This window comes from Aplidium turbinatum, chromosome 2 (genome assembly GCF_918807975.1).
Source record: "Aplidium turbinatum chromosome 2, kaAplTurb1.1, whole genome shotgun sequence".
In the NCBI taxonomy this organism is placed as follows: Eukaryota; Metazoa; Chordata; class Ascidiacea; order Aplousobranchia; family Polyclinidae; genus Aplidium; species Aplidium turbinatum.
The window spans coordinates 26391480-26535658 of record NC_137473.1 but is presented as its reverse complement, the minus strand read 5'-3'; the positions used below and the strand labels follow the sequence as shown (position 1 = coordinate 26535658).

General features: G+C 38.9%; 1 protein-coding gene across 1 annotated transcript; it reads right to left on the bottom strand.

The window, feature by feature from the left end:
* Window positions 1-41061: 41061 nt before the first annotated feature.
* On the bottom strand, window positions 41062-139963 carry LOC145788466 (uncharacterized). Its single transcript, XM_082600231.1, has 16 exons — window positions 139689-139963; window positions 134337-134422; window positions 131041-131220; window positions 129834-130013; window positions 128663-128694; window positions 99603-99694; window positions 98956-99070; window positions 98100-98333; window positions 92416-92526; window positions 78245-78385; window positions 77631-77740; window positions 76504-76711; window positions 67839-67968; window positions 58946-59103; window positions 55056-55226; window positions 41062-41421 (listed from the first exon to the last, which is right to left on the bottom strand). The coding sequence occupies exons 1-16, from the start codon at window positions 139961-139963 to the stop codon at window positions 41263-41265; spliced, it is 2382 nt and encodes a 793-aa protein (XP_082456357.1). The 3' UTR covers window positions 41062-41262.
* Window positions 139964-144179: the final 4216 nt, after the last annotated feature.

Here is a 144179-nt window from a genome sequence, read left to right as displayed (position 1 = left end):
TAGACTACTCCCTGGAAGTGAAGTATTCTATTGGTGCGGTAAGTTGTTCATTGTTTCTGTTATTTGATTAATTTGTTTACTATGTCATTAATTGTGTGATGTCTGAGCATGAAAAGATTGCTCAGCAAGATGGTTTACCTCCAAATGTGGAAACCAAGCCAGACGTGTATGCACAACTGAGCGACATGCGTGCAGAGCTGGCAAAGGCTACAGACCGCACAGAGGCGTTGCTGTCTGTAGTGCAGAGTCAACTCAGCAATAAGGCTAATTCTAATGTTGAAGGTAAAACTGAACCGTCATGGTCATTTGGGGCAGCCAACCAGTTCGACCAGGATGGGACTTCTGGCAGTAATGGTACTAGCAGGGAGCAATATCAAGTTATAGCCTACTTGTCGGTTTGTTGTCATCAGTCGAATCCAGGGCTCACCACGTGGAGGTTGACAACTTGAGCCCCCAAGTGGAGGTTGACAACTTGAGCCCCCAGATTGACAACTTGAGCCCCCAACTTGAGTTGACAACTTACCAGCACTCTCTATCCCTCCTGGAGCAGACCTCTCAAGAAAGGCATGGGTCACATTGAATAGGATCAGATGTGACGTTGGCTGCACTGGAGCTAATCTATTTAGGTGGGGGTTGCATAATACGCCGATATGTGTCTGCGGAGCGGTAGAACAAACAATGCAACACATACTCCACGAATGCCCCATCTTACGGCCCCCAAGTGGAATCATTGGTATTCGAAAACTGGACCCAACTACCGTATCATGGCTGCACGATGAGGCATTGCCAATCTAAGCTACTACAAGTCAAACGATAGAGAGAGATCAAGTTATAGATGCGCTCTCGGGTCACGACCTCTCTCCAAGTCTGAAAAGCGAGGTTCAGTTTCATGGCAAAACCACAGTGCCGCCTGACTTTCGCGGTGAACCACAATTGACGCCCGGTTATGCAACTGGTTATGGATTCTCAAGAAGAGCAAGTGCGCCACCTGGCTTCCAGTCCAGGTCTGATTTGCCCAATATTTGGTCTGATAATCAGGGTCACATGCCCAGGGATTGGACTAGACAGACTAGTTATTTAGGCTCCGCACCCCGACCCAGTCGGCCTTATATGGCGCCTACATCACCGGCTGTGCAGCTTCCCCAGCTGCAGCTGAGGAAATTTAGTGGGGACATTGGACAGTATCCAACTATCCATCCTTTGTCCAAGAGTTCAAAGCATTCGTTAAAGGTAGCTGCTATGATAGTGATAGACGGCTATTATACCTGCAGATGTATGTCACCGGAGAGCCAGCCAGGTTGATCCAAAATTGTAATGTCTATCCAGACAAGGGGGAAGGATACTATTGACATGTTATTGCTTTAAGTTGCATTGTAATTTACGTTGTTGCTGATTGCTTTGTTGCTGATTGCTTTGTTACGTTGCCTTAAGTTCCTTTGTCGTTTTTACTGGTGTTTATTTTCAGTCTCATTTCAGTTTGCAGTTTATGTCGTCAGAACAACCTAGCTGCATTTTAGCGTAATAAACTTCTTAATAGAGGATGTGTAGATGGTTTCACTACATTTTATTACGCTAATAGAGTATGGATCTAAAAGACTTGCGCCCTAGACTCTTAGCTGCGGACCCGCAAAGTAAAGACGCTAAACGACAATGGTGCATTGGTACAAGTCTTTTACAATTTATGTACAGTAGAAAAGCTCGGAGAAGTTTCAGCTGAAGACAAGTTGAATTTGCTTATAAATCATATAGACGCTTCAATATATGAACTGGTGTGTGAGACAACAAATTATGATGAAGCTATCGAACAACTGAAGCGCCTTTTTGAAAAGGTTTCTAACCCCATGTTTTCTCGATTTGTTTTTAAAAACTAGGAAGCAGAAGCCAGATGAATCACTAGACGAGTACATGCAGACGTTAAAGCGATTGAGCCTCTCCTGTGACTTTCGGGCCGTATCGGCAGTTGCGCATAAAGAGGAAGCTTTTCGTGACTCGTTTATCGCTGGGATTTCGTCAAATCACATTAAACAACGCTTGCTAGAGGACAAAAATGCTTCGCTACAACAAACTTTTGATAAAGCTCGATCCTTAGATGATGCCCAAACGTTTTGCAATCGTGTCGAAATGACTGCGAGCCAGACTCCGTCTTCACTTGATTGTGGCGCAACAACTTTTGAAACACGTCCTACCTTTAAAATTGAAGATTCTTCAGATAAGGAAGAAAGCTCAGATGTTAGCGCCGCGTTGGTTGAAAAGTGTAACTATTGCGGAAATAGGCGACATAGTAGAAGATATTGCCCTGCTCGTGAAGTTATTTGTTTCAAATGTTCTAAAAAAGGTCATTTTTTAAAAGTTTGTCGTCTTTCCAGGGTAAATCGAAAACCTATTTATTCATCTGCTTCTACTCCACGAGATATCATTATGAATATGACAACCGAATCTTTCGACACCCACGCAAAGGTCAACGTCCCTGTTACAGTTAACGGAGTTCAAGCCAATGCTCTCATCGACACTGGCTCTACCCTTTGTCACATGAGCGACCGTTTAAGAAAGCGTCTAAAACTAAATCTTGAAGAAAGTGAATGCCGCATTGGTTTAGCCGTGAAAGGATGTTCAATTGTTCATCGCAAAGTTTAGGAATCTGTAACGTAAAAGGTGCGCTTTTTGGACAAGAGTATGATAATGTAGGAGTCACTGTTTTGAAAAATTTGCTCACCGACCTAATTATCGGACAAACTTTTATGAAACAGCACAAAAGCGTGAATATTCAATTTGGAGGGCCTATGCCAACGTTACAGATCGGAGCATTAGAAGCTATTAAAACGTCTACTTCAATACAGTTGTTAATTCTATAATCGACTTGAATAACATGTCAAGTAGCAGCCACTCTATGAAGCAGTCTATGTATATCAGCCGAACAAGCCATTCTTTGTTGTTTTAAGATAACCTATGAAACGTCAATCGCGTCTTCGTGCTGATAGAATTATTACGTTACTTTTACAGACATAAAGCTTGTGTTTACTTAAATCCTTATATCTCTTTCCACGGAGTTGGTGATCTATCGAATTGTACAAAAACAATTTACATTTTTAGCAATTCCTTATTCTTCCCGAAACACAAGTTTAAATAATTGCAGTCAGTTTCTAGACAAGAGACTGGTCTTGCAAGACATTGACTCATGAAACGGCACCAGAGTATCTGTAGTGTGTTGTTTTAAAATGCTATTTTTAACTCTACTGCTCTAAAAAACAATTTTATGTCATCTTGTGGGCTGAAAATTAATCTTTGTTTTTCATCATCCATTTAAACGTTGGCATAGCACGGCCAACGGTAATTCAACGTCTAAATGTCGTTTGTCTGTATGTGAATGTAACTACTTGGTGTAGCACAATATTTCTTCGAAGCTTTCGCCGCATCTTGAAAGATGTTGTATGAACGTTAGCGAACGATTGTTATCCGCTTGCTTTCTTCAATCAAGGCATATTACTGAAGCTATTTTTTCTTATCGTTGTCTTTATATAGCGCATCTTCTTTGTGTTTTGCAATATCAGCATAAAAGGCTTAGCAAAGCGAACGTTTGAGAGCATAAACCAGAAATTCCGTTGAGTTTTGTATTAGCTGCATTTGGTAAAACGAGATGTTTAAATCTTAACTCTTAAGCATAAATTGAGAAACTTTATGTTAAATATTTCTTGACCATTTACTAATTGTACATTTGTATTCTATTTGAATAAGATGCACTAGTAGAATCAATTGTTGTATGACTGTTACGACTATTATTATTTGGATTATTGTTTGTACGGATTATCACTTCAAGCCCTGATTGCTGTCTCGGTGAGTCTGAACTATAATCACCAGCTCTATCTAGAATTGAAGTAGCCTATATCTGCCCACTAAGTTTGTTAAACAAACTTGCGACCTGCAAACTTGTGGCTGAACTTGCGACCTGCAACTTGTGATCTTGTGACCTTGTGATCTTGCAACCTTTCTGCCATAATAAAATAACAGAACTCAAGACCGTGTTCAGATTCAATCTACTTGGCTTGTTTCTCTGTCTGTTGTAGGCGCATAACCGTATTAACTAAGCGACGCATATAATAATCCAATCCACTGTTTGGCGCCAGTGAGAAAGATATTCCTTAACGTAGAATTTGCGTCAAAATTCTGCAACAGCTTTTCAAACACTTAAGGAAGGAGTGCCATCCGATTGCTACAAAGCCTAGAAAGTATTCTCAAGCCGATAGAAGTTTTATCTCTTCAGAGGTGCAGCGACTTTATAAGGAAGGTTTAATTGAGCCGAGTCGTTCGCCATGGCGAGCACAACCTCTTGTGGTCACTCAAGAAAATCACAAAAAGCGTATGGTCATCGATTTTAGTCAAACCATAAACAAATTCACTTGCTTGGACGCGTATCCTTTACCTCTTATGTCAGACGTAGTGAACAATGTCGCTAGGAACAGCATCTATACAACGCTAGATTTAAAAAGTGCGTACCACCAGGTAGAAGTTCCTCTGCAAGATCGAAATTACACTGCTTTCGAAGCCGATGGAAGCTTGTGGCAATGGAAGAGAACGCCGTTTGGTCTAACGAATGCAGTACCTGGTTTTCAACGGATAATGGACAACATTATCAAAGACTACGAGTGCAAAGGTACGTACGCTTATCTTGACAATATTACCGTTTGCGGGAAAACCCAAGAAGAGCACGATCAAAATTTATCAAAATTTCTTGCAGTAGCTCGAGAATGCAATCTAACTTTCAATGAAGCAAAAAGTACTTATTCGGCAGATACAATCGACTTGCTTGGATATAGAATCTCTAAAGGTACTTTAAAGTCCTAACCCCGAAAGAGTGGAATCTTTACTGAAAATCCCGCCTCCAGAAAGTAGTAAACAACAGCAGAGGATTGTCGGTTTATTTGCGTATTATGCGCAATGGATTTCGCGTTATTCTGACAAGATTCAGCCTCTAATTCGAAACACTACCTTTCCTCTGAATGATGCAGCCCTAAACTCTTTCGCGACGTTGAAAGCTGAATTGGCTCAAGTTACGCTTGGGGTGATAGATGAAGAAATTTCATTTACAGTAGAAACTGACGCATCTGACATTGCCATTTCAGCCACTTTAAATCAGAACGGGCGACCCGTTGCTTTTTTTTCCAGGACACTCAACAAAAGTGAAAAAGTTCACTCAAGCATAGAGAAAGAAGCGACGGCAATTATCAAAGCCATTCGAAAATGGAGTCATTTTCTAGCGGGACGCCGATTTAAACTTGTCACAGATCAAAAATCGGTGGCATTCATGTACAACAGCAACAACCATGGCAAGGTAAAAAACGCAAAAATTTTGAGATGGCGACTGGAACTATCACAGTACGATTATGAAATCGTTTATCGAGCAGGGAAGTATAATACCGCTCCCGACACTTTATCTAGAGTGTATTGTGCAATGTGCAACTACGATGGACAATTCGTTGTATAAAATTCATGCGGCCTTATGCCACCCTGGAGTAACTCGCATGCATCATTATGTTAAAACAAAGAATTTGCCTTATTCTATTGATGACATCCGTAAAATGACATCCGCTTGTAAAATTTGTGCTGAGTTGAAACCTAAGTTCTACAAGCCAATTGAAATTCCATTGATAAAAGCTACGCAACCTATGGAGCGCTTAAGCATCGATTTCAAAGGACCTTTACCTTCTGCTACTAATAACAAATACATTCTGACTGTAGTAGATGAGTACTCTCGATTTCCTTTCGCCTTTCCTTGTAGTAAAGTAGACACTGAAACTGTAATCTCGCGCATGTCTAGTCTTTTTGGGATGTTTGGTAAATGTGGTTATGTGCATTCGGCTAGAGGTGCATCGTTAATGTTTAAGGATTTTGTGTCTTACTTGTACAGTTTGCGTATTCCTACCAGCAGAACCTCTATATACAATCCACGGGCTAATGGCCAATGCGAAAGATACAACGACGTAATTTGGACTTCTGTAAAACTTGCTTTGAAAACTCGAGATCTTCCTATTTCTAAATGGGAGTGTGTTCTACCTGATGTTTTACATTCTATGCGCTCTTTATTATGTACTGCAACAAACGTGACGCCACACGAGCGATTTTTTAATTTTCAGCGTCGTTCAAGTCTAGGTCTTTCCATACCTACTTGGGTTAAATGTCCTCAAAAGGTTTTATTGAGACGACACGTTCGTGCCAGCAAGTATGAACCGCTTGTCGAAGAAGTGGAAATGACTCATGCAACTCCGAACTACGCGCACGTTCGTTTCGCGAACGGACGCGAAACCACAGTGTCAATTCGTGACATTGCTCCAACTGCTCGTGGTGGCCTTGACGAGTCGACTCTTAGTTTGCCGGATCCCGGGAGCCCAAACGAAGGGATAAACAATCCACCTGTGGAATTTCCCGAACACATAACAACTAATAATGAGTCTGTCAATGAAGATGCACCTGCCCCGTCATCGGAAATTCCTATACCGACTGATTCCAGCGAGCGCCCCATGCCCCGGCGCTCATCACGTTCAAGGCGACCGCCAAACAGATTTGTAAATTAATTAAATGTATTTAATGTATTAGCGCCTTTAATTTTATGTTGATCCCTATTGATAATCTATGGAAGGGGTGAATGACATGTTATTGCTTTAAGTTGCATTGTAATTTACGTTGTTGCTGATTGATTTGTTGCTGATTGCTTTGTTACGTTGCCTTAAGTTCCTTTGTCGTTTTTACTGGTGTTTATTTTCAGTCTCATTTCAGTTTGCAGTTTATGTCGCCAGAACAACCTAGCTGCATTTTAGCGTAATAAACTTCTTAATAGAGGATGTGTAGATGGTTTCACTACAACTATAAAGCATGGGAGCTTTTAAATAATCGTTATGGTAACAACCTCAGGATGCGGGTGAAAGTTAAGGAAGAACTGGTAAAGGGTCCCAAAGTCCATTCATCAGACTCAGAGCGACTTAATGACATGGCTCTCTGGATGAACAATTGCAAATGCCTTTTTGAAGCAGGTGGCAATATTAAGCCTCCTGTTAGCTCGCTTACCCCTAAAGCTTCAAGAAAGATTTGCTGAGTTGGCATTTCACAAACAGCGTGTAGGGGAGCAGGCCACTTTTGTAGATCTTTAGGAGTTAGTTAACGATGCAGCTCGCTATGCTGAAATGGAGTGAGCTCAACAAGTATTTAAGGCAGAGGCAAATAATGACTTCCATTTGAAAACACACCATAAAGAATACAATCGGAAGGACAGGATATTGGCAGTCTCCAACAACATGACAGGAAATGTTAAAACTTCTGTAAAAAAGGAATGTCCTGTTTGCAGTGAGGACCACCCCATCTGGCGTTGTAATACTTTCCTAGAGACATCCATATCCGACAGCCGCAATTTGGTGCGTGAGTGGGGACTTTGTTTCACTGCTTAAAAGGGGGTCATCTTGCATCTAAATGCAACTTTAGGAAGCATTGCTAGAACTGCCATCAAAGGCACAACATTCTACTTCATTACGACGGCGAGCAAACAACTGCACCTAAGAAGTCCCTCTTTGCATCAACGCCGATAGAAGTACCTACCAACCCCATCTTAAGCATTGTACCGGTGAAGGTTTGGGGGGGTGACCAGGAACAAGCTATCTGTACCTATGCTCTTATGGATACCGGCTCCACCACAACTATTAGCACTCAACGCTGGTGAAAAGATTGAGGTTAAAAGAATCCATTGGAGGTGCATCTCTCCAAGGCATTGGTAACTCGGCCATTTGCCATTCTAAAGTCAAAGCGCTGCATATCCAGGGAATGGCAGAAGACGAAGTCTTTGCAATTCTTTCGGTGATGGTACTACAAAAGCAACCTAATCTGTCAGAAAATATCCCCTCTAGTAAGATTGCAGGAGAGTACAATCACTTAAGGGACATTCAATTTCCTAAACTGACTTCACAACAAGTGGATTTACTGATAGGCATGGATGCCCATGAGATCTTCCACATTAAAGAGCAGCGCTGTGGTAAGGCTGGTGAACCATTTGGGTGGCATACAGCAATTGGATGGACATTGTTTGGAGCAGAATTTGAAGAAAATGTCAACTCGGATAGTGGTGGCACTAGCATCAGCCTTACGGCAGTGAAAACCTCGGAAGGGCTCCATGAACAAGTGCTACAGTTCTTGGAACAAGATTTTAAGGATGCTGAAGAGGCCCAACAGGTGTCCATGTCCAGGGAGGATCAAAAGGTTTTATCAGTTATGGAAGACTCGGTTAAAAAGGTTGGTGGCCATTATCAAATGAGACTCCCCTGGAAAGATGAAAAGGTACCCATCCCAAATAGGTACCCAACCGGATTGTGGCAGAGCGGCGCCTTCAGTCTCTTAAAAACAAACTCAATTGTAACGAGGAGGTGAAGGGCTTATATGCTCAAAAAATAAATGAGTATATTGTGAACGAATATGCCAGTCAGGTGACTAATCCCACTTCTTCAGATCGTACATGGTACCTCCCTCACCACGCTACAGGGCCAAAGTTTCGAGTTGTTTTTGATTGTGCTGCTAAATACAAGGGAGTTTCCCTTAACGGCACACTGCTGCAGGGTCCAGACCGCTGCAACAATTTAACCGGTGTACTTTTTAGATTTCGTCAGGATCCAATCGCATTCATTGCAGACATCCGCAGTATGTTCCACCAGGTGCGAGTGGACCCTGCAGACAGAGATGCTCTCCGCTTTCTTTGGTGGCCTGATGGTGACCTAGGTAAGACGCCGGCGGAATATCGAATGAATGCATTTCCCTTTGGTGTAACATGTTCGCCAAGTTGCACATCTTACGCACTCCTGCAAACAGCAAAGGATAATGCTACCGGTGCATGCAAAGAGGTAAGAGACACAGTAGGTAACAGCTTTTATGTTGATGACCTCCAGGGGCGGCGCCAGCCAAAAATGAGTGGGGTGGACAAACATATTTCGAGGTAATATACTACCGTAAAGTATGGTCACTAAGATTACCGATTGCGATGTGAATCACTGCAGCTCGGTTGCGAAATTTATTGAAAAATAAGCAAAGGAAATTTAAAGAGGGCAAAAACTGGTTTTCTATTGAGCGCACTCTAAATTATGAACAAAATAATACAATGGAGCCAAACGCTCCCAAACATTTCCTCTGCGGTCCATCTAGGATTGCCGACTACGATCTTGATGTTAGCAAGCTTGTCGTTATTTTATGTCATGGAGCTGCTGCTGCAATGATTGGCGGCCTCATAAAAATTTATTGGGTGGCCCCTTAAACAGAATTTTTAAAAACCTGGCTGTTACCCAATATTACCCATAGTCACCCATAGGTTAAGAATCCCTGCACTAAAGTTTTATTTTGCGCTCGCAGGTCAGTTTAAAAGCTTTCACCAATTTTTGAGGACCAGTGTTATCGGCAATGTCTCGCTCACTGCTGATCTGCAGCAGATGCTCAAGTCTTTGTGATGACATGGCAGGTCGCAGATAATAGTTTATTGTCTTAACTTTGCTGTGGATACGTTCACAAGATGCCACAGTCATGGGCAAAGTAGCAACAAGAGCAATAATTTGAAACAAATCGCTGTAGCCTACAAATGATTTAAGATCGTTTTGTCCACACAAATTCAAAAGTGAAGGCGAACACAACCACGCGGTCTTGGTCAATCCACTTTGGTGCTTTTCAAATTCTAGTTTCCACTTGTGACAATTAGCTGACCTCAAAAAAAGAAGATATTGCTGCCCAACCGATTTTCATCGAAATTATAGAATTTGACTAAATATTCAACTTTAGGCAAATTTGATGGAGACATGTGCATGAAATAAAATGTAGCTGCATTTGACATTAATTCATAGGCTTGATCCGAGTAACGCTTTTTAAGTTCATTTAGCATTCTGTCAAAGGATGGAGAAAAATCTCTTCTTAACTTTTCTGTAATGGATTCAGATTCACTCCAAAAAAGACTGTCGCAACCTATCAATATAATATCTTACCATCTCGGAAATGGCTTGGTGGGTAGCGGCATCGCTTAGCCGGCGTGGTGGTTTCACTGGTAATTTGATTTCTATCCGCAAACAGCGATGAGTTGAAAACCAATTTGTTAATATCTTCCTCTGAACACAGTGAGTCAAATGCTTTTGTCAAGTCGTTGATAGCAACAACCCCAGTGGTGAGATCCATTTCTTCACTGTTTAAATAATCTGAAGCCTGTTTACTTAACGAAAAGCATTTATGAGGAATAAGACTAGCAGTAACAAATTCAGTTTGCTTGATGCGGAACAACAAACAAGTAGCTACATCATTACCTTCGTTTGACATCTGTTGGAACATTGACAGCAGTGCTGGATAGAGGCTACATTAATAACCCCATCCAGATCATCTAAACGTGCAGACCATCTAGTAGCCTATCAGATAACGAGTGCAATGCAATTTTTCCAGACGTGATTCCCTCCTTTTTCAAATGCTCTTCATACAAAAAAATGTCTCTTGGGAGAACAGTCCATAAAGTGGTAGATGTTACCAATTGTTTCAAAAATTGTTTTAACTGTCGCTACGTTTTCAACACTGCGCCCAAGCACAAGATTTAATCGGTGTGCAAAACAATGAAAATATACCGACAGTTTTTGGCACTCGCTGCAACTAGGTGTTGCTGTACACCTTCATCCTTGCCTGACATGTTGGTGGCCCCATCAAAACCTTTGCCTATTAGGTCTTATAAAGCTTGTGTCTCAGCTGTGATAAAAGCCATCACCTCAAAATGGTAAAATTAGACTACAATCAATCAATACAACAGAGCGATAACAATTGAAGATTCTTCATTTCTTCGTATGTCAATGCTGCAAAAGTAATTCATACGTAAGTAGTTGAAATTAACTTATGACGCAGTTACTAGGCCCCCCTAACCCCCTGCATACACCCCCAAGTTTTCTCATCGGATCTCGACGAATTACAAAATTGACCCTAAATAGGAGTGGGGTGGACATGTCCACCCCAGTCCACCCCGTGGCGCCGCTACTGATGACCTCTTAAAATCATGTGGTAGTGCAAATGTGGCGAGCGCGCCAGGACGTACTGGATAATCTTGTCATAGTTTTGTGTTGCATTTATTATCCTTATTGTGTGTTGTGATAGATCAATGTGTTCAACCAATAACTACCTGCATGCTTGTGATTATTCGTTGTTAGTTACTTTCGTACGTTAGGTTAGGAAACTCCCCACGGTGCCTCGCCTCTTGCATGATACCTTTTTCTAATTGTGTCCTTGCCATTTCTAATTTAGGAACCGTGTGCCTTGATTGTACCGAGTAGTTTTGTCCATTTCCTTGTTATAGCCGTAGTGTTACATCTTTACATCTACTAGGTAGCTATCTTGTTACCGCTCTTGACACTCGTGCTTGAATGTGTAGTATCGTCTTGTGCATTTCATGTCGTTTAATGGATCCGTTGTTTTGTAAAAGGTCATGCCCTTTTAGGAGGCGGTATGTTACGGATCCCCTTCAAATTTGAGCGTTCTTTGCAACCGTTAAATTCTTTATCGATTGTCGATCAATTAATCTCGTGACGTCATCTCGCGGTTGCTTTGGAACTGTCTTTTAGCATAGATATCTTACGTATAGATATGCAACTCAGCAATCGTGAAATTATCGTCACGCTCGACTGACTTTATGGACACAATTAACAATCAAGGTTGCCAGCTTGGATAGCGTATCTATGGTAGGCTATTATTGTACGGTTCGCTTGGCGAGGCGCGGCTTTTGAGCTAGTTTGAAATATTTTGTTTGGTGTATATTTCAAGTTTTTACAGATTAGCCTACTATGAAAAATCAAGACAATAATCTTTCTTCACGTAGGCTATGCAACTTCTGTTTCATGATCGTTGGAACTATCATTTAAGCTTATTTCCAGTGTCTCATTAAAGCTTGTTGAGGGCAGTTTACAAACCTGAGATAGAGGGGCGCCGGAAAGATTTTAGGACGAGAGTTTTAGGATGAGATATAGCGATAATGCTGGGCAAGGGCAACTCGTTCGTTTTCCCGCTATTAGCCATGAAAGTCGAAATGTGAGACAGATGAATGATCGAAATAGCTTGAACAAGAAGAAACGAAAGATAAATTTCACATTCATAGCATCACAATCTGCTGCAAAGTATAAAATGTGTTCACGGGATAATTTGTGTGGGCCTACTGTAGGCTATAGGCCCTATAATTAGGCTAAAAGCGAATAGCAGAAGTCGTTGGCCTGTGTTGCAAAATGTGCAGTAGCTTACATGACCTTAAAAGGGCACCATTGCCCCCCATCCAGAGAAAATTTGAGGGCAGTGGGCATCCGCTCCCCTGCTTCCGGCCCCCCTGTTGTGACAGCTTCATTAGAATCACGTATTCAACCGCCAAACCAAGACAATTTTAATGTTTGGTACGCACCGTAACTAGGCTACCAAATGCTATAGCACAGCTTTCGATAGCCTGCAGTAACTTTCATTTTGGTAACACTCAGTAGATTAATTGAATAAAACTTCAGCTTCTCCTGGAACTACAGCTCCAAAAAAGGTCTTTACCAACGTTGACGGAAAGTTCTCGTTCCCTGTTCTGTTTCCAGCAAAAAACACCTCCAACTGGGTAAAGACATTTGCTTGAAACAGCTACTGTGCAGCCAAAACATGTCTTCAACTAAAAATATTTCTGTAGATGAACACTTTTGAAGTTCACAATTTGCTAGCTTTCAATAAATCATTTGCAAGTTTCCTTTTGTTTATTAGAAAGTTGTAAGATTCGATTTGTAAGTTGTACGCTAATAGATTTCGCCAAACAATAGTGGTTAAAATGTGGCAAGAATGGGAAATGCTGTCATTGCAAGAAGTGGAAACCTGTTTCGCTGAAGTTCAGCATCATACCATTTCATGCAAGTCATGTCACGCTACATTTGCTACAGTACAAGAACTGAGGCAACATCAAACTGCTAAGCATAAAGTAAGAAGTATACAAAAGGTGGCTACGGACGAAGACGCTAACAACCTTCTTCACAAAGCAATTGCACTGGCAGAAAACCGCGGAATAAATATCATACTACCGAACCCACCACTGGCATTCATAAAACAATTACTAGACGAATATTGGACAAACCACAACAACATGCTGTACTCAAAATACGCTCACGTAGTAGGTGATGCAGCAAGTATATTTGGACTACAACAAAGCGATGCTGCATTCATTCGGTTAAAAATTGTTGATGCCGTTGTAGATTTCGAAGAGGATTCCAAAGAAACAACTTGCGAGTCAGGAATAGATGTAAGAGAAACAGGTGAGCCGCCAAAATTAAATCTGGAATGGATATTCATATATCAGTTCCCGATATGCCACATTTTTTGTGACACAATGTAATTGTTTCATTTTTGGAGTTCAGTGCTGTTTTGAGTGTTCATCGCTTTTCTTTTTTTTAAAGGTTCATTGCAAACCTCAGCCCATACGTTCTTCTTGCTGAAAGTGGTGTTTCCACCGTGAATTTGCTTTACCGATTTTCGATGAGATAAAGCAGTGATATTACTAGTTACTTGATTGATGTCGGGATTACTGCATCGTTTGAATAAGTTCCTCATCTATTTGAATAAGTTTCAGGGAATGCTGGAGTAGCAGACATTGTATAGGTTCCTGTATTTTTACTGATAATATCATATTAAATAATTCAAAAAAAAAAAATATTGAAATATTTGAACTGCAACATGACTACCGAGGACAAGGCAAAGATGGATGAGATACTGAAAGGAATGGCAGAGATTATGAAAAGCCAAAAAAGGTATGAGCAAAAATATGATAATGTCCAAACCACTGCTGCACCCCCTGCTGTTGCTGTGTCTTCATCTTTTACAGATGGACTTCAGCAGGCCCAACACTCGGAGCTGGCGGAGCTATCTAAACAAGTTTATGCTCTGCAAGAACAAGTTTGGGAACTCCAGCACTCTGTATACAGAACAGAGCGCAAGCTGGATGACTTGGAGCAGTATGGGCGAAGCAATTGCTTCATTCTTCATGGATGTACTGACAGCCTAAACAAGGGAAGTAATGTTGATTACTCGAAATATGTGGTAAAAAAAATTAATGAAATACTTAAACCAACTAACTGCCTTACTATGAGTGACATAGATGCATGCCACCCCTTGCCATCTAAAAAACTAAACAAACCAATAATTATCAAATTCGTTAGAAGGATGACAAGAGATGAAATTTTTTATTCAAAAAGCAAGTTAAAAACTGATGATGGTCCTAAACTATCGATTACAGAGTCCTTGACCAAGCGACGTCTGTCATTGCTTCGTCAAGCGAGAGATGCTTTCGGTTTCAAGGACGTCTGGACATCCAAAGGAATAGTGTGGTGCTTCTGGAATAACAAAAGGCAAGTGATAGATGATTTTTCAGATATTCCAAAAATTTTAAACCATAAGGCATCTTAACTTATTTTGCTAGGCTGTAACATTATGCAGTTTTCATTTATCTTTTTGAAACTAAACAAATCATATCACATGATATATTATTACCAATGACAGTAAAACCAAACTCAGGAACCTTTTTACTTTATCCATTCTCTTAAACCTTAGCTTAGCTTTTAACCAACCCTATTTTATACATACCTTTTTGTTTTTCAATTCTACGTTTATATAATACATGTTATTAAAACCAAAATGTAACTATTGCATGAAAACAATCAGAAAAAATCAAAAATTTATTAAATGTTTAACTTGTCCCATTGAAGTTCATGTTCAATGTTGTAAAAAAAAGTGCAAATTATCATGACACACAAAATTGGACATGTGCCTTGTGCAGTGACTGGATTTCTTCTTTTGTCCATCTATCCAACACCGAATTAGCTACACTGGTTGGAAGCCACAGTGTATCAAATCTTACCTTCAAGCCTGACTATCTGAATGATATGTTTGCTAGCACATCTTACACAAGCAACAATGACATAGATGACCTTTTTATGCCTAATATATCTGAAACATATGTAGACTCAACAACTGTCAATAAACTAAAAATAGACTGCTCACTAGGGCCAGTCTTCACTTCATTATGTATCAATGCTCGGTCTATTGTTAATGTAAAAATTTCACCAAACTTGAGGCCCTGCTGATGTCTATAAATATCAGTCCTGATTTAATTTCTGTAGTCGAAACATGGATTCAGCCTAATTCAAAGGGTCCTTACTTAAACCTACCGGGCTATACATTCATATCAAATGCTCGAATAAACAGTCGCGGTGGAGGAGTAGGAATATACTTAAAAAGTGATATTAAGTATTACCAAGCGTGATGACCTAATCATTATGAAAGAAAAAGTATTTGAGTCTATTTTTATTGATATTTTTGTTGGTGGTAAACAAGTGACCTGTGGTAGCATTTATCGAGCACCTGCGTCCTGCATTGGATGCTAAGTCAAATTTGGAATTTCTTAATTTGCTTAGTGAGTGCATGAATAACATAGGTACATCAAAACAATGCTACATTATAATTTACTGGAGATTTTAATTATAATTTACTGGATTATGAAAACATCAATGTAGGCAATTTTACAGACTTGATGTTCTCAAATTCTTTTTACCCACTAATTAATAAACCTACTGGAATAACTGACACCAGTGCAACAGTCTTAGATCAAATATGGTCCAATGTGCAAACAGGTAATGAAAGTCGGTGTGGAATTCTAATTAATGCAATCTCAGACCATTTCCCAGTTATGCATTGTACAAATATTGGAAAACCCTCAGTTACATGTCATCAATATACCAGATCATTTAATCTCTCAAACATACAAAATTTCTCAAATGCTCTGGAAAATATGGACATCACTTGTTGCTTAAATCAAACTGATGCTGATGAAGCGTATGAGTCATTCATAGAAGAATATACTAGTCAATTTAATAAGCATTTTCCTTTACAAAAAACACCTTTAAAAAAGAATAATTCTTGGTTTGATAGAGAACTACTACATCTATTACGAAGAAAAGAGCGTTTGTTTAAAAAGTACATATCAAATAAAACTATTCACTCCAAAAAGAACTACACCTCTGCAAGAAACTTATACTTCCATACAGTTCAACAAAAAAAGAAGGAATTTTATAAATCTAAATTTGAAAAGCAAAAGTTTAATATGCAAGCTACTTGGCAAACAATCAACAATTTATTAGGTAAATCCCAGTCTAAGACTAACCATGGCATCAAAATAAATGATAGTACAGTCATTGACAGATTAACTATTGCAAATCACTTCAATGATCACTTTTCCTGTGCTGCCCATTCCCTTTCAAAAAAAAATTCCCAAATCGAATACAATATTTTCAACATATCTTGATTCTCCATGCTCTGAGACAATTTATATTTATCAAACTACTTTGAATGAAATTAACAATATTATTCATGCTATGCCAGCAAAAACTAGCAGTGGCATCGATGAAATACCATCCATAGATGTAAAGTCAACCCCAAACAATATACTGCATGCTTTAACTCATATATTTAACTTATCTTTAACAAGTGGAATATTCTTAAATTCATTTAAGTTGGGGAAGGTGATACCTATCTTTAAAAAGGGTAGCTGCAAAGATTCAAACAACTACAGACCAGTCAGCCTACTACCTGTTTTTTCAAAGATATTAGAAAGAATCATGTACAACAGATTATACTCGTTTTTAATTAGACATACATTTTTCTATAACAATCAATTTGGTTTCAGAAAAAACCATTCCACAAGCCATGCTGCTTCAATGCTAATAGAAAGTATCACCAGTATACTCAATGACAACCATCTTGCATTAGGAATCTTTCTTGATTTATCTAAAGCATTTGACACCATCGACCATAAAATATTGCTAGCTAAATTATATCATTTCGGAATAAGAGGGGTGGCCTATGATTGGTTCATGAGTTACCTGAGTAATAGAAAACAAAGAGTTGTTTTCAATGGCACACTATCTTCTAACGTTAACAACATATCTTTGGGTGTCCCACAAGGGTCTATCTTAGGCCCTCTTCTATTCCTGATTTATGTAAATGACTTTCCTAACTGCCTTCAACACGGAACTGCAATTATGTTTGCAGATGACACCACCATTATATATAAAAATAAAACCGTTTCTGCTGTATATGACATGGCAAATCAAAAGCTTGTATGCATAGATCAATGGCTATCAACAAATCGATTGTCTCTAAATACCACCAACACCAAACATTTATTATTTTCAAGTCAAGGAAGCAAGACACTATCATGCAACCCACCCTTAAATATTCGAAAAAACAACATAGAACAAGTTGCCTCAATAAAGTTTCTGGGAATAATTGTAAACGAGCATTTGTCATGGAAATCTCATATGGAAATCTTGCTTCAAAAAATAAGATAAACACTCTGCGCGACAAAAAAAATTAAGCCTTTCCTAAACAAACAAGCACTTCTCTCCATTTACCATTCTCTAGTTGAGAGTCAGATATTATATTGTATCTCAACATGGTGTCATGAAAACAAAACTACACTGCAAAAGCTACAACGTACATGCAATAACTTTCTTCGTACTGTATTTAACATTGACCGCAGAGAAAGCATAAAAGGTGTAATGGAACTCAACAATTTAAAATCAATTAACCACATGAAAACTACAGAGATTGCAACTTTCATGTTTAAATATTCAAAAAAGCTACTTCCCACAACATTCAATGATATAATTATGTGTAAACGAGCAAGTAGCCTAACAACAAGAAGAATTCTCCATATATTCCGATATATTGCAGAATTAATACTTGCAAACAATCAATACGGTACATGGGGCCAACAGTTTGGAACAAGCTTCCCCCTACTATAAGAAATGAATGCAAAACTGTAAAAGGCTTTAAATCAAAAATGAACAAGCTAAATCTTCCTTAAAATGATCCTATCTAAGTATTGCATGCACCAAACATACTAATATATATATATTTTTTTTTTTGCCCAGAAATGATAGGCCAATGTGTGTAGATTCATTAGCAAAATAGTAAGGTTGTTAGAATGTTAGTACACCTACTGGCCTTCTGGTTCTTGTGTTTTTTGTCCACAGAAGTTCTACAGAGTCTTCAGAAGTTTTTCCATCTACTCCGACCAATCGCCATCTTTCGGTGAAGCGGTGGCCATGTGCTCCAACCAGTTGTTTTTATATCAATATCTTGGACTGGATCGTCATGCTATTGTCTGATTGTTTATCTATTTTTCTAACATGCCGAATTGGATTTTTTTTTTTATTTTGTTATGGTTTAACGTGTAAAACATACGGTAACCCAAATTTATCATATTACTGTGACATGCCACTATTACATCCCAGCTGGCGATGCCTGTCGTTTTTGCATTAATTCAATGTTTGCCAACGTTGGATCAGTGTGGAGGTGACGAGTTTAGCTGACTGGGGTCTAAAATTATCGCTTTATCAACGCAACTTTTATCAAAGCACGCTTGATATCTTCAAGACATAACTTCCCTGGGTATAATTGAATTTCCGAAAGATGATGATGTTGTTCTTGCTAGTTTGTTTTATTTGTTTTTGTCATTGTTTTCAATGTCGTCAAGTTATAGCCTATCTATTTTGTGAGTCGTGCAAGGCCTATGGTGCGTTGCGCTTGAAATGGCTTTGCCCGTGGTAGGATTTCTTTGAGGGGTTTTCTTTGCCTGCCTTGCTCTTTTTTGCTATGAGCTAAACGCATCAAGACGTGTTCCCCTTACGACCATCAGCACTCTTGATAACGCACCATGGCCGATCTTCATAGCAACTGTCCATACAAATCTTAAAATATATCAGCTAAAGCTATGTGGGCTAATAAAGCTATGGCCTAAATTTATTTGTTTTTGTTTTGTAACATTTTCTTTTTTATTTTCCCTTTATATCTTAAATTTTTCTGAAGGTGTTGCAACCGTGCCAAATTTTTTTTCAACTCAATAACTTACTTCGGTGTCAAGCACGTTTTAACGTTCGCGTTTTGTCGCTTCTACCCTTTTCTCGACCTTTGCTATGTTGACGTGTATTGTTTTGATATGATGGTCAGAAATAAAAACAACTGAACTGAACTGAACTGATCGTCGGTTTGATGCTCTCTGTGAATAAAACAAAATTTATGTGTCGTATCAATTTGGAAAGTGCCGAATGTTTCCATAGAAAATTGGTTTGGTTGGTTTTTGAATCTTTATCCTCGGACTGACAGAGCCTTGATAGGTTATTCCTGGTAATTACGCATACTTGTAGAGGCTATTGACGCAGGTCCGGTTACCGAGATTAGCAGAGTGAAGTTTTCCGACTGTTGAAGTCTTGTTGCCGGGGAACTATTCCATTCACTAGGTGCCGCTGAATAGAGAGCAGTGCTGAAATGCGTTGTTCAAACGCACACCCGGTGAGTCGAACCAGCGAGGCGTAGTCTTGAGCCGGGCGCGTAACCACTGAGCTAACGGGGCGGACAAAATTGCTTACCAGATTACCAAACGTTGCCTCCAGCACGTCTTGAGTAAGGATACCCATGGAAATATATTCGTATCCACGATTAAGCAAGTAAACCATGTTCAGGGTAGTAAAGATTAACCCTTCCAAGGTTGATTTTACAAGCACTCGCTTCTCCTCACCAGGATGAGCGGATACTTCAATCTAAACAAAGAAACAAGTTTAAACTAAACATAAGAGTACAGTACGCTTGTAATGCTTGTTTGCCAAGTTAATGTTGAAGTAGTAGTAGGAAGTTCATAGCGCTTTTTACAACACAGTCAATGAAATAATAAGTCATGATAAAACAATATTTTTCATAAAATATTGCAAAATCACATTGTGTTCCTATCAGAGTAAACATGACTGTTGCTCAAGAACATATCTGGCTTAGCAGTCAAAGCTGTATCAATTTGAGATGCACACATGCTACCCATCATTGACAGAAATAATTTCTAAATCAAGCAGGTGGAATTTGTTTGGAACCAGTGCTTGTGAGTACTAAGATATTCAAATAATGTGGAGTGACATAAATCTGTGTTCAACTGAGACAAATCTGGACATCTCTAACCATTGTATGCCCCATACTTTGTCTCCAGATTTTCATTAATTGACACACTGCAGAAAAATATGCTTATCAGTAACCAAGCAGTTAGGATTCATATGGAAGTTAATTGTATCAAGCCATAACTAATCACCCAAGTCTTTGTAATGATAATAACAACAGCATTTTTTACAGCACCATGTCCAGTTGTCCACAGTGCAAAATATGCTCCTAACAAAATAGAATGTATCAAGCAAGTTTTGACTTTGTGAAAGTTTTCATCTTTCATCATACCACAAAAACGTATGATGTTTATACCTGATACTAGGTTCTGCTTTCTTTTCTGATTTATTACAAAGAACATGTAGAATCCATCTATCTGAAATAAAGTATATGGTGATTCCCCAAACCACGAATTTTTGGTAAAATAACCCGAAACACCAATTTCAAAATAAACAGGCTAATGCTTGTTTAAACTCAAAAACTGAAATGGCACAGGTAAGAAGATTGCTATCCCTATTTCTGCACTAAAAATTAGACCAAAACCGCTTTTCAGGTTTCAATTAGTACGGTAGGTATGCAGGAGCTAACCATGTCAAATGGAAACAAATTTATTCCAAAATAAACGTGCAATTGAAAGATTTGTTGTATCCACGAATTTTCCCAACTGCGCATTTACGCATTAAGGATTTTTCCAATTCCGCAAAAATCCTGCTCCCAATTCACAATCTTTGTCCGTATTTGCAAAGTTGATGGAGTTTTCGCCTGAAATAAATTGTTTTGTAAGACACAAGTAGCTATATAGGCTAAGTGGATTACCACCAAAAATATATATATTCAGAATTAACTCTTTGAAGGTTGGGGGGGGGGGGCTGTCAATTCAACTTTTTTGCATCAACAGTTGTATCTCTAAAACCACTGAGGCTGCGACTACGAGATTTCTTGACTTTTTCTAACTTTCATTCACCTCTATTGAGCTGAAATTTTAAGCGAATAAAGGTTATAAATTGAGAGATATAAGGCATTTCCCCAGCACATCCTCTGAAATATTTCATATTCTATTGTTCAAAATTTTCCCACCAGCTGGATGAAAGTAATTATTTTGGCCCATGTCTCGTTAATCCTAACTGCTTCACAGCTTGAAGGAAAATTGGCAGAATGCGTGGACCTTTTGTTCTCACCACGGCTTATAAGCGACGTCGATACAAGAAAAGCTTCAACTTTGATACGATGAGTTACCGACGCTTGCGGTTGAAATTGCGTAAAATTAAACATAAGACTTGGTGGCAATGCATCTAGAGCAAGAATTGTTTTTCGCAGACAATGATGTCCTTTCAATCAAACAAAGCATAGGCTACGACGTTATTGCAATGACTCAGCGTCATTTGGAGTAAATTTGATGTAAAATGTGAGATAAGTATTGAAAGTGATCGACTTGTTTTGTTTCACTCTCATTTCTTGTGACATATTCAACGTTGTGGACTGTTTTTTGGATTGTTCTGTTTGGGCCACAACGCTTTTTTGAATAATTAGAAATTTACCTACTATAGAAGCTGCGCTGTAACATATCATGATTTTGGTTTCAAATCTTTCCTTTTGTGCGACACACTATCAAAAGCAGAAAAGGCGTCGATGTTCCCAAAGCTTTTCACATATACTTGTAAACATTTATTTCCGTCGACATGTAAAGATTTGAAATGCAATACGCTTCTCATTTGTATAGGATAAACCATAACATCACGCTTTTGTGAAAAGGACGATCGTTCCACCACGTTTATACGTAATGCGGCTTAGTTGAATCAATATATTCGAGGTTTCTTGTACCAGGTTCACTGTCACTGATAAACTAAACCGCAATGCAGTACCTTGCAAAGCAATTGTAGCGTAACATTTCCATGTGCTATAACTCGTCATAAATTGTGAAACCTTGTGTAATTGCTTGTCAAGTTATTGTTGAATGGACGTGACGTCAGAAAACGATGAATCGACATAGGCTAGCGGAGAGATATTTTGTTAGATAATGACACGCGGCAGTGCGTTTACATTGAATAAAAATACCTTTATTTTATCCATTTCTATTTCCATTCTTCCTAGTTTCGTCTCACAATAACAAACGATGAAGTTACGCATATTTACTAAATTATTCAATAAACAATAATGCATCATCCAGCATTATGTCAGCGCTGATTGACTAGACATATTCACGAGTTGTGTGAGAATTGTATTCGATTAATCGCATTATTTATTGTAGGTAACACCTGCAAAAATTCAAGTAATTGCAGACTCTGCCTTCATAAGTGTAGTTTAGAAGTAGCCATCTCATATTGAGCCAATCGAATCAATGTTAAATAGAACGCTTTTACTTGATAGCGCGTGTGATATATAGGTTTTATCCAGGGATTCATACTATAGGGATCGCCAACTCGGTTGAATATCCGACAACCGGAGTGTAAAAGTGTTGCCAGATAGTTTTTATATTTTTAGAAAAAATATTATTTTGGCATTTTTAAAGTAGTAGTTGCCCAAAACTTGCCCGTAAATAAATATTTTAAAACTAATCTAAAGCAACTTTATTGCTCACTTATCAAACTATCATTTTTTTTGGCAAATTTACCCTCTCTTGTACATAAAACATATTAAGCCTACTTGAAAAATAATTACCGGCTTCAACACTTAAAACATGAAGCTCTTTATTTCTGAGGTGTATTTTAATTTTCTCAATTTTTTTGTTCTTAACTGGTTTCTAATAATTTTTTTTTCACCTGCAAGTTTTATTTAAGTTTGGTACATAAATTTAGAACATTCTTATTGCAAAGTTACACAACTACAAACTACTTTAACTCAATCTTGTGCAACTTTAAACTTCAGGTTAGTTTTAAACGGACAAGCTTTGGGCGACCACTACTCTTTAACCCTTTATCCTGTGACGTATTTTGGCCAGTTGACTTGCGGACGGGGGGGCCGGTTCGACACTATCACTTTGAGCTCGTGTAACTCAAAAACTACGCAAGATAGATCAATCAAATTTTCACATGGTGTAGATAATTTATCTGACAACATAACATCGAAACTCTTTTGCAATTTGTTCAACAGCGCAACTTGAAAAATCAAATAATTTGATGGTTGGTCATATTTTTTTTATTTGACTTGAGAAATTGCTTCGTAATTAACTTATAATTGAGTGTGACGGGTTAATTCCATTGTGTAGATTTTAATCTCTTACGCGGAGACGTCGTCCACGCTTCAATGAAATCGTAATTGGCGTCCGACTCGCGTTTGCTTGTTGTTTTGCCGGAGGCATTGTAAAAAAAATTTGCTTTGTTTCAACATTTGCAGAGAATGAGACAAAATCACCACAAAAAAACTATTTCAAGTTCTTTTTGAGTCACATGTTTATAGTCTACACTTTTTCAAACGTACTGTCATTACTTGATATTGGAACTAAATCAAGCAAATTTTTTTTCACATTCACACTGTCGAATTTAGTTATGCATGATCAAGAAACACTTTGTATTTCACAGCACATCTCAGGAAGCTATTTATTCGTTTTTAACATTATTTCAACGTCTAAAGACGTTGAATCGATGTAAAAAGTGTCTGATTTGCTGTCTGGGTAGCGGTTGAATACAGAAAAGTGAGGTAGCCTGTGGTGTCACGTGGTATTTGAACAACAACCTATCCAAAGGTAGTGACTTGCTTCGATAGGAGCTTGTTCCATTTTAGGCCATCATGCACTCCAAAAACAAAGAGCGTCTAAAACTCCTGACTGATAAACTATGTCACGATGCATTCCAAAGTGAAATGTTTCAATACTTACCAACAATGATCACTTTGAATGAAACAATTTTGCAAACAGTTGTGACAAAATGTAGTGATAGGCCCTAATAATCGTTTAGTCAAATCGTGTTGGTAGGTTATAGAACAGGTCGTTTGCCAAATGGAACTCCCGTTCTGCCTGACAAACTCAAAGTCGTGGCATAACGATACGAAAAAGAGAAAAAATTATTTTTCAGGCCGATGCTATTGTCGTAAAAAAACAAAAAAAATCACTAAAGTGTTGACTTTTTCCTTGGGCAAAATTGAAGGTTATTGATATTTTAAAAATGCACGTTTGTGTCAATATGATTGAAGTGTTTTTTTTTCATGTTGTTAACTAGATTTGCAAAATAACGTTTTCTACATTTTTTTCTGATTTGTTGGACATGCATTTTGTGTCAAGTTATTTATTACGCATTAGAAGATTTCTTTCTGTTCAAATTTTGAAATAGCATTTTAGATGCAGTTTGCGGTTGATGGCGTTACTGCAAAAACCATCTTTTGTAATTGACACACATCCAAAAACAAAAGACGCATAAACTACTGCTGGCTGATAGACCACGTCACAATACATCATAATGATGTTTTTCCGAACCGAAGACCTAGAAAACCAATTTTGTCGTATATTAGATTAGACGTCTGCAGACGTTGAACCAATGACAAAAAGTGATTTGCTGATTTGAAACAAAGTGATTGCTGTTTCCAATGTGCAAACATTTTGATAAAAAGTAATCAAGTTTTGGCCACAGCATTTTGGTCCATTTAGGCTACTATGGTCAATCAACTCACGTTGCAAATAACTTGTTTTGTGTAAAGTCTTGCTTGTGAAAAAATCGAAGTAAAAACACAAAAATGAAGTAAGCTATATTTACAAAGTATTATATTCTTGAATGAACCATAGTTTTAAAAAAATAGTTTGAACAGGTTTCATCTGATAGAAAATATATTGATATCATCGCGAAGGACCAAATAGCTGCAAAAATCACTTCAAGCAATTCTTTGGGGTGATTTTCATTATGCAAACCAAGGTGAACCTCAATATACATATTTTTATGCCAAACGATAAAAATCGTTCTTTCTTTTTTTCAAGGACAAGGAAAACGATCCGTATAAAATATAATTCAATTCAACGTATTTCCCTTCTTTTGTCAGATATGCATTTTGTGTAACAATGCTTTAGAAAAATTGCTGAGTATGGCATAGCGTTTGAGATGCAGTCAGAGAATACAACTCTATGGTTGATGGCGTTATTACAAAAGCCAATCTTTTGTCACGGAAATGTATTCGAAAACAAAAAGGCACAAAAGCGCTGACTGATAGATTACGTTACGATACGTTACACAAACGAGGCATTGATTTCAGATTCTTTCAACCCAACAAACAACTTTGCTCCAAATGACACAAGCGTCTAAATTCATGGAGAAAAAGATGTAGGCCTACACCGTTTTGTGAATGAAAAGTTTGAAATTATTGAGTTGGTCCTAATAGTGTTTCTGCTGAGATATATCAAAACTTTTCAATCCTCGTATAAAAAAATAATTTTGTAATCTCTCAAGCAACTGCAAAATTACCATTTAGGTAAAGATTCAGTGATGATACAATATGCACAATGCTTGTCAAAGCACAATAATTTAGCTGAGCGTGTTTTTCCACAAAAGCCAAGCAGTTTAGATAGTCTGTGTCAAGTTCTTTTCAATATCCATCAATCTCTCGTTTTCATAAAACATTTTCACAACATTCATGTGAATATAAGTGTACAGGTACATGGAAAAGTTTATTGGCGGGTCAAGAACGCACTCCTTGCTTTTGGACAAGAAATCAAGAAACTTACCACATCAGTCTGTTTGTTTTATGAGATAAACAGAGTTTTGGCAAGAATTTTCCTACTGCTTCTTGTTATAAGTTAGAAACAAAATGTATTCGCCATAGAAAACAACGTAAAATTACATTTTTTCAGTATAGCTTATCGGATGCTCTCTGATAATTTCAAAGCAACTCAGATGTAATTAAAAGATTAATCAAAGCAACTCAAAACTCGAGTTTGCAAACAAAAGGCGGACTCATTACGGTTGAATGCTTTACAACAAAGCCAACTCATGAGATATCTGCGTCGCAGTTCCACGCACGGCGGCGCTCAGTAATCCTATTAATCCGTATAATTTGAAAACAAAAGGGCTAGCTAGTAGCTAGCTAAAATATCAGAGTATGTTATGAAAATCATGCCATATCTCTAAAACTATAGACAATAGCAACGTCATTTAAAGCGGAATAAATACTTGAATAATTTTTAGAAAAAGTCAAGAAATTATAAAGCTGTGGATCGCGTAGTTCTTTAATGATATTGCTTTGAAAAGTAGCAAGTCCCCACCGACCCCCCCCCCACAGGAAATAGGGTTAAAAATGCCAAAATAATATTTTGTTGTAAAAATATAAAAAATATCTGGCAACACTTTTACACTCCGATTGTCGGATTTTAAGCCGAGTTGGCGATCCCTATACTATGAATCCCTGGTTTTATCTAACAACTACTTTCAGTTAGATTGAAAGTGAATGAGTAAGCATTATGCAATCTGTGACAAGGACTGGAAATGTAAAATCAGAAAATATAATATCATAAAGTATATTGCGTCATGTACATCTAGTAATTTTTATGAACATGGTATCATTTTGCAGGCAGGCGTTTTTATAGGGAAACAAACTTATTCCATAGTTTGATTTATGGCACTTATCCAACTGTTTCATAATGCGAATAGCTGTTTTAGTTGAATTTAGAAAAAAATATAACTTATAACCACAGACAGATGCAACTTTTTTCATGCTTTAGGCAATCGGCAGTACGGTGAACTATAGTGGTACATAACATAACCCATATGCGAATAATCGCAAGGGTCAACCCAAGTAATGGAAAGGTTCTTTTTGAATTATGGTGATGGAATTCTTGTAATGCTATTGAACTTCATCTTGTTATGAAAAACTTATATTGTTTGCATTTGCAAGAAATATCAAACTTTTGGATTTTTTTATCACTGAACTGTCCGTTAGTAGAATGTTTCTTTATTACCTTAGTTAGGCCTATTGGTAAGTCAGGAAAGTATTTGTTGATGTGACATATGAGGATATTCTAAGAGACCGAGTTATTTTGTAAATGATATTTGATTTTTGGACACCATCAAAATTTTCACACAATACACAAATGCGCATCGAGATATAGTGCTCATAGTTGGGAAAAGTTAGATTGTGATAATTACAACTTGCCTGAGTAGGCCTACAGCAAGGGACAAACAAAATAGATGAAACCGCATTCATAGTAATATAGACGTTTTGCAAATTGCTCTTTTCATTTTCAATATAATAACAAGAATGACAGCTTATTTTCACTAAACATATAAACAAATATCAAAAATTATGGATGAACAGCGCATCTATATTTTTCGGTTTAGGTTCAACAATGCATTCTAGCCGTCAAAATGATGGAATATTTGGTAATTTTGTTGAGACATACCATTGCCCAATCGTTGAATTTACATCAGAGATAATTTTATTAGATAGATTATCAGTTTCATGCACATGGTTTCATTCAGCGTTATAATGTTGTTTTTCAAGCCACGTGGCATTCATGGTCATAACGCAACATTGCAGAAACAGCCAATATCGATACCAGGTAGGCCTACTAATTATTACGCCCCTTTCGTCGAATCTACGTCGCTAAACGACGAAATTGTGCAAACGCCTGTTGGATTTCCCTTCTACGTGTAGTTTATCATAAACGTGAAGCATTGCTCAAGAAGCTAATCTGAATCACCATAGATAACCATAACATTCATATAGTTTCATCATCAGTAAATATGTAAAGTGCACTTCACAATTTTTGACAACGGTCTGACAATTTATTATATTGCAAAGTTTTGGTTTATTCTTGACTTTTATAATTCTGTGTAACAGTTTTGTTTTAACTAGTTTCTATGTGACTAACAATTTGTTTCATTATACATTTTCTTTAGTATTTCAACGCCATTATTAAAAAAATTACGTCCTTTTCACTTTTAAATAAAACATGGCAAGGCAAGGATTCAGTGCTGAAGAAATATTGCAACATGTTTTACTGGATTCTGACGACGAAAGCCAGGCGGATGATTAGGAGGATTTATGGCACTCCGATTCAGATGAAGAAGCGGATTCTTCTCCGTTAACTTCCGCAACAGCGATTCCGATCGAGATTGACGACCAGTTACCTTCCATGGGCGATGTTTAACCGGAGTTTACGCCACCACGACGGATTATAACATCGAAAAGACTGGTGAAAAGCATAGATTCCTCTCTCGACATGAACAACTACGATGATGCTGAGTTTTCCGACACATTGAAGTCTTATACAACTTTTGTAGAAAAGCCAAAGAACAGACAAGAGGGCGGCGTCAGCATTACTTGGTCTAATGCGAGACCGGTGCACAATGGGAGAAGGGGCCGGGCTAACATTATATCTGGCCCGATTGGTGTTAGAGGAGAAGCCAAAGAAGCCAAGACTCCTCGGCAAGCATGGAAACTATTTTTTTCTTTAAACATTTTGAACATTATTGTTCAAGAAACAAATAGAAAACTTGCCACACTCATTTCTCAATTGCCAGAGAGAATTTTAGATGACAGCAGGTACTACTATTTTGGCCCAACCAACAACGAGGAGATGCTGGCCTTTGTTGGATTGGGGTATTTTCAGGGGATTTTAGGACAGGCTGGTCATTCCACGGATGTATTGTTCAATCAACTGCAAGGACATCCCGTGTTTAGTGCAACAATCAGCAAGAACCGCTTTAAATTTTTATTTTCGAACATTTCGTTCGACGACCAAAATACTAGGCCGCAACATTGGAAGAATGACCGGTTGGCCGCATTTCGAGTCGTTTTCGAAATGTTTAACGAAAACTGCGGCAAACATGTTATTCCAGGTGACTACTTGTCGTTGGACAAAACGCTATACCCCATGAGGACACAAATTGCCTTCAAGCAATATAATCCAAACAAGCCTGCGAAATATTGCCTTCTGTTCAAGTCGGTAAACGCCAGCAGATTCCCATACACATTTGCGGCATCGGTCTATTCAGGTAAACCGAAGGAAGAGCCATTTAATTTTTACGTTCGTGGAACAGAAGAACTGGTAAAAGGAATGGTGATGAGCCTGGAACAACACGGTGACCTTCAAGGTCGGAATATTTTGTATGACCGCTTGTACACCTCCATACCACTCGCGTAGTTGCTTGACAGGGGTATAACGTCAGCTGGAACCCTCAACGCTATACGTAGAAGAATACCCCTGGAAGTGAAGCAAGTGAGTGGTAGGGAGAAATTTTCGTACGAAATTTATTGGCAGACCGAGTGAGGCTGATCTCAGCCTACATTCTTATGTAGTAAAAACGAAGAATTCTGGCATGCGGAATGTGTTGATGTTGACGACCATGCAACCTCTATTGGGGATTACCAAGGATGACGGCAAAAAGAAGCCAGGCTTGTATAAGCTTTACGACTTCACAAAGGGTGGCACCGATATCATCGACCAAAGGATGGGTTGGTTCATTCACGTGCAAAGCGAAGTCCCCACGGTGGACAACTACTGCGTTTGCTTATTGAGAAGGTGACAAAGCCAGAAAAAATAAACTACCAAAAAACCGTGGACAATGTCAGTGCTGTGAAAAGCCTTTATGCCCTGCACATTCCATACGAGTATGTCAAGCTTGCTTTTGCGCAGAATAAACTATTTGAATGATTGCGGTTTTATAAACTTTGGCTTCAACCACAGCCTAAATAAAACGCGGAGCTCAATGAAAGATTTTCCTTTTTTCCTTTCATTAGACAGATAGCTATTTTTACGTTGATTCAACATATCAAGACGTTGAATACTTGTAAACATGCGCGGTTTTGCAATTAGATTGCTTATCAAAATCATCTATCCTTTTTTGTATAAAAAGTGGGTCATAAAACTAATCGTAATACTCGATGTAAAATTCAGCATTTTTATATGCTGAAACAGTATTGTAATCATATTTTATAAATCAATTTTCTATTTAGAAAATATCAATATAATGCGGTTTGAGCATAGCTGAATTTTAGCACGGATACAACGACTGATTTTATGACTTTTATACAAACAAGGACAGAAGAGAATTAATCTAATTGCAAACCCGCGCATGTTTACATCGTCTTGCAATGTTGAATCCACGTCGAAATGATTGTATTAGCGTTGTATTCAATTCCTCGTATTATCGAACTGTAAATGTGCAGCCACTTGTAATTTCAATGTGCCTCATTGCATATTCCTAAATATTTCTGAACTTGTGTGTACATAACCTGACAGAACACAGGTTGCTTTACCATTGAATCAAGTAGAAAAACGTTGCTGCAAGAGCCTTGTGCCAATTGCTGCAGTCCGGTATTGCTGTAACCAAATCAAAATACTTATCAATATTTTGCTGCCAAACTGACATTTTTATCGCATAAACGCCCATTAGGCAGCTAATTCTTTGTAAAGTATTTCTCCAGGTTCACAATGATTTGACGCATAATTAATACTACTTTGAATAAATCTAAATATTGTTTGGATTTTAGTGTGTGGCATATGAATCTTAGAGAGCTTATTGAATCCACAAGAAAATGACCCGAGGCATTACAGATTTTCCTTTTGATGAAAAGCGTTGTGACGTTCTGTTTATTAATGAACCGTAATTGTTTTATTTTGAATTTCTTTCTGACTTCTGTTTACGTGGAGCATCATCGACTTTATCGGGTAATTTTACTCCTAGTAGGCCTACTAGCCTTGTATGTAGCCGAGCTCACATTGAACTTACATTGAGAGACGCTGTTGCAACTACAATACATTGCATTTAAACCGCGTTTTTTGTCGCATGATCTTCCATTCGTTTCGTGGATTACATAATAGTATTTGATAAACGCCACCCTGCTTCTTCAGCTGGTCTACATTTGTTAATAAAGCGTAGGAGTTGCTGTTCTTGGAACCGAGGTCACAAGATCATAATCCAAATTGGTGTGACACGCGTTCAGAAATCTCATTACTGCATGTAATTGATGAAGCATTGTTCTTTTAGTCAAGGAGCGAGCTTTATTTTGAGCGTGGGAAAAGTTATTATTTTGCATGAAAAATATAGATTCAAATTGAGATTATGTAAAAAAAATTTAATCACAACATTGCAATGCATGTTCTTCATTACTCTACCAAAAAATAATGTGTAAACTCACGCTACAATCGCTTTAATCGCAAAATAATCCAAAAGTCATAAGTCACCTCAACATTTCAACGTCTATGAGCAGTTCTAAAATTCACATAGGTTTAATTTTCGAATATGCTCAGCGTAAATAATTTTACAAAATGAATCCCAAAGTTTGAAACCGTACCTTAAAAAATAACAGAGATATCACTCCTAAAGCATAAGAAGAATCGACAGCCCCCCCCCCAAACTGAGCAAGACTCCAGGGAGCCCAACCTTGTAAGGGTTAAACAGTGGGTGATGAAATATGTAGAACTCTATGTTCTACGTAGCAAGCGATTTCACCTATTGAGATCTCTCGCCAAACCCGAATAGCTAAGATAAGACGGTGCGGCTTTCTTAGGCAATTGGGTTGTTAATCTTCTCGTCTGCAGGTGCCAAACGGAAAGTCACGTCCATGACTGTAGACCTGAATTCATTGTAAGCCATTTGTCTGATTCACAGCATAGTGTATCTATCGAGCTTGCGCCTCGCTATGCTCGTGTGAAATATACCCAACCGTTAAAATCGTATATTCCTGCTGAGTCTGGTAACTGCCTATTTCTCTTCATGACTTTGCGCGATGTGGCTTACTTGATTTCTAGATACAGTGTATCTTTATGTTTTCTTGAAGGTATCACAGTTGTGATGTGAATTTGTTGCATTCAGTGTTCGCTAGCAGTTTTAGCTGTTTACAGTGTTCATTACGATCCCTTCAGTGTTTGTTTGTGTTCATTCAATATTCTTTAGCAGGTTCCTCTCTCAGTTTGGAAACTAAATTGGATTAGGCTACTGTATGTTGCTAGTTAACGTTGTTCTTTTCATTTTGTTACTGAGCTGACACATGCATTTCATAAACATACACCTGAATTTGTTTGTGTTTTAACTTAAATGCATTCCTGAGCTAAAGATGTTTTCTGGTAGAATGACCCCAATTTGGGATAATTTAGAATATTCACATTTATTTTGATATTTTCCAACAGTTACTTTGTTTACTTATAGTATACACAACACCTTTCAACACAATTTACTCTGCAACTAAACATTTGTTTTTAAAATATGCATGATTAGGCAGTTACTATGATTTTTCAAAGTCTCGAATGCCCTGAAAATCATTTTTTGGCTCATAACTATTTTTCTCAACACTTTAAAGAACACATTCCTCTTAGAGCGGATAAGAACATGTGACTTCTGAGTCTTTAGAGCCAAAAACGAAGTTTCTACCTTAAGCGGTTTAGAAGTTATACAAATTTAAAGAAAAATGGGGCTCGGACATTTTCGGGGAGGCGGAGGGACCCCTAAACATTAATATTTTTTGTTCAAAAAATTTTTTTGGGTGGTTTTATGTGATTTCCCACCTAACCAAACCTATTACTTGTATTTTTTAAAAATTGACCTATATATACAATTTAGAACATCCCGCATATCAGATAGCTTCAATCAAGGATTGGCTTCATTTCATAAACAATTGCAAGTAAGCTTTTTGGAATAGGGCATTACCTTTCATCTGAAATGACAGTTTGGAATAAGAAGATTCCAGATTGTGTAAAGTTGAATGTCGAACACTTACAGGTAAAGCCTTGTGTTTGACTGAAGACTTTCGTTGCAGCACCTATATCCATACATAAGCAAATTAAATTTTATATGTAATGCATCATTGCATTTTTTATCAAAACTAAATATAGAAACATAAAATCAACAGCAATCACAGACTGTAGCCTACCTTTATACTTCTGCACTTCTCCGGCAAAAATTTGGTAGGAAGAGCTCTACTAACAAGTTCTGCTGATGAGTTCGATCGATTTATGTCCCTCTCCTCAAAGTGTTTTTCACATATTAATGCCCTGTTAGCACACAGCAAGTTTCTTGAACTACGACATTAAGATACAGCTCACAACTTTGTGGCTCACGTTTCTTTATGAAGAAGTTCTTTGATTCTATCACCCTTGCTTGCATCCCGTATGGACAAATAAAAATTTGTAAAATCGGATTGATGCTTCATTTCTTCTGCAGTCCTGCCAAGATCTGTGTTACGGACAATTTTCACCAAATCAAACGTCATATAAAACCGTTATGGGCTACTTAACCTAGCTGGCATCTTACGTCATGGAAATTGCTAGAAAATGTCCAAATATTGCACCATTGTTCGTAAGACCTGATGAAACATTGCATCACCAACTTTGAACACCTGTTTGAATTGCGTGACAATGTCTTTCATTATTGCGTCACAGTTACTGTGTACGTGAGTTTGAGATATCGCAAATTATTCTAGTCATTCGTAAGGTTGTTGCTTGAAAGTTGGTTGCAAATTTAACTGTTTCGCTTAGTGCTTGCCAGCTGGACGAAAATTCCGTTTTTTATCTAAGTAATCTGTTCTGTAGTGACAAGTTTTTAGTGGTGTATCGCGTTGCACTCCATTTTCGACAGCCAGGTGGCTAATTTTACAGAAATACAATTTTGAATAGACGTTTCAAAGGAGTGTTTCTTTTTCGGTCATTACATACAGACGAACGGATCCGGGAATCTTACGTTACAATTTTCCCACGAAGAGATTGTGGTTTACCGCTGTGACCAATCTGGACGTCTTATAAAAAACAGTGAACGTTTGTGTGCACTTGAATATGAATAAGCACATCCAGGAATGCATCAATTTCGCATCTAGCCTATTTATATTGAAATACAGCAACCAAGCTACTGCAAAAAGGTACACTTCTCAAGTGGTTGTAACTTAGACGAGCCTATTAGAAACCTTAAGCTGATGCCGTAACGATAACGAACTGTACGGTAGTTTACTAGTCCATGCTACCATTTGATGCTATCCCTTGATTTTGATGCAGCTGCCAGAAAGTTAGTCTGTGACTGTGATTTGTTTTCAATCGCCAGAATCTCCATAAAGCAGTCCATGCGGAACGAGAATGTGACGTCATCACAAGCAATCCATACGTCAACTTGAAAACGAAGAAAGTATCATTTAAATAAAATCCAAAAAAATATATTAAAAATTAAGTTGTTTCGCTGTGCCAAGTTTGAAGTACATGCATACAGCCATAGCTACTCTGTTAGCCTTCAAACATTGTTACGCACCACTGAGTTGCTAATCTATATGTAAGATATCTATGCTTTTAGATACTGACATCGCTGGAGTCAGGACATATTTTGCTGTCTCTTAATTACTAGACAGTGGTTGTTTCAATAATTGGTAATCCTTTCATCAACCTCATCACTCGAATTAAGTTGGTCATTGTTATTCCTTTTAGTGTTTACATCATAGGCTTGAGCCATTATTATACTGTGTTACCCATCTCCTTTGGTGATTTAACTGAGTGTGGTATTTTAGGCAGTGTGGGTGTCAAGTCAGGAATAATTAGGTACAGGTTGACGAGTGATCTACCAGACTATCCACTAAAATTATGTAGGCGAGCAGCGGCGGTAACAAGTATGTTAATTGAGTTTCAGGCAAAATTTATGTAGGGGTCCGCAGAATTAATAATTTGTCTAAAGGAGTCCGTGACAACAAAAAGGTTAGGAACCACTGCCCTATCACTTCCTATAACCTGTTGAATACCCTAACTCTACAGCTAACACTTCTGCATTCATGGCTCATCGCTACTCTGCGAAGTAAAAACTAACTTTAAAAAGTTTGTAAAGTTATTCGATTAGGTGGGGCTGTTTTCCATCCAGCCCCAACAGATTAAAAAATTGCTGTAAAATACCAAAAGAGGTGGAGCTTAAAGGATAATCTTTAGCCAATCAGAGAGCTTCAAATCCAGAATCTCGAGCTGCAACGAAGTTTGCCCATAATCGGTGTTGCCAAACGAAACTTTTAGTATTTTAATTTTCGATCCGCAATTCTTAAGTGAAAAGGGTAACCGGGTCGGACAACACAGAGGAAAACATATTTTCCCTCTTCTCTTTCTTTCAGGTGGGGCTGCAGCCCCATTGCACGAGCGGCCACTGCCCGTAAAGAACACTTAAAGAGTAGGGTTTGAGCCTGGTTCTGTCAGCGGTTATAGTCGTTTATTATCGTAACCATTGTATAGTCTGTACCTATTGTACCAATTTGTGTATCACGTGTTTTTTATTCATTAGCTCACGATTGTCGTCAAATGTTTATTTTGTGTAGTTATGCCATGTCGGACTGTTATAACTAGGGGTCGCTATATTACGAAAATCGTTCCTCAGATCAAACGTCACATAAAACCGTTCAAGCGTTAAAGTATATTTACCCTGGCGTCTTATGTCATAGAACAGGGGTTCCCAAATTGGGGTACATGTACCCCCAGGGGTACATTTCGACTTTTCAAGTGGTACATTAGATTAAGTATAAGGATATTCTTTCCATAACTTCTAATCTGCCTTAAAATATTTTTTATCACCTGATGATGTTAATAATTTGAAGACCTGAGATTGAGAACTCCTTAGTAAGTCACATTTTCACCTCAGTAGAAGCTTTTACAACTACAGTAACTACCAAGTTCACATGACTTATTTTGTCCAATCACAGCACACAAGACAAAACAGCTGATTGATTGCTATGACAACATGGTTGTGTGAGTCAACATTTTCAGTGCTGCTTGAAATCAAATCAAAAAACAGATTACAGCTCAAAATACCTGAACATGATCTTCGTTCTGCTGTTGCTAATGTTTCACCTCGTATTAATAAGCTTGTTGCTAAAAAGCAGGCTCATCCATCACATTAGCTAGGAATAGGATTGCTGGGCTTATTCAGCCGATATATTGTTTGTTTGATTGATTGTAGTGTTTGTGTAACCTTGGATTACATTGCTATGAATAACTTTGTGTGCTTTGATTGGTACAAAATATCATGTATGCAGTCTTCTAATGCAGCTCTACTGTTAATTTGTTGCAATATCTAAACTTTCTAAAGCCAAAAATATGAGAATATTTTCGGGGTGCACGAGCGAATCTATAAATTGACTTAAGGGTACCGATGAACAGAAAGTTTGGAAACCCCTGTCATAGAACATTGCTAGAAATGATGAAATGCTGCATCATTCCGATTTTTCTTGTGTGGAAGTATGTGACAATATGTTGACTATTACGTCATAGATACAAGTTACTTGTGTGTGAAATATTCCATAAGTTTCGTTACTTTTCGATTGTCGCTTGAGAAGATTGGTCGAAAATTAAACTGCTCTGCTTTGTGCGTACTAACTGGATCAAATGTCCGTCCTTTTCCCAGAAATCTGTTCTACATCTGTTCACATAAGTCTCCAGGACCGGATAAGATCTGCCCCGAGTTTGTGCCTCATGCTGGCCCTGCCCTCGTCCTGGCTACGTAGATTTCTTTCTTCCTGCTTGTACCAACTAACAATCCCAAAAATCTGGAGAAGAGCTTTAGTAGTTGCGATCCCTAAGCCTCACAAACCACCAGAGAGCCCACGGAGCTATCATCCGATATTTCTCCTCTGTGTTCCTTTCAAACTCCTCGAAAGGCTGATTCATGCCCGCGTCCATCCAATTATCGACCCACTCCTCCCAACGGAGCAAGTTGGGTCCAGGTTCGGAAAATCCACAGTAGATCAGGTCACACTCTTGACCGAAGACATTGAGGATTGCTTTGAAGCAAAAGATCACCCTGGCACTGTCTTTTTAAACGACACCGTAGGTCACCGCGCCTTACTTGCAAGCTGCTTCCCCTCCTTCCAGAGCGACAGATGGTTCATGTGATCATGGAACTTGTCAGGAATCGAAGCTTCACCCTCACCATCGGCAATTCACGACGAAGCAGACTGACACGCCTAAAAATAGCATCACACAGGGATTAGTCCTGGCTCCACTTCGTTTCAACATCTACACCCACAACCTGCCAAGTACGGTCTTTGCAAAATACACATACGACCTAGCTATTCTCCACTCTACAAAGTAGTGGGAAAACCTTGAAAACACCTTGAGCCAGGACATAAAAACCCAGGAATGGCGACTGAAACTTAACGAAACCAAAGCTGTGACAGCGGCTTTCCACCCACATAACCGGAAAACTGATCGTGAGCTGAATGTCCTGAACAACGGAAAATTACTGTGTTGCTGTCCCGAATCAAAATACCTTGGGGTGACACAGATCGCTCACCTACCCCCACCATTTAAATATTACAAGAAACTCCGTTATGTCCGCCCTATTAGCTCAGTGGTTACTCGCTCGACTTAAAATCAAGCGGTGCTGGTTCGGCTCTCAAGGTATGCGCTTGAGCAACTCATTTTAAGACTGCTCTCCATTTAGAGGCAACTAGTACATGGAATAATTTCCCGCCAACAACATCAACAATCGAAAAACTTGACTCTGTCAATGTCAGTAACCGGTCCTGCGTCAAAAGCTTCTACGAGTATGCGAAACTATCAGGGATTATACAGCTTCGGTAGAGAGTTTGTCTTGTTGAACCATAGGCATACGAAGCCGAGCAACGTTATCAAGTTTAACATAATAATAAGTTCCATATTAATAAGTTTAACATATTAATATGTTAAACTTGATAACGTTGCTCGGCTTCGTATGCCTATCAGTGATTACCAATCAAGGCTTTGTCAGTCGAAGGATAAAGATTCAAAACCAACCAATCAAAATTCTCATCGCGCGCTGCGCTACTCAAGTGATTGGCAGGCTTCAGCTGCGGAGTGAGAGCTGACACTTTACGTGTGGCAGCCCTCGCCCTTGTCTTCTCCTCAGCACAGTAGCCTACTGTGCACTTGTTTGATGCCACAATGCTCACTGTCACCACATAGGGTTTGAGCCTGGTTCTGTCTGCAGAGGCCGACATTTGTCTCAGCCGAGAACAGTCGGTTATTAACGCAACCATTGTACGTGACGCGACGATTCATCGAAAGATAATTTATCGAACGACAGTTAATCGAACGACATTTTGTCAAAAGACAGTTTATCTAACGACAATTCATCGAAACGACAGTTAATCGAACCGACTGTTTTTCGAAACGACAGTTCATCGACCCACTGTTTATCGAAACGACAGTTTATCGGACGACGAATCTCCCGAAACAAATTTCATCTGGTGTTAGAGTTAGTTGTTCGATTAATTTTCGTTCGATGAACAGTCGTTTCGATAAACCGTCGTTTCGATTAACTGTCGTTCGATTAATTGTCGTTCGATAAATTGTCGTTTCGATTAACTGTCGTTCGATCAATAGTCGTTCGATAAACTGTCGTAGTATCACCATTGTATATAGTCTGCACCTATTGTACCAATTTGTGAATCACGTGTTTTTATTTATTAGCGCCCGATTGTCGTCAAATGTTTATTTTGTTTAGTTATACTATGTCGGACTGTCATAACTAGGGGTCACTATGTTACGAACAATCGTTCCTCAGATCAAACGTCATATAAAGCCGTTCAACCATTAAAGTGTAATTACCCTGGCGTCTTACGTCATAGAACATTGCTAGAAATGTGCATCACTCCGATTTACTTAGTATGTAGAATTGCACGACAATATACTGACTGTTACGTCATAGATCTAAGTTACTTGTGGGTAAAAATATTCCATTAATTGCGTTACTTTTCGATTGTTGCTTGAGAAGGTTGGTCGAACATTAAACTGCTCTGCTTTTTGTGTACCAACTGGACCAAACTTACGTCCTTTATCCAGAAATCTGTCCTGCGGTGTCAAGCTTTTTAGTGAGAACATGCTGCGCCTTTTTACCTTCTGCCTTCTTTTTACATGTTGCGCCTTTGTGCTGCTGTCCTTTCTTAAAATACAATTAGTAAAAACTTCAAAGACTTCAAAAAGTGTGTTTCGCTCGGTGTCATCGCATACAGACGAAAGATTCGGAAATTTTATCTTACAACTTTCCCACGGAGATATTATGGTTTTCCGCTGTGACCAATGTGCACAAAAATCATGTGGGAATCAGATTCTATCGCTTCCTATCTTAGCTTTGCGCAAGTGACGTCATACATCATATCATGGATACGCATCTGTTTATAATGTATTCAACAAAAAAATAATAAGCAATCCAACTTGTTGAAAGTATTGACACAGGAAAATGTGGGTAAAGACTCAACATCGATCGATGACTTACGACGAAGTAGACTTGTCACATTTTGACTAATACTGAATTATCGCTGAGATAGGCTATTTTGGACTTCCTTTTGCAGTCCCAAGTCATATAGGCTACCACTGTAATTTGCTCTGCTTGGCTTTTTTGCTTGGAATTGAGCAATTTTTGGTGTATTAAAATAGCATATAACCTAAAGATAGTCTAACTTTTGCAGCAAGTTAGGTTCGTATATAATTGTGATATTATTTTATTCTTACATGCTAAAAGATTAAAGCCCATGGAATTGCGTTTGGTTTGTTTAATACAATTACATCAAGTGAAATAGACTTCACCAGTGGTGAACGCACGGGGCTTTGGCTCCAGTTAAAAAAAGATTTAGTAATTATAACAAAGTAGAGTACGGCATTTCATATGTTTTGGATAGCATTGGCAAACAAATAACAATGTTGACTGTAGTTATAAACAAAGAAATACCAAATCCATGGCTCAATGCCCCCTCCCTGAGCAGGTAACCTTGGTAACCTATGCTTAATCTGACTTACGACGAAGAAGACTTGTCACATTTTGACCAAAACTGAATTATCGCTGAGATAGGCTATTTTGGACTTCCTTTTGCAGTCCCAAGTCATATACCACTGTTATTTGCTCTGCTTGGCTTTTTTGCTTGGAATTGAGCAATTTTGGTGTATTGAAATAGCATATAACCTAAAGATAGTCTAACTTTTGCAGCAAGTTAGGTTCGTATATAATTGTGATATTATTTTATTCTTACATCCTAAAAGATTAAAGCCCATGGAATTGCGTTTGGTTTATTTAATACAATTACATCAAGTGAAATAGACTTCACCAGTGGTGAACGCACGGGGCTTTGCCTCCAGTTTAAAAAAAGATTTAGTGATATAACAAAGTAGAGTACGGCATTTCATATGTTTTGGATAGCATTGGCAAACAAATAACAATGTTGACTGTTGTTATAAACAAAGAAATACCAAATCCATGGCTCAATGCCCCCTCCCTGAGCAGTTTTTTTTTAAAGGTTTGGTTTGGGTGACCGTTAAGTAGTTTTAAGAGACCGCAAGTGTTTCATTTAAATACTTAAAAGTAGCCATAACTACATACAATCAACGCAACATAAAATGAGTTATTCGACAAGGCACAGCTTAAATGATTGTGACAGCGACCAAACAGCCTGCCCAACACGGCCGCCAAACGAGTTTGCTGCACAATCAAACAAAGTGTGCTTGTTGGCTTCTGCTTGTTATGTTTCCACACGTAAAAACTGATCATTATGCGCCATAAATCAGAAATAAACATTGACGAGTATCGAAGGTGCACTTCTTTTGTGAATAACTCTTTGATACAGCTGTTAGCTGTACCTCCACTTATTCTTTTTTCCGGACGTGAACTATGATCGTAGGCTATATTCGTATTATCGACAAGACATAGCGAGAAACAACCATTACTTTTCTACTATAGTTGCAAGTCCAAATTTTGGAAAACCGCTGGAGAAATTTGGGGGACCGTTTCGGTCCCCCAAAACACCTTAAAAAAAAACACTGTCCCTGAATACGTACGCCACTAGACTTCCCTTTCCCTTTTAAAAAAAAGTTACACTAATGCAAAGAAAGTACTTAGGTCAAAAACAGCAACAAGCCGGAAACGGATACTTGGTAACCTATGCTTATCTGCTTAATCTTTATGATACAAGCACGCACAAATAAACCACAAACAGCGAAAACTGCTTCAAGAAACATAAAACATCAAATGTCCATATCTAAAAACCGACATTTTGAGACTTTGGTAGGCTGTTAGTCCTAACCTCTTCAAACTGTAGGTTACATTGTATCTAAAATTTGCTTTTAAGAAAACTTTCTGACTTGTTTTAATACAGTAATAGTGTTTTCATAATTTGTTTTTTTATAACTATGCAACATTGGGTGCCCCATACTATTATCTCTGGTAGGGTAAAAGCTTTCAGCTCACCCTTGGTTAAGCCAATGAATTTTGTGACATTAACGTGAAGGATTATGAACATGCTCATTTTGCAAGCAAGCTTTATTCCAGCAAGGATTTAACCCTTAACAACGAATATTTATTTAGGCTACTACAGAATATGGCTTGTAGGTTAAATTATAACATAGTATGATCATGAGATATTCTCTTTTTTCGTCATACGGAAAGTGAATGTATTTAATCTAGATGGAGTGTGCGCACGTTGCTTGAAAGTGGTCAAAAAGGATTTTGGAAGCCAAACTTCTCTCACATTGGATCTCCACAAGCAATTTAAAAAGAATATCATCAACCCCTGCAAAAGAATAGCAAGATTAACTAATAAGTGTAGGTTATTGTACACTTTTATTAACAAATGTTTTGTTCTTTACGTAGGCTGAAAGGCGTCGAATCGAGCTGGCTCTAAATCTGCCACCCAAACTCTTTTCTATCACTTTCCCACTGTGGCGTACGCCAGGGGTTATTTTAATTTTATTGGCTCTTGATTGTTTTAACGTGGCCTGTTACAGCCTTTTTGGTAAAGTAGACCACCATCATGTAAAATTAAACTTAAATAAGCTAGTTAAGGTTGTTAAATCGATTGTGATAAAACTTTATAACTTCATGTTGGATAGACGTAGGCACATCATTTATACTGCCTAACTCCACAATATGATGTTTCTCATTAACATTGTGCATTGTGGTCAATGATGATAAACAGCCAACATGAAGGCAATGCCTACTCTGATTTTTATCTTTATCCTTACTATTTCGTTAGTTTTACTGCCGTTTCGTAGATTAGATTTGGTGCATGAAAAAGCGGTAGCCTATACTGTATAGCCATTACGTACAACAGGATAGCAACGATAGCGGAAGTCCGCCCCGTTAGCTTAGTGGTTAAGTGTCCGACTCAAGATTACGCGGCGCTGGTTTAGTTCTCGGGGTGTGCGCCTGAGCAACGCATTTCACGACTGCTCTCCATTTAGCGTAGGTTACCTAATGAACAGAACAATTCTCCGGCAACAACACTTCAACAATCGGAAAACTTGACTCTGCCAACCTTGGTAACCGGGCCTCCGTCAATAGCCTCTACAAGTAAACTACCACGAATAACCTATCAGAGGCTTTCTCAGACCGAGGATAAAGATTCAGCTGCTGTTAGAACAAAAGGATAGTTAATATGGAAAGATTTTTCACAAATTGTTTTGAAATGCTGGATGATGATACTACACTTTATGGCCGAGGTGCTGCATTTACAAGGGCATAAATACTTTCAAAAAATCTAGTAGACTATGCTTTTTTCTAATACGCTTATTTATGTTTTTGCCTAAAAAAAGCAAACAAGATACCATTTAACTAGTGTAACATTACTGTTTTTAATAGGCTACCGTAAAAAGTTTGTCTGTAAGTCCAACCAAAATTTTTTTCGACTGTATTGTCGAGTGGTAAGAGCCCTGGAACGACGTTCGAAAAGGCGCCGGTTCGACACCGATCAAGAGCATGTGGCTGTGTCTTTGGTAAGACACTTAAAGGTATGCGGTTGTGTCTTTGGTAAGACACTTAAAGGCATGCCTGAAGGTGGTTACAAAGATTGGCTTCCTTGCCTTCCTTTAGACTTCTAAATCTTCAATCACCGGGCGTAAGCCTGGATATGACAAACAAAAAAACTTTATCTATAGATTTGGTGGTCTGTTGGATCATTAGAACAACTATGGTAGTTTTCTTTGTTTCATTCAATTCTAACTTTTTATTTTTTGAGTTTTCAGATGTAAAGGAGTTTAGATGTTTTTTAGTTTCCTTGATGACACTGGGTAATCACCTTTTTCTCTTTCAATCCGCATTAAAAACCATTTGCACATGACACATATAGTTTGAAAAAAACATCAGTGAGGCTTGCTTGTTTGTATGTATTGATATTTAAAGTAAGCCTACTTTAATGCTACAAGGTAAAAGTGGTAAATTGTCCGTAACAATGTTTGCATAGGCTAGGTAGCCTATGTCCAGTGTTGTACGCGTCATTGAAATAAATTGACGGCGTCAGCGTCAGCGCGAATTGCCTAAAAACTTTACGGCGTAAAGTACTGCGTAAGCTCTTAAAGAAATTGACGGCGTTAGCGTCAGCGCTAATTTCTAGCGCTATTTTTTGCCAGCGTCTCATAAAACGGAAATATTTCAACCAAGTTTAGGCTTACAATAGCTATAAATAAAGAGCAGGTATTATGTTTTGAGACTGTATTGTAATTAGCTGCTTAGCCTATTAGTTATTTTCTTTCAGAAAAAACAAGCATTTCAAAACGCTTGTCTGACAATCTGCTGCGTTTGCGACGCATATTGTCTTTTCCAAGTGAAAACATGCGTTCCACATCAGCGCTGGTTGGTATTGGGGCGTTGTTTCAAAAACAAGTTGAAAGCGTTTACTTGGAAAGGTATCACTGTCCCAAGCGTGCTGTGATGGTTTAGCATGTATAAATCTTTTAACGAGGTCCACTGCACCAACATCGCTCTTTTTAGGGACATAGAGCTCTTGAAATAAAGTATCTTTAACGTCCGCGAAGCCATTCATGGATTTTTCGCTTTCTGTCTCTGATCCCTCGTTCTCAATACATGGGTGATCACCATTTGGCGAACTTCTTCCGCGAATATTCCAGGGAGCCATTCCGACCAACGCAAAAGCCGGTAATTCGGATGAGTCGCGCTGGCCAGAATACATTGTGAAACCATAGGTGAAACTCTTATTGTGAAACGAGATTTTCTACGAAAGCAAAAAATTACGCATGGCGCTTGACGCTTAAAATCGGCAAAATAGTTGACGGCGCTATCACTTCCGTCAATTGAAAAATAAATTGACGGCGCTAGCCTCAGCGTCAACAAAAAGTTGACGCCGTCAAATGACGCCGTCAAATGACGCCGTCAAATTGACGGCGTCAACGTACAACACTGCCTATGTCCCAGGTAGGCTTCGAGGCTTCGTGTAAATTCAGTTACGTTTATTCTGTAATCCCAATTTTTCGTCTACAGTAAATATAAGCCTAAACTTTGTCATGAACAACGACGACGGCTTACTGTTGTTTTTGAGGTAGAATAAAAATAGGTTACTATAATTTTAATTTGATGTAGCCTAGCCTAATTCAAGATTGTAAAATTTAAACATCTTTCTTGTACAAAATTTTCTGCCTACCCTGCTATACAGGGGCTCCGAGAGGGAGATAAGTCGGGCAACTTCCCCCCTAGCATAACATCGTAAAGGAAAAACGAGTAGTTTTTCGTTTTTTCACGTTTGAGGGGGGTCCATTTTCGCTACTAAAATGAAATGTACCACCTTAACAATGAACAAATTTTTGAGTGCAGTGTAGCCTATAGTTTCAAGTATTTTTCCATCATTGTAGTCTACTGTAGATGCTATTTCATTTGTTTCTCATCAGGAACAAATCGTTGTCGTATTGGTGTCCGGTCGTTTGGTCGACAGATATTTGGTCGACAGGACGTTTGGTCGACAGACATTTGGTCGACAAGATATTTAGTCGACAGGACATTTGGTCGACAGACATTTGGTCGACAGGACGTTTGGTCGACAGACATTTGGTCGACAAGATATTTATTCGACAGGACATTTGGTCGACAGACATTTGGTCGACAGGACGTTAGGTCGACAGAACGATTCATTTTAGGGTTAGGGTTAGGTTTAAAGTTAGGGTTAGAGTTAGTTAGGGTTAGGTTAGGTTAGGGTTAGGTTAGGTTAGGGTTAAGTTAGGTTAGGGTTAAGGTTAGTTAACTAACCCTAAACCAAAAATAAATCGTTCTGTCGACCTAACGTCCTGTCGACCAAATGTCTGTCGACCAATGTTCTGTCGACCAAATGTCTTGTCGACCAAATGTCTGTCGACCAAACGTCCTGTCGACCAAATGACTGTCGACCAAATGTCTGTCGACCAAGTGACCGGGTACCGTCGTATTAAGGTAGGCTATGTTCAACTACTTCAATACGTAAAATCTGCTGCTATTAAGCCTACTGATTTTTGTATCACTGAACGATTTCTGTTGTTTTTACTCGGCTAATGCTAATGGCTAAGCATGTATCTTACTATTCTTGCTTGACCAACTGAAGCTTGACTTCAAACACTGCGTTGGCCAGGCATATTAATCCAACATGTCGGGAAATGTGAAAGATTTTCAAGCAAGATTAAAGGAAGTAAACCCTTCCTGCCTATTTTCTGCTTATAAATGGCATTGCTTTAATCTAGTTAGGTTCATAGTGTAGTCCAGATGTCATATAAATTTTGGAGTAGGCTAATTGATCGAATGTAAGCTTGTGTCATTTTCAATTGTAACCTGTCAGATAGGAAATTTTAAAGAAAGCTGTTTCGTTATTTAAGAAGCCTACAGTTTAAAATCTATACCATTATGTGGATTACAGTCCTAAATGAGATTCACTCCACTAACTTCTTCATACAGCGAAAGGACTGTTCAATGGACAATGAGGTGATGAATTTAATGAAATTACAGGAAAATGTTAACAAAATTAGAGAAAGCTGGAAAGAGTAGGCTACTCGCAAGCTAAATTTATTGTGGGAACTATGAATTCAAAAGAAAAAGATTTTCTGGGGTCGGGACGCTCTTTCAAAACCTCTTCACCGGCTTAATCAAACGTAATTTCATTCTATCGCAGGCTATGTTGGAAAAGATTCGCTGTAGTTGTTGATAATCTAGTAACAGATGTAGGCTATCAAGGAACTCCATTTAAAGAATATTGATGTTTCGGATGAGTTGGTAATTTTAAAAGAAAGCTACACAAGTACACAGCAACCTTGAGCTGCAAACCGGAACTCATCACCCGTGATCTTTACTTAAGGAAATCATTAATGTCAACTTTCGAAACATTTTTCCAAATATTTTTGTGGCTTTGAGAATCTTTCACGTAAACCGGTACTTCCAACGGTTGCATGTTGAAAACGTGGTTTTAACACACTCAAATTTTTAAAGAATATCTTGTAAACCATGACCCAAAACCAATTTAACAGCCAGTACATGTTGTGCACCAAATCAGACGTTGCATTTGATGCTGTGATCTACAACTTTGCATTGCTAAAGGTCTAGAGTGAATTGAATGCTTTGTTGAGCTATTTTCATTACCTACAATTATCGGCTACACTAAAATTATCAGTTACAACAATTTCGATTCGCACCATGATTGGAAACAATACTGGCCTGGCACGTCGACTTGTCAAGGGGTGGAGGCGTTATCACCGACCAAACAACGGCTCTTCCAGGATTATTGTGTGCTCACAATTTTTTCTCTATCTTGGCTATGCTAAAATTATCAGTTACAACAATTTCGATTCGCACCATGATTGGAAACAATACTGGCCTGGCACGTCGACTTGTCAAGGGGTGGAGACGTTATCACCGACCAAACAACGGCTCTTCCAGGATTTTACATAACAAACAGACAAGAATGGGTAACAGCTAACAGGATCATCAGCAAACACACCCGCACTACCCAAACAATACATGGATGGGGTACTCTCAGCAGCCCTGAATGTTCACAATGCGAATCTAATATTCAAGACGTCAATCACCTGGTCAAGGATTTCCCATACACCAAAATCAGTGGCCGATATGGAGCAGTAGCCTACATGCATGTGACGATATTTGTTAAACACTGGTTTAATCGTCAAATGCACTGCACATGCGATGTGCACGCCATACGACTATAGGCCTACTACAATTTTTCTAGACAAAATAGTGAGAAGCAATGGCAATTTTGCTGCAAGTGTAGTCGAGTGATTTTGGTTGATTTTCATATTGAAAAAAGTTTTTTTCATAACAATATGTTGTAAAACTCTAAACTTTAAAGAACTTCAAGTTCACATTGAGGAAAGTAGACCAACTTCAGCATAAGAGATATGATGCAACGCATGATAGGCTACAAATTTGTTGCTTTTATTTTTGCTGGAAATTGTTTTTTTGGGGGCCCATTTTTCGTATTGCTTCCAGACCAATTCTAATTTCTCTCAAAGGCCCTGGACTATATCCCCACAAGTTTTCCAATGAAAAACAAATAAAAACATTAATTGAGGTTTTATTTAAATAAATTTAAAGGACTAATAGTCCGGGGCTAGTGAGGTTGACCTGTACTGAAATACTGAGTGGAACTTTTTTGTAGAAGTACTTAGAGGGGTCCTATAGGAACAATTTTAGAGATGTTGCCACCTTCCAAACCTTGGGCAACATCTCGATTTTGTTCGGTTTCCAAAGTCCGTAAAATCGGGAAAATTTGCCAAGACAAAATTTGGAAAAAATCTCAATTGGTCCAAACATAGGCATGTTATACATCATTTTAAAGGATTTTTTGTCTAGATTAATAATATTGAGGTCTAAAGTTATCCACAAAAAACTCTGATCAGTTTATCACATTTTCTCCCATCATTATTTGTTCAATTTCTTGGCAAATTGTGTAAAAATAGAACATGAAGACATGGTGTTGCGTTGTGAAGTTCATTTTAAACTGCTATGGCATGTCTTCATCACCCTTGTTTGGAATATTTGCATTGAGTTTGTTTTCTCATTTTATTTCTTTTCGTTTTTTTTTCAGAAAATAAAAAGTAATTTGTCTAAATAATATGCAGAGTATGGAATCCCTTTGTATGCTTCAAAGTAGGCCTATATTGGATTGTTCTAGTGGAGGCACAATTAACATTGACACGTAAAGAAAAAGTAAAACAATGCAGCGAAAGAAGATGTGATCACTTTTATGAAACATTGGGTTCAAGCAATGCCTTATATTACCATCAAAACTGTTATCTTACTTATACATCAAACAATCATATCGGGAGATATCTGAAAAGGAAGAACAAAAATCAAGAAACGTCATATGTGAAACGTAGCAAACGATCTTCAAGTATATTTTTTGATTTCAAGAACAATTGTCTAATATGTGGGGAAGCATGTGACCAGTAGCGACGCCACGGGGTGGACTGGGGTGGACATGTCCACCCCACTCCTATTTAGGGTCAATTTTGTAATTCGTCGAGATCCGATGAGAAAACTTGGGGTGTATGCAGGGGGTTAGGGGGGCCTAGTAACTGCGTCATAAGTTAATTTCAACTACTTACGTATGAATTACTTTTGCAGCATTGACATACGAAGAAATGAAGAATCTTCAATTGTTATCGCTCTGTTGTATTGATTGATTGTAGTCTAATTTTACCATTTTGAGGTGATGGCTTTTATCACAGCTGAGACACAAGCTTTATAAGACCTAATAGGCAAAGGTTTTGATGGGGCCACCAACATGTCAGGCAAGGATGAAGGTGTACAGCAACACCTAGTTGCAGCGAGTGCCAAAAACTGTCGGTATATTTTCATTGTTTTGCACACCGATTAAATCTTGCGCTTGGGCGCAGTGTTGAAAACGTAGCGACAGTCAAAACAATTTTTGAAACAATTGGTAACATCTACCACTTTATGGACTGTTCTCCCAAGAGACATTTTTTTGTATGAAGAGCATTTGAAAAAGGAGGGAATCACGTCTGGAAAAATTGCATTGCACTCGTTATCTGATAGGCTACTAGATGGTCTGCACGTTTAGATGATCTGGATGGGGTTATTAATGTAGCCTCTATCCAGCACTGCTGTCAATGTTCCAACAGATGTCAAACGAAGGTAATGATGTAGCTACTTGTTTGTTGTTCCGCATCAAGCAAACTGAATTTGTTACTGCTAGTCTTATTCCTCATAAATGCTTTTCGTTAAGTAAACAGGCTTCAGATTATTTAAACAGTGAAGAAATGGATCTCACCACTGGGGTTGTTGCTATCAACGACTTGACAAAAGCATTTGACTCACTGCGTTCAGAGGAAGATATTAACAAATTGGTTTTCAACTCATCGCTGTTTGCGGATAGAAATCAAATTACCAGTGAAACCACCACGCCGGCTAAGCGATGCCGCTACCCACCAAGCCATTTCCGAGATGGTAAGATATTATATTGATAGGTTGCGACAGTCTTTTTTGGAGTGAATCTGAATCCATTACAGAAAAGTTAAGAAGAGATTTTTCTCCATCCTTTGACAGAATGCTAAATGAACTTAAAAAGCGTTACTCGGATCAAGCCTATGAATTAATGTCAAATGCAGCTACATTTTATTTCATGCACATGTCTCCATCAAATTTGCCTAAAGTTGAATATTTAGTCAAATTCTATAATTTCGATGAAAATCGGTTGGGCAGCAATATCTTCTTTTTTTGAGGTCAGCTAATTGTCACAAGTGGAAACTAGAATTTGAAAAGCACCAAAGTGGATTGACCAAGACCGCGTGGTTGTGTTCGCCTTCACTTTTGAATTTGTGTGGACAAAACGATCTTAAATCATTTGTAGGCTACAGCGATTTGTTTCAAATTATTGCTCTTGTTGCTACTTTGCCCATGACTGTGGCATCTTGTGAACGTATCCACAGCAAAGTTAAGACAATAAACTATTATCTGCGACCTGCCATGTCATCACAAAGACTTGAGCATCTGCTGCAGATCAGCAGTGAGCGAGACATTGCCGATAACACTGGTCCTCAAAAATTGGTGAAAGCTTTTAAACTGACCTGCGAGCGCAAAATAAAACTTTAGTGCAGGGATTCTTAACCTATGGGTGACTATGGGTAATATTGGGTAACAGCCAGGTTTTTAAAAATTCTGTTTAAGGGGCCACCCAATAAATTTTTATGAGGCCGCCAATCATTGCAGCAGCAGCTCCATGACATAAAATAACGACAAGCTTGCTAACATCAAGATCGTAGTCGGCAATCCTAGATGGACCGCAGAGGAAATGTTTGGGAGCGTTTGGCTCCATTGTATTATTTTGTTCATAATTTAGAGTGCGCTCAATAGAAAACCAGTTTTTGCCCTCTTTAAATTTCCTTTGCTTATTTTTCAATAAATTTCGCAACCGAGCTGCAGTGATTCACATCGCAATCGGTAATCTTAGTGACCATACTTTACGGTAGTTATGTCAATGAATTCCGAGTGTACTTTTTTTAATTCTTTTGGATTTGGCCATGGTTCAGTAGTATTTAGAGATTAGTATTAGATATTTGCATATTTAAAATTGGATAATATTTCTTTTAACAATGTTTGGAACGTGGTGATGCAACTGGAGATTTAGTTAGAATCAGAATAGAAGATGCATGTAGCGACTTGCATGCAGCAGAGACGAGGTATCAGTGTTACTATTATTAATGAGTCATTATAGTTTTTGAAATATAGTGATATCTATCAACGTACAGCCTTTTTTTTGGTAGGTAGCACAGTGATCTTCTCTGAACTTTGTTTTTGTCTGTGTGGTGCAATATTCCTTCTTTATAACATGAAGCAACTGTCTTTAATTGCCCATTGTTTTGTTTATGTCATTTATACGGGTACCATGAAAAATGTTTTAAGTTATTCCAGGACCCCAAAGAGATCGCATCAGCAAAGCGTGATAATTCTATCAATTCACCAGAGATCTCTGCTTTCAAGTACGTCTCGAGGTCAATTAGAAACCTTCCAGACAAATCATGGCCATCTTTGGAGCTTCACGAGATGTATAGGGCCCAAGGAAGGATAGAAGGAAACCGATCAAGATTTATCACTAAATTGAAGGATCACATGAATGAAGAAATGTGTGACGTTTGGCTTCGATCACCGCAAGCCCGCGCGAGAAACTAAATTAGTCTCGCGCTTGCCTTCAGATGATCCCACATTTTTTGTAAGTTACACGTTTCATTTTTTTGACTAGGTTGACAAAAATGCATCAGTTTTGAGTTGGTTGAGTTACAGGACGGTTATTCATTTTTTTGCTTATCACGAGAGAGAAGAAACTGAATTAATAAAACAAAAGTGCACAATTATTGTTTCTCTTCATTTTGCAAGTCGTTGAACACTGAGACCGAAGAAAGAAAAGTTAACAAGTAGCCCGTTTCGCGCACATTGGTGACCCCGAAGGTAACTTTCTTACCACTCATCGATAAAACACCATCTGATCCCTCAACAATTTTGACGGTGATGCATAAGGCTGAAAGAATCTCTGTTCGATCAGGGCAAGGATTTACTGTTTTCGCATGGGATCAGCAACTTTACAAAGTAGCTTTAGATGTATTCTGGTCTGATGCTTTACGATGGGACCACATAATTCCAAGACTTGGTGGTATGCACTGGTTAATGAGTTTCATAGGATGTGTTGGGGTTCTAAAGGAAAACAGTGGTCTTGTCCCTTGGTTACAATCTGCTTTTGCAAGTGTACCGAAAATGATGACTGGTAACAAGTTCCCTATGAACATGCGCGCACTACGTTTTGCTGTCATGGAATTGCTTAAGAGTTTCATAGATGATGTATATTCCTTTGAAAATCTGGAGAAAGAGTGGAATTTTTTTCACATAAGAGTATGATTGCTGAGCATTGGATTAACTATCTGATACGGCCAGTTCTGCTTATGATGTTGTTTGTACGAGCAGAACGATAAGGAGAATTTCCCCTACATCTTTATGCATGTCACCAAATGATTCCTTACTTCTTTGCTGCTGGAGGGTTTGGGTTATGTTATCTGCTGACAATGTCAAGGTTACCACCAACAATCCTCGACCAGTTTTTGAAAGGAGAACATGTTTTGCGCCAAAGAGATAGCATATGGAATGGTATTTGGTCTGACATCATGATTGAAACCTCCTACATGAAGTTCGGCAAAGGTCCTAATGGAATCATCGGAAAGACAACAAAGCCAAGAACCTTGCAAATCTGGGCCAAAAGTCAACACTCATGCAATGAAGTACTCCAATCTTTGGATGCCATCAGAGAGAATCAAGAATGTACAATGCCAACCCACAAGGAAGAAAAAGAAGAAAGGATGAAAGCAGATCTTACAGACAAGATAAAGCTCCAAAGCTTTCTTGAAACATGCCTCCATCCTCTCGATTTTTCAAACCATCCAGAAAGTGCTCTTTGCAACATTTATACTGGTCAGCTGTCTGGTACTAAAGTAAATGTCAATAAATCGGTGGAGATTGGTAAAAAACAAATGGCTTCATTCCAGAAATCATGACCTGATGGTTTTCGATCGATAGTCACGTCACATGATACATGAATTCATTGTTTTATCCTTCAGTTTGGCTGCTCCATCTATTTTTAGAAGAATGAATTGACAGCCATATTTAGTGGTAAAAAGACAAGGATTATCATGAACATGAAAAACTCTAATACAAACTCTTTTCTTTTTTCAGCTTCGAAATGTAACACAAAAGCATGTTCCTGTTCGAAATCGAAAATTGGCTGTACCGATTTTTGTACATGCAGCGATTGCGAAAATGAATGGAATGTGGGCAATAGTCCGAGTGAGAGTGACAGCGACAAGGAACTTTTATCTGCTAAAAAATGACTATGTATTTTGTTAAATAAAAAGAAGAGTTCAGCAGTTTTTCAAAATAATGCTTCTCCAAATCCCTCTTTTTCTTACTATTTTTTATAAAAAAAATCGAGAATTGTTAATTTAAATAACTTAAATTCAAAGTGATTAAAACTTTCAAGACCTCAATATTATTAATCTGGACAAAAAATCCTTTAAAATAATATCTTACATGCCTATGTTTGGACCAATTGAGATTTGTTCCTAATTTTGTCTTGGTAGATTTTCCCGATTTTACGGACTTTGGAAACCGAACGAAATCGGAATGTTGCCCAGGGTTTGGAAGGTGGCAACATCTCTAAAATTGTTCCTATAGGACCCCTCTAAGTATTTCTACAAAAAAGTTCCACTCAGTATTCCAGTATAGGTTGACTTTAAAAACCCGCTTTCAGCCCCGGACTATAAATAACATAGAAGACATAACTTTCTTTTAGGTATAAGCTATAGCCAGGTCCACCATCAATTTGCACTCAAAAATAACGATGACAAAAACAACATTTTTCAGTTTAAACGTTGGCGCATGTGGCACGTAATTCAGTACCATATTTTTTTACCAGAAACAATATTTTCCTGCAATTGCTTCTTAACCCTATCTTATTACGAGCTGTTTTCGTACGCGAAATGCACGTCACGGGCTATCTTAGCCCCGTGCTAATTAAATGCTAATAACGGGAGCTATGAAAATCACAGAGCCAAAATATTTTACAAGATAATAGCCATGCGTATTGTGCGTATAGAAATTAAGTTTTTACCCAACAAATTTATTGAAATAAATTGTTTGAGATGAAAAAACGTCAGAAAGTCGGTTTTGATTTTAATTTTTCAAAAATAGCTTCAAAATTGAAATTTTTGAATTATAACATAGAGTAATGCTAAACTAAACACTAACATTTATATTGCACTAACATTAACATATGTTATATGTATAACTAGCATTGCACAAAGATGTCTAGCCATCTGAGACGAAATGCTTATTGTGAAGGGCAGGAAGGTAGAAAAATGACCAGTTTAGGTTCAGAGAATTCGCAAAGAATAAAAACAAAAAGTCAAGAAATTTCACATTTCTAGCATATTTCCTTCTGTGAAATATTTCACTACTAGAGTGGGGCATCCTCATAAAACCCCGTGTCGCTACAGATAGGGTTAAAGATTGTTGAAGGCGTTTCCTATCATTTTATGTTTTTCTCCTTTTCTATTTACAATAAGTCTTACCAGAACCGATGTGACAGTAATGCGCACCACTGTGTGGTTGGTGTTTCGTTTTTTTCTTTTTTGTGTGGTGTCCAGTCGCGCGGTGGTGGTGAGTAAACTTTAGTTTAAATTGCTTGCTACTGGTCAGTTACTATTAAAATTATACTTTTTACCACTTACTTACTAGTCTCTTTCATATTACAACATTTATGCCGACTGCAGTTTATACTTGTGGTGAGAGTCAGGCTAGACTGGTAGGTTAGCGATAAAGCTCAGCAATCCACCGGGCGGGATGCTACAGAGATTATTCCGTGCAGCTCAGGTCAGTTGCAGTCTTAGTTTAATTTTACTTGCAGCAGAGATTTAATTTCCTTACGTGATACACATAAGAAAAATCAAGTATTTTATTCGTATTGTGTATAATTGTACCGTACTATTGTCGCAACAGACAAAATAAAAGGTTTCTCTCTCTTCTCTCTCTCAAGAGTGTGCTGGAAGCGCAACTTATCTAAGTTCTGAGAGTGAGAGTGCGTTATGCCAAAGTGTTGCCAGGTCATTTTTACATTTACAGACAATATGGTACTTTTAATCAAGTTGTTCTAAGTAAGATATTGATTTTGAGTAAAAACCTAGCCCAAAATTTGCAAATCTATAAAAGTTAATCTAACGTGATTTCTAATAAACTCATCAAACCATAAGATCTGTAAGTCTACATAGGCTACGACAAAAACACATTATTGGTGTAATGGTGTTCATAAATTTAGGCTATTAGCCCTTTAGAAATTGCAACTTAAAAAGAAATTACAAACTGCACAGACATTACACCAAACTTATTTCTTGCAGTAGTACTAGGATGAACAGGCCTATATAGCAGCAAAGGCAGATTTGTTATATTTTTATTTTTCAGACTAAAGGCTACTTGCTTTAAACAGCTCCCATATATATCGGTTTATATTTTAGAAAGCTATAGAATGAATTTTTTGCTGAAAAAACACTTGGTAACTCTCTTATTTAACCCACCCTACTCTAAGAAAGTAGTTTTGCATCACGAAACCTACTTTTGAAATCACTGTGTGACGTCAACAAATTATGTTACTTTAAGTCAGCCACCGAGATTATAATATCAAAAAGGCATTTAAAATTATGCAAAAACGGACGTTATTGCTGAAAATAAGATAAAATAAGGACACAAGTCGAAATTGAAGGCAGTTCTTATAAATATGGACAGTAATATTTTTCTAACACGTAATTCTTCAAATTAAGGACAAATCTTAGAAATAAAGACGTTATGCTATAAGTGTCTGTAGTTTGAGTGATAAATTAAACAACTTACCTGAAAAACATTGCTCAAGGTAAATAACCACTGCATTGTTGATTGAAAAACAATGTTGTCAGAGATGAGAAGAAAAAATCCAAATACCCAATTTAGTCCCATCATAATGGCCAGAAAAGTAACAGTGGCAAATTTATCGTAAAAGCCGCGTTTTTTTGCACTTGATCTAATCTAAAAATTTAATGTTTTAATACAAATTTAAAAAATGTATAAAATTCGCTATGGCCTAGTTTATCATTTCTGAATGAAAAATATTATTATCCATAGGACAATAAAGATTTTACCTCACACAAAAACACCAAGCCATTTGACTGACCAGTAATCATGTCCACGCCTAATTAGTTTTAACACAAGTTTTCTTTTAAAAAAATCTGGAATGCTGCATTGCAGATTGTAATCACGTGATTTTAAAATGATACTGGTGTTTCTCTTGCCTCTTCACCTTTCATGTTTCAAGCTTGTCTCCAAGAACTCAGCTATAGCAAGCACATGTGGAATTATGATGGAAAGGAGGCCGGTAAGTTACATGGGTTTTAGATATAAATCCAATATGGGTTATCATGGGGGACATAAAATATGTTCAGAACATTTACCAAGTAAGTTACACAATTTATTTAGCGGCTTGTGCTGGTTTGGCAAATGTTCAAATGCAAATCTTATGCAAAAAATGTTTTTATTTTGGATTAAGTTGTTCCTAGTATTTAAATAGAGTTTCCTTTTCTAAATTCTAGCTGTAAAATCAACAATTTAGCACACTCCATTGTAAATTTATTTTTATTTTAATACATTGAAGGATGCAAAACTAAAAAAAGGAAAAAAGATGAATTACTTCAGATCTGGTAGGTTGTGGTACTTATGTCGGCGGAGTAACAAGTAGAAATTGGTAGAGTAATAACGCAATTGTATAGTTCCGCAAAAACGAAAGAGAGCCGCAGTCAAGGAAAGATAAGATATGACATGCTTTTTTCTTGATTTTCAGAAAATTTCTGCTTCTCGCTTATTTTTGGTAAAAGAATAGATTGCTGCATTACGATAAAGGAAGTTTTCATATTCTCCTCATTCAAGTAGGCTACTGTATCAGCTTAAACGTTTTTAATTCATAACACAAAAATATTTATTAGCAGAAAAGGCTAAAGCAACCATTCAATTTTTGACGCTGATTTAAAAGGATGAAATTCGTACGATGCTGCTTCATAATAAAAAGGAAGAAAATGAAGACAACAGTGACTCTTATCTTCCTTTAGATGATGATGGTGAAAAGAATGTCATTCTGTCAGACCCAGAAAATGATTATGACAGCCGTTTGGGTAAGAGATGCTATACAATTTTTTCGGCCATTCTAGAGTTAAACCCAATGTTTTTCTAATCAAATATTCTTCTATTTTAGCTCATATCATTTTACTTCATTTGCCCTTGTTCTCCATCTCTAACAAAAAGTTGACAATAAATGTTATTATAGTTTTGAGAGAGAGAGTACGCTTTTTTGTAGTCTACCACAGACAGACAAGGCACAGCAAATTTAAATTTCTTACACTTATTGTCATACAAAAACGTTATACTGTTAAAACTGTTTGTAAGTGTGGAAAATATTTCTTATAATGCTCAAACCTATTGTGTTGTTGTGCCCTGTCTGTCTGTGATGCAAAATTTTTTATTTTGACGTCTTTTGCATGGAATATTGTTTGAAAACATTGTAATTCAACAATTTATGTCTATTTCATACGTTAGGAACTGTTAGACTATCGCATGGTTCCTTTTCTTATTTTTGGCCTATGTATGTGCTGGCACACCACCTATATTATCATTATGACAGACTTAACAAACGCACACTAGGGTGTTGCAAGTGCCTCAAGATGTGTGAAAACAGTTCATCTTTTTTCCTGCGCTAGTTTTGTGTAAAACCCCTTCAGATTTTTTTGGAGAAATTAGATAAGGTTTACTTATAACAGAAAAGTAGGACTATTTTTATCCTTAAAAATGCTCTTGCGTCAACAAGTTTATAAGAAAAGATTTGTGAAACGCCCAGTTGGAAATAAAGTTGAAATTTCAATTAGGCCAACAGTTTAATGCAAAGTACAAGAGTGATTAGGGCTTGACAGTCTAACCAGAAACCTTTCAAAAACATGTTTTTTGCCATATTTTTACTTCATTCGGTATGATTTCTATTGTTTTGAAGTATTTTTATCCGTAGTGACAAGATCTGTATGATCGGTCAAAAATCCTCGACATGCGTTTCATATTTTTCTTTGAAACTGTATGCAGTTGAACACCTTCAAAAATATATTACTCAAGTGTAAACATTTAACTGATCCACAAGCGCTTCTTCAGTAGGCCTACATGGCCTTTTTAAAGCTGAGGTGAGAAAACGAATCATAGCACAAGCATTGTATCCTCCACAGCAAACCTTAGTATGAAAGAAATACTACCCGGTATTAACAATCATGAACAAAAGCAATCCATCAATATAAAATGCCAGATTTAGATCCAGCTATTAGGCTATTATAGGCCTACACGAGATAAACTTCAGAAAAATTAACCGTGAAATAGCTTCGCCCAGTTAGCTGTGTGCGCTGGACTCAAGATCACGCGGCACTGGTTCAGCTCTCGAGTATGCGCTTGAGTAACGCATTTCAAGACTGCTCTCCATTCAGCCGCACATAGTGAATGGAATAATTTAACAATCGGAAAACTTCACTCTGCCAATCTCGGTAACCGGCCCTGCGTCAAGAGCCTCTACAAGTATGCGAAACTACCAGGATATTTAGGTAGCCATGAGGACATCATGAGATGTCGAAAACGTTCAAATGTGAAATTTGTTTGAATGTAGTTTTGGTTTTGTAGATGCTAAAATAAACGCAAATATGCTAAATCTGATTAGCCTACGTTGCTCGGCTTCGTATGCCTATGGTTCAACAAGATAAACTCTCTACCGAAGCTCTATCATTTTTTGGAAATGTTTTGCATGCTTATTACTCTCATTAGTTATAATTCAAGGTAGGGCCAAAGTAGGATGTAAAATACATGCCAATATGTTCAGTTTGGTTATGCTTTCTTCAAAATCATTAGACGCAGGGCACTTTTGAGATGAAAAATTCTCTAAGGTAAATCTGATCTAAATGAACTGAAAGTTGAACTGAGGTGTTTTTTCATAAAACCACGTCAGGAAAAAAGTAGGAGTGATCAGACTAAGTTTAATTCTTTCGGGGGCACCTGCAAAACTCTAGCCCATACATGACAGCGCCATAAATTTAAAACAGTCTGTCACTAATCTGGTAAAACTCTTTAAACTGTGTTACCGTACTTTGTAGGCTACTGCAGTCCTTGAACTGCGTTATGCTGAAATGTAGGTGGGATGATTGTGTTGAATGAGGGGCTAGTTCAATTTGCAAAAACCTAGGCTACTGAATGTGGGCGGGTTAGTGTGCAAAATACCACTTGAATGTGAGTTCGTTCAACATGCAAAAGCCCGCTGAATATGGGTAGGTTCAATGTGAGTAAACCCACTAAAATCTAGGTAAGTTCAAGGTGCAAAGACAAAACCTACAAAAAGGACATCCGCGGTCATAATTTACCTAGGTTCAAACAAGGCAGCTCCCAAAGAACCTACATTTCAGCCAATGATGGTCTTCATTAGTCCCATATACTCGTTACTCATGTTAGCTAGGTATTGATCAATTAGCTGTCTTGGTTGTTCTAGGATTAGATATAACTATTTTACTCAAATGCTTTAAAACCAATAGGCTAATAATTTTATTTGAACTATTTTAAGACTGCATTTTATAATTATGAGACGAATAAAATAAGCATACAAGAATTATTTTAAAGCTATGTACTTTGCACAATATATTTTTTATGTTGCAAATTAACTTTTAAATCATTTTTTATCCTACCTTAAGTTTTCTGCATGTCAGCAATTCAATTAACCATCCAAAAATAAAACAATTGAATAGAAAAGCCACTCCGACAGGAGCCACAAAGCCCCAATAAAACGACGAGCCTTGTAGCCAGCAAGCGTTTCGTAATCGATATGAAGACTCAAAGAAGATATCTAAACAACGGAAAACGATATTTTCAGAGGCTTGTTCAACAATGCCTATAGATATGCACTTTCATTCTACAAAGCATCAGGGTTTGATCGTAAGGACTCTTTTAAAATTCTTCTGAGTATTGCAAAACTAATTGCAAACATAAAATAACTACTGGTGCAAATTAAGCTAAACTATCACAAGATGTATACAGTGACAATCTGCTTTTATTCCGACGTTTCGTCAATCAGACACGACTGACTTCTTCAGGGGGGCTAGACCAGGTAGTGACTACCTGTCTAGCATGGCAAAACACAGGACATATTGCTGAAAACAACTAAACATGCAAAATGAAAATTCAACTTCTGGACAAAAACTTATCGCACGCAAAGTTTGAAATAAGTTCGAAAAAGAGGGGAGACTTAATTGTTCTTTCTTCGTCATATGAGCTGTTCTTCCGGACTATATGTTTGGGCATGATGTCATCAGCCACTCGACAGTCTCGTCATCCAGGGCCTTCAGCCCAAGCGTTCCATGTGGTGGTTGATGGATTGGGCAGTCATAGACGACATGATCTACTGTCTGGTCTGTGGCGCCACAGTCGCATCCCGGTGAGGGAGCCAGGCCCAATATGCACATGTCTGAACGAAAGCGACCGACGCCGGTTCGTAGGCGGTTAAGGCGGACCCACGCAAGTCTTGCGAGGGACATTTCCGGAGGGTGGGGATCGACGTCGGGTAGGAAATCACGGAGTCGGGAGGTGTTGTTTTGCCACTCCATGTTCCATGTGTAGTTCGTCCAGTGTGCCGCACTTATTCCAAAATCTTCAACGTTGTTCAGAAGCTGTCGTGCGGCAGGCACAAATGGGCGTCTTGATTTCAGTCGCTGCTGTCCTCCAGGTAGGCGCTGAAGTGTACTTTGGAAAAGGTGGTCGGGGTCCAGTGCGCGACGAGCAAGGGAAATCATGGCTCCTTTACGGCGAAGCTCAGCAGGTTGGATGCCTGCAAGGATGGGAAGGCAGTCCGTTGGAGTGGGACGCAGGCATCCAGTCACAGTGCGTAGTGCGTCATTGATGGCGGTGTCAATGTGGCGGGTGTGAGAGCTGCGGCACCACACTGGTGCGCAGTACTCAGCGGTAGAATAGAGGGCCAAGGTAGCTGTGCGAAGGGTTTTCGCATCAGCTCCCCGGCCGGAACCCGCCAGCCGCCTCAAAAGTGCAACGCGCGCAGACTTAATTGTTAACGATCAACAAGAAACTTAAATAACAACAAGATAGGAGAGTGAACGGCATGAGTCATGAATCGTACAAAACTCGATTCATGACTCGTGCCGTTCACTCTCCTATCTTGTTGTTCTTTAAGTTTCTTGTTGGTCGTTAACAATTAAGTCTCCCCTCTTTTTCGAACTTATTTCAAACTTTGCGTGCGATAAGTTTTTGTGCAGAAGTTGAATTTTCATTTTGCATGTTTAGTTGTTTTCAGCAATATGTCCTGTGTTTTGCCATGCTAGACAGGTAGTCACTACCTGGTCTAGCCCCCCTGAAGAAGTCAGTCGTGTCTGATTGACGAAACGTCGGAATAAAAGCAGATTGTCACTGTATAGATCTTGTGATAGTTTAGCTTAATTTGCACCAGTAGAACATCTCATTTAATTTAATGCCTGGTGAACAGCCTCATTCAATTTTCAATAAAATAACTACTTTTAAGTTTGAAAAAATATTTCCCTTTTTCTTCGTATGTGCCATGACGAGCATTGTGGTAAAATAAGTGGGATTTGAACCCACGAATCCTTTACCATCCTAGATTCACAATGTTCCCAGATTACAATGGAAGGCTACTACTGCAGAGAAAGCTAATCTTTGATATTATCATCCAAGACACGCACACCTTCTACTCCACTTGGTGGCTTCAAGATGTTACAATTGTTTCAATTCCTCAGCACCACACTTACAAGAATAGTCCAGTCCCCATTGGTGCATGGTGAAGCAGAAAATCTCGACGCTGTACAAAAATGGTTTGGACACATGCTGTCTTTGTAGACGAATTATAGTCTTACGGTACGTAGATTCTTTTTTTCCAGCTTGCACCACCTCAAAATCTCAAAAATCTGAAGAAGTGCTTTAGTGGTTGCTATCCCTAAGCCTCATTAATCATCAAAGAACCTATGGAGTTATCGTTCGATATCTCTCCTTTGTGTTCCTGTCAAAATCCTCGAAAAGCAAATCTATGCCCGCTTCAACCCAATCATCGACCCGCTCTTCCCAAAGGAGCAAGCTGAGTTTCGGCACAAAGATCCACTATGGATCAAGTCACAATCTCGATCGAATGCACTGAGGGTTGCTTTGAGACAATAAAGAAGTCCAGTGCTGTCTTTTTAGATCTTAACAGGCCCTTTAACCCTATAACCCTATATTAGTTTTTGTTCTTTGCGAATTTTCTACACCTAAACTGGTCATTTTTCCACCTTCCTGCCCTTTGCAATAAGCATTTCGTCTCAGGTGGCTAGACATTTTCGTGCAATGCTAGATATATATAATTTAATGTAAGTGCTATATAAATGCTAGTGCAATTACTTTGAAATGTAAAAACGCCAAAAAATGCCTTATATGTATGAGCAAAAGTAATTTTTTGTTTAGTTTAGCATTATTCTATGTTATAATTCATAAATTTCAATTTTGAGCGATTGTTTGGGAAAGTAGATAAAAACTGACTTTGTGACGGTTTTTCATCTCAAACACTGCAATGCCATAATAACTGCGGCAAAGGCCACAATACCACGTGGCCATCGAACCAGCTATAAACCATGCTGGGACTCTGAGTGTGAAGCTCTCTACCGCTCATACCTAGCCGCCACAAGTGGTGCTGCTTCTAACACCGCCGCCACCAGACTACTTGAGCGGCTGGACACAAAGAAGCTTGAGCGGTGGAACGAAGCTGTCCAAACCATCGACTTCTCACACTCAAGCCGCAAAGCATGGAGTATCATCAACAACCTCACTGGGCGCTCAGCAAACTCCCCTCGTCAGTGCCCCGTTTCTGCTAATGCCATCGCTTCCCAGCTAGTGCAGAACGGGGTGTACAAGACAAAGGACCGCAAGGCATCCCGCCTTGTTGCCAAGGAAGTATCTGCCCTATGGCGAGTGGAAACACCACCAGAAGAAACAATCTCTGGAGACTTCACTCCAGAGGAATTCGCCACCGCCCTCCGCCTAGTGAAACCACACAAGTCTCCAGGGCCCGATAAGATCTGCCCTGAGCTTGTGCTCCATGCTGGCCATGCCCTAAAGTCCTGGTTACGTAGATTCCTCTCTTCCTGCCTGCATCACCTCACAATCCCAAAAATCTGGAGAAGCGCTTTAGTAGCTGCGATCCCTAAGCCTCACAAGCCACCAGAGGACCCAAGGAGTTATCGTCTGATATCCCTCCTCTGTGTTCCTTTCAAGATCCTCGAAAGACTGATCTATGCCCGCGTCAACCCAATCATCGATCCGCTCCTTCCAAAAGAGCAAGCTGGGTTTCGATGCGGAAAATCCACTGTAGATCAGGTCACACTGTTGACCCAAGACAAGACATCGAGGACTGCTTTGAGGCAAAAAAGAAGGCCAGCGCTGTCTTTCTAGATCTCACAGCTGCCTACGATACTGTATGGCATCGCGGCCTTACTTACAAGCTGCTTCGCCTGCTTCCTGACCGACATATGGTCCATATGACTATGGAACTTGTCAGGAATCGAAGCTTCACCCTCACCACCGGCAACCCATGGCGAAGCAGACTGAGACGCCTGAAAAACGGCGTCCCGCAGGGGTCGGTCCTGGCTCCACTTCTTTTCAACATCTACACCCACAACCTGCCAACCACGGTCTCCGCAAAGTACGCTTATGAGGACGATCTGGTAATTCTCCACTCCACAAAGTCGTGGGAAAATCTAGAAAACACCTTGAGCCAGGACATGCAAACCATCTCAGCTTATCTCCAGAACTGGCGACTGAACTCAGCGAAACCAAAACTGTGGCGGCAGCTTTCCACCTACACAATCGGGAAGCTGATCGTGAGCTACATGTCCACAACAACGGAAAACCTCTGTCCTTCTGCCCCGAGCCAAGGTATCTTGGGGTGACACTAGACAGATCGCTCACATACCGCCACCATCTGGTGTCACTGCGCTAGAAACTGACATCCCGCGCTGCATTACTTAAGCGCCTGGCAGGCTCTAGCTGGGGGGCGAGAGCTGACACTTTGCGAATAGCAGCCTTAGCCCTTGTCTACTCTTCAGCAGAGTACTGTGCACCTGTCTGGTGCCGCAGTGCTCACTGCCACAACATCGACACTGCCATAAACAGCGCCCTGCGCACAGTGACCGGATGCCTGCGTCCCACACCATTGGACAATCTCCCCATTCTCGCTGGCATCCAACCTGCTGAGCTTCGTCGCGAAGAAGCCACTCTGTCCCTCGGTCGACGGGCACTGGAGCCTAATCATCTTCTCCACCACAAGATCTCTGCCTTCCCAAACGGGCACCCCCGCCGACTGAAATCAAGACACCCATTCGTGCCAGCCGCTCGGCTTCTGATCAACGAAGCTGATGAACAAGACATTTCTGCGGCTACTTGGGCGGACCATAAATGGAATTCTGAATGGAGGTCAAGCACCACCAGACTCCATTCATTCATCCCCGACGCCGACACACGCCCCATCGGCCTGACACTACAGAGACAGGCATGGGTGCGCCTCAACCGTCTCCGTACGGGCGTCGGGCTTTTCCGCTCAACCATGCACCAATTGGGAATGGCTTCTTCCTCCTCCTGTGAATGTGGTGCCGAGGAACAGACCGCAGACCACATCATCAATGACTGTACCATCTTCAAGCCACCTAACGGAGTGGAAGGTCTGCGCGTCATGGATGATGAAACTAAAGACTGGCTGCTCTCTAGCAGCGTTCCAGTGTAGTCCGGAACATCGTGAATCTGGGGTGGTAAAAGGATAGACTCTCGGCCCCAGAAGCTCAGACGACGACGACGACGACGATCTCAAACACTTTATTTCAATCAATTTGTTGAGTAAAAACTTAATTTCTTTTCGCACAATACACATAGCTATTACACTGTAAAATATTTTGGCTCTGTGATTTTCATAGCTCCCGTTATTAGCGATTAATTAGCACGGGGCTAAGATAGCCCGTGACGTGCTTTCCGCGTACGAAAACAGCTCATATTAATTAAGATAGGGTTAAAGCTGCCTACTGCACGGTAAGGTACCGCGGCCTTACTTGCAAGCTGCTTCGCCTGCTGCCTGAGCGATATATGGTGCACATGAGCATGGAACTTGTCAAGAATCAAAGCTGTACCTCACCAGTCACCACACACAACTCATGGAAAAGAAGAAGCCTGAAAAATGGCGTCCCACAAGGATCAGTCCTGGCTCCACTTTTCTTTAACATCTACACCCATGACCTGTCAAATACGGTTCTCGCAAAATACACATATGCGAATGACCTTGCAATTCTCCACTCCACAAAGTCGTGGAAAAACCTAGAAGACGCACTGAGCCAGTGAGCCAGTACATAAAACCGTTTCAGCTTATCTCCAGAAATGGCGACTGAAACTCAGCGAAACCAAAACTGTAACAGCAGCTTTCCATCTACACCATCGGGAGGCTAATCACGAACTGAATGTCAAGTACAACAGAAAATCCCTGTCGTTTTGCCCAGAACTAAAGTACTTTGGGGTGACATTATCCTGATCGCTCAAGTACCGCCACCATTTGGAGTCACAGCGCAAGAAATTGTTATTGCTCTGCGCTACTTAATCGCCTGGCATGCTCCAGCTAGGAAGCGATAGCTGACACTTTGTCTATAGCAGCAGCATTAACCATTGTTTATTCCTCAGCAGAGTGCATCTGTTTGGTGCGCAGTGCTCAAGACATTTTTGCGGTTATTGAGCGGAAAATATATGTAACTTTTAATGGAAGTCAAACACCACCAGACTCCATTCATTCATCTCCAACGCCGATACCAGTCCCATCGGCCTAATACTACAAAGACAGGCGTGGGTACGCCTTAAACGTCTTCGTACTAGCGTCGTACATTTCCGCTCAACCATGCAGCAATGGGGATGGGATTTTCCTTCTTTTGTGAATGTGGTACCGAGGGACAGACCGCAGACTACCTCATCAACGATTGTACCACTTTCAAACCACCTAATGGAGTGTAAGATTGCATGTCTTGGATGATGAAATGAAAAACCTGCTTGCTGTCTAGTAGGCTTCAAGCATAACCAGAGAACATCGTGAATATGGGTGGTGAAAGGATAGAACCTCGTCCCTAGAGGCTCACACAATGACCACGACGATCAGAAGTTGAGAGGCTGGCAGAAATGCATGTCTTAATTGCTGTTGACGTGGGCCCTCGTTTGAGCTGTTGATGGCAGTGAGCACTGCTGCACCGAACAGGTGCACAGTACACTGCTAATGAATAGACAAAGACTAGGGCTGTGTAAGATATTTTCTCCACTCTGCCTAAGTTCCTTGAAGTTCACGTGTTTACGAGTGGCAATGTATTGATAAATGCCCTTTTTGATGGCATAGCAGCTTTCTCTTGACGATTCATCAATTGCAATTGATTAACTGGAAAGTTTCTTCCTTACAAAACATGGCTGCTCCAAGTTGTTGTGACGTAACAATTTACTGAAATCATTGCCCCTTGGGATTCAGTTTATTGCCTACAGAAGCAAGATTCCATGATTTCATCGAAAATATTGTTTCCAATTTGTTGCTTTTTTATTGTAACTTGAGAATTTCAAAACACGTAAAAATTTATCTTAAATAAGCGCACTTGTGCATGAAATATTATCAGACAGTTTGTAGTCAACGTTGGGTAAAAGTTCTGTTCATCTGTGAACTTGGGTTGTGACAGAGCCTTGTCAACCAGTTCGGACTTGTTTAGTAAGTCGAGATTTGTAGAATTAAGATAAGCAGCTTTAAAGAGATTGCTTCATGTGAGTACAAATTGATTGTTTATTTGTAACTTTGGCTTTGTGTTAAACGTCTGACATATCTATCAATGACACGGCTGTACTGTGCATGATCTACGTATTTTAGACGTATTGTAACGTTATATTTTCATTTGTTATAGCTGAATTGTAACCGCATTGGAATCCTGTGTAAAGAATTTCAGACTGTAGCTTTTGTCGAAATTTCCGGCTTACTTGGCAAAAATTGGTATGGACATTTTAATTATGTGAATTTTATTGCTGATTTAATGTTGTTCACAGTGCACACTGCACATTATCTGCTTCATCAAGCGCTAAGATTGACGCATGTTCAAGATGGATGTAACAATGTAAATCAATATTGCCTTGTAGTTTTAGGCAAATGCGTGATTTGTGCCTTTATGTTATTTCAGAAAACCACTTTTCTTGCCACTGTTCCTGTTCTGGTCACTCGGAATTGTGGTTTGAGAGACTGTTGACAAAAACGTCAGGTATCATTGTAATTTCGTTCCAATTCAATAAACCATTTCCATCTATATTCGACAACAGTCGGATTGCCTTTGCGGAAACCTTGCTTGGCAGGTCGTGGTTGTTGATATTAAAAAGAAGTGGAGCGAGGACGGATCCTTGTGGGACGGCATGTGTGTAGTGAGGGTGAAGCTTCGATTCCTGAAAGTTTCATGATCATAAAGACCATATATCGATCTGGAAGCAAGCAAAACAGATTGCAAGTAAGGCCGTGATGGCTTACCGTGCAGTAGGCAGCTGTAAGATCTAAAAAGACAGTGTGGTTAGCAGGTCGATGATAGGGTTGATGTGGGCACAAATAAGATTTTATAGGATTTGGAAAAGAACACAGAGAGTGTTATTGGACAATAACTTCGTGGGTCCTCTGGTGGTTTGTGAGGTTTAGGCATCGCAAATACTAAAGCAGTGGTTCTCAACCTTTTTGTCTTGGTGGACCCCTTTTGGTTCCTTCGAAGCGATCGTGGACCCCTAAAAATTTCTATTTAAAATTTTGGTATATCGCGTCTCCTTATGGAATCATTATGTTACATAAGTTTAGAAGCAACACACTAAGAGGAATTTGCTAAATTCGCAAAGCACTTGACGATTGATGAGATTGACGAAATTATGTTATGAGCTATATGTTGGCACACAGAATCAAACATCAGTAATCTATACGCTCATTTGATGTTTTTCTATAAATTTTATCAAAAGTAAGTACGGTAAAAATTTTACGACCGTTACAAAGAACTTTTCCCTTTTTTCATTTGTAATCAATATTAATTCGTTAAATCACAGTCATTGCAAAACTGTGACTGGTAATAGACTACTGACTAACGTTTGCATTTCTAAGTAAATCATTGATCAACAATCTGCTGTTTCAAAAGAATTAAGTTAAACATAGCCAACATAACCTTATTAAAAGGTTTAAGTCATTGATATGATATTTTTTAGTTGGGAAACTATTACTAAACCTTTGTGCAATGTTCTTTGCAATTTCGTTTGAGACTTATTGAGACTTATTTCGACTTACAGTTTGAGAATCACTGTAAGCTAATACATAAACAAAGCACAAGCAATTTTGAAATTAGTCAATCATGCTGAAAACTCAGAAGCTTTCACGGACCCCCTGAAATCGCTTTACGGACCCCATGGAGTCCGCGGACTCCCGGTTGAGAACCAATGTACTAAAGCTCTTACACAGAATTTTGGAAAGTGGCAATAACAGTTTTGTTTATGCTTGATATTAGTAAGGTTATTAGTTACCGTAATAATCGCTCTTGGCATCAATGATCAAAAGAGCAATGGTTGAATTAAGGACAGCCGTGATAAATGGCATTCCGTATGCAAACATATACTTTGCAAATAAGCTGTTAGCTGTAACTTCATAATGCATCTGCAAAAACATGTTTTTTTGTTATTTCTAATTATCAAAACGAAAACAAAATAAAACAATGTATCAGAGATCTCATATTCGAAACAGCGAGATCATTTTTTAAGTCTTGGGCCGAGATTCTTTTATACTAAAAGTGTAGGGGAGGTAGGGGACCGATGGAATCAAATTCAGATTTTTTGAAATTTAGCGATACATGTCAGCACACGTTGGCCAAAGCAGTGTTTTTCTAATACTGCAGTCCACGCTCTACCTAACTGCGAAAAATAAGAAGATTTCAATAACTATTTGTTATATTTTTTTATATATTTAACACGTGACTCTTGTTCCATAGGTCCCCACGGATGGGGACCTATGGAACATGGTCGGGGACCTATGGGACACGCATTTTTAGAAAAATATTGTTAAAGGTGCTGTACAATTAACTTGATTTTTACTTTTAATATCACTAGGGCAACCAAAAGTCAATAAAGTCAAAATTTTTCTGCTTTGTTCAAAGTTTATAAAACGTCCACAAACTAAATTTCAGGCTGACACGAAGTGAGGTTTCAAAGTTATTAAGTAAAAAAAAAGTCAAAATTCATGGTTAGGTCAAAATTTTCTTTTAACATAGTTTTTCTTCTCTCTATTGATATTTTATTAAAGCTACACACATACAGTACTGATTTTTTGTTGTAATTTCCGTTGCTATTCTGACGTAATAACCCATTTGTTGCAATTTCTGAGGTAATAATCTTGTTGCGCCCACTACTGACGAATGAATATTAGCCAACTACCCTGCTGTTGATGAGTTGGTTGCCAGGGTTAAAGCAGTGACCATTAAAAACAGGTCAAGAAGAGCTAGTTTTACTTCCATCGGCCAACCTCCACAGCCAAATGTAACTAGATTGTCCCTTGGTTGAAAGCTGCTTTCTATTATTCAAGAAGTTTAACACAAGTCGGAAATATTGTGGAAGGCTTCCATGATGGTGGTGTCTTGCTGCGGCGTGCTCAAGATGCTGTAAAAGCTCCCAATTTATCTACTAACCTTGTAGAAATAGAGGAGCAGTACAGTGCACTGTTTGATTTAATTCAGAAGATGGAAGACAGCCGATACACCATTCAAGAAGCTTACCAGAAAATGAGGTCCCTTAACTTTGGTGTTGATGGCTGCCAAATTGCAAAATATATTCAAGCAAGAATCTCAAGGAATGACATCAAGTGCATTGTGAAAATGGGACGAGATGATATTTCACCACATTTTTATAGCCTGTTGAGGAACTCCCAAGCAACTTCTGTATCAGTAGAGAGAAGCTTCTCTATTTTAGGAAAAATTTTGGCGAGAGACAGGAACTTCAAACGCGATAATGTGAAACATTACTTGATGTTGAAGTATAATAGTGCAGAGCCCTTTCAGTAATTTCGGGATATTTAAAGACACTCCATATTTATCTTTTGCAGTTTTTCGAGTGACTTTTATTACATGTTCGTTAGCTGTGGTGTCGTTGAGTCTTCCACATTTTTCTCATATTTCATAAGAAAAAGAAGATATCCTTACCTAACGGTTTGATTTCTAATGTGCTTTGTATTTCATGTTTAAGTTGCAAACGCAGAAAGCTATTGGTCAAAATTAGGTCAAAATTTGTAAATTATAAAGTCAAAATTTCAAGTTTTTAGGTCAAAAAATTGGTTGCCCTAAATATCACTGTTTCTTCTGTTTATTAGAGCGTACAGAGATTTTGCGACAATAAGTTGTAATTACTGGACAATAAATGCACAAAATAAAATCAAAAGTGAAGAGTATTTGTCAGTTACAGATTTACAATCCATAATGTGCAAGATTTCCTTCAAACTTAAAAATTCCAGACAGACGTTTTGTAGCAGCACAAGGTATTGGCGCAGACAGAATACGGACTATGTCAGCACCTTTTACTGATGCCAGGTCATCTTCCTCTGGAAACAAAAAAACCACCCGTAATTTTCTGAGAGCGCTTCATATATTTGACATCAAAATCACCATCATCATCTGGTCCATCTGTAATAACCGCTATAAAAGTTTGGTGTCGTTTTCCGTTTGTGAATGCCTTCACGATGATGTGATCGCCAACTTTTACAAGATCTGCAAGCGACTCTTGGCCACAATCTTCTGCAGTTTGCCTTTCCTGGTAATCGCTGTCTTCAGCGCTTGATGATTTCTCATCATATTCAGTGTCGGAATGGAGAGACATGGCCAGATCACTGTCGCTACTGGAAGAGAGCTGTTGTGCTCGTTTAGTAAGCACTGACACTTTGGCTCGATTGGAAGACACTGGTACTTTTTTCTTTCGCAGTGATGAAATCCTTTCTTTCTCTGGAGTGTCAGTGATGATGATTGTTTTTGATTTCGTTCTGGTACTTCGCTTTGCTGTAGATGACACTCTCGCATAAGGCAGAATAGACGTTAGGAGAGTTTCATCATCATTTTCAACATCGGTTTCCCAAATGCCATCGGATAAATTATTAGCAGGAGTTGCTTCTTCAAGTGGAATGTCAGTGACAACTGAAGGCAAAAAAACATCATCTGGGAAAATGTCTGGATTGAAAGGATATATTCCCGTAGCTCTAAAAGAAGAAACAATGTTTTGAATTGAGAAAGCTTTGGAAAAAGCTTGCCCAGACAGTTTGGCTGTCTCGTAAATAGTAACTGGGCGTCCACTGTGCTGGCTCAACCACGAGTCGATAAAAGAGCCATAATATTTTTTAAAAGGGCCGTACACACAAACATCCAGAGGCTGCAGCTTGTGGCTACAATGCGGTGGGAAAGTAAGCAACGACAACCCGTTTTCTTTGGCAATGTCAATAGCTTCTTGAGAAATATGGCTAACATGGTTATCCATTAAAAGTACTCCAGGTTTGCTTTTCGAGATGTTCGTACGTTCAATAAAATGAGCCAAAGCTTGTGGAAATAATTCGCTATTCATCCATCCGGAGTTACATGCCAATCCAAGGCTTCCCGGAGAAGCACCTTTCAACATACGATCTTGAAAATGAACCCTGAGAAATATGTAGACAGGAGGAAGAGCATGTCCTGTAGCGCTAATGCAACAGTACATGGTCACATTAACGCCACGTTCAGAAGAAGAAACTCGGCTGACTTGCTTCATGCCTTTTTCTGCAAGAACTTTACCAGAGCTCACAACAGTGGACATGCCAGTTTCATCTAAATTAAAAATATTTTGAGGAGGAACAGAGTTAAGACCACGGAACAATACTTCTTTTAAGTTTTCAAAGAACGCATTTACAGCAATTCTGTTGAACCCCATAGTACGAGCTAAGCTTGTTGATTCAGGATGTCGAAGACATATGTTTCCAGCTCTTTTTCTGAATCCACGAAGCCAGTCTTCATCGGCAGCCTGGTGAACCTCCCAACTTTTAGGAATCGTTAACTGTTTCCTCACTGCAAATTTGAAAGCTAATTGCCTGGTTTTGATTTTAGAACGGCCGTAGATCATCTTTGAAGATTGCATGATGTATTTCAATAACGTCTGTTCTTCCTCTTCAGTGAAAATCTAAAAATAAATGTCGGTTTTAAAAATTCAGTAGGTCTTTAACTCTTTATGCTAAAATGGTATATAGGAGAAAGCTCACGCTATTAAAGTCTTTTAGCATTACAACTGTGTGATAATTTTGCTTTTACTTTATGCTAAAATTATGATAGATCCGCAATAATGTTAGCTAGTTGCGTTAATATGCTTTGGTGATATTTACCTGTTTAGTTACTATGCTTTGCTTGGAAATTTCTTCTGTACCATGCTTTCTTGCTTGTCGAATGTATCTTGAGAGAGTCGTTTTGGGCACACCATAAACAGCTACAGCACCTCAAAGAGTCTGACATTTATCGATAACATCTTTCACAGCTCATTTTAGTTGCTCGTCAGTAAACAATCTTCTCATGTTCTTACTTTTTTTAAAAGTTGGCATTGTTGAGAAGTATTTATAAGGGCACACACAATAATTTATTGATATATCTGAACAAACAAAGTCAACAAATAAACAACAAGCAACATCGCCTTAGTCAGGGACCTATGGACCCCTGCGTATAGGTCCCCACCCCATGGTGGATCATAGGTCCCCAGGCAGCCATTTTCAATTGTACACTCAGATTAGCACTAACGATCAGACTAGCAGCTATAACCTTGTTAGTACCTGTAAACAGCTCAAATAAGCTACCAAAGCTTTCTGAAAATTCTTGTTGTGATTGCTAAACTTCAAAATATAATGACCTGTCTTTTTTACTTTCATGCCCTAAAAAACGTTTTAACGATGAAGAGGTAACTTTCGCTGCTGCTAGCCAAACTAACACGTGCTGACAAGAAAGAGAGACATCTCGGTTCCACGGAGACTGGGAGACTAGATGGCGGAGACTAAATGGCGACTAGATGGCGACTAGATGGCGAAATATTGCAATGGTTCCATAGGTCTCCTGGGTCCATAGGTCCCCTATCTCCCCTACATTTCACCATCCAATGGCAAATCAATCTTTGTCATAATTATTTATTTACATAGCTTAAATAATTATTTATAAATTACTCGATCGGTGCAATAGGAAAAGCACATTGGCACAATTCAACTGAAAACATGAATACGTTGAAATCTTGGTGTTATGACTGAGACTATTCTACTTCGTTTGACATGCAAATTTCGTCGCAACTTGCATAGAATCGTAAGTTGTGATTTATATCATGGGTGCTGTTATGTTTTTTAAAAACTGTGCTTAAAAATGCAATGCGACTATGTCACGATTTCTTTCTATCTCTTACCAGGAAAAAGACTTGGAAAGATTCAATGACGTAGTTTAATGGGTCAACCGAAAAGCAGTCAATTAAATGTCGAATAATTCTACTGGTGAAATGATAATCTGACTTCTTGAAGAACTTTAACGAACGGCTTCTCAAATAACTCTAATTTCTGCATCAACTACCAATCCACAACTCATAGCACAACTCTCATAACCAACTCAATAATAATCATCATAATAATAATTACACAAACTACACCACTATTTATAGTTGGCTGTTCAGTCCAGTAACTTCGAGAAGGCTACGTAATGTTGCATCACACGAACTCATCGTTCAGTCACGTAGCATTGACATGTAAATAACAGAAGTCTCTAGAAGGTCACGTAGGGAAAATGATTCCACAAAAATACACGTTACATAATACAGATTTCGTAATCAGAGGTTACTTCAGGTCATAACCGATAATAATACATCGCACCAGAATTCTACAACCAAAACAACAACGCTCGTTTAAGATACAAAGCAAGCCATCGCGAGGCATTGCACCTTGATTGTGACATACGCCCCCCCTTAGAATATTGTTGCAAACAATATAACAACACAATCAATAGAATACACATTAGAAAACAATTAATTACTCAATAAAACAGTTCTCATAAGTCCATCGTTGCATGATCTACCAACGATAGCGTTTCTCAAAACAATGATCATTACGTTTACTGTGAAAGTTTCCAAAGTCCTCAATTTCCTCAGTGCACCGGCGAGCAAGATGACCCATCTTCTTACATCGGAAACACTTCCTCTCCGGACAGTCCTTGACCAGATGACCTTCTCTGTGACACTTGTAGCAAGCCTTTTCATCAAAAGAGCAGCTCCTGGCTATGTGTCCAATCTCCCCACACCGGTAGCAATGGTTGTTACGGCAACGTCTGTTTTCCGAATGTCCGCCGTCAGCAACGCACTCTCTAGCGAAGTGTCCGCGTCTAGCGCATCTATAGCAAACTCCAAATGTTCGTCGCTGATTATCTGCAGAACAATTTCGAGCAAAGTGACTATTCTTGCCACAAGAATAACAGGTAACTTCAGAATCTTTCTCAATAACACTCCCGATTATAAGATCAACTAAAGGATTTTGTAAACATAACGCTTTCACAGTCCCACTACAATACGGAGTTTCGATATATATCATCGCTAACGGTCCTTGGATTGAAGTGGTATCTATCTTTATCACATGGCCAGTTTTTCCCGTTAACTGGTTGTCATTTACTAAATCTCTCCTCACCATTATACCCGTAGAACCAGAATCACGTAAAACTTTTACCTTTTTGCTTCCAACTATTCCATCCACTACTGGCAGGTGATCTTCAGGTATTATTTCTTCGTAAGCATCTTTTTTTGTCTTCTTTCCCGTTTTCTTCTCCAACTGATCATCTTCATCCGATCTCTCCCCCTCAGGCGTGGGTTCAGGAATCATTAACGCACAACCGCATCGATAAACGTCCGTGTCTTTATCTTTTCCAGACTGATTGGATAAAGAAAACGACTTGTCCTTGCATTCCTTCGCTTTGTGTCCTTGCCTATTGCAACGATTGCACCACTTTCTCGATTCCTGATGACTTTTGTTAGTCTTCTTCCGGCAGTTAACAGCCTTATGACCTAAGCCATTACAATTAAAACAACGTACTTCTCTTGGAACCGCACCTCCTTTTATTTGCTCCTCGTCATTATCGAATGACAACATCTCTTCGGTCGACAACTTCTCATCATGGGCAACTAAATACTGTTCCGCCACAGTGGCGATGTCTTCTAGAGTCTTTGGACTTCTCTCCATTAAATAAACAGACAGATCTTTTGAACATGAATCTGTGAATTGTTCCTTAACTATAAGGTTTGCCAATCCGTCCAATGATTGTTCGGCCCCCGAAAGTTCAAACCATTTTAACAAAAGGTTTCTTAAACGTTCAATAAATTGACCTGGGCTTTCGTGTCGTTCAGGCTTTGCCTCACGGAATCTTTGACGGTATCCATGCTCAGTAAAATTGTATCGTTTTAACAGAGCTAACTTCAATCTGTCGTAGTTCATGGCCTCTTCTTGCGAAAGTCTTGAATATACATCAAGAGCTTGTCCCGATAATAACATGCTTAGCTGGGTAGCCCACGTTGACTTCTCCAATTTGGCTATTGTAGCATATCTTTCAAATCTTAACAAATAACTATCCAACTCATCTTTTTCTTCAACAAATGATGGCAAATCTGGACGTCTAACTTGCGCCACAATAACATCTCGAGCATTATCAATAGTAGAATTAGATCGCTCACCATTGTCCAGTTTTTGTTTTTCTAAATCAAGCCATAACTTTTCCAATTCATATTGCGCTCTTCTTTCTTCAGCTTCTGCTTCGTACTGCCGTTGTGCACGTTTTTCTTCAGCTTCTGCTTCGCGTTGTACTCGCTTCTCTTCAGCTTCTGCTTCGCGCTGTGCCCGCTTCTCTTCGGCTTCGCGCTGCGCCCGCTTCTCCTCTGCTTCAGCTTCAAATTGTGCTCGCTTTTCTTCAGCACCAAGTTGTGCTCGCTTTTCTTCAGCTTCAAGTTGTGCCCGCTTTTCTTCAGCTTCAAGTTGTGCTCGCTTTTCTTCATCTTCAAGTTCAAGTCGTGCTCGCTTCTCTTCAAGTAGCGCCCGTTTCTCTTCAGCTTCTCGTTGTGCTCGATTTTCTTCAGCTTCAAGTTCTGCTTTCCTTATTTCACGAGCAGCTCTTCTATCTTCTCTTTCGTCAGCTTCTCGCTGAGCTTTTTGATCCATTATCTTGTGATACTCTTCCATCACAAACTGAGACTTCTCATTACCAGTCAGCCCCATTCGTTCAGCCATGCTCCCTAAGTCTTCAATCATCTCATGTTTGACAGTATCCGCCATCTTGACATTAATTTATTATTCTTTCAATAAATCTTCGGTATTCTTCGGTTAAATCCTTTTTCGGTTAATTCTTTTTCGGTTGAATCCCGGACGAGCCCCCAGAATGTCACGATTTCTTTCTATCTCTTACCAGGAAAAAGACTTGGAAAGATTCAATGACGTAGTTTAATGGGTCAACCGAAAAGCAGTCAATTAAATGTCGAATAATTCTACTGGTGAAATGATAATCTGACTTCTTGAAGAACTTTAACGAACGGCTTCTCAAATAACTCTAATTTCTGCATCAACTACCAATCCACAACTCATAGCACAACTCTCATAACCAACTCAATAATAATCATCATAATAATAATTACACAAACTACACCACTATTTATAGTTGGCTGTTCAGTCCAGTAACTTCGAGAAGGCTACGTAATGTTGCATCACACGAACTCATCGTTCAGTCACGTAGCATTGAAATGTAAACAACAGAAGTCTCTAGAAGGTCACGTAGGGAAAATGATTCCACAAAAATACACGTTACATAATACAGATTTCGTAATCAGAGGTTACTTCAGGTCATAACCGATAATAATACATCGCACCAGAATTCTACAACCAAAACAACAACGCTCGTTTAAGATACAAAGCAAGCCATCGCGAGGCATTGCACCTTAATTGTGACAGACTAAATAGTTTAGTTTTCAAAGCAGGACACAATAAAAGCTTTTGGTGCAAAGAATTAGGTAAAAAGTTAAATTATACAGAATTGAACCGAACAAATTGTTAAATTTTGCAGTTTATTTGACTACACTATGAGTAACATTGGAAAAATTTATTTATGAAGAACTGCAACAAAATTAGATTGTTTTAGGTTAAAGTCACCTTAGTGAAAGCTGTGTACATTTCAACAGCATTGACGGTCATCCATGTCCAACAGGAGAGCGCAAAGAACTGCAGTATTGTAGTTATGACGTCACAGAGTAAGCGATGTTGAGGAAAACCAACCCCAACAGTGAAAAACAAGCAAACAACCAACAGACAGAAGCAAGTGTTTAAAAGTGAATGCGCTGACTTCTTACGACGAAATTCGCTAAAAAAAGAAAATTAAGTCATCGAAGACACAAAGCCAATTGATGACAGTTTGTTTTAAACAAACGATCTTCTTGGCGCCAGCATAAGACTGACTATTCTATAGAAGTTAGTAGAACAGCGTACATTATGTTTCTCTAACCATAGCCTACCGGTGTAGCCTCCAGGCTGGCCATGAAGGCTTTTCCAAAAACATGTTTCTCTACAGTCGGGTGTAGCACGAATTGACAGCGATAAGACACGTGTTTCACCCATAAGAGTGAGCTTATCAGTACGACTGGCAAAAGCAGCGGTTGAGAACTATGTAGCATGAATTAGTGGTGCGATACTGATGAGCCCAGCTTCATAAGCAAAACACGTGTCTATAGATCTCAATACTTGCTACACTCGACTGCCGAGAAACATGACAGTTTTATTTATGTATAATAATAATCATGCATTATTTTGCGCCCATTGCGACAACATATATTCTAACATACTGTGATTACAGATGCAACACAACTGACAACGGAAGTAGCGAAGAGACATATTGTAGTCTTCGAGTCAGCTTGATTGATTATAAGTAAAATGTTTTAGATATAATAAAAAAAATGTTAAATTGAATAAAATAAAAAAAAATTCTCGATTACGAAAGTAATGACAGAGAGTTTGAGGAAAGCTTGTTACAGTATATTGCGCCAAAATCTAATTGACGGATACTTCTGGCTGAAGCCGCTTATTTTTCGGTCTGTTTTTTCATGCCGCATGCAAACGATGAATGCCAGGTATGAGCAAAATGCTCAACCGAGAGACGTCTTTCATAATACATTTAATTTAAAAGTAAGTCATTTGTACGAATAAGAAATTGGTGAAATTCGTTAGCGTGTAACTGCAAATAGATAGCTTTAGCTATTCATAATGTATCACACAAGCCACTTTACCTGTGATATAGATACAAGATGATGGTTGCCAGCAAACAAATCACAGATATTCCACAACCAATATAACTCACAAACGACAATGCTACGTTTGTTGGGACTATTCTAGAGCTCTAAAAACATGGCTTTGATGAATTGATAAAAAATGACAAAAGATAGCCTACAAACGAAAGTATTCCTTTATTCACTTTAGTCTTTATTTTACTTAAAGGTATTGACGACACTTAGAAGATATGTTTTAACTGCATTCCAGATTGGGCTGCTTTCCGCGAATAATCTTCTTACAATTAATCAAAATAATAATAAGAGAGAAAAGATATACAGCTATACAGTTTGCAAAGGAAGTTTTTCAAAAAAAGAAAATACATGCAAATCAGAAAGTTTAAATTCGTAAAAAACGCTTTTAAAAATGTTGGTTGATCAATAGCGAATCTAAAGGGGAAGCATACTCAGCTCATATGTCCTATCAAAAGTACAAGTTATTTTACATCATATGCAAAATAAAAATTACAGTTGCTTACACAAAAATGCATGGGCAATGTTTCATATGTTTTGCCATTTTATTAATTTAAGATAAATTATTTTTAACGAAAGAGAGTATTTAATGTCATACTAACAAATAACGTTGCGTAACTAGTAGGTTTCTTGCAGATGAATTGAGGATAACCAAGATTCGTATATTCTTTGGAGCATTTTGTTTTGTCCCATTCCAGCAACGATGAATTCCATTCCACTATGCTTGCTTGTTGCAGGATATTCTATTGTTGTGAAAATTTAAAAATACAATAAAAAGTCGTTCATTACAATTTTTCGCCATCTCATGAGCAGTCAATTTAGCCACTTCCTTCCAGGAACAACATTATTTCAACGTAAAGTGAATGCTAAAAACATAATTAAACTTAAATATCAATTCTACTATCAATTTTAGGCTACTATAAAACCAATATCAAATGGAGTCAATATATTGATCTACTATTCTTGCCTATACTCTTGCTGTGTTTACAAACTTATCCCATTTCATTTTTGTTTCACGATTTTTTGGAACATGGTACAAAGAAATTTTATCGGAAGAAGAACTGCCAAATGAGCGGCCATCATATACAGTACGTATATGGCCACACCAAAAGGTCACAACTCGGAATCAGCAAAGTTTGCACAGAATGCAAGGTAAAAGGTAAGAGAAAACGTATTGTAGCAGGCAACCAAAACGATGGCAAGACAATATCCAATCATGGACCGGACTCAACTTGGCGACACTGAGCGAGTTGGCTGAAAATCGCCACTCTTGAAAGCAAATAACCCATGTTGATGCGCAATCTGCTACAGGCGGAGATGACGACTGATGATGATATACAGTACAATAGCCTACATCAATTAGACTTGATGAGCACCGTACTGTAACACTTTTAGCTTATGCAAAAATGGGGTAGGCAATTTAACTTATTAGAGCACAACTGCACGCCTAGTCAAGCCGTTGCAAGAGAGAAGCCCAATTATGAAATGTCTGCAAAATTAGTCTACGAGCAGTAATACTGACAATTTTTATGCAAATTATGGAGGTAATTACGTCATACATTATAAAAGCGAAGTGACAAACGTTATGGAGGGGTTCTGGGGACGGCAAGCTATCCTCGCACTAAAGTGATTCAAAATTGCCCTATAACGTGATCCACAAAAGATACAGTCACTATCAATTAATACGCTAAGAATAGGGTAGGCAATTTAACGTATTAGAGAACAACTACACGCCCAGTCAAGCTGGTGCAAAAAAGAAGCCCAATTACGGATCCAAAGGATGCAATGCCTGGAAATTCAATGTTCAAAGAAAATGTATGACAAAGTCCAATTAGAAATAATCGTGTTGCAGATTGCAATTTCGGTGCTAGCTTAGTCTATTTATACACAACACTGGGAATGCATGCATATTGAGTGGCCTATTAGTCTATCCCAAGGGTTTTCAAACTTTTTTTTAGCTGCGTGCCCTGTTGATTTTTTTGCATGTACAGTATGGCGTACCCCCGAAAATTATCTAGCGTAAAGTGTAGCCTATCCAACTAAAAAGACAAAATATAACAAACTACCTGCGTACCGTACACTTAAAACCATCATGTCACACACTGTATGCGATGGATGAGGTTGGTGTTTCTCCACGAGTAAATTTATTCTGGGAAGTGTTTTAGAAAGGCAAATGAGTAAACTATGTTCAACTGAAATTATAAAACGAGATTTGTTCTTCATCATATCGTTGGGGTACAACCAGATGGTGTTATGTCCGAAATCATCAAACTGAGAAACGCAGAAATAGATTTATTTTTCTGAATATTTTTGATATCTCAAATGGATCAAAAACACCAGTGCCACAATACTTACAGCTATACCATGCTCTCCTTGTTTTGCACGCAACTACATCTTTTTTAAAATTGTGTGCCGCTCCCCATGTTTTAATGCCTCTTTTTTGGACATAGCAGAGTGAGGTTCTCAAAAATCAAACCGGTTATAAAGCGCAAACTGGACATAGCCTATTACACTGCATGATTGGATTTGATGTGTTGTTTTTGAAAGAGCATGACATTGTTTGTAATCATGTAGTCATTTGCAAATGGAGTTTGTAGCCTATTTCAACGATTTGTGCATGTGGTGAAGAGCTGGTATTTTCAAACATAAATGATTGTATTGCTGCAGCAACTAGGGTTGTCTTGCTTCAGTTCCTGATCTACTTAAGTTGGTGGTACTTAATGACAAGATATATTTTATGCTCCGCAGAATAGCAGTTCTACAGCTATGGATATCTGTATTAAATAGTGTCCAGTCTTTCATAATTTTGACAATAAAGAATTGGTCACAGCGGTAAACCATAATCTCTTCGTGGGAAAATTGTAACATAAGATTTCCGGATCCGTTCGTCTGTTTTTAATGACCGAAGAAACACTCTTTTGAAACCGTCTATTCAAAAGTGTATTTCTGTAAAATTAGCCACCTGGCTGTCGAAATTGGGTGCAACACCGTACACCACTAAAACTTGTCACTACAACAAACTACTTAGATAAAAGACGGAAATTTTTGTCCAGCTAGCAGCACTAAGCGAAACAGTTAAATTTGCGGCTTACTTTCAAGCAACAATTTTAAGACTGAGAGAATAAATTTCAATGTCTCAAACTCACGTAAACAGTTAATGTGACGCAATAATGAAAAGCATTGTCAAGCAATTCAAACAGGTGTTCAAAGGTGATGATGCAATGTTTCATCAGGTCTTACGAAAAGATGGTGCAATATTTGGACATTTTCTAACAATTTCCATGACGTAAGATGCCAGCTAGGTTAAGTAGACCATAACGGTTATTATATGACGTTTGATTTGGTGAACAATTGGCTGGAACATAGCAGCCCCTAGTTATGACAGTCTAACATGGCATAACTAAAAATGAATTGACGACAATTGTGAGCCAATGAATAAAAACACGCGATACACAAATTGTTTGAATCACTCATGTCTAAGTTAATATGTAAATACAACGGGCATGCAAAGAATGAACAACAATAAGAATAATACACTACGATACATGAAATTGGTACCATAGGTACACGCTAAAATGATGCTATATACAATGGTTGCGATAATAACTGACTGTTCTGGGCTCAAACAAGTGTCGGCCACCGCAGACAAAACCAGGCTCAAACCCTAATACTTAGGTGTTCTTTACGGGGGCAAGGCACGAAATATCCCTCAACACGTAGTCTACTTTCACTTTCCCCGTACTCTCATCACAGTTGCAGACGGCAACTTTAGCTCTACGAACCACAGGCCTCCCTTTCCTAATTTGTGGAACTACCTTATGCACCCTCCCAAGTTCAAACTTCCCACGTTTACCAATGTATTGGAGAGAGCCCACCACTACAAGTTGACCAGTCTCCAAATTCTCGGCCATTTTTAACTATTTTTTCCGGCCCTGAAGCCCTGGCAAATAAAAAGCGATCCATTTACTCCAAAACTGCTGAGAAAGTGACAAATTGAACCGATAATCCCTTCTTAATTGGTCACGATCATGTGGTTTCCCAACAGCACAGTATGGGTCAAAGTATGGGGTCAAAAGTGAGGCAGGGGTGATGACAGTAAAATCCCTAGGGTCGTCACTTAAAGGTACCAAAGGGAGTTCGTTCACGATCCGAACGGCATTGCCTGTGTACGTAAGCAGTTCAATAAAATTGGGCTTACGTATTGAAGTGTTCAAAATGTGAAAAAAGTACTTGTTCATATCAGCCACGAAACCAAATCTACTCAGCCGAAATCTAGCCAAGAGATCTACCAGAGGGTTTAACAAGTCAGGACCCGAAAACATTACATCATTAACACAAGTTCCTCGAAATTCAGACTTGCCATCGTAAACAATACGCTTTTGTAATTGTGACGTCACAAAGTATGGTAAATACCATTCAAATCCCTTTACATTTTCTGCTTCACCAGCACGCTCAATATAACCATTAGATTTAAGATCCTTCATGGTGTCAGTAAGGAAATCATGAAGTTCAGGTTGTTTTAAAGCCTTCTTCCTTAAAGCAGCAGCTCTATCTGACGCCAACACAAAATTGTTAGGTAAATCAATATCTTCCTTCAACGGTACAGGTATCTCAAATCGACCATCTTTCAACTCAATATTCGGTTCAACAAGTTCTCTAGCCAAAATGTCATTGCGAGACAATTCACAGGTTTCATTTTGCAACGTCAAATCCTGAATGACTTTATTCAGGTCTGCTATTTCCATATCACGAGACTCAATTTTACGCTGAAAGCCAGAGATGACATCCGACTCTAAAGACGTCTGTACTCTGCACACGTTAGCAACGCTTTCATCTAAGGGTGACTTACCACCACAAGCCAACCAACCGAGAGGAGTGAGTAAAGCATGTGGTTCACTGCGATTCTCACCAACACGCTCTTCTTTAGCCCACATCAAATAAGCGTTGTCGTTGCCAATCAGCACATCTACAGTACTACAATCATTCAAATGAAACATATTCACGTCATGAAAATGACGGAAACCACTTAAATCCTGCTTATGCGGTAAAGTTTTAACATCGTCAGCCCAAGCTGGGTTAACCACCGAAGTTATATCACAAAATAGTTCATTCGTCTCTAACGACTGGATGTTGAGTTTAACAAGGTCAGCACAAGTAGGTTTCTGACCAGCCAGAGTATCCATTTTAAACGACGCATTTTCATACGGTTTAACGTCAAGTTTGCAGACCAAATCACTCGAAACAAACGTCAACTGCGAACCAGGATCATGCTGACAATACACCAACTTCGATTTGCCAGTCATTGGATTCAAAACACGAGCAGCAGTAATGCGGTTAAAGGCTGCTTTAACATTTCCAATCTTAACATTACGCACAGGGACTCTGGCACCAGCATCGTCTTTACCGACCGAATCCAGAGAATCACGTGACGTCACATAAAAATCATGCAGAAGAAAATAGTGTTTCCTATCGTTGTTAGGGCCACACTTACGACAGTTGTTTGCATGATTACAATCCCTAACCATATGCTGGCGCAAACAATTCAAGCATTTGCCAGCTTTCACAATGACATCTCTCCGATCTTTAGGTGTCAAGCGCAAAAATTCTTTACAATTAGACAAAAAATGAGATTCAAATTGACCACGTGACGAACAATAAAAACATGCCGGTATGTCACTACGACTGGCCACACCACCGCGCGGTGCGCCAACAGCAGTCGAGTACTGCGAACTCCCTGAAATCACATTATCATGGGGTTTTACGGACGTCTGCCTAACCCAGGGGTGACGAACCTTTTTGCGGTCGCGGGCCACTTTGTCAATTACGCATGAGTTATCGGGCCACACAAATTTTTAATCGTAACCTACTATGAAATCTTTTAGAAGCGACTCAAGATATTATTCATGAAAAGTAACAAACGACAGATGAAAGTAATAAAACTCACACAGTTGAAATTATCTTACGCAGAATCGAAACATACAACAGTAAAAATAAAAACAAATCAACTTGCTGAGCAAAAAGTATAGAGCAACAGTACTTGCACTGAAGACAGTTTAATTTTCTAAGTGTAATTTTCCAGTTTAAGTGTTTGCTTTCATATGAGTATGATTTCTTCTTTTTTTTGGCTCTATCCTTTTTCCTCAAGTTGACGAAATGTTTCGACCATTATGCTCCGAAACAACAAATCAGTTAATGAAATTTCTTTTTCAAACAACAAACAAAAGCCCATGCGAATCATACAGCTAATGTAGCATTGAAGCAAAAATATTAAAAAAATAACATTGAAGCAGTGAATTTTTTTGCTTAGTGAGATTTTTGGAAATCCTGACTAAGCGTTCAATATTAGGTCGAATGTGGCAACTCTCAACTGCACACTAAGAGATTCATCTGTCAGTCTCGACCTGTAACAACCTGTATCAAAGGAAAGGTGCACCAGTGAAGGCATAAAACAGCTTTGAGATGTCTTTTGTCTTTAATGCATGAGCGATTGTCAAATTGTTTTGCGGGCCGCACAAAATTCTTTGACGGGCCGCATGCGGCCCGCGGGCCGCAGGTTCGTCACCTCTGGCCTAACCGGACATGAAGGCAATTTTCCTTTGCCAAACTTTTTTAAATGCTGCGACTCACTAGAATCGTCCATTAGCATAATGCTAAAATCAGTTGACTTGCGCGTTTCCTCCCGTACTACAAAATCGAACAAACTCTGAAAAGTAGGTTCATCAGTGCCACCATACTGATCACCTAAAAAGTCAAGATAACGCTGCTTAGCGTCAGACGGGAGTCGCTTAGCCAAATCCAAAACAAAACGTCCTTCTAATTTATCACGCTGACCATAAGCTTGCGCGTAAAGCAAACACTGCGACAATTCATCTTTAAACTCTTTCAAATCACTGGAAGAGATCGAAGTCAATTTGCTACCATAGCGATACTTTCTAATTTCTGGTTCGGCGAAAAGACCTCCACGAACCCCAAAACGCTGGGACAAGCGAGCTAACGACATTTCTATCCTGTCTTCCTCTGACAAGCCAGGAGTGTCGGAAACCAAATTAGCAATCGTTTGCGGAGCTGTTCTAACACAAGCTGCTTGTAACAAAGTCAAACGAGTTCCTTTAAAGGGCGAAGCTGCCATCAAGGCCGTAACACGATTTTTAAAGAAGACAAATGGCATATTATTACCATCGTAACCAATCAAGGCCGCCTTATCGAAAAACGTCCTACTATTTTGGTATTCAAAAAAGCAATCCTGTTGTTGAGAACTCGATTTAGCGGGGGAAGACAAGCTATATCCCTTAAGGGGCTGAGGGGGCTCAGTCACATGCACAGCCCGATCACGATCCTCACAAACGTTAAAATCAGGAGACGCGATACGCCTCTCACAACCAGCCAAATTACGTGTAGCTGGGCGATCAAAAACTAGCGGCGCAGAAAACTGTGAAGGGGCAAAACATTACTTCTGATAGCGGCCCAGTGACCTGTACGCTCTGGGGGAGGAGTTTGGTTATAATTCGCAGGCCTTGGCTCTACAGCCTTCGGAAGACCCTTAGCCGCGGCCCCGAGACCTCCTGAAACAGCTGGAAAACGTGTGGATTGTACTGGTCCACTCACAGACTGAACAGGCGTCTGGAAAAGGTTATGTAAATTAAACTGCGATTGATGTTCACTTCTGGAATGGCTAGAAGAGCCCTTCTTAGAACTACGCCTTGAGCCCACCTCTGATCGATATTCAGCTAAAACTACCTCCTTACGTTGTTCAGCTCTCAACTGTGCGTCTTTGAGTGCGAACTCAGCAGCTCTCGCTTCGGCTTTTGCGGCGGCCTCAGCTCGTATGGCCTCAGCTATCGCTTCGGCTTCGGCTTGTATCTGGAGCTCTTCTCGTCTTAGCTGTAGGTTAATTTGTGCCACTATCCGAGACGAACTCCTAGACATCCTAGTGCTTACATTTGAGGCGCTATCCTCAGGATGTATGTCAGCATCCAACATATCTGAGAACTCACTTACTTTTTGTTCGAAGTTATTTTTTAACGAGTTTAATTAGGGATCTACCCTATCACGAAGTTCTGCCAAGATTGCAAAGTTAAAAATTTTAGTCAAAAGAGCATGGAAATGCCGTAAATCCTCTTCCAAAGTAGAGAACTTAGATCTAAAAATTAACAGTTTCTGCTTATCACTCAAAGAACCTAGGGCCACAGAAAGTTCCCCAATTTGAGTCAAAATATCCCTTCTAAGATGCCGGGCCTCTCGAACTGACTTAGCCTCATCGTTACTGGGTCCCTATCCAGAATGGCCTGCCCGACCGCAAAGAACATCATTAGGCTTAAACTCAGTCGAGTCGACGGCGGTCGAGTCCCTGTCGCCACCGAGTGTAGACATATTACATGTTTGGGCTAAATTTAACAATTAAAAAATTAAGTTACACAAACACACAAAATTAAGTTATAAAAAACTTAACTCCAAAGACCGTAAAAATACAAAAAGAATTTAAATGCAGAATATCGTAGTTGTACGGGTATATGAAGTCCTAAAGTTCCACAAAACTTGCTTGGATTCGTTCACTTGAATCTTCAAGCACAGATCGATTGTCTTTAATCTTTTATCTTGCCAATGAATGTCAATGTAGTTTTTTCTTCAGAACCAACAAAGAAACGCCTTTAATTTTTAGCTTGAAGTTCTTCTGCACCAACTGAGAAGAAATGTCTTTAATTTTCTTTTGCTTCTGTAGACTACCAACCAACAAGATCTTCTTTTATTATTTCTTTGCTTCTGTACCAAACACTAGACAGAGTAACGTCTTTTATTATTTTGCTTCTGCAGCCTACCAACTGACAAGAACTCATATTTTATTATTTATGTCTTGCCTGTGCTTCCGTACAAACACTAGCCAGAGAATCGTCTTTTATTATTTTGCTTCAGTACCAAACACTAGACAGAGTAACGTCTTTTATTATTTATGGTCACAGCGGTAAACCATAATCTCTTTGTGGGAAAATTGTAACATAAGATTCTCGGATCCGTTCGTCTGTATGTAATGACCGAAGAAACACTCTTTTGAAACCGTCTATTCAAAATTGTATTTCTGTAAAATTAGCCACCTGGCTGTCGAAATTGGGTGCAACACCGTACACCACTAAAACTTGTCACTACAACAAACTACTTAGATAAAAGACGGAATTTTTGTCCAGCTAGCAGCACTAAGCGAAACAGTTAAATTTGCGACTTACTTTCAAGCAACAATTTTAAGAATGAGAGAATAAATTTCAATATCTCAACTTCACGTAAACAGTTAATGTGACGCAATAATGAAAAGCATTGTCAAGCAATTCAAACAGGTGTTCAAAGGTGATGATGCAATGTTTCATCAGGTCTTCCGAACGATGGTGCAATATTTGGACATTTTCTAACAATTTCCATGACGTAAGATGCCAGCTAGGTTAAGTAGACCATAACGGTTATTATATGACGTTTGATTTGGTGAACAATTGGCTGGAACAAGAATCTTTCTTCATCTTGGTCAATTTCGTTACCACGCACAGTCTGACCAGTCTCAGTTCGCAAATAAGTTGCTTTAAAATTGCTTTTGTTATTAGCCAAACACAAATACACTTTTTTTCATTTGTTAATTTAGTTTTACCTCCAGAGTCTGCTTTTCCTGTAGTAACTACTTTTTGGTACCATGGCTGTCACTTTCTTCGTCTGTTAGTATCGTAGTTCAACTATACTCTTTGGAACTACTGGTACATGGGTGGGATTATCTAAATCAGACACACTCACATCAGACTCTTCTGGATCTTCTCTTTTGCTGAACATATCGTTGTGACTAGTCATCTAGCAACAACTTATCTATTCTTATGCTTGTTTCAGTATAATCAATGTCCCACTGAACAATCCATTTTTCCCCAGATTTTTTTTTCAGTATTCCATAAACTCTTGCATCTCCAAGCTTCTCTAAAAGTGGAATATGACCACCTTTCAGTGCCCTCAACATTGTTTCTGTCAAACAGCCATGCCTCAGTTGAAACTGTTGAAGAGACTTTAATTCGATGCATCACGCAATTAACAATACTATTTTTGCTAACGTCCTGGGAAGAGAGCTAGTATCGACAACATCTACAAAGGAAAAGGGGATGCTCTGGATATGGGAAATTATAGTAGAGGTTTGAAGTTGCTCGATCAAACCATGAAAATGCTTGAGAAAGTGATAAAATACCTGATTAGGAAACAAGTGCAGATCGATGAAATGCAGTTTAGCTTCTTGTCAGTTCGAGATACAACTGATGCCACCTTTATCATCAGTCACCTTCAAGGAAAGCACCTTGCCGTAATAAAAGTCTCTATATGACTTTTATAGGCCTCGAAGGTTTTGATCGATTGCCGAGGAAGGTGATCTGGTGTGCCACGCGTAAGCTGAATGTTTAGGAATGGCTACTTGGCTAGTACGGTTAGTACAATCAATGTACTTGAATGCTAGGAGCCGTGTGAGAGTTGAAGACGGATACAGTGACACTTTCAGAGTGGGTGTACATGAGGGTTCTGTATTGAGATTGCTGCTCGTTATCATTGTTTTGGAAGCCCTGTCTCTAAAGCTGCGCACTGGCTGCTTGGGAGCTGTTGTACGCTGATGATCTTGTCATTCATCGACATCTCATTCGAGACTTGTTAACAGAACCATATCTTGGAAGAAGGGAATGGAAGCAAAGGGCCTAGGCGTAAACATGGGGATGACCAAAGTAATGATTTTTGGTCTCAACATGGACTCACTAAAAAATCAGGAAAGCATCCTTGTGCAGCATGCCTAAGTGGAACCGAAGAAACTCTATCTTCTGCACCAATTGCTGTCACAGAGTCCACAAGAATTGTAGTGACATAAAAGACCCCACTCAGACCGGATCCACATTACCGAGATTGAGGTTGAAGATAGAACACTTGACGTGATAGCTGACTTTTGCTACCATGGAGATACCATGTCTTGTAGAGGGGGGTGCAAACTTGTAACCAGGTGGTCACAGCGGTAAACCATGATATCTTCGTGGGAAAAGTGTAACATAAAATTCCCGGATCCTTTCGTTTGTATGTGATACCGAAAAAATACTCTTCTGAAAACGTCTTTCAAGAATTGCATTTCAGCAAAAAATAGCCAACAGGCTGTCGAAAATGGAGTGCAACGCGGTACACCACTAAAACTTGTCACCACAATACCAATTACTTGGATAAAAGACGGAAATTTCGTCTAGTTGGTCAGCACAAGCAGAACAGTTTTAATATTCGACCAACCTTCCAAAAACCATTCTAAAATGACAAAACTGACTTGAGATATTTCAAATGCACGTAACCAGCTTCTGTGACGTACCAGTGATAAACATTGTTATGCAATTCCCAAGAGGTGTTGAAACGGTTTGTGCAATGTTTTCCAGGTGTTACGAAGTATGTTGCAATTTCTGCTCATTTTTTAAAATATTCCATGACGTAAGTTATGTGACGTTTCATTTGGGGAACGGTTGTCCATAACACCAGCTGGCAACAGAAAGCTGAAGACTAACGAGATATGAAGCTTTAACTCTGCGACGAAGTAAAATTTTGAACCTACTAAGTCATCTGTGGGTAGTTTAAAAAACGCAGTAGACTCAAACATTGTCACTGACACTGAAGAAATCATTGATCGTTGGAAGTCACATTTTGAGACTCTGTTAAATAACCACTCATCTCTTCACAGTGACCTTCTCCGCAATACTCCACAATAACCCACTCACGATTGAATGTCCACACCACCTACACTGAATGAACTCAATAAGGCTATCAAACACATGAAGAAAACAAAGCTCCAGGACCAGAAAACATTCCACTAGAGTTTTTTTCTTTACGGAGGACCTCAGGTAAAGGACCGCCTAATGCAGTTGATCGTCCATCTCTCCTAAGCTTTTCACAGCATGCTTAGGAGAATTTTTCAAAAATTTAAACTGGGCAGAAAAAGGTATCAAAGTAGATGGCGAATACCTATCCAATCTCAGGTTTGCTGATGACATCATTTTGATATCTTCAACACCCAATTAACTCCAAACAATGTTGACTGAACTCGACGAGACAAGCAAAGAGGTCGGTCTCAAAATGAATTTGACTAAAACACAAGTTATGTTTAATCACCATGTCAAAGGAAACCAAAACATTACATTAGATGGAGCCAATCTCCAAAACGTAAACAAATACACATACCTTGGCCAAATAGTAACCACGTCACCTGATAAAGAAGAAGAAATTAAAAGAAGAGTTACACTTGGTTGGCAGGCATTTGGAAGAGCGAGCACAAAATTTAAAAGTAAATTACCGATCTCAATGAAAAGAAAAGTATATAATCAATGCATTCTCCCAACAATGACATACGAAGCAGAAACATGGAACTTAACGAAAGCACTAACGCTCAGACTACGCACTGCGCAAAGATCACATGAAAAAGCACTTTTAGGCATTACATGGAAAGACAGGAAACCAGCCAAATGGATACGACAACAAACACAAATCAAAGATATCACTTAAACAATAAAAAGTTTAAAGTGGAATTGGGCAGGACATATCATACGAACAACTGACAACAGATGGACAAGAAGAGCTACTGACTGGATACCGTTGACAATAAACGCAAAAGAGGGAAACAGAAAACAAGATGGCGAGACGAACTCTACCAATTCGACAAACACTGGACACAAACGTGCAAAGACAGACAAAATCATTAAGATATGGGGAAGGCCTTGGTCTTGCAGTGGAACAACAATGGCTGACAATCATGATGATGATGAATGCAGTGGATTCTTTTGATGTGGGAAACAACAACACTCCCAAGCAACTTTAGAGATGCGAATATAGTTACAGTGTTTAAGAAAGGAGATAGAGAAGATTGTAACAACTACCGTAGTATCTCACTCCTCAGCATCACCAGCAATATCTTTGCTTGCATTCTTTTTGATCGTCTTATCACGCTAGCTGAGGATGTACTCCCAGAGTCTCAATGTTGCTTTAGATTTTCTCGCGGCACTGTAGATATGATCTTTTGTGCTCGACAACTCCAAGAAAAGTGTCAAGAACAACAACAACCTTTTTCATTTATCTTCTGGGACCTGGTGAAGGCATTTGATGAAGTTCCTCGAACTGCTATGTGGTCTGTTCTTGCTCGGTTTGGATGCCCTGACGACTTTATTACCCTGACCCGTGCTCTACATGATGGCATGCTTGGCAGAGTCTGTTACCAAAACACCCTCTCCGATCCATTCGCTGTTACAAGTGATCTCAAACAAGGATACGTTCTTGCACCTAAATGTTTTTCACTGCATGTGGCAGCAATGCTAAACAAGGTCCCACAAACCTCCCCTGGTATTAACATGCGCTGTCGCATGAACGGAGGGCTCTTCAATCTTGCTCGCTTCCGTGCAAAGTCGAAAACCTCTGCTCATACAATTCATGAGTTACAGTTTGCCGAAAGTTTGCCGTTACAGTTTACAGTTCACAATGCCACACCTGCTTGGACTCTTGATGATCTCCAAACGAGAGCCACCATCTACATTCTACAACAACTCTTATAAGCATTTTGGAAAGGAAGTTAACATTGATAAACCTAGGATACTCAACCAAACGCCACCTGATCACACCTCCCCAGAGATCAATATCAACGAAAAACCTATAGGTGAAGTAGACTATTTATCCTACCTTAGTAGCATACTTTCAACAGCACCAACATGCACAAAGGTTATTGAACATCATATACTGTAAAAGCAGCACATTGTGCCTATGGAAGACTTAAGCACCGTGTTTTCAACAACCATGCCACTGCCACATCCATGCGCACAAAAATTATGGTCTTCAGGGCAGTCGTTGTATCCACCCTTCTCTATGCTTGTAAGACCTGGACATTATACCGCCGTGACATCAAACGTCTTGAAAATTTCAAGCACATGAAGTAGAGGCAAATGCTAGGCACTCGTTAGGAAGATTGTCTCACCAAAGATGCAATCCTTGATCGCGCCAGGTTGCCCAGTTTATAGAAACCACCATATTGCAACACCGCCTTCGCTGGACAGGACATGTCATACGAGGACATGTCAACGAGGCTTCCTATGCTTATGGTGAACTAGAGATATGGAAAGGACCCCTAGAAAGACCAAAACTGAGATACAAAGATCAGCTAAAAGTCTCCCTCGACCATGCAAGTATTGATCTGAATTCATTGGAACAACTTGCTAGTGACAGATCAGAGGTTTTCGACTTAGCACGGAAGCGAGCAAGATTGAAGAGCCCTCCGTCCATGCGACAGCGCATGTTGATACCAGGAGAGGTTTGTGGGACCTCATTAAGCATTGCAGCCACATACAGTGAAAAACATGTAGGTGCAAAAACGCATCCTTGTAGTCCAGTGTAGACCAGGGAACATCGTGAATCTGGGGTGGTAAAAGGATAGACCCTTGGCCCCAGAGGCTTACACGACGACGAATGTTTAACTAGTTTTGCAGACAATTTTGAGAGTAGGGTGTCAAAAACTGCTGATATCTTAAAAATTATACTACATAAAGATGTCATTTTATTACAGAACCAAAAATAATTTTTTTTTGAAAAACTCATAAAACTTTTGTTAATTTGAGCCAGTAGCTTTTATGTAATCACGTAATCATCCACACTAAGAAAATATTCAGTAGGTATACAATATTTTCCACAATGATACGATATGAAACTCTTCTGTCATACAAAATGGTAAATTGTGTAATATAAAATTTCATACAAATATCCTAATATGCACCTTAAAACTATCGTTTGTAGAGGCCACGCGTTCAGGTTCTTTCACCGATTTAAACTTAATGGAAAAATAGTGAGAAAATGATGACACGCCAAGTCCTCCAACAGATATAATCTGAAAAGCAAGCAAATTTTACGGACCACTGGTATTTCAATACATTTCATTGTTCAATTTCATCATTTTATGTTGAAGTGTGATACACGCTTCTAAACTAATTGTTTTGCAGACGAAATAACAAGGCAAGATTTAATACAATGACAAATTTGAAACAAATATGCTATATGATATTATGCTAACAATAATAGACATAATCAAAGGATTGATATATCTTTGGAACAACACGAGCACTTGCAAGAAGTGTTCAAAATAATGTACGCAACAAACAACTATCGTGAAGAGGGATTTTGATTTACATTGTTGATTGTAAGAGGCGTATCGCGTTTGGTTTACCGCTGAGAGTAGTGGTCACAGCGGTAAACCATAATCTCTTCGTGGGAAAATTGTAACATAAAATTCCAGGATCCGTTCGTCTGTATGCAATGACCGAAAGAAACACTCTTCTGAAAACGTTTATTCAAGAATTGTATTTCTGTAAAATTAGCCTCAAGGCTGTCGAAATTTGGACGCAACACCGTACGCCACTAAAAACTTGTCACTACATTACAAATTACTGAAATAAAGACGGAAATTTTGTCCAGCTGGCAAGCACTAAGCAAAAGAATTAAATATGCAACCAACCTTTCAAAAGTTTCAAGAAACAATTTTAAAATGACGAGAATTGATTGCAATCTTCTAAACGCACGTAAACATCTTGTGTGACGTAATAATGATAAGCATTATGAAGCTATTCCAGCACCTGTTGGCTTTGGCTTACACCATATCTCGTAATTCAAGATTTAACGATGATGTAATGTTTCAACAGGTGTGACAAGGGGTGATCACGTTTAAGTTAATACGCAAATACAAAGGGCATGCAAAGAATGAACAACAACAAGAATAGTACACGACGATACATGAAATTGGTACCATAGGTACACGCTATATACAATGGTTGCGATAATAACAGACTGTTCTGGGCTCAAACAAGGGTCGGCCACCGCAGACAAAACCAGGCTCAAACCCTAACACTTAAGTGTTCTTTACGGAGGCGAGGCACGAAATATCCCTCAACACGTAGTCTACTTTCATTTCCCCCGTACTCTCATCATAGTTGCAAACGGCAACTTTAGCTCTCCGAACCACAGGCTTCCCTTTCCTAATTTGTGGGACTACCTCATGCACCCTCCCAAGTTGATACTTTCCACGTTTACCAATGTCTTGGAGAGAACCCACCACTACAAGTAGACCAGGCTCCAAATTCTCGGCCATTTTTAACTATTTTTTCCGGCCCTGAAGCCCTGGCAAGTAAAAATCGATCCATTTACTCCAAAACTGCTGAGAAAGTGACAAATTGAACCGACAATCCCTTCTTACTTGGTCACGATCATGTGATTGCCCAACAACACAGTATGGGTCTAAGTATTGGGTCAAAAGTGAGGCAGGGGTGATGACAGTAAAATTCCTAGGGTCGTCACTCAAAAGTACCAAAGGAAGTTCGTTCACGATACAAACAAACGGCACTGATCGTGTACGTAAGCAGTTCAATGAAATTGGGCTTGCGTATTGAAGTGTTCAAAATGTGAAAAAAGTGCTTAGTCATATCAGCCACGAAACCAAATCTACTCAGCCGAAATCTAGCCAAGAGATCTACCAGAGGGTTTAACAAGTCAGGACCCGAAAACATTACATCATTAACACAAGTTCCTCGAAATTCAGACTTGCCATCGTAAACAATGCGCTTTTGTAATTGTGACGTCACAAAGTATGGTAAATACCACTCAAATTCCTTTACATTTCCTGCTTCACCAGCACGCTCAATATAACCATTAGATTTAAGATCTTTCATGGTGTCAGTAAGGAAATCACGAAGTTCAGGTTGTTTTAAAGCCTTTTTTCTTAAAGCAGCAGCTCTATCTGACGCCAACACAAAATTGTTAGGTAAATCAATATCTTCCTTCAACGGTACAGGTATCTCAAATCGACCATCTTTCAACTCAATATTCGGTTCAACAAGTTCTCTAGCCAAAATGTCATTGCGAGACAATTCACAGGTTTCATTTTGCAGTGTCAAATCCTGAATGACTTTATTCAGGTCTGCTATTTCCATATCACGAGACTCAATTTTACGCTGAAAGCTAGAGATGACATCTGACTCTGAAGACGTCTGCACTCTGCACACGTTAGCAACGCTTTCACCAAAGGGTGACTTACCACCACAAGCCAACCAACCGAGAGGAGTGAGTAAAGCATGTGGTTCACTACGATTTTCACCAAGACGCTCTTCTTTAGCCCACATCAAATAAGCATTGTCTTTGCCAATTAGTACATCTACAGTACTACCATCATTCAAATGAAACATATTCACGTCATGAAAATGACGGAAACCACTTAAATCCTGCTTATGCGGTAAAGTTTTAACATCGTCAGCCCAAGCTGGGTTAACCACCGAAGTTATATCACAAAACAGTTCATTCGTCTCTAACGACTGGATGTTGAGTTTAACAAGGTCAGCACAAGTATCGTTCTGACCAGCCAGGGTAACCATTTTACACGACGCTTTATCATACTGTTTAAGGCCAAGTTCGCAGACCAAATCACTCGAAACAAACGTCAACTGCGAACCAGGATCATGCTGACAATACACCAATTTCGATTTACCAGTCATTGGATTCAAAACACGAGCAGCAGTAATGCGGTTAAAGGCTGCTTTAACATTTCCAATCTTAACATTACGCACAGGGACTCTGGCACAAGCATCATCTTTGCCAACCGAATCCAGAGAATCACGTGACGTCACATAAAAATCATGCAAGAAAAAAAAGTGTTTCCTATCGTTGTTAGGCCCACATTGACGATAGTTGTTTGCATGATTACAGTCCCTAACCATATGCTGGCGCAAACAATTCAAGCATTTTCCAGCTTTCACAATAACATCTCTCCGATCTTTAGGTGTCAAGCGCAAAAAATCTTTACAATTAGACAAAAAATCATATCGTCAGACTAATAAAATAATGGCGTAACTCATTTTTTCTAGTTTTGAGATAATCGAAAAAAACTGTCTACACGGTTGTTTTTATCATATTTATTACACAGTTAAGCGAAAATAGCATGTCTACACAAGTACAATGAGCATGTATACTTGAAATATGAGTTTTTTAACGGTGACATAATAACAGTAATAATACGACTATAATGAACAAGAAAATCCTTAATAGCAACTCCAATCTAACGATAGGAGTTATATTTCATGCGAGACTGCATATTTCGCCCAAAAACAGTTCAGCGTTGGCAAGATAAGCTGAATAAATTATTATCAGTGATGAGGCAAATCATCAAAAAAGGAGTGGCACCCTGTTGGCATAACATGTTTCATAGGTTGGAGATCATTGTATTTCCTAAATTTGATTGGAAGATGGCTTGAAAAAATAGGAATCCATGTAGTGTCACCTAAGTTTGTTTGTGACCACTGTGGCAGATCCTTCCACTATGCAGCCTCACATAATGGGACTTTGCACATACCTTTCCACTACTTTGATGATTCCGGCCTCTAAGATCATGGAATCTCCACTCCAGCTTTATTTCAAAGCCTGATACTCAACAAGCATCGTCCACCGATTTTCATAACATCACTGTGTTGCATCCTCTGTACATTGTTGGGATGCGGTCTGATCCTGGCATTCTGGATGATAATTTCGTAATCTCTCGTCGTAAAAATGTTGTTTACCAAATTTCATTCGATAGTACTGTGCATGCTATCGCACTCCATTTGGTGTGACCAGCCACGAGGTTCTTCTGAGTAATAGTGATGCCATGCAAGGGCACAGGAGACAATAGAGACATTAGAGTTTCTATTTTGATATCCACAATCCACACCAATCACTCCAAATAACTATCTCCTCCAGACTGGGGCTTCCAGAAATTACCCGTTCGAAATGATTAAACTGCAAGAAAGCGAATAGGCTACTTCACTGCGTAAATCACCTTCTGTTTCGCTCCAAATAGAGCAACAAGCATATTTTGATTCAAGATTGAATAGTGTAAAATTGTGTACCTGCAGCTTGGTTTTATAGTATATAGCCTACTGCTTGCCTTAGTTTTAGGACACAGAAGTACAGCCTGTAAATTCATTGTCCATACGGATTTAACTGTGCTAGCGGACTCTTTGTCTTTCGTCTTCTCATCTCAATCTTCATTCTTCAACTTGATATGGTCATCGCATCGTTCCTTGGCAATATTACTGTGTTTGAATGAAACACACACGTTGCACTGATCCTTATAATACGTGGTATGAACAGAGCATCCAGCAACCCGTTGTAACCAGTTCCCCTGAACCTTCACGTTTCCATCTTATTGGACCGCAGTGGACATGGAGCTGGCCAAGAGTGTGTGCGTAGCCCTCGCGTAGTTACGACCACCTTAAACAACCATACAAACGAATGGCCTTTGTCTCAATTTGGACCTGAACCAAACAAAGCCCAATGGCGATGATATCACGGGTAACGGAGGCAGGCTTGGTAGAGTTGGAAGCCTCCAGCCCGGTTTCACACATCGGCGGCGGATCTATGATGATCGTCTCCCAGTGCCTTTTGCCCAAGTCTTTTCCATCATACATTGGGCCTCCAAAGCCACATCACCATCCAAAGCCAAATTCAACTTGAAGACAAACCAATGCTCGGACACGAGCTGGAGCCGACGATGAAGACGGAGAAGTTCTCATCATGAAATACTTTACCAAAATGGGCTGTGCTCAATGTTAGTATTCCTGATGATTCAACAAGCTCTTTGTATTGCTGATGAAGTTGGATTATGGTAGTTCCAGGGTACAAGAATTTCTTCTTTCTGTACGTTGTGACCTTTCTAGAGTAATGGGAACCTTCAGTAGGCAAGTCATTACGAAATTTCGCCAAAAAATGATTTTGCTCTTTTTCCACTTTGGCACATTTACCTACGTATAAAGGTCAATTCAAACGTTTTGAAATCTATGGTTTCCTATGTTCTCCTTCTCCCATCAGTGAAACTCAAGAATGATGGCGAAGAACCAGCAACAAGCTTATAAAGTTGCTAAGTGTGATATTAAGCTGAGAATTAATTAAGTATCCAACAATGGCTTTTTACAAAAACCTGCCATGGGTGCAAGAAGACTCCAAGAAACGGTGCATTGAGAAGATCTGACCTGTATCACAGTGTGAGGTGATAAGTCGCACTACCAGAGTGCTAGGAAAATGAAGCTTCTCAAAGGAACAAAAAGAAAACATATGGATATAAGTAGGGTAGTTAGCCTACTCAGAAATAGCCAAGAGTACGATAGGTTTGTTTTATTATTATTATTTTTTCTTATGCGGTTTGCCAAGACCATAATTTTCTGTTAGCCGTGTCAAAACCTGGGAGAGGTTTTGTTGGGTCTTTGATTAATTCCCACCAGGAGAGAGTGTACAAGAACACTGCCTGACCTTTTTTAAATCCTTGCAATATGCAAAATTAGATTTTTTTCATATCGAATGATAGTAAAACACACAATTTATACTAATTAGTAGTTTCATCAACTGTTGGTTGCCGTATTCAAGTCAAATTAGATCTATTTGTTTTACCTCAGATACCATTTCTTTACTTCCCAGAAACGAGGGATCTTTTATTAATATGGAATAGAATACAAAGAAATCAGCAACAGAATTCAGAGCAATGGTCTCAACTGCAGCTGAAGGTATGGATACAAACACACTGATGCTTTTCTTGCTGTTGTTAGTTTTAAAATCAAAGTTTACATCCGCATAACTCTTGTCCACCACGTCTCTTTTAAAGCGGAGTTTTTGTACAACCTTGATCTGTAAAAGCATTGTCTAAGTCATCATCTTAATAGTGTAGTGTCAACAACAAAAAACCCACAAAGTAGAATGTTAGTGGGTGCCCAATACCGCCGAGCAGGAGTCCGCCAATGATGGGTCGCGACTCAAAGTTGGGTTGAGACTTTTCACTCTGGGTCGTAAAATATATTAAACTTACTATAATATAGTTATCGCCTCTGCAAAATTGTTTGCTGCAGTTTAATTGTCATTGGAATATTACATAATGTTGAGCAGACATGTGATCAGTGTAAAATAATCACTATAGCCCTGATCTGTAGTCATCGTTTATAAATTGACTGGAAAACAACGAAATTATAATAAAGCTGGATTTCAGATTCCAATAACAGTTGTATTGTAGAATACACACCACAAAAGCAATCTTAAATTTATTCTTAAAGCTTAATTTAATTAAAACGATAAGCATCACTGATGGTCCCAACCAAGGGTGAAACTCGGGTACGGCATCGTCCATTTTCGTTCGATCTGGGCCTACTTTGCAAATCTACATATTCCCTTAAAACTTATTTTCATAGCCGCCTGATTAAGTTCTACACTATATCAATTTTATGGTTGTGCTAAACAAGTGTCAATCGCTTCTTACTTGTATGGACATTAGCGATGAATCCACCGACGCGTGAGAAGAACCTTCGGGAAGTCGGATTGACATCGCGATGTTGTTTAAACTGGTCAGCAAAATGGATCTGGATTTCTTTAATCTTAAAAAGCGTATTGCAGTAATTATTCACAAAAGCTTTATAAAAATCCTATTTACATTAATGTAAATGGAATTGCTTTTATAAAAAAATAGTCTATTAAACCCTCCCATACCGCAATCCCAGTAGTCTAATTTTTTCTGATGAGACCACAGGACAATAACTGTAGTTTATTGTCATTGTACTGTTTTCCAATTCAAAAAAGTTTTTATTTTGCTTTTAATTTCTGAAAGCTGTAAAAGACCTATAACTTGATGCTTAATATTTTTTTATGCTTGCTTAACTTCTTCATTCAGTCTCGTTTTCAATAGCTTTCAATTCAATAGTGTCTTTGCAACTACTGTAGGCCTACATAAGTGTTTATTGTACTGTATTGTCGGCTCATTATTGTATTTATCGGCAAACATTTAGGCTTATTCTAAATGGATTCATTATACCTTAGTTACAGAGTAGGCTATTTAAAAAATGGCTTTATGCAATTGTGGAATAACTCGATGTAGGTAGTTTATTTGGAAGAATAACTTGCTATCCATACTTATCAGAACTTTTGTTATTTTGTTGAAAGTCCGAAGCCGTTGCAAGATCGTCCACTTTGTCAACAATTCTTTTCAAGGCAGCTAGCGACACCTAAAGTTATAGTCTGTTTAAACATTTGTTATATAGAAGTGGAAATTGTTGAAACTCATGGCGCCTATGTCTGTCTGTCTATCAACACTAAAAGATAATATAGAAAGGTTTGCACAAACAGTCGGCAGCAGTGGCCGAGTGGTTAGCGCGTTGGGCTCGCAGTCGAGAGCCTGCATGTTCGACTCCAGCCACCCGCACTTGCTGTTGTTTCTCTGGGCAAGAAACTTTACGATAATTGCCTCTACCCAGTGATCGATATCGAGTAATGGGTAGTACCAAATTTAAGTCATAAATAGAGTAGACAACCGGAAACAGACATTGCAGTCGGCTGCAGCGTGGGTCAGGTGTACGTCGGAAGGCGTAGACCGATGCATAGCGCTCAAGTCCGCTTTCCCGCAATGCAGGATAAAGATAATAAAGCAAAGCAAAAGCAATGTTATTTTTGTGCAGCAGTTCCATTTGAAAAGGAAGAAACTTACTTTCAAAGGGAAAAAGTTTGAATATTGAACTTTTAAATTTATGCATATTCCTCAGCAGTATGCCTAACGTAGCGCCTAAACGCCCTAAAGGGAACGGAATGGGGGAGAAGTAAGTGCTCCCAATCATTTTGAGGTTGCAGTAAATATTTTTCATTAGGATTCATGAAGTTGGGAAGAAAATTTTCTGATTTAAATAAATTTGAGTGAGGAAAGAGGTGAGGAAAGAGTGAGGAAAGAGGTGGTATGGGTCATAGATCAATTAGCCTAAATTGCACAGTTCATATTATATAAAGTATGGAAGGTTTTTGTTCTCAAAACTCGAACGAGAATGCAAAAAATCCCAACCAACCATTTCTATCATATTCTTGACTATGCGTCTACACACAAGACATTCATTGAGGCTGACACGAACTTGTGACCCTCCATTTAGCAACGTATCAAAAGTGTGCATTATTTGCATTGAAATTACTTGCCAGGACAAAAATGCTCTTACACCAAACCTACCTTTATCTAAAATTTATTCATTCAATGAACATGTAGGCTACTAGTGAGTGAATTGCAATGCATAGCAAACATGCATTTAAGTTGTACGGCTCAGTGAAAAGCTACTGTACTACAAAATTGTACGTAGCAGGCATGCTCACATTAGCCAATGAAGCTTTAATCAAACTTAACAAAATAGATAGAATATAATAATTAATGAAACACAAAAATGTACTTTCTCGACCATCAACAAAAACTACTGACAGACTTGTACACTGTTAACGTTTCCTGAATGTTCCGTTTGTAAAGTTGATAGGCAATCTCTTGCCTCACCGTGTTTGAATGTTTTTGCCAATGTTTTGATGAACAACGATACAAAATTGTAACATTTATCCTGTATATAAAACGTTCAAAATAGGCAGATATTTCTAGCTAAAATCACCTAAGCCTATTCTCTTTACTCTATGTTCCAATGTTGTGTCAAATTCAGCTTTTTGCGTGATGCAAACCTCGCATACATTGATATGTCAACAAGACATTTATTGACTAGAGCTGATAATACCTGAATTTCAATTGTATACATAAAGTGCAGTTAAGCATCACATTTCCTCATGTGCAACGTGTCAAAACAAAGTTTCTATTAAGCGACTTGAGATCATGTACAACGAAATAATCCACCTTTAAACAGACAATTGTATGCTTGCGGCTCGTCTTTCTTGTTGTATGTGTTTTAAAATTAGTTTTTCGCCCCTTGCCTATATGTACAATTGTACATATAGTGAGCATTCAAATTTGTTCGAATTGAAACGAATTGAAGAATGTTCTTTGGCTAATATCAGCAAGTAAGTCATGTGTAAGATCAACCTACCATACTCCCTACTCGGTTTACTTAGTTTACTCGCTTGGATGAATTTTGTATTGAAAACACAAAAAATGTGATATAACACTCGACGTCACATATAATGTTTTACGTGGACGACGTAGTTAGCTTACTCAAGCCAATGAGCCACGCGTATTGAGGGTACGTAGATAAACAAACGAATTTTCGGGTTCAGCTTCGTGCATCTGCCAAAAGTTGCAGTTTGGGTTATCTTTTGCATTGGTAGGCCTACATGAAAAAAACATTTTTTGACCCGTTTGACCCCTATCCAAGAGCTCTCTAGAGGCCGCTGAGCCAAAATTCCTTAAATTGGCTATAATTTTTTTCTAGTGGGCGCAGACTAGTGGCTTTGGTGTCTATCCCCACTAAATCAAGTCTTGGGAAGTCATTTCTGCAATCTAAAATCATCTATGGGCTAGCAAAATGACATCAGAGCCTTTTTTCAGCAAAAATGTTTGAAAAAGTTGGAGATTTATTTATTTTGTTTTTAAAAAAGGGAAAAGAAAAACAAATTCATAATGCTTCTAAAGGCATTGCTGTTAATACACTGAAGCAAACATATCAAAGCAAACAATTACCATATGACATTTTGCAAAAATGCTGCCTTTAATTTGTGCATCCAATTGCATCCATAGCATTAGAGTAATGGACACAAAATGCATGACAACGGGTTCAGGCAAAGTCAGTCTGTTAGTGTTTTGTTGCTCAGTTCACCAACTTATGGCATGCATAACTTTTTTGTACATTCATGTTGTGCAGAACTTCCAGTCAGCATGGTTTGTTGCTTATGTAGATCTTGTACAACTCTACTTATGACCTTTTTGTTCTTCAGACTTGGTTACTTTACCGGAGTGATAATTTGTCATCATTCCCAACGCCCTCTCAGCTGCATCGTTTGTGACACGGAGGAAGCTGAGTTTCTGCTTGATAGAACTAAAATTTTCAATTTGTTCCCATAGCCTTGGAGGAAAGTGCTAAAAGTCGTGGGAGACCTATAAGAGGGAAAATAAAGTAAATGATCTGGATCAAACAAAACTTTTGGTTTCATCTGTGGCTGCATAATATGCTTAAGTAACTCTTTGGATTGGGAGGTTGTTCAAGTTCGTTAATGCTGACTCCGTTGATACGTAACCATGATTTGCGCAGCAGACTTTTTTTCAGATAAGGAAACTTCTTAGCTAAATAAGCTAAAGACTCACAAGTCTCTCTGCCAGGGCTACCAAAGATGGTTGTCAAGCTTAGTCTGGAACAACTGTGCCAATTGTTTAAACAATTTAGGATACTTGCCATTGCTACGATCCATCATCACATCAACATTAAATCATTGCTGGGTGACTCAAAGGTCAAAGGAGCAGTGAACCATAGCTTTAAGTAGAAAATGCAAAGAAAGACTGCTAACTCTGTTATTCTTTGCAGATGCTCATCACTACAGAAGCTTGGATTGGCACAGTTATCTGCTTTTTTCTCTGCTCTTTTCTTTTTCTGCTTGACTTTAGTGCTGATTTCGACTTTATTTGATTTCTCAACAAGGCTAGCTTCAGTGTGTATATTATTTTTGTCATCCACCGAGCATGATGGTATGCACCTGGAGCTTTCATTTTGAAGTATTTTCCATCCGGCAACACTCCCCCTGCAATTGAAAACAAGTCTCAGATTTCTCATGTAACCACTTTATCAGAAGCATCTGACTGCTGTATTGAATTTAACAGGAGAGGCTATTTAAACGAAGGTTATTTAACCCTTAGAAGGTTGGGCTCCTGGATTCTTGCTCATTTTGGGGGGGGGGGGATGTCAATTCTTCTTATGCTTTAGGAGTGATATCTCTGTTATTGTTTAAGGCACGGTTTCAAAATTTGAGATTCACTTTGTAAAATTAATCATGCTGAGCATATCTGAAAATTAAAACTATGTGAATTTTAGAACTGCTCATATACTTTAAAATGTTGAGGTGACTTATGACTGTAATTGTGGCGTGGGTTTACACATTATTTTTTGGTAAAGTAATGAAAAACATGCATTGCAATGTTGTGATTAAATTTTTTTTACATAATTTTACATACAGCCAATTCTCTTCACGCTGTGAAACAGTTAGGAGGGCCAAATTAATTACTTTCATCTAGCTGGTGGGAAAATTTTGAACAATAGAATATGAATTATTTCAGAGGATGTGCTGAGAAATACCTTGAATCTCTCATAACCTTTATTCGCTCAAAATTTCAGTTTAATAGAAGTGAATAAAAGTTAGGAAAAGTCAGGAAATCTCGTAGTCGCAGCCTCAGTGGTTTTATAGATACAACTGTTGATACAAAAAAGTTGAATTGACAGCCTCCCTACCAACCTTCAAAGAGTTAACAACTGACAAGTGATAACTGTACTAAAAAGAAACTGGAAATGTATTAACTAGTGCTGGTTCCTGCACTAATAACACTATAATAAGTGGTAAGTTCACAACTACAAAGATAAATCTCTTTAAAATTATCTTAGCTAAAAAAACCAAACTGATCTCCAATATAGTTCTTTCTAGTCTTCACGACACAAAACGAGACAGATTTTGACGGGCAGCTTTGATAGAACATGATTGCTTCATCTATGTCGTGTTGCATTGTTGATGATGTTGCTTGTACAAGATCATAGAATGTTTTGTCAAGATCTTACCATATGTCACAGAGATACTTAAAATATCTTTCTTAGGGGCTATCAGTAGCGCCATATACCTCTTCACAAATAGCTTTAAGGCAAATTTCAAATATGTGATGTCGACAGGGAACCCAAAGCAGCTTCAACTTACTGTTAAGCTTTGCTTGCAGCCTAAGTGCAATGCCCTTGTGAACACCAGTATTCACACTGATGGTGTAGAAGCCCATTCCAATTATCGAATTGTGGTTAATGCCTAAGGCATTGATAACATCAATTATGAGGCTAGAAACAACCTCGACAGTAATGGAAACATGTTGAACAGGAGATAAGGAGAGCCAGATTTCTTTTTCCTCACATGTTGATGATAGCAGCACAGCATAGACCTCTTCTTTTTTACTAGTATGTATCAAGTTTTTTATTTGTTTTCCATCCCAATGCAAGATGGATTTATTTCCAACAGTGTTCACGATGTCTGCGTCATTATTTAATAACTCTTGAGCTTTTTGTGTACGGGCTGTAATTCGTGATCGACGGATTGTATCTTTTGACAATTTAATGCCATTAAGATTTTCCCCACCAGCAGCTACAACAGATGAGAGAATTTTCATAAGACTAAGATGGCTCACTTGACCTTCATCCACTGCATAAGTGATTTCCATCTGTTACGAACAATCGTTCCCCAAATCAAACGTCACATAAAACCGTTAAGGTCTACATAACCTGGCGTCTTACGTCATGGAATATTGCTAAAAAATGAACAGAAATTGCATTATCTCTTCGTATCACCTGGAAAACATTGCACAATCCTTTTTAACACCTGTGGAATTGCCTAAAAATGCATATCTACTATTACGTCACAGTTGCAAGTTATGTGGTTTGAAATATCCCAAGTCAGTTTCGTCATCTTAGAATTGTCGCTGGAAAGGTTGGTCGAATAATAAAACTGTTTTGCTTGTGCTTACCAACTGGACGAAATTTCCGACTTTTATCTCAGTAATCTGTATTATGGTGACAAGTTTTAGTGCGTACGGTGTTGCGCCCCTTTTCGACAGCCTGTGGCTATTTCTTCTTGAAATGCAATTCGTGAAAAGACGTTTTCAGAAGAGTATGTTTTCGGTGTCATCGCATACAGACGAAAGAATTTGGGAATTTTATGTTACAACTTTCCCACGAAGATATTATGGTTTTCCGCTGTGACCATCATTAGCCAGGTTCTTCAATTAATACTGAGGTTAAAAGTATTAAAGCTTGGCATTGTAGAGACCATTTCCAAATCAGAATCTGATGCAGAACTTGCACTAGTAAGTTCGTCAACTGAATGTAAAGTTGATGACAAACTAGTTTCTTCAATTTTTCGTTTCTTTTCCTTTTCAATGTTTTTCTGTGCTGCTTCTTCACGTTGTATTTTGCGCTTTATTTTATTTGTATGAGTTTTTTCTATTGGACCAATTGCACCGATCCTGTTAGTTAACACGTTTTGCAGATATTGCTGGGTGTCACTTGGAAGGGAGGGGCTGTCGAGAGCATTTAAAGAAGGAAGCCAAAATGTCTTCTCTATGTTTGCCAAAAACTTCCAAAGGGGACGTTCTATTCCTTTTTTGATACATTGACTGCCACTGTTCGTGCATTTGCACAATTACACGTGAAATCTGGCGATGAGATTTCACAGCAGCTTATGTAGTCTATTCGACCTCATATCACCACCACTTCGGCCACCTCATTGGACTACAGTAGAGGCCAGTTTGCACACAAATGGTCATATACTAGTGTGCTATACCTAGATTACACTTTCTTTAGTATTTTATTCATGAAACTGCCCGAAATATCTAAAAATGCCATTTCTTCCCCATAAAATGCGTTTTTTAGAGCAAAAATGTCATTGTGCAATTTTGGATGCCCATGCATCATTTTAGACTGCAGAAGTGACTTCCCAAGATTTGATTTAGTGGGGTTAGACACCAAAAGCATTAGCCTACACCCCACTAGAAAAGGCATTATAGCCAATTTAAGGAATTTGGCTCGGCGGCCACTAGAGAGCTCTTGGATAGGGGTCAAACAGGGTCAAAAATGTTTTTTCAAGTACCAATATAAAAGATAGCCCAAACTGCAACTTTTGGCAGATGCACTAAGCTGAACCCAAAATTTCGTTTTTATCCACCCTACGTAGGCTCCTGTGGCGTACGCAGGATTTTCTTACTCGGGGAGGGGAGCGTTCAATATAACTTTACATTTTTTTTATCAAGAGTAGCCTAATGCAACTTTATAGTTTGACCAAGGTTTAATGTAACCGAGGTTGTTGGTGAAATAGAAACTCTCACGGTCTTTGCTTGTGTCACTGTACTTTTGGATTGAATTATTAGTTATGCTAATATGAAAAGCATGATCGTAGGCCTAAACAGATGAGTAACAACTGTAATAGTTCGAATAACAGGCAATGTCTTCAGATTAAAGTTTAAAATCGAACCTTTCTGTGAAAATTTAAATATCGAATGCAATTTATTGCGTTACTTGAAACAAAAATTATCGCACTCTGAACATAGGCTATAAAACGAAAAAGAATGTCTACCCTACAGGGTCGTGTGAGCACTGAGCACCATCCACCAAAATTCACTAGTTGATCTCTATTTTTTAGAAAAGATGCCTAAGATGTTTTTCAAGCCATAAGTTGTGAATTTGAATCAAAACATCAGACTGACTCCACAACCTGCTGTTGGGCCTCTATCTTTGACTACATAACAAAGCAAAGGGCTATGGAGTTTAATTAAAATAACTAAAGGATTTTTATCATCATTTTCAGCCTGTGGCAGCCCATTGCTTTGCGAAGGTCTTTCTCTTTTCTTGCCAATTTAGTCGATCGTGTGTTTTCTTATACCAGTTTGTTGTTCTACATTCCACGAAAACTAGAAAAAGAATGACGCAGTGTTTGTCTTAAAAAAAAGACGCTGGCTTGAATGTAATCTTGTTTTCACAAGCATTTAATTTTGGACAAGACTTATCTTATGAACCGTTGAAACACATTTTCCAAGAAAGTGATAGGGCAGTAGGCTATTATTTCTTCTGTAAACTTCTGGTTTCGCTGATTTATTATAAATGATGATCAACACTACAAAACCGATGAATGCACACAAAGCTATAAAATGTCTAGTTTTTGGAGCAGCATTGTCACACTTTTAATTGCCGAAAAACGCTGCACCAACTAAATTTGAATATGGGTGAGCCCCTAAACAGAGATGTTGGCCCACTAAGTAGGGCTTCGGAAGCGGTAAATAGGGCATTGAGTGATTTAAACTATTGAATATCGAGCTTCTGCAGAAATATTAACAAGATTTTTTTTCATTTCAAATAGTTAAAATTGTTTAAACAAATGGAAATGAGTAGGCGCTTAAACAGCCGTGCCCCCTTTCCCCCGGGGGGTACGAAGGGAGGTTATTACGGCTCTGCTATCAAAGACTACTCTTAAAAACTGACATGTTTGCACTATACAACCACAACAACGCTAAAAAAAAAATTTTTTTTGAAGGGGAACGGGAGGGCATGGCCCAATGCCCTCCCTGCATACGCCACTGTGTACGTACCACATCATGTGATTTGTTTAACGCCATTAAGGGCAGTTACCTTTGGGATTCTCTGGTATATTGTTGAAATTGTTGAGTGTTGAGCTATTTAGAAGCATTGTGCAGTTTTGTTTTCCTGTTGATAAATTTAATTTTTAATTATTGCATTTTGTAAAGACATAAAGTTACTGGATGTAATTCCTGAAGAGGACACCATGTGATCATAGGCGCAGACAGGGGAGAGCAAAAGGGCCATGGCTCCTCCCAAATTTCTCAAATTTTACCTGTCAATAATTCTATTTTTAGCATGTACAAGCAGGCAGTAAATCATTAGGTCGCGAACCTAACAGTGTTTAACGTACATCGCAGATCACCTATGATTGTACTACTCGACTATGATTTTTGCTATTGAAAAAGTAGGCTACTGTGTCTTATTTTCAGTCAGTTTTAGCTTGGCCGAGATTTAGACTATGCGGTTTCGAATTGCAAGCGTTTAGCTAGCTTGTTATATTAATTTTACATACACGGAGAACTCAGAGGGCACCAACTAAACAAGCACAATTGGATGTTTTTCCACAATATTTCATGGTTTCTAAAAATTAATTAAAAATTCTCTTGACCATCGACATGCTGATTACCACAAAGAAGCAAAAGCACGGAAACTGGTCAAAGAAGGAATTTGTTTTTTTAATTTTTAGATTTTGCATTGATGCTAGAAAAGAAGGTTTAAAAAGAATTTTGCTCGAATGGTTGGGAAAGCCAATTTGCCTAACTTTTACAAGCTCTATGATACAAAAAGAGATTCTCGGGTCAGCCAACAATATTATAGTGCAAGAGATCGTCACCGAGGCTGACGAATCGTTTGTGTCCGTAACAGGACGGCGAGTCATGACTTATTTTTGGTAAAGGACAACTCAGCATTAGCCGATGTTGAGATGCAAAAAAGCAATAAAATGTTTTAAAGCTATTCAAGATTGTAAAAATGGATTTCGTTTCAGCAGAATCAACTTCTTTAAGTATTTTAGCCCATCTCTTTCGGATAAGAGTGGATTTCTTAGATTTGTGAGCTCCATTTCCATCGTAAAAGAATCAATGAAAAGAAAAGAAATCGAGTTGTGACGAGCCTAGTTGGCGAAAATGGACTTTTAATTGGGATGCTTGTGTTATTTTCTAATATTGTTCTAAACAGTAATTATGTTCTAAATAAAAATCTACGTTTGGAAAAGCCGATTTTATGTCGACAAGTTGGAGAGTAGTCTTTTAAAATGCACATTAAATTAGTTTGTCAATTCAGCATTTTTCATCATAGTATACTTGGATAGAAGGTGCCCCGAACAATGTAGGCTATTCTTAATTGCTTAATGTTAAAATATTTGACCCTTCAAATGTTTGGGCTGGTTACGCCATTGCATGTGACGTCGAAAACATTCGATCTGAAATTCGTTTGAATGCACTTTTCGTTTTCTGTAAATGTTAAAATAAACGTAAATATGTTAAATCTGATCACGTCACTCGGCTTCGTTTGCCTATGGTTCTACTATACAATATCAAAACAAAATCTTGTAGTCGGCTGTTATCTCTCTAAAAGCAGTTAAGTTTTAATTTTCTTCAAATTTCTTGAGGTTTTTATTTCTCGTGGTGTTTTGTTTTTAACTCCAGACTCCATTTTCTTCACCTCTATGTTGTATAGCAATATAATAGTCGTGACACACAACCACGTTGTTGTTTTTCTTTGCAGCTGCTTTAACAGGAGTAGGCTACTTCAATGTTCATAAACCCGTTTTCGCCACCAACCAACCAGTGTTTACATTGTGAACAAGCGACCTTGACTGAAACCCTTTTTTCAGCATATCCTATAAAGTCGTGTGACACTCCGCCTACCATATTTGTATTGCCTAAAAAAAAGAACAATTTTTGCCAGCAATACAAATGCAAGTAAAATTTTACACTTGAAGAATTTTTTACATCTTTTTGGATTATTGGATTGATCTATGCAACAAAAGTTTTACCAAACAAAAGCAGACGCAAAAAAGTAAGACCAATCTATTTGTGAGATTCAGCCCATGAAAATTTTACAGTTCTTTAACTCTTTTCACTAAGGAAGGATCAGCTACAAATTTATCGTATTGCTTGCACGAAATATGATTGAAATAGTACACAACCTTGGGCCTAAAGATACTAAAAACGAACTCAACTAAGAGATAAGTTTTTTTTTTCCTTTGATGGGTTGATTTGATCTTTATCTTCGGACTGGGAAAGCTCCTTTGAGAGCTTGATTCTTGCAGTTTCGCATAGGCTACTTGTAAAGGCTTTAAACCGCAAACGAAGGCCAGGTCATTGAGATTGACAGAATGAAGATTCCGATTGTTGTTGAAGGGTTGTTGGAGAATTAGTCCATCCATTTGGTTCCTTTAAGTGGAGAGCAGTCCTGAAATGCGTTGCTCAAGCGCACACCCCTGGATGCAAACCAGCACAGCTTGATGTTGAGTAGGGCGCGTAACCACTGAGCTAACGGCTGGAACCATTTGTGGCTGCATCATAGTTAAAAGTTCTTTCATATTTGTTCTTACGTAAGCACTATGTATCTATGACCTATGTGCTACAATTTCCTTTTCGGTAGGCTATTATGTGTTAAAAACGATTCCCCGCCCATTTCATTTTATTGCTGTATCTCTGCTCCATTCTATTTTTTCATGCTTGAGTGACCTGGCGAAGACGACACTTTCTACAAGCGTGCAAAACACGTCGAACTACAGAGTGACCACAAACAATCCAAAATAACTCTCTACTGGCAGCAAGTGTGTGTAGGGCACCCATGTGACCCTCACGTTGGGGGTAAAACTCAATAATCAAATTCGTAACATGATGCTTACTAGGCAAAATAACAGGGTGTTTAACATCCTGAGAGACAGGGGACTTGTGCAATCTGCCACCAACTCTAAGCACACCATGAACCACCACAGGGGAAAGCTTTTTAACAGAGGAAGTTTTCAACACAGTTTGGGATCCACCCACACCAAACTCATTACAATTCTGGAGCGAACTCATCTCCAAAGGGAATGCTTCTTTTTGCACTGCCTTCACAATCTCAATTGTGGCAGTTTCTAACTCAAATACCGATAAGTCGCCCTTGAGATTTACAGATGCACCTGATTGATTGGGAAGCTCAGTCTTCGACCTCAGGTATCGCCGAAACCGCAATATCCAAGCAACTGCCCTCTTTAGACGAACAAACGAAGAGAAATAGTTTAACAAGCGATTGAGAGGGGACCCTCCAATAGGTTCCTCAGTTTTAGTTGCATTCACTCGGTACATGTTTTTGATCTCAGGGTCATCTTCAGGTAAAGGAACCAAAGTTTCAGGACCGGCTGGCCAAAACTAGTCACTGAGTTGCAAGAAGTCTGGTCCTTTAAACCACAGGTCAGCTTTGGAAAGCTTGTCTGGACCAAGACCACGAGACGCAATATCTGCTGGGTTTTCTTTGGTTCCAACGTGACGCCACTGTGATGGTTCTGACCCAGCATGAATTGCTGCAACCCTGTTTGCCACAAAAACTTGAAACCTTCTAGCAGTGTTCCTAATGTACTGTAGTACAGATGTGGAGTCAGTCCAAAAGAAAGTCCTATCAATCTTCAAATCAAGCTCATTTTTCACTGAGCGAACCAAATTGACACCAATCACCGCAGCTGACAGCTCTAACCTAGGAACAGTCATGGGCTTCACTGGAGTCACTCGTGACTTCCCCATGACAAAGGCACAATGCACGTTTCCACTCTTGTCCACCATCCTCAAGTACACAACTGCACCATAACCGATATTACTTGCATCACAGAAACAATGCAATTCTGTCACAATAGGTTTGAACTGTGCTGGACGAAAACACCGACTTACTTTTAAGTCTTGCAGTGCTGGCAAACAGCTTACCCACTCTTGCCAAGCTACGGCTTTAATTTCAGGTATTGGGATCATCCCAACCCAGGCCACTGATGCATAAATCCTGCATGATACGTTTTGCAGGCAACAAGAATGGCTGCACAAATCCCAAAGGATCATAGACCTGGCTGACCATTGATAAAATGCCACGGCGTGTAACTGGCTTTTGTTGCACATTGATCTTCACTCCAAAATTGTCATGAAGTGTGTTCCACTGCACTCCTAAGGTACGCTCAACAGGACCCTCGTCTAGATGTAGATGTAAAGAAGGTTTCACCACGCACTCATCAGGCAAAGACTCCACAACTTCTTCCGAGTTACTAATGAATTTAGTAAGCACAAAACCACTTTGCTGCAGTAAGTCTTTAATTTTCAGGACGACTCGTTTAGCATCCTCAGATGTCTCAAAAGATTTAAGAAAGTCATCAACATAAAAATTACTTTTTATGGCATCCACTGCCTCTTGGCTGGCCCCTAACTCATTGTCTTCTGCCACCTTTCTGAGTGCAAAGCCACAGCAACTAGGGGAGGATGTTGCACCAAATAGATGTACCAACATTTGGTAGTCTTGAGGAGGTAAAGAAAGATCATTATTAGGCCACCACAAAAAGCGCAAGCTGTCACAGTCATCTGGCTTCACCCTCACCTGGTGGAACATACTTTTAATATCTGCAACTACTACAACTGGCTGCTGCCTGAACCGAAGGAGAACTCCAACCAAATTGCTAGTCAAGTCTGGGCCTTGAAGCAGATTCTCATTCAGGGAAGTTCCTTTGAACTTTGCGGCACAGTCAAAAACCACTCTAAATTTCCCTCCAGTGGAATGGTGGGGTATGTACCAAGTTTTGGATGAGGGAGAAAGTAATTCATTTGGTACTGGACGGGCATGACCATTTTCTACATATTCCTGGATCTTTTCCTTGTAGCGCTCAAACAAGTCATTGTCCTTCAAAAACCTGTGTCTCAGCTGGTTCAGTCTTTTCTCAGCAAGCGATCTATTGTATGGAAGATTTACATGGCCATTCTTCCAGGGCAAGGCAATTTCATAGTGTCCATCAACCTTTAACACCGAATCCTCCATTATGGCTAGAGCTTCTTTGTCTTCAACTGATGGCGCTACTTCGACTACACCAGCATCTTTAAAATCTGTGTTATACATTTGCTCCATTTGTTGATGGAGCAAGACATTTTTTAACAAACATTTTTTAACATTTTTTAACACCTAAACTAACAAAGTTTAGGTGCACCATAGATTCTGGATTTTCAACGCCAGTGGGACCAACTAATACCCAACCTAATCCTGACCGACATGCTACTGGCTCATTACTTCTGCCTTGACGGAACTCTGTAGCAATGTGCGCTGCCTGAACATCTGCAGCAATTAAGATATCAATTTTTTTTTGGTCCAACATAGGAAAGTCCAGACCAAGATGGGCATGACGCTCTACAATGTCGTTGGAGGGGATGCTGCTTTCCAGGTCTGGCAAGCTTGTTACTGCTAACACATCAGCTAAAGGGATGACCTTTTGTTCTCTAATGCCCCTTGCTGACAGTTTGAGCTTGAATCCTTCTTGTTGGGTTGTCCCATTTACAGTTGAAAGGGAATACCCAACTCTCTTGCCACTGCTTCCAAGCTTCTTCATCAAACTCATGGTGCACAAAGTGGAGTTTGAACCTTCGTCCAGAAATGCATACGTGTTCACACATTTCTGAGAGTCAGATCCCCACACAGCCACTGGGACTACCTTAAGTCTCACCTCACCATGTCTAGAGTGTTGCAAAGTGGTAGTACTACACACTTTCTTCTCTGGTGCTGCATTGGACACAACACCGGCCCCATGAGGACTCTTGGCATTCGAGCTTGGGCTATGATTCCTACGTCCATCCTGGCTAGACTGATGTAGCAAGGTGTGGTGCTTCTGTCTACAAATTTGGCATGTCCTGGACGAAGGGCACCTTCTAACAAAATGGTTTCCAAGACAATTAAGACAATGCTTGCTGGACCAAATTAGCTTCCACCTATCAGGTCCACACTTCTCTTTGAAGGTTTGGCAATTCCAGACTTGATGTGCACCTTTGCAAGCCAAACACCTCGTAGAATCTCTGACTTCCTTCGATTGACCAGCCTCTGCATTCTGCGCTATGACAGTTTGATTCAAGAATGTTGAAACTCTACGTGGTTGTCTAGCAGTGGGTGCGACAGTACTTGATGCCTTTTCTTTTCTTCTTCCAACGAGCTGTCCAAGGAAACTTCTATCTGCCTGGGCCTTCCTCTGAACAAACTGAGAGAGCTGAGAAAAGGTCACAGCTTCTCCTCTTTCCAATTGATGGCTGACAGAAGATACAACTTGTCTTGCATATAGATAGGGAATCGACCAAATATGGAGCCAATGACTTGTTGTGTGTCTAGACCTGAATTGGGAAAGTCACTGCAAGCAATCTCACAGCTACGCATGTCTCTAGCTAGCTTAACAATACTCTCTGCATCATTAGGTTTGATGGAAGCTCCCTCAGTTAACTTTCTAGTATAGGCACTTAAGAGCTGAGGATGCAGTCTGCAATGCTTTCTCTTGCTTCACCAACACAGGAAGAAGTTAACTTGTCTAGTTTCGTTGCAGCATCAATAACTCCCCGAATGGTGTATGCTTCAAAATGCCGGATGAAACGCCGATAGTCTTCTGGGGCACCATCAAACGGTTCCATGCTGGATTGGTTCCGATTTATGGAAGTAGTCATGGTGTACAATGCGTCAACAAGTCCATTGATGTCAGGTTCACGAGGTCTTCTGTCTTGAGAAATGGATGTCCAATTTTCGTCTTGGGTTGATCTAATCCCAACAGAAGGAATTGAATGGAAAGCAGGCGGGCTTAAGCGAACAGGTTCCACTGGAGAATGTTCCATAGTATAGCCGGAGGGAGTCAAACGGCCATGCTTACGTTCCTCTACTCTGGTCCTATTTAGCGACGGCTCTGAAGGGCCTACTTTATCGTATGTTACATAATGACTGCCTGTCCCACCCTGTTCACTGTTTTGAAAATGATCACTGGACTGAGAAGGGGGCGGTGGCCGAGGAGGGTACATTTCCGACCTGTACTGAAGGCGATAACCAGCAGACCTCTCCTCTTCTTTTTGCTTATTATAGTCATTTGCAGCCTCCCTAGCTACACGAATTGCCCTCTCACGTATGTTTTGTTTGACAGCCACTCCAGGTTGCACAACTTGTCCAATAGTGGCTGGTGCTACAGAAGACTGGCGGAAGGTTTGGGCATTACTCGACGAGCTTGGCATTTTAGGACTAGTTTGCCCAGAAAGGCGGGAATCCATTTTATCTTTGCGCTTCTGTACTTCATCCCATCGCTGGCGAGCATCTTCCAATTCGACAAGGTATTCTTGCTTGACAGGGATTGCAAGCATGTATTGCAAACATGCCCCTATACATGACTGGTACGCTTTGTTGTACTTGCTTTGAAATTGCTTCACTTGATCCACACCAATCCCATCAGCTAAGGCACCCAAGACATCTCTTTCTCTTCTAGTGAGAAGACCCAAATGAGACTGCCGTGTCTTTTTTAAGCTGTGCAGCTTTTCTGCTTGGTAGCCCTCTTCACTAGCTACATTTTGCTTAACATTTGTCCCAATACTCTTTCAAGTATGCATACTTATATAATTACAATACCAAAATTACTGAAAATTTACTTAAACACAGATGCCAAGTTATCACAACTACCGATACAATACACAACTACCGAAACGATACAAAACAACCCAAATGTACTTAACAATGAGGCAAGATTAACTTTAACAATGACAGTGCAACCAATACACTAGAATAAGTCTATAAACACCAACTGTGTTTACCAAGGCGACTTAATCACAAGTTAACATACATACCAAAAACAATCAAATACCTTACCAAACTATTGTGACTAACCAAGCCAAAATGGTTCAACCAATGAACCAGAGTTAGGCAACAGTAGCAAAGGCAACAAACTAAATGTTCAATATGTATTTTCAAAGACAAGCCAATTAAACTAACTACACACAAGAGTTCAGCCAATGAACTAGAGTTAGTTTACCAAACAATTACCCTGTTTAAAAATGATGTTGACACCAATATCAACGTGATTCTATTTAATGAATAAAGCACTAAAAAATAACACTAAAAATGCAGACAGTTACAATACAAATAAAAAATGGAAATGTACTTTGTGGGGTAGCCGACAATAGCACATGTGAGTGCCAAACCAAATGATCCCAAGTTATGATCAAGATGGCCCAACCCACCCAAAATACTACAACTAACTGAGCTAACAAAAAAAAACAACCCAGGCTAGCTCAGAAGAAAAAGAGAGGGGAAAAATGGCAACTCCAATCCAGAGTTTCATATGCCACAGATTACTTGCAAGTCAATGTTCAGAGCTTAGTTCAATTGTCTAAATGCCTTAAGTCTGTTATATCTGGTTATCTGATCTTTAAACATTAAGGTTAAGTGCTGCAAAATAAATAAACATAGTTAGCACAAACCTTTTGAGAGAAGCCACGCTGGCAGTCGAACAGGCCATGCAGTGAACTTTAGCACACCCTCACGCTAGGGTAGCTCACACAAAAAGAGATTCAACAGAATCTGCACGCCAGAGAATTGTTATGCTTTTAGTGGCGGCAGCAGAGAGCAATACGAAGTGTCAAGAAAGGGGCAATTCTTCAAGCGGATTCTACAATGACATTAGCGAAGAGCTGCCAGGTCTCGTTGTGTTAGAGCAAGAGCTGGTTGAAATCGAGCTTGGCATAACTTCCATCGATATGGAGCTATGCTCAAGTGATGATTTCTTAAGTTCTTCTGAAGGTTTGGAGTTAAAAAAAAGATGCCTCGAACTTCAAAGGAAGCTCTCCCTTAAACGTTTAGACTTACTCAAATGCAAACCACCGCAATCAGGCTCAATAGAATCTAGGATCAACCGTATGGGGGAAAGCATTTATGGTTTGCTTGAAGCATGCTCTACCCTCATTAGAAACTGTCGAGAGCAATCCAAGCAAGTGTCACATCAAACTTCATCTGTAGTTATGGATGTAGGCAGTGACACAGGCAAAGCTGCTGAATCTAGCAGTCACGTGACACCCCGTGAGAGTGGTGTAAAGATACCACCTGTAAAACCAGAGCAGGATATCCTTCAGGGAAGCAGTAGTGCTAGTAATGTTCTTAATCCTTGCGCAGCTCCCTTTCTCACGGAAGTAATAGACCAGAATAGTGAGTTGCCCGTTGTCGTGCCTCAACCCCACCGCAGAGCAGGATTTCAAAATGTTCATGGTCCTCGATTATCGCTTGAGAAATTAGACGGCAATGTGTTAAAGTTCTTTAACTTTAAAAGGCGTTTTGAACGATACATTGAGTCAAACTATCTAAGCTTTGAAGATCGCATCGCCTTTTTGGATAGATTGAGAAAAAGATTTGGCAACCCTGGAAAACTCATGGCCAAAGTGAAGGAAGATTTGCTGCAAGGACCCCTATTTCAGAGTGGGATGCGCCGGACCTCACAAAGCTCTGCGACAAGATGTATAAGTGCGAAGTCAGTTTCAATGGCTGGGGTAAGTCTCATTTTTTAAATAGTGACGAGGTGCTTCAACGGCTGTTCCTGCGACTTCCATATAAGCTAAAGGAGCAGTTTGTTAATGTTAATCACTTAGGATCGGACTGTGCCACGTTTGGTGATTTAAGAGTCTTGGTCGAGGGTGCAGCCTCTCGAGCCGACAGCCAATATGGCAATCTTATGCAACTAGGCAAAGATGTTAAGAGAGCTTCACAACCATCGATGGCTCGATCTAATCCGCAAGGTGGCTACAAGCGTGCTTCGGTTTGCACAACCCAAGAGCAGATTTCCCCATCTGCCAACCATAAGCAAGAGTCCTGTTGTTTGTGTGCAGAGTCGCATGCCCCATGGAAGTGTGTGATGTTTAAACAAAAGCCTGTTGCAGAAAGAAGAACCCTGGTGCAAAAGCATAGGCTGTGTTTTTGTTGCTTGAGATCAGGCCACAGAGTGGTTGACTGCAGATTTAAGAAATCTTGTGCAACGTGTGGATCGAGGCATAATTCACTTCTGCATGTAAACCGTGTGGAAGTGGAAAGCCCCTCTTCTCCGAGGAAGGGCATCTCAGCAAAAACGTCCCCAACTGTGCCAGCTACATCTGGGACAACAATATTTAAGGTTTTGCCAGTTAAGGTATGGGCTGGGGACCCCTCCAACAATACCTATACTTATGCTTTTATCGATGAAGGGTCTAGCGTCAGTCTATGCTCTTCAAGCCTCGTATCTCGCTTAGGAGTTGTTGCGACGACAAGCAATGTAGAGCTGCTGACCACCAATGCTGTCTCCTTTCATGTCAAAAAAATTGATTTTATGGCTGTGCAAGGAATAGAAGAGCATGCTGTGTTTTCCGTTGCAGATGTTCTGGTGATGGACCAGATTGTGGATGTCAGCCACAGTATCCCTACCGAAGCACTTAGTAGTGCATATAGTCATTTGGAAGACTTAAAGTTCCCTGAACTGCAAGATAGGAAGGTTGAGTTGTTATTGGGTAGCGATCTTCACCAGGCTTATCTTTTGCAGGAAGTTCGTACTGGCACACCAGGAGAACCATGCGGACTGCACACCCTTCTGGGTTAGACCATTTGTGGGAAAGATGGTGGCGATAGGCAGCTCAACTCACCAGTAATGGTGAACTTTCTTAGCGTAAAGGAGTCTTGCGATAGAAAGTTAAATGTATTGTTGCAGGATTTTAATGGCATCGACGAGCCACAGACCTCCTGTCCTTCAATTGAAGATAAACGTGCGCTGCAGATCATGCAGGACACAATGAAGAAGGTGGATGGACACTATTCTGTAGGGTTGCTGTGGAAAGATGAACACCCGGACCTGTGCAATAATCGCTCTATGGCACTCAAGCGCTCAGGGAATGAAGCGGCGATGTATTGCTGACCCGGAGTTATTCAATGAGTATCGTGGTAAAATGCAGGAATATGTTAAATGTGGCTATGCTGTGCCACTTGAAACTGGTGTGGTAGACACACCAGGGAAGACGTGCTATGTGCCCCATTACTGCACGACCAACGCGGCCAAGTTTAGAGTCGTTTTCGACTGCAGCGCGAAGTTTAAAGGCGTGTCATTAAATGACAAGCTGCTTCATGGCCCAGATCTCACCAATAACCTTGTAGGAACATTGCTTCGCTTCAGGCAACATCCGATCGCTGTTGTGGGCGATGTTAAGGCCATGTTTTCCCAAGTACGTGTAGACGAAGGGAACAGGGATGCCTTTCGATTCTTATGGTATCCAGACGATGATCTCAAGCGGGAACCTGTCGACTATAGTATGCAAACACATGTGTTTGGAGCAAAGTCGTCGCCAAGCTGTGCTGTCTTCGCGCTTCGGATGACTGCCAAAGACAATGAAACAGGTGCTGATCAAAACACTGTTAACACAGTTTTAAAAAATGTTTATGTTGACGATATTTGTCATTCATGTAAATCGCCGGATCAGGCTATTGAGCTAATACAACAACTGCGTGAACTATTACAAAGTGGCGACTTCCATTTAACTAAATTCCTGTCTAACAGTGTAGAGGTCTTGAGTTCTGTGTTGCAGGAAGACTTGGCGTCGAAAGTCGATCTGCCGCAGGGCCAGCTTCCAACGCAGAAAACCCTTGGTGTTGTGTGGAACGCTGCAAGCGATTGTATGGAGGTAAGGGTGAGTATTCAACAAAAGCCCAACACCCGGAGAGGCGTTCTCTCCATGATTTCGCAAACATACGACCCACTGGGTCTAATGCAACTCTTCATTTTACCTGCTAAGCAACTCCTGCAGCAGGCATGTGACGCTCAACTTGATTGGGATGAACCCCTTAATGGCCTTGGGCCAGTAAACATTAATTGGGAAGCTTGGTTAAAGGCCCTTCCAGAGCTTGAATGTGTTTCCATCGCTAGAAGCCTGACTCTTTTTGGTAAATGTGTCATCCGCTTTGATTTGCATGGTTTTTGTGATGCCAGTACCAGTGGCTATGGGGTCGTGTTTTATATTAAAGTGTTTTATGATGATTCTGTAGTAATTAGTAATTTTTGCAATGCCAGGAAGTCATGCCGGACACAAAATAAAGGAAGTCATGCCGGACACAAATAAACTTGTCAGACGCGTGCGAGTGAAGGTTGCTGACGGTACTGAGTTTGTTTGCGACATCAGAAAGATCTGCCTGCTACAGGGCAGTATGGACTTTTAAAATGACAATTTTGTTTTCTAGGCTAGCTGGTTGGCACGATTGCACAACTGACATTGCTCATGCTACTTAGGTTTCATATTTGAATTGTATGTATTGTATTGCGTGTTTGTGTTTATTATGCTATTATTATTCTTGTGCTCCTCACTACTGCAGCTAACACGGTGCCGTCGATGCATTTGCATCCAGCAGTTTTGCTACAACTGTGTTACTGACTCCCATTTATAGTGTTGTTTCTATTTGCATCCTGCAGTTATTTCACACTGTACAGTAGTAGTCTAGCTTTGTTTTTGGTCGGACTATTTCACACACCTGTCTCACTACTAAAGCTTTTGCTATGTGCGATATTAATTTTTTTTTGTGTTTTGTCAATTCATTGCTTAACTATCACAACTCGCCTTAACAGTCGCGTGTTATTTCTGGTACTTTTGCTCTGACCTTAATGTCACTTGCGTTGGTCATAGCATTGCGCAGTATTAGGTTGTATGTGTGCTTTTGTTTATGCCATATCCCCACTTCTGCCACTGGTACCATGTATGCTATCAGTTGTTTTTCGTGTATCCGTTTATGCTGACTTCCAGTTGTCGGTAGACTTACGTTTTTGTGCTTAATCTTAGCAATCGCTAAGCATGTTGGTCAAAAGGGTTATTAACTCTTCTTGGGCGTGTCTTCGACGTCCTTCTGTAGGCTACTGTTATGTATGTTCTATTAAGTTTGTGTGTTATGCAAGCCATGTATTGTGTTGTAGTTGTGACCCTTGCTAACCTCGAATATTTTTGATTCTTACTTGTCGACATTTGCATAATTCATGTTCATTGTCGTTTATTTGGCCACCTTGTGGCAATTTATTTGTTTTTGTTTTTGTGCTTTGTTTTTTTGCTTAGCATTGAGCACTTTTTTGTAGTATTAATAGTTTTCATTGTTTTTAAAGCCAATGATATATATTTTTAGAGGAGCTTTTCTGGCCTTTCTAACAGCAAAATTTCTGATGATTGTCAAAATCAATTGTTTTGGCTAGTTTTGATTCGATGCTCAGCTTGGCCAAATCAATAAGACCTTAGCACTCAAATTTAAACATTTTTTCGGGTGTACCCCTCTGAACTTAAAAAATTGAAAATTCTGTAGTTTTAAAAAAAGGAATGCCCATGATGGGCCAATCAAAATATGAAACAAATATAAAAAACAATATTTTATGCAAAATCGACCTTAGCAAGCAAATTTAAAAATTTTGTCGGGCCCCTAAACTCAAAAAATTGAAAATTTATTTTGTAGTTTTGAAAAAGGGCATACCCACGATCGGGCCCAATTGAAACACGGAACTAATATAAAAACAATATTCTATGCAAAATCGTTGAAATCAACCTTTTTGGCGAGTGAATTTAGACACTTTTTGGGCCCCCCTAAACTCACTGGGCCCCGGTGCAATGCACCGGTTGTCCCCCTCCTTCTTGTGGGCCCTGATGATCACTACTACAAACCATCTCATCAGCAAAAAAACTGTAAAAGTCAAACAAAATTTAAAACTGCGAAAACTTTAGCATATATGTTGCCACATGTAAACTGTGTAAAGAACAATATGTAGGCCAAACTATTAATTCCTTTTCAACAAGATGGACAGGTCACCGAACAATATGGAAAAACTACTCTAAAAACTTGAATAACACAAAGACATCCCTACTACAACACTACTACTAATTATTCCACAACAACATTTTGCAAACCAGACCTAAGTTAGAACATTGCTTCGATGTCACCTTCACAGAACAACCATCCACCCATTTACTCGACCTACATGAAAACAAATGGCAAACAATTACCAAAGCAAAAATTAATATTAAAAAAATGATCACATCTTTTGTTAAATAAACCCTGTCACCCCCTCCTTTTTCAACTTTTTGGAGACTACTTAGTTGTAATCTATTATTTACTTATGTCGTAACAATTATTTTTTTTTTACAGTTCTGCAATTTGAATCTATCTTATAGGTACAGTTGCAGGACGTGTAGGATAATATTATCTACTTTTACATCTTGCAATTTTAGTCAATAAAAATTTTTTTTTGCAAGTAGTTGTCAGGTTAACTCATGGATATCGTTTGGTGTAGCCTAGTTAATTCTTTTCGTCATTATTTAAGCGCAGACTTTATACTTTTTGTCATTTTAACCAATATTTTTCGTATTGTTGATGTGTTTCTGGTTATGCTTATGATGGTACTATTCTATACCATACGCTTTCGCGCCATTTTCCTTTTATTTCGCCTTTGATTGTTAGTTTTTTCCATCAATTCTTTGACGCAGCTAGAGTAAAACGTTTTTTCACTCCTTCGCACTTTCATCATTTGATTTTTGTGCTGTTTGCTTTCAGCTTAACTGAAGATGATCTAGCTTCTAGCTGATCGAAATCGATTTTTAGCTATTTATTAAACTGACTCGTGTGAGAATATATTCCTTTGCATTATCTTAGTATAAGTTTCATGTTTGGAAATAATAATGCAAAAATGAATCAAAATTGTATCAAATGACCATTTGAGTTCTGTAGGCTACATCATGATAAATAAAAATATACAAATTTTATCACTTTTGATCGTTTCTGAACTTCAGAGTTGAAAATATATCAATAGTTAGAGCCAATTCGAAAAAACCAATCACATGTTCAGATTTAGTTCCCAAAATATGCCCAAGAATTGATAAAGTAGTCCAGTCATGAATACATGTGTTGTACAAGCTCGCAACCAGGGGGGGGAGCATTGGGGGCATTTGCCCCCCCGAAATTTTTTGAAAATTTTTTAAGCGTTCTATGCAGTATGAAATGTACTATGAATAGACGTAGGCTACGTCGTACTGTAGAGTGTAGATTATCGAAACCGAAAGTAGGCTACGCTGGTTGGAAGCCATGCTAACGATTTTGTTCAGTAAATTAGGCTGGCATCCTCATTATCTGTTTCGTTAGCGTATACATAATGTCAGCATCCATCATCACCATAAAAAGCGTTTAAAAACAACTAAATAATTCGAGATCAAAAGCAGCTGCGATGAACAAATGACCATTGTTTTGCGTTTTGTAAAAAACAAAGCTATTCATGAGATTTTTGTGGGATTTGAGGAACTCCACGCAACTACTGGTGAAGGAATTGCTAAGAAATTGCTAGAGGTTTTGTCTTCCTATATACTAAATCGCGAAAAGATGCGAGGTCAAGGCTACGATGGATGCGCATCGATGAAATGGTACGTTAATGGTGTGCAGGCACATGTAAAAAGACAGTACCCTACTGCTGTGTATATGCACTGTGCTTCACACGTATTGAATCTGGTTGTTTGTAAGGCTTCCAGTGTAGGCCTAGCTACCATTGCTAATTGCGTGAGCACAATTAAGGACATCACCACATTTGTTAGAGGTTCAGCAAAGCGCATGAAAGCATTGCAACAAAGCAGTGAATCCATTTCGGGTTTGTGAAACCAGGTGGGTGAATCGTCACAAGAATGTCACAAAATTTGTGGAAATGTTTCCTGTCGTGCTTGACACACTTGAAGGAGTGACAGAGTGGTCAGATACAACTGCTGCTGCCAAAGCATCGCAATATTTATGTGCTATGCTCTCTCCAATATTTGTTGTATCTCTTTGTGTGTGCGTCAAATTTTCAAGATTAGTTTTGCCGATTTCTAAAATTCTTCAATCTCCAAATAAGGACCTCACACAGTGTGCAAACGAAATTAGCGGAGTTCAAGCAGTTGTATTTGATTGCAGAGAAAATGCAGTTGCTGATTTCAAAACAATATATTCTAAGGCCCAAGAGCTGTCTCTAGATACAATAATAATACCTGAGAAAGCTGGTCGCCAATCAATGAGAGCAAACTACAAGACAAATGATCCGGAGGATTTCTATCGTCAATCTGTATACATACCATATGTAGATGGCCTTCTACAAGAATTGCAAGGAAGATTTCATGAGCATTTTAAAACATCTGCCCAAATTCAACTCATTGTGCCTAGAAATGTCGCTTCAACGAGGTATAGTGACATTGACAATACAATACGATTTTACAAAGGAGACATTGACTGCGAAGCGATGATAAATGAACTTGCCAGGTAGAAAATTAAGTGGGAACGAATTCTTGAAAGTGAAAAGTTAGCAAGTGCGATTGATGCGGTATCAGCAATAGAATCCCAAAAAGAGTTTTGTCCAAGCATTTACAAACTCTTGATAATTTTGGCTACACTTCCAGTCACAACTGCTTCTGCAGAAAGAACATTTAGCTGTCTACGACGCTTGAAAAGTTACCTTAGAAGCACTATGGGGCAGGACAGGCTTTCTGGACTAGCTCTCATGCAAATCCATCGTACTCAAATTCCAAGCGCGGAATTGGTGAACGAACTTGCCAAATCAAATAGAAAGTTAGACATTATGCTCTAAATTAAAATGTCATTTTGCATTTGCAAAGTCAACTTCTTTGAGCCTACAAACATAAAAACTTGTTGAGCCAACAAAATGTTTCAGGACTGTAATTTGTAATTACTGTCTTGAGTTTATTCATATGTAGGCTATCTGTTTGTTTATGTTGATGTAAATATATGTTATTGATTAATTTATGACTCCAGTCGTGCCAATGCAGTTCGTCGTAGCCTACAGATGTTGTATTTTATTTGTAATCGACTGAACACATTACTGTATTATCGTAATTTTCTTCTTTGGGTAGTCATAGCTAAATGAGAAAAAGATTACAAAGGCTAGTTTCCTTTAATGCTGTACTAAACAAAAACGTGATTGACATAAGTTATGAGAGAGAGAGGGAGAGAGAAACTTTTTATTTTGTCTGCTGCGAAATAGTATACGGTACAAATATATTCAACAACAAATATATGACCACTGAACCGTAACATGGTAGTGCCACACACTCTATCAATGGGCTTGGACATTAACATAAAAATGTCACAATGCATAATTTTAATGTTTGTTCTTTGATAAAAATTAAATGCCCCCTTTGGAAATATTTGCTGGTTGCGGGCCTGTAGTGTTGACCTGTGTAATCTTTCGAATTATACAGATTAAATATTGCTTAAGGCAAAATCCTTCTCAAGCTAAAGTTTTGTGCTTCTAAAGTGCTCTCCAATCAAATGAGTTACGATACACCACTGCAGTACCTCAGTGTTGTTACCAAGTCTTGTTAACTCAATAAATGCGTTGGAGACATCATCGAAAGAAAAGCCGCCAGATGGTGTGGTGAGGCTCAAAGCTGCAGATGTAGCGTTCTTCGAAAAAGGAAGGCTGCATGACGAATTCTAGAAGATAACAGTCAAACAGACTCCACTCAAAAAACATTCACAAACTCGTGGCCACAATTGTGAACATTTGATGGTTTGGTATTTTCGACCTTCAACATCACTTGAGATTATAGCTACAAGTATGTCCCTCTAATCAAGTGACTCATAATTAGAGTAGATCCATAAAATCTTACTTTAACCTGTTAAGTGCGTATAACGACAATTATCGTCCGAGACAGTCGCTCTTGCTGTGCGTAAGACGACAATTGTCGTTTTCGTGATCGCAGCTATTCATGGCACTTTTAATTTCGCTTTCCTCTGGTCGCTTTGTCTGGAAGCAATGCCTGGAAGGCGCAATTATGACGTGTGAAGAAACATAGATGCATTGTTTACACTACAATAACGATTGCAGCTTGATGGAATTCGTTAATCCCTAAATCACTCTATTACAGTATTAGGTAGCTTCTGCACTCACCTACAATATAACCACAATTGCAAGAATAAGAAGATTTCGTCCTAAATGTGTTTTTTTTTCTGAAATGGCTTCCTTCCAGTGTATAAAATTCGAACCACATCATGCACGTTCAGTCAGTGTGAATTCATTTTGATGTAATGTTGCAAGCAGTTTCAGAAATATTTTATTGTGTTCGAAAACATATTTTGTAACATATAGTCAACAAAACAATAGGGTTTTGTGTTGCTGCTAATGTTAGAACAAGCGTCAGAAAATGGTAGGCTACAGTTTGAATATTTCCAAACTAAACTTACGTGTACTTTGTTTAGTACCCTATAAATGCATAGAAATTATTCTGTTCTGTGAATTGATGTATTTTTTTCTTCATAATAAACAACTAGTTGAATAATTTCACAATGGTGAAAGATATAATCACTTGTGAGTAATGCGATTACACCAGAAAGCAATAGTCCAGCCGGAGACTGGACACAAAAGCAATGGCAGGCCCGTAGCCAGACATTTTCAAGGGGGGGGTTCCCAAATCCAAAAATATGGACCTTTTGATAACACTTTCTTTTTGCGTGTCCACAAGCAAGCAATCAAAACATAGGAAGTGGCAGTAAATAATATATTGAATAACAAACAAAACAAACTTCAAATTTTCAACATTACAAAAACGAAATAAATAAATAGGCTACGGTACATTTTGCAATATAACAATTTCTGTTATTCGCTTTTAGCCTAAATTGTCTACGATATGCGAGGTTCTAAACCAAGGATCTGCAAATAGTGGATCGTAACCCAAATTTGGGTCGCGAGACTATCCACAGTGGGTCGCAAAAGGGTTTAAACTTAACTTTAAATATAACTTGTATGACAAAAGTAAATACAATCATATACTCTTTGACGTGCTGAGTTTCGTACAATTTTGTACAAGAAAACTTATACTTTCCAAAGTAGTACAGTAGTCCCCGCTTATTAAGCCCACAGTTATAAAGCCTAGAAGACACCTTGAGCCAGGACATGAAAACTCTCTCACCTTATCTCCAAGCTACATGTTTAAAACAATGGAAAACCTCTGTCCTTCTGCCACAAACCAAAAATTCTTGGGGTGTCACTAGCCAGATCGCTTACATACCACCACCATTTGGTGTCACTGCGCAAGAAACTGACAAACCGCGCTGGGCTACTCAAGCGCCTGGCTGGATCCAGCTGGGGGGCGAGAGCTGACACTTTGCTTATAGCAGCCTGATCCCTTGTCTACTCTTCAGCAGAGCACTGTGAACTTGTTTGGTGCTGCAGTGCTCACTACCACAACGTCGACATTGCCATAAACAGCGCCCTGTGCACAGTGACCGGATGCCTGCGCCACACACCATTAAACAATCCCCTCATTCTCGCTGGCATCCAACCGACTGAGCTTCGTCGCAAAGAAGCCACTCTGTCCCTCGGCCGACGAGCACTGGAGCCTAACCACCTTTTTCTCCACCACAAGATCTCTGCTCTCCCAAACGAGCACCCCCGTCGACTGAAATCAAGACACCCAATCGTGCCAGCCGCTCAACTTCTTGTCAACGAAGCTGATGAACAAAACATCTCTGCGGCTACTTGAGCGGACCATAAATGGAATTCTGAACGGAAGTCAAGTACCACCAGAATCCATTCGTTCATTTCCTACGCCGACACATGCTCCATAGGCCTGACACTACAAAGACAGGCATGGGTGCGCCTCAACAGTCTTCGTACGGGTGTCGGGCTTTTCCGCTCAACCATGCACCAATGATGAATGGCCTCTTCCTCCTCTTGTGAATGTGGTGCCGAGGAACAGACCGCAGACCACATCATCAATGGCTGTAGGCTACCACCTTCAAGACACCCAACGGAGTGGAAGGTCTGCGAGAGTGTGCGTCTTGGATGATGAAACCAAAGACTGGCTGCTCTCTAGTAGCCTTCCGGTGTAGTCCGGGAACATCGTGAATTTGGAGTGGTAAAAGGATAAACCTTCGGCCCCAGAGGCTTACACGACGACGACGAAGCCCACGGTTAATAGGTCCACTCGCTTATTAAGCCCAATTTGGTCTATTCCTGAATTACTGAAGGTATAGAAGTGGTAGAAAATTCCCCACTCTCAATAAGTCCAAAATTGTCCGGCCCCCATGTGAGCTTAATAAGCGAGGACGACCGCATATTAAAATTGATATTAAATTGCAAAGTATTTTGCGCAAAATTATATGCTTCTGAAACGTTTGGGCCGCGAAGATTTCGAACGATTGTTTTTTGGGTCGCGCCAACAAGTATTTACGGACCCCTGTTCTAAACAAGAAGCAAAGACATGTTTTTCGGAAATACACAAACTTCTGTGCATTTATCAAACAATCGCGCTCATCTCGGCCAATGCAGAACGCAGTTTTAGCACCGTGAGGCGAGTAAAAACGTTACTTCGTATCACAACGACAGACAACCGAATGTTTGCGACTATTCACAAACAGGTGATGGACATTGGACACTATTGACATTACAACACAAAACATTATGATGCAGCAATGATCAAAGTTTAATACTTTACTATTGTACAATCTTTCATTTATCTTAGGTAGCTGATCCTATGATCGTATGTACACTACACCTTTTCCAAAATGTGGACCTTTTTGGCTCAAGGGGGGGTTCCCGGGAACCCCGAGAACCCTCCTGGCTACGGACCTGAGCAATGGGCACAAAAGGAAATCGAACAAAAGCGTATTGTGCTGCGTCATGGGGGTTCCCCAATATCCTAGCAAGCAATACTGCGACGAGAAATACTGCGAGTGATCAAATTAAATACGCACAGTAAGGAGAGTTTCGAAAATTTAATTACGCACTTAACGGGTTAAATGATACCACAAAAATTATGTGTAAATAAGTGAATTCTGTATTTATAGTAGTTTGTATATTAACGAAAAATAGTTTTGCCAAATGAATTTAGGTTATCTTTTGACAAAGTTGAAACGATTCTAAATTAGAAAAAAAAGTTCTCTGGTTAGCCTACTTACTGATTGTTGGAAGCAGTTCACTGTTTGGAGCTCTGGAAACAAAAAAGCTTGAAATAAAAAATTATATACGTTATGCAGAAAATATTTTTTCAATTAACCTAATCGCTGTATCTAGAGTAATTCTTTACATTTTAACTGTTCTTGCATAGGCCTATCAGACAAAGAAACACTTAAATTGCGACAGTATAGTCCGTTTTACAAATAATTTTAAAAGCTATCTAAAATCTCAACAAAATCAAACATGTCTCAATTCAACATTTACAATAACTTATTATATTTCTGATGTCAGAAAACTTAAGTTGATTATAAATTGGCGATAGAAATGGCTTGAATAAAATAGACGTATCTCTTAGTTGTTTTACAGGAGAAGCTGAATATACACTATACAGTTTGCATTACATTACTATGATCGATCAATGAACGGAAAAGTTTCAACATACAATGTTAGCAAGTAGTGAAGTGTACTTGATTTAATTATATTAATTATGGGGTAGCCTATCTATAAAGTTTCAAGTTAAAAGCAAAGAAAAGCAAGTAAAAAAATCAAAATACGAAAGTTGTTGTATTTTTAACGGTCTTTTCGAACATATTTACAAACTTTGTGCATTTGTTTTTAAAAATGCTTTAAATGACTAAAATTTTAGAAAAACTACAAAAGTTTTGCATTTTTTTTTTATCTTTATCGTTTACTTTAAACATCTAAAAAAAAATTTCACACAAACGCTGTCATAGTGGTGTTCATGTGTCATGGTAAGAAGGAACAAAATAAACTTGGAGTTTTAAAAGATAGTTGCCATGTGGGCAAGTGAGGCAACTATAGGCTACTTGAAAAAAACTCACTGAGAACCCACATGATATTAAATGATTTTAAAAGAATGCGATTGTTTGATTTTTTAACAAGATAGATCATGAAATTGAACGTTGCGGCATGAAATACTAATTTGAGGTTTAACTTTGTTATAATACAATTTTTAAATAAAAAAATCATCAATCGTAACAGTGATTTGTGGAAATTGAAATTGTGCTAACATGCTTGAAAATAAACCATTCATATTTCTTCATACGTTGTAGGCTATGTTTTTTTTTCGACATTTTCAACCATCATAGAGTGTAGTCTATTTCGAAATTACATATCTGATAATGATTGTTATGGTCAAACATAAAATCTAACCTTCAATACACTCTGCTTCCAATGCGCTGTAAGAGCCTCCAGATAAACAAGTAACGTTGCTTTTAGAGCTGTTCAGTCTGTATCCAGAGTTACACTGATATGACACTTCAGTATTGACGTCAAATGGTCCTTGGTTTGGAGTGAAATATCCATTTGATATGTTTGTTGGTGGGTTGCAAACTAAAATAACATCAAAAATTTAATACTGTCATCACAACGTTTTCAATGTACAGATGTTGTCACCTAGTCAAACTTTCATCTTATTGCTACTACTTTATTAGTGTTATAATGTAGAAAAAGTATCACAACAAACTATGTTACTTTGCAGATGTGAGCCTAAAATCCGAAATTTTACATACCGTACCGTAGTTATATTGTTCTTGTTTGAACTTGAAAACACGCAAATCTAAATTTACGACATCCTCATGTTTTATCCTTTTTTAAAGATCTATAAACTTAGAAGATTAGTTTAATAACATAGCTTTTGATATGCTGCTGAGCAGACGTTATTGATAACAAGAAAACACTCGAAACTCATCAAGAAGTTGTGGCAGATACTGGTTAACCCTATCTTAATTCGAGCTGTTTTCGTGCGCGAAAAGCACGTCACGGGCTATCTTATCCCAGTGCTAATTAATCGCTAATAACGGGAGCTATGAAGATCACAGAGCCAAAATATTTTACAAGATAATAGCCATGTGTATTGTGAGTATAGAAATTAATTTTTACCCAACAAATTTATTGAAATAAAGTGTATGAGATAAGAAAAAAATGTCAGAAAGTCGGTTTTTATTCTACTATCTCTAAAATAGCTTCAAAATTGAAATTTTTGAATTATAACACAAAGTAATGCTAAACTAAACAAAAAATTACTGTTGCCCATAAATATAAGGCATTTTTGGGCGTTTTTACATTTCAAAGTAATTGCACTAACATTTATATTGCACTACCATTATATTATATATATTTAGCATTGCACGAAAATGTCTAGCCATCTAAAACGAAATGCTTATTGTGAAGGGCAGGGAGGTAGAAAAATGACCAGTGTAGGTTTAGAAAATTTGCAAAGAATAAAAACTAAAAGTCAAGAAATTTCGCATTTCTAGGTGAAATATTTCACTACTAGAGTGGGGCGTCCTCATAAAACCCGTGTCGCTACAGATAGAGTTAACGATAAGGAATGAAAAAAAAAACGTTTGTATATAACCTGGGATGCATCTGGTGCGCACAAGTGAAGTGAATTGTTCGTTTCCTTGACAAGAACTGCTGTTGTTTCCGGTTTGCCTGTATCCACGGCCACAGATGTAATACACAGACTCGCCGGCCTCAAACACGTTTTTTCTTGGAAAATGTTGTGCGTTTGCAACGTGAGGTGGATAAAAGCAATCTGTGATATTAAAAAAAAATTGGCTTTTAAATGACCTGGCCTTATTGTAAAAGATGGATAAGACGCAACGTTGATATTTTATACACCTTGTTCAGCAACGGCTTTCCTGTAATATTATCCAATTTGATAAAACGTTATTCAATTGTTTTTGTTATATTAATTAACGTTCTTTCTCTCATAGCAGAAGTTTTTTTGTAAAATAAATGTGCATGCTTGACCCTTACCGTTATCGTATTGACGTAATATCCTTATATCCTACTCACATAAAAAGCTGATATATGTTAAAAAGCACTAGTCAACATGATTTTTGTGGTGTAAACTTCTAACACTAATATAAAGTAGTAGGCCTAATTGTGGAGTGCTGAATCCGAATCTGATGTCAGATTTATTGTATCACGTCAGGCAGAGACGTAGCAAGCGCCCTCCAAACCCTCCGACCGGAGGGGGCCCCGCAAGGAATGAGAGCCCTTACAATGTTTGGGCGGCGCCTAATAATCCTAATCACTGTGCTGCAACTGTGTGAAAATATTCATCAAGTTAAAGAACTTTTCAAAGACCAACACCAACAATCTAAAACAAGCCAAGTTTGCTGTTTGCGCTACAACGCTCTTTTAATCGCGATCTGTCTTCTACTCGCTGTGATAAGAGCGAACAACAACACTATGAATAAAAATGTTTGATTACGAATGTGCTGATGATTCGAGTCGTCTTTCTGCTGAAGAAAAATTCAATTAGCAATGTTTGCTTGTTCTCACTGATCAGACCATATCTTCTGTTTCTTCGAGCTTTGATCAACTCGTGGAGTAATAGGCCTACAACTTGTTTGGATTTCTGTATAGGCTAACGCTAAAAGCCTGAAGAAGTGTCTCAGAGAAAATGAACTGGAGAATTACTGCAAAAATTTTAAAAGAAAAATGGGAGACATTGATGCCAACGCACTAATAATGGAATTGAATCGTTATATTTATGTTATCGAGAAAAAGAGAGGACTTGTCACGCCCACGGCAAGCACTTTTATAACGTAGGCCTACAAGAACAGCCTTCAGGAGATATATCCGAATCTTTGAATTTGCATCAGAATTCTTCTGACCACACCAGTTACTGTGGCCAGTGCTGAAAGGACCTTCAGCAGAATGAAACTGATCAAGAATATCATGCGCTCAACCATGACAGATTACAGTCTTTCTGCTCTTCCAAGTATCTCCATTGAAATTAGGATTGCCAGATCCCTGGACTATGAAGCATTAATTAAACAATTTGCGCAGACAGGGCCGTAGCCAGACCGCAGAGCAAGGGGGGGGGCCAACTTTTTTTAGGGAGGACCGAAAGAATTGAACCATTATAGTTGTAGCTGTTGCTCGAGAATGTTGGGACTTTGCGAAGGGGGGGGAGGGGGTGGGCGAATTTTTTCAGGGGGGGCGAGACCCCCCTGGCCCCCGGCTGGCTACGGGCCTGTGCGCAGAACAAGACTCGAAAGAAGCGCTTTGCATAATTATGAAATACATGTACACACTGTTACTGTAGACTTACTGTTACTGTACACACTGTTACTGTAGACTTATGTATACACAGTGGTGGGCTCAGCTGTGACGTAAAAGTTAGCTTACAACAAAGAAATCGTCGGATTTCCAATAAATTTACTTTCGCTAACTAGTCCGCTAAAATTTCAAAATATTAGCTAAAATGCTTATCTGCTCGCCAAAGCGTTGGCTTCACTAATTAGCAGTCAGTGGAACTGTGCCCTTTAGGCTACACTGTGTATGCATAAAATGAACCCTGCATTTTGTGTAAAACAAATACCGCAATGCCGTTTCTGCGTTGTCAGGAGCCCCAGAATTATGTTCGGAAGGGGCCACATTTTTGTTGCTACGGCCCTGACGTCAGGTTTTTGAAATATAGACAGCAAATTGTGATTTTTGCCAAAAGTGGAAGATTTGACGTTGCGTTTATTATACATGCATACTTTGCTATATCCAGAAATCAGTGCCATGGGTATATAGACAGATGAAATACACCTATAAACTACAATTTTTATACCAATTTGGTTTCGACGCAACATTACTAACAAAAAATACTGCCAACTTGAAAGGAAGCTAAAAGTATAACTCAGCACCCTCTGTTTCTCGGCAGCCGATTGTAACTGCTCGCTGTACTAGCGAGTGCTCAGCCTTGTGCTGATAGCCAGGAAGAACGCTCCCTTCTTTACAATGAGCACCCTCTGTTAATGTTTTGCACCAAATCACAAAGATAAAGCAAGCCTATTGCAATGCTTGTTCAATAATATTGTTTGAGTTATTTAGGCTCGTCTAACACTAACCCTTCGCTATGGCAAAGCATATATTGGTGGTAAACGCAACGTCAAATCCTTCACTCTTGACAAAAGAAAAATATGTCTGTTACTATATATCTCAAAAATGTAGCTTGACAGAAGAAAACCGAGTTCAGATTCGGATTCAGCAATCCATAATTACCTTAAATCCGTTTTAAAGTTCAAACCACTAAAAAATAAGTTTTTTTTGTAGACTTGTGATAAATAGTCGGGCCATTTTAGTAAACTGACTTGGTTGGGCATGATTGACTTCTGAATGACTAAACCTGAATGACTTCCTTCGACAGCGTAGCTGTCGTGACGTCACACACTTTGTGCAACTGCGCTTTGGCAGGTTAGCTTCGGCGGTTAACACTTGGGTTAACTTTTGGGTTAGCTTTTAGGTTAGCTTTCAAGGGTTCTAGGCCACATGATAGAATACTTATGAGGTAGGAAATGCTACCATGAAGATACGAGCTCTTTGACGAAATCGTTACACTGGACGATAGTCTTTCGGTAGATGAGTTAAACTAGAATACCCCCTAATAATCAAAACGTCCCCCTTAAGCCGAAGTAATCATACCGCCCCCCCTGAAAAATCAAAACGCCTCCCGGGGGGTGGTACCGCTCCCGTTGAGAACCACTGCTCTACTGTACTCGATATGAACTTTGACAGTGTTTTTGCAATAATTCATAATTTTAAATAATATGATAATATATTACTATAATTTCATAATTTTGCAATAAATTTTGCAATAAATTATTGGGTTAATGAAATTTGTTGCGTTGTTCATTTCACTTAACTTACAGTGAATAGTTTTTTTGGAAATTCCATCCAATAAAATACCAAAGAACTTCTCAATTTCATCTTGCGTTATCAAGTCACCACTTATCCTGCAAAACATAAGTTCAAAAAAACTACAAACTTAGCACAAGCAAGACCAGCGGTAATTTTTGACTACTAAATATTTTTGTTCTCTTTCTTATAGAGTTGTTCTTGCAAATTAACCTTTGTCACTCAATTTTAGCATTTACTTTTACATTGATTCAACTTTTACAGACATTGATTCAATGAAGAAGAAGCAAAGCTGCAATCCGTGTTGTTTGATAATTTCTCAAGAATGTAAAAAGAAAGATCTGCTGGAAGGGCACACCATGGTTAATTTTTTGGAATGTAATAGCTTGGACAAAGCTAGGGCTACGTAGGATACCTTGACGCGGCTTTCCATTAGCTGCAATAAATTTAAAACAATAATATCATGCAAAAAAATAAAAAAAGTTTACGAAAAACAGCTGGGTACACTTATTGTTTAGATGGAGTTCTAAGTAACAATTTGATTCAAAAGGCAAATTCATGGCTGTTGAATGTTGCAAAGGTCATGCAATGCTTAGCCGACGTTATGATGACTTCAATGACGCGGCAATAAATATGAAGATATTTCTATATTCGACCAGTGATACAGATATTTTCTGTGGAAATCTAGTAGCGACAGTGTTCAAACCGATTGTTAAACGATGATGAAGAGGCCAACCATCAAATCTTCAGTGGGATATTGTACACTTCTAAACTGAGCAAGCATCGCTCTAGCTTCTCTTTAGTTTGAGATGTTGATAGGCTAAAAGCTGAAACAATCAAAATTCTCGGCTCTACAAGGAAACCAAGAAAGAAAGTATCAAAAGTCAATGCATTGATGTAGAACCAGCCATTATATTGGCCAAAGATTTGGTTACATCGATTTATCGAATGCAATTCTAATATTATTGTATAACACAATTGTATAAAATTTACCTGGATAATGTAATTATTCAATACCATGCCAATTTTTTTAAACAGAAGTAAGGTTGGTAATCAATGACAACAACTCAGTATCGATTGCCAGCATTTTGATACATTATGTTGTTAAAGCGTAGATTTGTTGCACTGAAGATGACGACAGTATAGATTTCGAAACGTTTGTTTGCTGAACATAAGTTTAGCATCTACAATTTATTCTTTATTCTTTGATGCTTTATTCTTTGATGAGAGTGACATAAAAGGTAGTTCTACAACTCAGGTCTTCAATTGCATCACTCTTGAAATACAAAAACTAAAAACAGAGAAAGAATGACACAGAATTTGTTTTGAAAAAAAATAAGATGCTTGGTTGAATGTAAAATACATCAACATAACAAAGTAGCTTCTAAATATTTGGCGTTGTGGGTTTCCTTTCGAATACATGCTCTCCCCTACCCCAAAAAAGTGTTTGAAGTAATAAAATCATCGGATGCAAAACTATACTCTATTATAATCCCTGTCAACGTTTATCGCTGCCGATATAGAATATCATCGCCGTTGCACAAGCATTTAATGTTGGACAAGTTTTATACTATTAATCGTTGAAAGACATTTCCCAAGAAAGCGAGAGAGTAGTATTGTTTCTTCTATAAACTCTGAGAAAATATCATAGATTTAGCATACTGGTTTCGCTGATTTAAAACGTCCGTTTTCACGTCGGGAGATTGAGTTTCAACTATCGATCGTGTAAAAATATAGAAGCTATTCTTTTTGAGATCAGCATCAAGGTGCGGAAAAATACATGCAGTTTTGTTCAATTTGCGTTCTGTCTAATCTAGCAGCTTAAAAAAAGACCAGAAATAGCCTATGCAGTAAATAAAATATGGAAACTGGGCTACACCGCCGCCTGAGGTTTTACTGCTACTGATAACAGTAAATCAACAACGTGTAAGTATAACAATAGAGCGTAGTAGGTCTATATTGTTGATTGAAGTAGTAGTAATCTCCAGCAATCTCATATTATGTTATACTATGGATTGGAGCCGGTTTTTAATATTAAACACTGTACCTGACTGGATGTGTGAGTCTGTAGAATGCCCAGTATATGTGCTTGAAGCCTTTCAGAAAAGCTATCACCGGCAACAAGGTAAACTTTATCCAGTGTAAAGGCTTTAATTTGGGAATTAGGAAGTTTGAGGGAAATTGGAGCTGCTCCTTAACACTTTCATGCCTGGGCTAGGGCATCTCATGCCTTACGAATTTTTAAACGCTGAAAACCATACGATAAAACTATTCTAAAAAGCTGAAATTTTATGACTTTGTCACAAAGTTCATACGCATATTGGAGATGCTACTCAAAAATTTGTATCTCAGATACTATTTGAAATACAACGTGGTTTATGACACCTTGTCACAAACAATTTTGCAGCGCTCTTTTTAGGAGCAGAAATTTTCTCCTGTTGTTTCTTTATTCACTGGTGATACGCGCCGGCGTATAGCACGTGCCCAACTTGCAAAATTGAATCTTTTATAGAAACATCACCCTATTTGCATTGATTCAACGCCAGTAGACGTCAAATTATTATGAACATCTACTTTCGTTCCTCGCCTTGCGTTAGCTTGTGCAGCTGTAACCGAAATGATCGCGCTGCTTTTACAAGACATACACAACATCAACAGACGTCGAACGTATGTAAGTAATCTACTCTACCATAATATAATCTACCATATAATTTGTTTGCTCAAATATCAAGCAGCGAAAGGTCAACTCTGGTTTGCCGTTCTTGCCCTGACCTAATTCTCATCATAGAGAAATAAGCACAGCTTGATATGTCCTATCGTGTCATTGCGAGTGCTAACAGCTTATAGATACTTTGCTTATGTCGATACAACGTTCAGCGGTGTTGCGATACAACCTAAGAAAATCATGAGTTTGTTTCAAATTGCATTCCTCTTGAATGAATGCTTTTTTGTTACGCAAAACTTTCGCAGGAAATATCGGCCGCTTTACAGCGGTTCACCATCGTCAGACGTTGAAACAGTATAAACATTTGATCTGTAAAAGTAATGCTTATCAGCAAAAATGGAAACACATAATGTCATCCAGGCACTGTTTATTGAAAATGAAGACATGCAGCTCGTCATTGCATTGAGAAAAACTGACTTAATCAAAATTTTTCGAAGACAAGAAATTCCAGTCACAAAAAAAAATATGACTTGTGCGAAATATTGTAGGCTACAAAACAGACCGTATTGCAAGTGTAGTAAATTAGCATCGTCAAGTATAATGGTAATGAAATTGAACCGCACAGCTTTATAAGTAATATTTCGATCAATTAATAGATAGAAAAATACCCCGCTTTTGAATAAAACGGTGATGACCAAATCATCATCATCATCGGCCATGCCTGAATAAGGCGTCGGCTACCGTGAGTCTCCACAACGATCGATTGTCCATACTTCTAATTAGATTTTCAAAATTTTGGTTTGTCCACGTTGAAAGATTTTTGAAGATTTCCAAACGTGGACGCCCCTGGTGTCTCTGGCCAGGAAATCGCCCCATCATTGCCGAGTGTTCAATTCCGCGTTTGCGGTAGACATGCCCGATAAATGTCATTTGCCTTTTTTTGATAGTTGTGATGAGGACGCCAGGGGTGCACCCAGAGCGTCTCCACACTTCTTCTTTAGTGATTTTATCCATCCAGTTAATTCCCATCATTCTACGAATGAACCAAATTTCAGCACTGTTGATCTTCTTTACTATCTTCGGGCATACAGTCCAGGATTCACAGCCATATAGCAGAAATGACCAAATACTGTGATTAAAATATCTAATCTCATAATCAACGATAACATGATAAGAACAAATCTTATGATAGCCCGCTATTTCATTATGAAAACCACTGGTAATAACAAATTTGAGTTTGCTGTTAATCCATGGTTTCGTCCCAAAAATGTTGACATTGCATGGCGGAGTGACCCACGTAGAATAGGTACATCATCCGATCGTCTAGACATGTGTGGTTTGACTAATGACATGGCTAGCTGCCACCCCTCCACAAAACTTTCATCTCCCTTGGCTTGTGAAAAGGACAACTCGCGGTTCAAGTAACTAATGGTCATCGCATTGACCCGCGCAACGTCTAAAATGTAAGAAAATGCAGACACAGTCCATTTTGCTGATTTCGGCTTGACGCTATAATATGCCATCTTCTGGTCGACGACATCAGTCCCACCCTTGGTAAAATCGTAGAGCTTGATTATTGCAGGTTTTTCCTTTCCGTCATCTTTGGTTACTCCAAGGATTGGCTGCATAGTTGATAAGACCAGAACATTGCGTTTACCGGTAGATTTTGGTTTGACTGCGTACGACGTAACGGTAATGTGGTTTCTCGACTCCTCCCAGTAAATTTTGGTACTGATGGCTTCCCAATCAGTGAGAGATTTTAACTCGCTAACCCCTTTTCTATTGCTTTGCCATTTTCCAACTAAAGTTATGTTTTTGTTCCAAAGCCATTCTGCCTAATCAAGTGAAGTGTAAAAGCGATCAAGGGATATGTTTCGTCCTTGAAGTGAAGAAACTCTGTCCAAATTGTGTACCAACGTTTCCACATATTCCATAGTGGAAGTCAGATAGTGTGGTCCTGGTACACCTATACTGGCTTACCCGCATAAGCTATGGCGGTATAGGTGAATGACATACGCGCACTATTTATGCTTCTTAGCAAAAAATTATATTTAGCAGGCTTATTTTTTGCCTAAAGCTTATTGCCTGAAGGACACACCAACGCGGGATGGAAACAAAGTCTCATCCAGTGAAAGGAAGTCTTCTGGTATTAAAATCTTTTCACAATTTTCAGTAAAATATTGGAAAAGTTCTCTGATTGCTGTAAATCGGTCACTTTGCCAGCGATTGGCCCTAGTGCTTTTATCATCAAAACGAATATTTGCAGACAGAAATTTGAATCGGTTCAACGACATTGTCGCACTAAATATAGGATGTCCATATAAATGGGAAAAGCAATCTTAATTCGGTGAAATGTTTGCTTGAGTAGTTCTCTAATACACCACAATCCAATGAATACTTCTAGTTCCATGGCATCAGTTTGCTGAAAATGTGAAACATGCCAAGATGTTCGTTGAGCCTCCGATATTCGCGATAGCCTCTCTCGTATACATGTGCTGGTGCTTGAAACAATGATGTAGATCATCTCTGCTGTAAATAAGAAACGCCATGCATCATACGACGTCGTTGCATATTGATAATCGCGCTTTACTCCTGGTAAACTGTGCACCACATTAGCAGAGTTTTGTCTTCCTCTTATTGATGGTTGCTTGGTACTCCAAACAACTTTCACTCTACTTCTTTAGTCAACAACCACCGACATTCGCTGTTCTTCCTGGTCAGGCAATGTATGGTAATTTTCCTCATCCAAGGCGCTATCTAATGATTTGACGTCATGGCTCCTACGACGTTGGGACTGCCTATGTCTGACGGTCACGACCTCATCTTCGTTACTCTTGTCAGATGTTAGCGGACCACCTTCACCATCAGATAAAAGCAAATCAATATCACTATCCGAAAAATTTGCATCTCTTTCATCTTCGGTTGCTAATAAATTTGTCGTTTGCTTTGCATCATAATACACATTCGAAACCATAATTTTGAACTGTGGTATAAGGTACACACGGGCCACTTGCTGAAACAAAATGACTTCATTTTGCAAGAAAAATAAATCCAATATAGGGTGTGAGAAGATTTTTGTCTTCAACTGTTCGTGTTTTGAGCAATTAAGGAGTTAAATTTAATAATACAATAATTGGAGGAAAGAGCAGACATTCGTTACAATTATTATTCAGACGCTATATTATCCCTTGCTGGCAGAGTCAGCCATTTGCATTGATTCAACGTTGGCAGATGTTGAATCGTTGTTGAGTGACTGATTTTGATAGCCGAGGTGACTCAACTACTGTATCGCATTTTTCGCTCGATTTTGCCATTGTAAAAACATAGCTTCATTCTTACTTTTGACTGACGATGAAAACAGCAGTTATCGAAACGTTTGAATAATATGTTCGCTAATGTGTTAGCTTTGATATTCATAGTCCGAATTTCCTCTAAATCCTACGGTTATGCTCCGAAGTTTATTACTTTACTTCTGGCCTTTTCAATATCAAATTAATTGGGCCATAAAACATATTTTTTTCATATAGCCTAATGATGTAACCTGGCTTGTAATATCGCCATGGTATTATGTGCATTTCTACATTACTCCTGTACGCAACGTTGGTCTTTAGCATACTAACATATCGTAGATGTCGTTTTATTTGGACAGTTGCTCATAGCACTCCCAGAGCTAAATATACTGCAAACCTGTTGCAGATAATCTATATCGCACCTTTAGAGGAATTCATCAGTACGATTTTACATAATTCAAGAGTTTGCCGCAATAATCAGGAATGCTTTGTGTCTTATTCAAAGTATTCTTCATCTCATAAATAACAAAGTGCCATGAGACATCAAAATGACGTAGAATAGCTGTAAAGTTTATACGTTTTGCGCAAAGAAATTAAAATGAGCCAGGATACTTTGTTTTCTGTCCGATATAAACTCATCTATATTTGTCTAAATAGGTTGAATGACAGTAAATTAGCATAATTAGACTGTTACAACCGATTACACAAATATGTGAAACGTATAATGATTTTTAGCAATGATGGGACCGCTTGAAGTACCTCTCATTCTTCATTGTAGGGATGCTATGAACTCGTAACGAAAATCAATGACCTAGAATTCATTACACCGTGGTGCTGACAAAACACGTTGTGTATGTAGCATGACAGCTGTTATATTATATTGTATCGACGCTCTACGAGATAAATACAAGTGAATATACTTGCAAGAATCTAGGGTACGATAAGGCGTTGTGAAATCAATAATCGAGCAATTTTGTTATTATTATGGGAATACAACATGCATCAAAAAGAATCAAATCAAAAATAATTAAATTTGGGCTTCAGCATCTTCTAAGAAACAAGCGTATTTACGACTTCGGCAATGTCGTCGAACAAGGGTAGAGCACATAAAAAGAAAAAATCGTAATGTTTGATTTGTAGTTTGTGCGATAGGCTACAATCAAAGTAAGCAACATATTGTTACAATAATGATCAAGCATTTTACGTTGATTCAACGTAGAAATGCATCGACGAAACATCAGGGACAGACTTTCTGTAACGGAATAAAACTTGTTTATTCTATCTGGAAAGCAGCGAAATGTGGAAAGCAGTCGCAATTCTAAGGGCATTGTTCGAACACACACAAGATCGTCGTAATCATCGAATTGTCATAGTTTGTTTGTTGGCCGGCCAAGCGTAACTAATCAGGCGACAATACGTCTTCACAGTTCAGTTGAGTTTTGTTTTTATTTCTGACCTTCACAGCGAAAAAGAGGTCTAGAAAAAGGCAAATGACACGAGAGTGGAAAAAACGAAAGGTTTGTTTCTTTATTATAAAAATCAGGCAGCTTTCAAATTTGACCCGCGTTCATAAACACGTTTATTAACAAACTTTAATAATATGTATTACAAACATGTTAATATCATTCAACGCTCAAAGGCCTTGCGATTGTTTTTCCAGCGGTAAAAGATTCTAGTTCATAACTGAAAGAAGTTATATGCGGTTAAACTTTAAGGCACTTTGTGCCCCTGCCCAGAAAAACATCGTCTCAAAAAGCCCAGATATGAAAGAGTTAATTTACATTACTCACTAGCCCAGTCTGGTCAGGGTAGGTAGTACCTGTTAGGATCTGTGGGTAAAATAGGCAGAGGTGACTTCTCAATAAACAGAACAGGTGACCACAAGTTCTCTAAGCTTGTAAAGAGGGAAACGTCATATTTGGAAAATTCCAACACTAAACGAGGAAAGCATCTCCGGTGAATTCACATCGGATAAGTTGCCCTCCACTCAAACAAGACCGGTAAGGCTCCTGACCCCGATAACATCTGCGCCGAACTTGTACTCCTTGCTAGCACGTAATGAAGTCTTGGCTAGGCTAATTCCTGTCTTCCTGCTTATGCCGACATTTCAACCATGGACCATCTGCATACTATCAATCAACTAATCGAGAAAACAAATGAATAAAATATCCCACTCTTCTGCCTTGGACCAGTAGATTACAAAAAAGCGTTTGACTCTATTGAAACATTAACTGTCATCTCAGCACTGGACAATCAATGAATTGATCAACCATACACTAAGCTTTTGAAGAACTTTTACATGAAAAACACATCCATTTCTCAATTACAAAAAAATTTGAACCGTTTCCTATTAAAAAAGAAGTACGCCAAGGCGACACAACATATCCAAAATTATTTACAGCAGCCTTGGAAGAAAATTTTAAACAACATAATTGGGAAGAAAAAGAAATCAAAATAAACGGTGAATACATCAATCATTTGCGTTTTGCTGATAATATAATTCCTATATCTGAGCAGCCTAATCAAGACCAAGGAATGCTAAAGAACTTAACATGGATATCCAAAAGGTTGATTTTCAAATGAACACGAACAAAACTAATCATGTTTAATATATTGGTGGAAACAGGTAGTATTACACTTGATGGAATAACAATCGAAAGATTTGATCAATATATTTAGTTTGGTCAAAAAAGTAGGCCTACAATTAACTCCAGCAAACAAAATAAAACAACATGAAGAATACCATTTGATGGCAAGCCTTCGACAGAGCAAGTTCAATATTTAAGTCAAAATTGCCACTTTCAAAAAAAAAAAAAGTCTATGACCAGTGCATCCTTCCAACTGTTACATATGGCGGGGAGACTTGGAACTTTACAAAAAAGTTAACTTTTAAACTAAGGTCGATGCAAAGAGCACATGAACGAATTATGATGGGTTTAACAACACGAGACAAAAAACTGCCCAATGGATTCAAAATCAAACAAAATTACAGATTATTGGGATAACTATCAAAAAAACTAAAATTGTCATGGGCAGGTCATATGGCAAGACATGAGGACAACAAATGAACTAAAAAATTAACAACTTCGACACCCTGGGAAAACAAACGCAAACGAGGAAAGCCAAAAATGATATGAAGAGACGAAATTGACAAAGAATGTGGAACAATAATACATGAAAACAGTACATGAAAATACATGATCGACTGGATTGGCAAGAAAAAGGGAAGGTCTTTGCTCAGCAGTGAGCTACCACAGGCTGAAAATGATGAGGATAATGATGATGATGATCACCTTTTTGATCGCTGTGAGCCTGCCAGATTTGGTTGCTCTCATCTTGGCTATTTGCATAAAAAAACGAAAATTTTTACTCGAGAAAACCAGGAAACTGGAAATTAAAAAACCACTAAATCCTGAGAATTTCCGAAATCGAGTTCCCGGTTCTCAAATCCTAATCACGACAATCCATAACAGATACATGTCGATGACTCTACCTCTAACGAAATAACATCTATTCTAAGAAGCGAAATATCCCGTGCTATGAATAATTTAAAATGTGAAAATTGAGGTTAGTGTATGGTGCAAGTAGCACCTTTGTACTCTGGGCAGTCATGGATTTTTAAACCACGGGTTTCGGAAGCTCTGGTCTTGATCACACACTAAGCTAACAAGTGGGTTCACGTACCACCTCACGGGCAACAGCCTCGACAGGCTGACTAAAACTTGTTAGACATCCTGCTGCCTTACAAGAAAGTTGAGGAGCGATCTTCCTGCCGTCAGCACTACCAACATTAACTATATGTGGCATGAATTAGTGGTGCGATACATGAGCTCAACCTCATGGGCAAAACACCACCTGTCTATCGCTGTCAATTCTTGCTACACCGAGAAACACAGGAAA

Coding starts and splice junctions, on each gene's coding strand:
- LOC145788466 (XM_082600231.1), bottom strand. CDS start 139,963: ATGGTTTCGAATGTGTATTATGATGCAAAGCAAACGACAAATTTATTA. Junction 92,527..98,099: donor GTAAAGAAATGGTATCTGAG/GTAAAACAAATA, acceptor CTTGCTTTTCAG/ATTATATCTGTTGGAGGACT. Junction 59,104..67,838: donor TGCCAAGAGCGATTATTACG/GTAACTAATAAC, acceptor TCCGTTGTTTAG/ATATCTTCTTTGAGTCTTCA.